The sequence below is a fragment of the Bufo gargarizans genome, chromosome 5, assembly GCF_014858855.1.
Source record: "Bufo gargarizans isolate SCDJY-AF-19 chromosome 5, ASM1485885v1, whole genome shotgun sequence".
NCBI lineage: Eukaryota > Metazoa > Chordata > Amphibia > Anura > Bufonidae > Bufo > Bufo gargarizans.
This window is the reverse complement of record NC_058084.1, coordinates 91456592-91600770: the sequence shown is the minus strand read 5'-3', so window position 1 is coordinate 91600770 and position 144179 is coordinate 91456592. Positions and strand designations below refer to the sequence as shown.

The following is a 144179-nucleotide window of genomic DNA, read 5'->3' as shown; positions in this document are numbered from 1 at the left end:
GCTGGCAGCTCTCAGCCTTGCAGTGTGGCAGAACTCCTCAGCTCACAAAACACAGAGCTCCACTATTACCTGGAGGTTCATTTCACATCCAGCTGAGCTGCTGGCTGGGTTTTTAAACCCCAGCCCAAAACCTGGCCTGGACGTGGGGAACAGCCACCCATCCTGCTCTTTGGCTGCTCCCAATAAGAACCGGCCCGGATTGGCTTTACAGTCACACTAAGTAAAACAGTGTCAGCGAGCACTAGCTGCCACTGACACAGAAAATTGACGGTTCTTATCTCACCGAGGCCAGGAACCTCGGTGACACGTACCTTCCGTCAATGACAGACCCTTGCGCCTTCCTACATACCCCCCCTTTGTTCAACCCTGAGGGGGTGAACACACGTCAGACAGTGTACTCGGGACAGGGCATCCGTGTTTCCCTGTAACCGGCCTGCCCTGTGTTCTACTGTGAACTTAAAGTTTTGCAGAGACAAGAACCACCTGGTGACCCAAGCATTCCTCTCTTTGGCCTGGCTCATCCACTTGAGCGGGGAGTGATCGGTCAGCAGACAGAACTTCATCCCCAACAGATAATAGCGGAGAGACTCAAGTGCCCACTTGATGGCCAGGCACTCTCTCTCCACTATACTGTACTGGGTCTCTGCTGGAGTGAGCTTACGGCTGAGGAAGAGAACGGGATGCTCCTCGCCGTTGACTTCCTGAGACAGTACCGCACCGAGGCCTATTTCAGAGGCATTAGTCTGTACCACAAATTCCCTCTTGAAGTCGGGCGTCACCAAAACCGGGGACCTACACAGGGCAGACTTCAAAGCAGAGAAAGCCTCTTCCGCCTGGTCATTCCAGCGGACTATCACGGACTTCCGTCCCTTTAAGAGCCTTGTCAACAGAGCCGCTAAAGTGGCAAAATTGGGGACAAACCTCATGTAATAGCCCACCATTCCCAGGAACGACTTTACTTGTCTAGAGGTGGCAGGTCGAGGACAATTCCTCATCGCCTCTATTTTGCTTACTTGGGGTTTAATGACTCCGCGCCCAATGACATACCCAAGGTATTTAGTCTCCTCTAACCTTATCGCACATTTCTTTGGGTTAGCTGTTAGTCCTGCCTTTCGAAGGGAGTCCACTACAGCCTGTACTTTGGGCAGGTGACTTTCCCAGTCGGTACTGTGAATGATAATATCGTCCAGGTAAGCCGAGGCGTACCGCCGATGTGGACGAAGTACAATATCCATTAGACGTTGGAAAGTGGCGGGGGCGCCATGCAGGCCAAAGGGTAACACCTTATACTGGTACAGCCCCTCTGGTGTAATGAAGGAAGTTTTCTCTTTGGCAGCCGCCGTCAAGGGTACCTGCCAGTACCCTTTGGTGAGGTCCAAAACAGAAAAATACCTGGCTTGGCCTAATTTTATTAGTTCATCTACCCGAGGCATTGGCTACGCATCGAACTTTGATATTTAGTTTAACTTCCAAAAATCGTTACAAAATCGTAACGTCCCATCTGGCTTGGAAATGAAGACTATAGGACTGGCCCACTCACTTTTAGACTCCTCAATGATGTCCAGCTGCAACATGAGCTCCACTTCCTCCGAGATGGCTTTTCGGGTACCCGTATGGCTTTAACTGGATTTTTGCCTGAGGCTCAGTGACAATGTCATGTTGGATTATGGAAGTGCATCCAGGGAGGTCTGAGAATACATCCGTGTTCCGACTAATGAACTCCCTGGTTTCCTGAGCCTGTTTAGAGAGGCTGTCAGCAATTTTTATTGTGGCAACCGCTTCCCTTGCATTAGACGTAGGAGCCGAAATCTCTTGTCCAAGAAAGCCCGACCGCGGGCTGTCTTCCGTATAGGTTTATCTATCCTTTCAAGGTTTTAGTAAATTAACATGGTAAACCTGCTCCGGCTTTCGCCTCCCCGGCTGGTGTACCTTGTAATTTACGTCTCCAATTTTTTCACATACCTAGGACCCCTGCCACCTGGCTAGGAACTTACTGTCCACGGTCGGCACCAGAACTAAAACCCGATCACCCGGGTTAAAGTTCCGGACCTGAGCCTGCCGATTATAGATCCGACTCTGGGCTCGCTGAGCGGCCTCCATATGTTCCCTGACAAAAGGCAAAACGGTCTCTATCCACTGTTCCATCTTGGTAACATATTCAAGGATGCTTTTATGCGGAGTGGGTTGTTGTTCCCACGCCTCTTTGGCTACGTCCAACAAGCCAGGAGGATGTCTGCCATATAGCAATTCAAAGGGCGAGAACCCAGTAGAGGCCTGGTGTCACGGATGGTGTTGAAGAAAACTAGAAGACAACAAACGAAGATCCGACTCACTTGATCCCAAACTAAGGAACATAAGGGTGAGCCCTGTAAAAGCCCTAGCACTCTCCCTGACTTCTCAGCCCATGCAAAGATCTCTATGATAGATAATTGCATGCCCTCGTGCCTCGACTGTATGACACCTGAACACCCTATAATAGTGAGGGGACACGACCACTGGCTCCCTACACTTAATACGGAGGGAGTCAGGGTCACCTAGGATCAAGCAAACAGGAAAACACAAATAAATGAACTTATCTGTAGAAGCATCAGTTGTAGCATCCAGCATGCACACACTCCAGGAAGTAGTATAAACCTCAAAGTGATGCAGTATGGGAGGGGATTTAAAGGGATGCATCAGTGCAACTAGATGACAGCTGAGAGAGGGAAACGAGATGACAAAACGAAAGCAAAACAAAAGAACCTCAAGCAGGAGGTTCTGAAGAACGTCTGTCAGAGCTTCTCAGATATCTGGCGGTGACACCTGGGGCACCTCTCGCACTGAAACATGAGATAGGGTATAAGAAGGTCCCAATCCTTTCCATCTTTGGTCACAACAATTTTTAACATAGTTTTTAGGGTTTTGTTAATCCTTTCAACCAGTCCGTCTGTTTGTGGATGGTACACGGACGTCCATAACGGTTTAATATGCAGCAACCTGCAGAGTTACCTCATGACATTAGACAGAAAAGGGGTCCCCTGGTCAGTCAGGACCTCTTTAGGTAGCCCCACTCGGGAGAACATCTCCATTAGCTCTTTAGCTATTAGTTTCGCCGATGTATGTCGCAGTGGCACTGCCTCCGGGTACCGAGTAGCATAATCAAGGACAACCAAAATGTGTTGGTGTCCCCTAGCAGACTTCGGTACAAGACCTACCAGGTCCATAGTGATTCTCTCAAACGGTACCTCGATGATCGGGAGGGGTACCAAGGGGACTGCTATAAAAATGCTGGGGGCTAGTTGCCTGGCAGGTCGGGCAAGACTTACAGAACTCGTCCATCTCTTTAAACACACTGGGCCAATAAAACAGTTGTCGTATCCGTCCTGTGTTTTCTGCATTCCCAGATGATCCCCGAGAACATTCTGGTGGGCTAACTCTAACACGAGTTTGCGCTAAGCCAGGGGCACCACCAACTGTTCAACCGATTCACCTTGCAGCTGATTTACCCAATACAATATATCCTTATGAACCACAAAATGGGGGAACACCGACTCTGCCCCTGGTTGTTGTGGTTCACCATCTATTATTAGTACATTTTCCCAGGCTCAGGATAAGGTTGGATCCCGGTGTTGCGCAGTACCAAAATTATCCCCGGAGACATTGAGGTCTGCCAGCTCAGGCCCCGGCGGCAAGTCCTCCATGTCTCCCACCATTACACTTAGCGGGGTTGTTTCCCCCTCTTCCACCGAAGTGGCGGTCACCCCTACCGTTGTCCCTTCGGACTTAGGTTCCCAGGGTTCTGGTCTCCCCCCTGATCCGGGCCACTCTGCTAGGGTTACATCTGTCTCATGTGTATCAGTCACTCTAGGAACAGGCCACAGTGCCGTGAAACCCTGGAAGTCTCTCCCTACTATAAGTTTATAATGTAGGTTGGTTGCGACAGCCACCTCGTGGATCCACCTGCCGGAAACCGTAGACAGAGACACCATAGCAGTAGGATACTGTTTTAAGTCCCCATGTATACATGGCCGGTGTACTCAGCGGAACTTACCAGGGAAGCCCTTACCAGGGTCACCAGACTTCCTGAGTCCAACAGAGCCTCCTCTGGGGTGTCTCCCACCTCAACCTGGCACAGGTGGTTCAGAGGCTCCGGAACACCCACTAAACACAGTTTCCTGGCATATAATGATTGACGGAAGCCATAGTTCATGTCCATGAGTTCTCCCTGACGTGGACAGTCTGCTCGAACATGGCCAGGCTCCCGACTCCGCTAGCAGATTATTGGAGCGGGGTCCACAGGGGTGACATCCCGTGCGGGTTTGGTGGGGACCGGTTGCTGGGTCCGGGGTGGAGAGTTACGAGATTTGACTGCCCCCTCCCAAAAGGACCTCCCTGTAAGTTCCGGGTAGCCTCATAGCGCTCCACCAGGTTGACCATCTCCAGCGCATTACGTGGAGAGACCTGGCCAATCCATTGCTGGAGAGGGGGGTGGCAGAGCCCTCCAGAACCTGTCTGCTAACAACCGGTCCAACATAGCAGTGGGGCTCAGCACGTCAGGTTGTAGCCACTTTTGCAACAGGTTGAGCAGGTCATAATACTGGGGTATCACGGGCTCCGCCGGGTTGAACCCCCACTGATGCACCCGCTGGGCCCGGACCAGCACATTCACCCCTAGTCTTGTCAAAATCTCCCCCTTTACCTTTGGGTAGTCGGCCGCTTGATCATCCGGCAAGTCGAAAAACACCTGCTGGGACTCTGATGTCAGAACAGGAGCGACGACCTCAGCGCACTGGTCTTGGGACAGCTTTTCCCTGGTGGCCACTTTCTCTTACATTGCCCGTAGGTCTCGACGTCGTCTGCGGTGGTCATTTTAGGGATCGCTGCATGGACTGCTTTCCGGGCCCCGTTAACGCTTGGGGTTGCTCCTGCTGTCTGCAAAGCCATTACGTGTTGTAGCAGCAACAGGTTGGTATCAGGGCTGTGGAGTCGGAGGCAATTTTGGGTACCTGGAGTCGGAGTCGGCAAAAAATTAACCGACTCCGACTCCTACTAGATTTAAATTGGAATAAATAAAAAAAAGCAAGTTTAAATGTCCCAATTCACAAAAAGTTATAATTAATTACCGTATTTTTCTCCCTATAAGACACACCTGCCCATAAGACGCACCTAGGTTTTTGAGGAGGAAAATAAGAAAAAAAATATTTTGAACCAAAAGGTGTGCTTTTGAACTAATGGTGGTCTGTGGATGACACTGTTATGGGGGCATCTGTGGATGACACTGTTATGGGGGCATCTGTGGATGGCACTGTTATGGGGGCATCTGTGGATAGCACTGTTATGGGGGCATCTGTGGATGGTACTGTTATGGGGGCATCTGTGGGTGGCACTGTTATGGGGGCATCTGTGGGTGGCACTTATGGGGGCATCTGAGGGTGGCACCATTATGGGGGCATCTGTGGGTGGCACCGTTATGGGGGCATCTGTGGGTGGCAGTGTTATGGGGGTATCTGTGGGTGGCACTGTTATGGGGCATATGTGGATGGCACTGTTATGGGGGATCATTGTGGGGGCATCTGTGGATTGCACTGTTATGGGGGCATCTGCGGATGACACATATACAGCATCTTATCTTATGTGTCATCCACAGATCCCCCCCCATAACAGTGTCCCTGTGTAGTGAATGGGGGCCGGCATCTGTTTCTGTAATGGCAGCGGGGCCTGGTGCCTGCTTCATTCATAAACTGGGCGGAGCAGGCGCGTGACGTAGTGAGCTATGCTACGAGCGCCCACCCTGCCTCCTGACTGCCAAGAAGTTAGTAGTAAGTAGTACAGCGCTAGATTTAAGATGATTGGAATACTTTAACAATACCCACAAGTTAGATATAATTACCGTATACTACAGTGAGCGGGGCCCAGTGTAGTAGAATACAGTGACTGCACCGGGCCCCGCTGCCATTACAGAAAGAGATGCCGGCCCCCAGCCCCTCCTCCCTCTCAGCCTATTCACCGGACGATCGCAGCATTCGCCCCATAAGACACACTGCTATTTTTCCCCCACTTTTGCGGAAAATACAGTACTTCTCTACTGTAAGAATAAAGGCCAATGCATGCAGTGCATCACGTTACCGCAAAACGAACACGTTAAGTGACCATGAAGAAGCATGCTTTTCATATGCTTCACTATATGGCACGCAACGCACAGTTAAGGAGCGGCAATACTTATACTTTCCATTGTGTTGTGTTCCGCTGTTACAGGGAACGCAACGCCCATGGTTAACCTAGCCTCTCACTGATAACTGATTAAGTAAATATGTTTTTTGCAGGACTAGAGACACTTGTATAAGTGACGGGAAAGGATAGTCAATAGTTCAAGACTGAAGCTGTAAACCATTTGAAAAACTGCTGTCATTTAGCTAAGGCTATAAAAACTTGTAAACTCAGATTGTTAGCCTTAACTTTAAACATGACTATGGGATTCTACTAGGGAAATCATGTTTTAAAATAAATGCCCTTTCCTGGATCCTCCCACTGCCCTATCTTCAGCAGAAGATCAGCAGCACACAAAGGAGAAGGCAGCAGCTTCCTAGCCAGTAGTTCTGTGGTAATGACATGTATGTTGCCTTTATTTCCTTCAAGGAATGTATAAAATACATTCGCATATTAAATACATAGGAGTCGGAGTCAGAAGTACCAAAAACTGAGGAGTCAGAGAATTTATCTACTGACTCCATAGCCCTGGTTGGTATCCTACTGCTGCTTATTAGCCTCGCATTGCTGCAGGTTATCCTCCACGAGGGCGTTCATAACAGCCTCCATTTCATCACGTGACACTGGTTTGATAAATGACATACAACCGTGTGCAAACCAAAAATATTTCGGCATTCACGCCAGCCTCACTGCACTTGCCCACATCCTCCACAAATTGTAGGGATTTGCTCTGGTAGGCAGGGTAAGCGGACGCAATACAGAGACAAAACCACGGTTGAAAAGCAAAAGTCAGTGTTTATTCACACAAAAAGGCAGAAAAGAAACACAATACTTGGCAGGGCCCTGGTGTTAAAGAGGACCTTTCATCGGTCCAAACATTGTGAACTAAGTATCATGACCTATACAGGGGCGCCCAGGGATCTCACTGCACTTACTATTATCCCTGCGCGCCGCTCCGTTCTCCCGTTATGGCCTCCGGTATGTTCGGGGACTTGGCTATAGTAGGAGGAGACTGCCCTTGTTCTGCTGGGCGTCCCCTTCTCCTATGCTGTAGCGCTGGCCAATCGCATCGCAGAGCTCACAGCCTGGGAGAAAAAAACCTCCCAGGCTGTGAGCTCTGCTCTGCGATTGGCCAGCGCTACAGCCTAGGAGAAGGAGACGCCCAGCAGAACAAGGGCAGACTCCGCCTACTATAACCAAGTCCCCTAACATACCGGAGGACATAACGGGAGAACGGAGCGGCACCCAGGGATAATAGTAAGTGCAGTGAGATCCCTGGGCGCCGCTGTATATGTCATGGTACTTAGTTCACAATGTTTGGACCGATGAAAGGTCCTCTTTAACCTCCTCAGGACCGACGCACGCAGGGATGCGTCTTTGCTGCGGCCCTGTAATTCCTCCTGGACGAGCCGGCGCGTCATCTCGCGAGACGCGAGATTTCAGTCAGAGCCGGCATGCGCATCGCGGGCCGGCTAAAGTTAAACGACAATTTTGTCATCAGCCTGCCAGCCAATGATCGTCGCTGGCAGGCTGATGATTTTCAAAAAATCGAATCAGAAGCCATCTAACACGTTATATTTATAAATATAAGGTGTTAAATGGCTTCTCTGCTCCTCTGCTGGTCCTTTTCGTCGGTTGGTTCCAGCAGAGGAGCAGACATCACAGTGAGTACACACCAACAGTACACTTAGCCCCAGCTCACCCCCCATCACCCCAATTAACCCCTTGATCACCCCTGTCAATCACCTAGTGAAAGGGAAAAAAGTGATCAGTGTAAACTGTCCCTTTTTTTTTCACTGGTATTGACTGATAGTTTTAGGATAGTTTAGGCCCCTTGGTTAGGTAGTTAGCGATCGTTTAGTGCCCAGCCCACCGCAGTCACTGATTCGCTGATTAGCGTATCGCTAATCAGCATTTGTACTGTTATAGTATCTGTAAGTGATCAGAACTGATCACAGTCAGATCTATAATAGTATTAGTGTCACCTTAGCTCGCCCTCCACCCAAAACGCCCACACGTGCGTTCACCCACGCCCGCCCCGCCGCAGTGACAAAATTTTTTATTATTTTTTTATATCTGCACAATCACTTTACAAGCGCTGCGCGATAAAAAAAATCAGTTTTGATATTTTTTATCAATCGCAGCGGCCTCCGGTACTTTGCTAGCCTCCCATTTGTAAGACAGGCTTGCTTTCTTTCTTGGGGAGTCTCAGGGAATACCCCCTAAATTTAGTAGTCCAAATGGCAAATAAGGGGTATTCTTCTGAAGAGGCCTACAGGCTTCTGACCCAGTCGGATGAGGAATGGGAACCCTCATCTGACGAATCCAGCGGGTCAGAATATGAACCTGTAGAAAGCAGTGGCAGTCTGACCCAAAGTTCAGACGAGGAGGTTGAGGTCCCCGATACCACTAGGCGTACCCAGCCCCGTGTTGCTAGACCACAGGTTGCGCAGGATCCGCTTCAAGGGCAGCAGAGTGGGGCTGGCGCTGTCGGATTACGTGGTGAGGCATACACCAGCAGCGCAGCCCATCCTGGACCTAGTACCAGCACTGCCGTAAAACATGGTGAAGTGGCGAGCACCAGAAGGGCAGTTGAAGCTGGTATGGTGGCACGTGCAGTAATTCCCCCGTAGAGCCCCTAGAGTCCCTGAGGTGTTGGCAAACCCTGATTGGCAGCCCCCAACTTCAGCCGCACCAGTAGTTCCCCCTTTCACCGCCCAGTCTGGAGTTCGGGTTGAGAGCTCAGATCGGTTCGGCACAGTTTTTTTTTTAGCTGTTCTTGACTGCAGAGCTGTTGGACTTAGTTGTGGCAGAAACAAATCGATATGCCACTCAATTTATAGCCGCCAACCCGGGAAGCTTTTATGCCCAGTCTTTCCCAAGTTTCCCAAGTCTTTCCCAAGTTTCTGACATTAAAACTTTTCTGGGCCTTCTCCTCAACATGGGCCTAACAAAAAAGCATGAATTGCGGTCATATTGGTCCACGAACCCAATTCATCACATGCCCATGTTCTCTGCTGCCATGTCCAGGACACGATTTGAGACCATCCTGCGTTTCCTGCACTTTAGCGACAACAGCACCTCCCATCCCAGAGGCCACCCAGCTCCACAAAATTTGGCCCCTCATAGACCACTTTAACACCAGATTTGTATACCCCTGAGCAAAACATCTGCGTAGACGAGTCCCTTATATATTATACCGGGCGTCTTGGCTTCAAACAATACATCCCAAGCAAGCGCGCCCGGTATGGGGTCAAATTGTATAAGCTCTGTGAGTGGGCCACAGGCTATACCCACAAATTTCAAATCTATGAGGGTAAAGATCAGACCCTGGAGCCGGTCGGTTGCCCTGACTCCCTGGGGAGCAGTGGGAAGACAGTCTGGGACTTGGTGTCACCCTTATTTGGCAAGGGGTACCATCTTTATGTGGACAATTTCTACACAAGTGTGCCCCTCTTCAGGCATTTGTTCCTAGAATTGATTGGCTGCTATGGCACCGCACGACCTAGCGCCAGGGCTTCCCCCAACGGCTCGTTACCACCCGTCTTGCAAGGGGGGAGAGGGCTGCCTTGTGTAACCAAGAACTGCTTGCGGTGAAATGGAGAGACAAGCGTGACGTTTACATGCTCTCCTCCATTCATGCAGACACGACAATCCAAATTAAACGAGCTACCAGTGTCATTGAAAAGCCCCTCTGTGTCCACGACTATAATTCGCTCATGGGAGGGATGGACTTCAATGACCAGATGTTGGCTCCCTATTTACTTTCCTGCAGAACCAGACGCTGGTATAAGAAGGTGTCTGTATATTTGATTCAATTGGCTGTATATAATAGTTTTGTTCTCTACAGTAAGGCTGGGAGAACAAGATCCTTCCTCAATATTCAGGAAGAGATCATCAAGAACCTCCTGTATCCAGGAGGTTCCGTGGCCCCAACCACCAGTGTAGTGAGCCGTCTACACGAGCGTCATTTCCCCAGTGTCGTTCCCGGTACCTCAAACCAACCGCCACCCCGAAAAAAATGTTGTGTCTGTAGCAGGAGTGGAATAAGGCGTGACACCCGCTATTTCTGTCCTGACCACCCTGCCCTATGCTTAGGGGGGTGTTTTCGGAAGTACCACACACAGGTACACTTAGCATAGGGATTGCATCTCACAGGACAGGCACACAGGGCTATTAGGGCCCATTCACACAGAGCTGCTGCAAACCTCTCCTTTCACCTGGGACAAAGTGCATAATGTACTTCGCCACATCTCTGGGCGATTCGCGCTTTGCACATTGTCCCATGGGGAGGGAGAGGTTTGTCCTATAAAGATAAAAATAAATTATAAAAAAATCACCGGTAAGCAAAAAAGTTAATGTTCTGTTTCCAAAGTTCATAAAAGTTCATGTTCTGTTCAAAAGTTATTCTAAAGTTAATGTTAATAAATGTATTGCTTTGCGGCCTGTTTTTTTCATTTTTTTTACCTTCTAGGTGGACCAAGCCATCAAGCAGCTGCAGCACTGATGTGCATTCTGACAGAAGCATTGCGCTGCTGTCAGATTACACAAAAGTCGGTGTATGCGGCGCTGCAAGACGAGATTTCTCCTCTGCAGTAAAAAAGATGTTTGCCGATGCTTATGAGCTGAGGGGGCAGTGGTGTTCATATGCTTTGGCAAACACTTTGTATATTAAAAAAAAAATAAAAAAAATACCAGCAATGATTTATTCATCCACATCGATTGATGTGATTGGAGAAATCGGGTTTGCCAGGGCATACGAGCTAAGTGGGTATGGATATTGGGCGGAGCTCCTATGTCCTGGCAGACGCCTTTCCCCTCCTTTTTTTATTTTTGGCAGAGATTTTTTCATCCACATTGATCAATGCAAATGAAGAAATCTGTGCCATTCAGTTTTTCTTTCAGCCCAGAGGCTGAATGAAAAAAAAGATCTCATTACCCGTATGCTCAATATAAGGAGAATAGCAGAAACTCCTAATGCTGGCCATACATGTAATGATTGCGGAGCCCCTTAAATGCCAGGGCAGTACAAACACCCCACAAATGACCCCATTTTGGATAGAAGACACCCTAAGGTCTTCGCTGATGGGCATAGTGAGTTCATAGAAGTTTTTATTTTTTGTCACAAGTTAACGGAAAATGATGTTTGTTTGTTTGTTTTTTCTTACAAAGTCTCATATTCCACTAACTTGTGACAAAAAAAAAAAACTTCCATGAACTCACTATGCCCATCACTAAATACCTGGGGGTGTCTTCTTTCCAAAATGGGGTCACATGTGGGGTATTTATACTGCCCTGGCACTTTAGGGGCCCTGAAGCGTGAGAAGAAGTCTGGAATCCAAATGTCTAAAAATGCCCTCCTAAAAGGAATTTGGGCCCCTTTGCGCCCCTAGGCTGCAAAAAAGTGTCACACATGTGGTATCGCTGTACTCAGGAGAAGTTGGGCAATGTGTTTTGGGGTGTCTTTTTACATATATCCATGCTGGGTGAGATAAATATCTGTGTCAAATGACAACTTTGTATAAAAAAATGGGAAAAGTTGACTTTCAGATAGATATTTCTCTCACCCAGCATGGGTATATGTAAAAATACATCCCAAAACATGTTGCCCTACTTCTTCTGAGTACGGCGATACCACATGTGTGACACTTTTTTGCAGCCTAGGTGAGCAAAGGGGCACAAATTCTAAAGAGCACCTTTAGGATTTTACAGGGCATTTTTTACACATTTGGATTTCAAACTACTTCTCACGCATTAGGGCCTCTAAAATGCCAAGGCAGTATAAATACCCCACAAGTGACTCCATTTTGGAAAGAAGACACCCCAAGGTATTTCGTGATGGGCATAGTGAGTTCATGTAAGTTTGTATCTTTTGTCACAAGTTAGTGGAATATGAGACTATAAGAAATAAAGAAAAAAATCATCATTTTCCGCTAACTTGTGACAAAAAATCAAAACTTCTATGAACTCACTAAGCCAATCAGCGAATACCTTAGGGTGTCTTCTTTCCAAAATGGGGTCACTTGTGGGGTAGTTATACTGCCCTGGCATTTTAGGGGCCCTAATGCGTGAGGAGTTTGGAATCCAAATTTGTACAAATGCCCTGTGAAATCCTGAAAGTACTCATTGGAAATTGGGCCCCTTTGTGCATCTTGGCTGCAAAAAAGTGTCACACATGTGGTATCGCCGTACCAGGAGAAGTTGAACAATGTGTTTTGGGGTGTCTTTTTACATATACCCATGCTGGGTGAGAGAAATATCTCTCTAAAATGACAACTTTGTATTAAAAAAATGTGAAAAGTTGACTTTTAGAGAGTATAAAAAACATTTTCCGCTAACTTGTGACAAAAAATAAAAACTTCTATTAACTCACTATGCCCATCAGCGAATACCTTAGGGTGTCTTATTTCCAAAATAGGGTCACTTGTGGGGTAGTTATACTGCCTTGGCATTTTAGGGGCCCTAATGCGTGAGAAGTAGTTTAAAATCCAAATGTGTAAAAAATGCCCTGTGAATCGTAAAGGTGCTCTTTAGAATTTGTGCCCTTTGCCCACCTAGGCTGCAAAAAAGTGTCACACATGTGGTATCGCCGAAGAAGTAGGGCAATATGTTTTGGGGTGTATTTTTACATTTATCCCATGCTGGGTGAGAGAAATATCTCTCTAAAAGTCAACTTTTCAAAAAATTGTATACAAAGTTGTCATTTTAGAGATATATTTCTCTCACCCAGCATGGGTATATGTAAAAAGACACCCCAAAACACATTGCCCAACTTCTCCTTAGTACGGCGATACCACATGTGTGACACTTTTTTGCAGCCTAGCTGGGCAAAGGGGCACAAATTCTAAAGAGCACCTTTAGGATTTCACAGGACATTTTTTACACATTTGAATTTCAAACTACTTCTCACGCATTAGGGCCCCTAAAATGCCAAGGCAGTATAACTACCCCAAAAGTGACCCCATTTTGGAAAGAAGACACCCCAAGGTATTTTGTGATGGGCATAGTGAGTTCATGGAAGTTTTCATTTTTTGTCACAAGTTAATGGAATATGAGACTTTGTAAGAAAAAAAAAAAATCATAATTTTCCACTAACTTGTGACAAAAAATAAAAAGTTCTATGAACTCACTATGCCCATCAGTGAATACCTTAGGGTGTCTACTTTCTGAAATGGGGTCATTTGTAGGGTTTTTCTACTGTCTGGGCATTGTAGAACCTCAGGAAACATGACAGGTGCTCAGAAAGTCAGAGCTGCTTCAAAATGCGGAAATTCACATTTTTGTACCATAGTTTGTAAACGCTATAACTTTTACCCAAACCATTTTTTTTTTTACCCAAACATTTTTTTTTAAATCAAAGACATGTAGAACAATACATTTTATAAAAAAATGTAATGAAAGCTCTGATAGTGAGAAAAAAAGGAGGTAAAATTAATTTGGGTGGTAAGTCGTATGACCGAGCAATAAATGGTGAAAGTAGTGTAGTGCAGAATTGTAAAAAGTGGTCTGGTCATTAAGGGTGTTTAAGCTAGGGGAGCTGAGGTGGTTAATTCACACCGCAGGAATCCTCATGTTAATTCACACAGCAAAAGTCCACAGAACTCAAAAACACGTCATCTGGCAGTCCACAGCAGGCTTTAGGGCGCCTGGCTTCCAGTTGGCAGCTCTCAGCCTTGCAATGTGGCAGAACTCCTCAGCTTACTAAACTGAGCTGAGCTGCTGGCTGGGTTTTTAAACACCAGCCCAAAACCTGGCCTGGACGTGGGGAACAGCCACCCACCCTGCTTTTTGGCTGCTCCCAATAAGAACCGGCCAGGAACCTCGGTGACACGTACCTTCCGTCAATGACGGACCCTTGCGCCTTCCTACAACACTGAAAACTACAGAGTATACGACTTTCTATACAAAGATACAGATATGGCAGAATTGTATTTTTTTTTCCAGTTCCACCCCACTTAGAAGTGCTGGAATCTACGGAATTAGGGTTCATTCACACGACTGTGCCGTTTTTTGAGGTCCACAAAAAACGGATGCCGCCCTTGTGCCTTCCGCAATTTGAGGAACGGAACAGGAGGCCCAAAATAGAAATGCCTATTCTTGTCCGCAAAACGGACAAGAATAGAACATGCCTAATAATTTTTGCGGGGCCACAGAACGGAATAGCAGATGCAAACAGCACACAGAGTGCTGTCCGCATCTTTTGCGGACCCATTGAAATGAATGGTTTCGTATACAGAATCAAAATACGACCCGTATACGGAACTCAAAAAAACGTTTGTGTGCATGAGCCCTTACACTGACTTAATGCTGTCAGTGTAAGGCAAGGGCTACACGGCGACACTGGTCGCAGCCAGGATCGCTGAGTAGTGGTGATCCCATAGAAATAAATGGGATCGCCGCGGCAGTCGCAAGAAATCCAGCCATATAAATTTTATGTACTTTTATGAAAACATCATATTTAATATCTATTATCTATTTATAATCCATTATTAATTATCATGTCTCTTCATGAATTAATTACTATGAAGTTATATATATATATTAGAATTTTTTTTTATAATATTGGACATCTTCCAGTTGTCCAGTATCCCCAAAAAATATACCGTACCCATAATAGCTGTATTAAAAAAAGACCAGTATACACAGTCTCCCTTCATCTTTTATCATGCTCCGGTAATTAGCTTATCTTTTTATCTGCATATATTTGGGGTCACATTTTGCGACAAATATGATATATACTATAAACAAATACTATACATTACTGCTACTTATGGTGTACAATACACACACATATAATCATAAGTCTGATCCTGAAGTTCACCTCCCCCAGCAGCCTCTAGCAGTCATATTCACATCTAGGTCCATCCCACCCAGTCACTGATTTTACTATATCTACATGCTTAGAATCCTACCCTGCTGTTCTCCCCCACATGTAGTAAAAGCTACAAAATACCGGGTCCAACATTAGAGAACTGCTCTCTCCAGCTGCTACAGCAACCCAGTGCTCCCACTGCTAAATGTGACCCCAGCGCTACAAATGTGAACCCAGCGTTACAAATGTGAACCCAGCGCTCCCACTGTTAAATGTAAACCCAGCGCTTCCACCATTAAAATAGAACCGGCATTTAACCCTGTAACCAGCCCCCCACAACATGGTATCCTTCTAATTAGGCCTCATGCACACAACCGTATTTTGTTTCCGTGTCTGATCGTTTTTTTTTTGCAGATAGGATGTGGACCCATTCATTTCAATGGGTCCGCCAAAAACGCGGCTGTCCGCATCAGTATGTCCGTACCGTTGCTCCGCCAAAAAAATAGTGCATGTCCTATTTTTTTCTAGTTTGCGGACAAGGATAGGCATTATTACAATGGATCCGCAAAATATAACGGATCCGCAAAAAAAACAAATGTCATACGGAACATCATCCATTTTTTTTGCGGATCCGCAATTTGTGGACCGCAAAACACATACGGTTGTGTGCATGTAGCCTTAAGCGTAGGAATGAAGTCCACAAGCTGTAGTACTCCTGTACACAGCACAGTGGATCGCTTCATACAGAATGAGCGATACACAAGATTGCGCTTCACACTAAACTCAGACATACCGTGAGTAAAAACAGAATAAATGAGGGGCGAAGTTTGGGTGCGGAGCTAGACGCACATGTCTGTGTGAGCTCTGCAGGAGGCTGAGTGGAAACAAGCTTCAAAAGCTATCTTCTTTAAGTGAAAGATGGGGTAAACTACCAGAGATAAGTCCAAAGAAACTTCGGGATCACAGAGAACTAATTCTAGCCAGGGGGACATGGACAAATTAATAAAAAAGGCACTTTAGCTGCGAAGATGGTAACCAAGATGGCACCCGGAAGAGAATCCCCGCCGCATACAGAGCTCATAGAAACTCTGCAGACTCGGACGGGGGCCGCGATAGTGACACATCACTCCATATACATGAAAGCCTCCCAGTATCTAGGGCCTTCATAACAAGTGTCCTAGGAGAGGCACTGGCTCCGTTGAAACAAGACTTACAAGACATAAAGAAAGACCTCAAACAGGTTGGTGACCGAGTGGAATCATTAGAAGCGGGCCACAAGTGAGTTGTGATCTTCCACACAGCAGTCTCCCACAGCCTCGATCATGCACAAGCCCACATGAATCTCCTCTACAATTTCATCGAAGATCAAGACAATCGAGGTGGGAGAAATAATCTGCGTGTTAAAGGCCTACCTTAGGCTATACTACCAGACTCCATCATGGTGTCGGTGCTGGAGTTGTTTACTGCATTACTTGGCCCAGAGGCGACGGATGACCAGGCCCGCAGAGCATTACGCCCGCTGCCCAAACCGCAAGAACCACCCAGAGATGTCATATGCAGACTGGTAAGCTTCCAGTCCAAAGAGAAATTGCTGAAAGCAGCGCAAGACAAACATCTACTCACCTTTTTCGGGACTACTATTTCTTTATTCCAGGACCTTTCACCTATGACTTTGCAAAAACGCAGGGCTTTGAAACATCTCTTAGAAGTACTAAGACAAAAAAACATAACCTACAGGTGGCTCCATCCATTTGGGCTACTGATAAATGTTCCTGGTCACAAAATGGTAATCAGATCTCTTGCTGATCTAGCACAAGTATACAACACCTTGGAGATAGCGGCATTGGACATACCGGACTGGAATAATGTGAAGAATCTCACAGATCTTCCAGCCATACCTGTGATCCCTGCCTGGACACCCAGCGCCACCTCAAAATCGCAACGCAAGAGAAAGAAGATGGAGAGGATGACCCCGAGAAGACTTCATATTGATCCTGATCGATAGATTATAATAGCACCTTAGTCATCTCTCTCTATGTTATAGACCTCACACTCTGTCTATCTTTTATTTTCCTTTCCTTACTGTATAACCTAAAACGGTAATACCTGAGAAGAAATCGGGGAAAATGTCAGGACGGAGGCTATTTAGATAATTAAACTAATATGGTCACTACATCTCAATTTTATCTTTCAGTTCTATATTTCCAGCTCTGCCTTTTACTTTTCTTTCCTTACTATGTAAACAGAAGTTTCTCTCTGTTAATGATTTATGCAGCCCAGAAATGACACCCATAGGGCCACTGTTTGTGAACGCAATACATTTTCAACTAAGTTACACCTTTACCCCGCCATATTCAGTAGAGATAATGAGCATTAAGGCTCTAGATGTGAGATAATACTACCCCATCCGAATCTCTATGCTCGCTTCCCACTAGTTAGACCACTCATGTACAAACTTGACCCCCCACCCCCTTTTATATCTACATCCTTCACCAAGGATACAAGATGATGACTTTTGACTAGATGAGGATGTTAATTCTTGCCTGTTAGATATCCTACATGTTCTTCTCTCCTTTTTTATGTTCCAATTATACTGTGATTTTTCACCCAAGTGTTTCCCACTTTTGCAGAGATAGAAATACAATGTCTAGTGCCTGCTCTGGTCTCCCATGGCTGCTATCAAGGTAAGTTCATTTAATGTGAGAGGGTTGAATGCACCATCCAAGGGAAGTCAAATATATCATCAATTACGCAAACATAAGGTGAGTGTTGCACTGCTACAAGAAACCCATTTTATAGCTGGTCACGTACCATGTTTCAACCATCTCCAATTTAATCAATGGTTCCACAGTACGGCACCCTCATCTGCATCCAGAGGTGTCTCTATTGCTCTACATAAAAATTTCCCGCTGGAGGTGCGTTCCACTCTCACAGACCCAGAAGGGAGATTTCTCTTTGTAAAGGGGATTTTGGGGAGACAAACATACACTTTAGGGAATATCTACACCCCCCAACTCCTCACAATCTCTATGGATCTGCAACACACTACGACTACTACAAGAATTTGCTGAGGGGGTGGTGGTCTTGGGGGGAGACCTGATTTTAACCCTGAACCCCACTCTAGACTCTTCTACGAGTACCTCTGCTACCCCCCCCGTCTGGCTCTAAGACAAGTTAAAGATGCTTTAGCATCCCTAGGCTTGGCTGATGTTTGGAGGTCACTGCACCCCATCAACAAAGACTACACCTTTTACTTAGTAGCACATAGCTCATACCAGCGCCTCGACTACCTATTCCTACCATATTATCTTCTAACTTCATGTAAAAAGGCTGACATAGGCCGTTTACTGCTCTCAGATCATGCTCCAGTGTTTTTAGATTTCACACCCAAACAATTCAAGATGACCATGAGCAACTGGAATTTGACTAAGAGGCTATTAGATGATCCAGAACATACTAAAAAGTTATCAGGCTTGATTGAGGAGTATTCACTTTAAACTCTACACCGGAAGCAAAAGCCGGTCTGGTCGGCCCACAAGGCTGTAATCAGAGGTAATTTAATATCACTAGGAGCTTATCTCAAAAAGAAAAGAGAATTAAAAGCGGTAAAACTATATTAACAAATTCAAGAACTGGAATCTTTACATACAAAACACCTCTCGGACACCACATTAGAGCAGTTAAATCACTTAAGATCCTCACTCAAAAATATATGGAATTCAAAGACAGCCAAACTATATCTCTCGGCAAGATTTAAATATTATGCCCACGGAAATAAAACTTCTAAATTCATGCTATAATAAATTTAAAAAAAGAAATCCCGTGCTTATATACACTCGATTAAAACAGGGTATTTTTCTCTTCTCATGACAACAGAGGAGATAGCTCTCCGTTTTAGGGAAATTTACGAAAACCTTTACAATATTAGACAACCTCCCCCCCCCCCCCTCCTTCAGCAAATAAGAGAAGACAGAGCACAGGAAATAGACTCATGGCTATCTTCATTGAGACTACCTTCTCTTTCTGAAACACAAGCAAACCCTTGATCCGCCCATTTACCTTAAACGAAGTAGAATCGATACTCAAATCTTCCCCTCTACATAAAAGTCCTGGCCCAGATGGACTTCCCTTACTATATTACCGCACCTTCCAATCTTCGCTACTCCCTAGATTCCTAGACTTATGCAATAGGGTATTGAAAGGAGAAGATTTACCATCCCAGATGCTGATGGCCCACATAACTATCATACCCAAAGAAGGGAAAGACAATACGGTATGCGCTAGCTATAGACCCATCTCGCTATCAAACACTGATTTAAAATTGTTTGCCAAGTTAATGGCAGTACGACTGAAAAATCTTCTTCCTTATATAATAAATAGTGAACAAGTAGATTTTGTCACCAGAAGGGAGGGAGGAATGAATACCACCCGTTTGCTACATATCATAAGACACGCCTCTCGACGATCTGTTCCTCTAGTCTTATTAGGCACGGACGCCGAAAAGGCATTTGATCGCATAGATTGGACTTTCATGCAACGGATTGTACATAGATTTGGGGTCCCAGAACAATTTATTTTATCTATTATGGCAATGTATAAAGACCCTTCTGCTAAAGTCATGGTAAATGGTTCCTTCTAACCTCCCTTTAAAATGACCAACGGAACTCGGCAGAGATGTCCCCTCTCCCCCTTGCTTTTTGATTTGATGGTGGAGTGCGTATTTCAAGCCATCAGACAAGATGACAGAATTCAGGGGATACATCTCCAAGGGGTCCAACATCAACTAGCTGCCTTTGCAGATGACCTGTTGGTGATCATTACGAACCCTGACAATGCCTACCCAGCGATTAAAGCGATATTTGACCATTTTGGACAGATGTCCAACTTTCTAATTAATCCCTCTAAATCACAGGTGTTAAACATGACAGACTTGCAAAAGCTAAAAAATTTAGAACTTCTTACCCCCTACAAATGGTCGAGAACCTCCATGAAATTTCTGGGAGTTAACATCACTCCGGATCTTTCAAATCTATATAACGAAAATTTCCAGAAACTACCACAAAACATCAAAACTGTTGGACTCATGGGAAATCCCTTTCACCTCATGGTTCGGTAGGCGGTCCTTGATTAAAACAATAATTCTACCTAAAGTACTTTACTATCTACAAGCTCTCCCTATCCCTCTTCTACAATCTTTCTTTACACAATTAAGGTCCATACTATCAGGGTTTCTATGGAGTAAAAAGAAACCTACAGTCGTGGCCAAAAGTTTTGAGAATTACATAAATATTGGAAATTGGAAAAGTTGCTGCTTAAGTTTTTATAATAGCAATTTGCATATACTCCAGAATGTTATGAAGAGTGATCAGATGAATTGCATAGTCCTTCTTTGCCATGAAAATTAACTTAATCCCAAAAAAAACTTTCCACTGCATTTCATTTCTGTCATTAAAGGACCTGCTGAGATCATTTCAGTAATCGTCTTCTTAACTCAGGTGAGAATGTTGACAAGCACAAGGCTGGAGATCATTATGTCAGGCTGATTGGGTTAAATGGCAGACTTGACCTGTTAAAAGGAGGGTGATGCTTGAAATCATTGTTCTTCCATTGTTAACTATGGTGACCTGCAAAGAAACGCGTGCAGCCATCATTGCGTTGCATAAAAATGGCTTCACAGGCAATCAACAATTTATAGGATCATCAAGAACTTCAAGGAAAGAGGTTAAATTCTTGTTAAGAAGGCTTCAGGGCGTCCAAGAAAGTCCAGCAAGCGCCAGGATCGTCTCCTAAAGAGTATTCAGCTGCGGGATCGGAGTGCCACCAGTGCAGAGCTTGCTCGGGAATGGCAGAAGGCAGGTGTGAGCGCATCTGCACGCACAGTGAGGCGAAGACTTTTGGAAGATGGCCTGGTGTCAAGAAGGGCAGCAAAGAAGCCACTTCTCTCCAAAAAAAAACATGAGGGACAGATTGATTTTCTGCAGAAAATATGGTGAATGGACTGCTCAGGACTGGGGCAAAGTCATATTCTCCGATGAAGCCTCTTTCTAATTGTTTGGGGCATCAGGAAAAAGGCTTGTCCGGAGAAGAAAAGGTGAGCGCTACCATCAGTCCTGTGTCATGCCAACAGTAAAGCATCCTGAGACCATTCATGTGTGGGGTTGCTTCTTATCCAAGGGAGTGGGCTCACTCACAATTTTGCCCAAAAACACAGCCATGAATAAAGAATGGTACCAAAACACCCTCCAACAGCAACTTCTTCCAACAATCCAACAACAGTTTGGTCAAGAACAATGCATTTTCCAGCACGATGGAGCACCGTGCCATAAGGCAAAAGTTATAACTAAGTGGCTCGGGGACCAAAACGTTGACATTTTGGGTCCATGGCCTGGAAACTCCCCAGATCTTAATCCCATTGAGAACTTGTGGTCAATCCTCAAGAGGCGGGTGGACAAACAAAAACCCACTAATTCTGACAAACTTCAAGAAGTGATTATGAAAGAATTGGTTGGTATCAGTGAGGAATTGGCCCAGAAGTTGATTGAGAGCATGCCCAGTCGAATTGCAGAGGTCCTGAAAAAGAAGGGCCAACACTGAAAATACTGACTCTTTGCATAAATGTCATGTAATTGTCGATAAAAGCCTTTGAAACGTATGAAGTGCGTGTAATTATATTTCACTACATCACAGAAACAACTGAAACAAAGATCTAAAAGCAGTTTAGCAGCAAACTTTGTGAAAACTAATATTTGTGTCATTCTCAAAACTTTTGGCCACGACTGTAGGCTTAAACATTCCTATACCATTCAGCCGACAAGACAAGGAGGCATGAGTCTAGCAGACTTCTTCTTGTACTACAAAGCTTACAGGGTGTGAGATGCATGGAATGGCTTAGGCCACATACTGATCGCTTAGATATACTAGCGGAATCTTCCTTTTCACAAATTCCCCTAAGAACTTTATTGCTCTTAGGACTCATGCACACGGCCGTTGTTTTGGCCCACATCCGATCCGCCAAAACGGACCCATTCACTTCAATGGGGCCGCAAAAGATGCGGACAGCACTCTGTGTGCTGTCCGCATCTGTTTAGTAGCCCCTGCAAAAAAAAATATAACATGTCCTATTCTTGTCCGTTTTGCGGACAAAAATAGGCATTTCTACAATGGGCCGCCCGTTCCGTAAATTGTGGCTTATGTTTTTTGCAGATCCGCGGTTTGCAATGGTTGTGTGCATGAGGCCTTAGAAGGTAAAAATTTGTGGGTGGACATCTCCAATTCGATCACACGAAACACGGTTAAGCTGTGGAAGTCCTACTGGGCCCTTTATTATTATCTACCCCCTTCTCTCCTTTAATACAGATTAGAGACATTCTTTGGGACTCGTCCACACATTTCAGGCACACCCTTACAGAAACGATTAATAATTACAGAATCCAATGTAATATGCACCAAAAGTGCTTTTATAAATCGCTGTCTGCTGATGTTATGTGTTATCATTGTCCTGACGAAGGGGGCGTTCCGCCCTTGAAGCGCGTTGACCTGAAATAAATTATCTGCCTTTTTACCAATACTTACCTGGTATTGCATCCCTGCTGACAGCGCCGATACAGAGGTTCCAATTGTTTTTTACTCCTTCACTGATCTCTTCATCCCGATTACCGCATCTCCGGCACGGGTAGGAACCCAGGCAGCAGCGCAGGCATCCCGTATGCTGGTCAGGCAATACCAGCAAAGCGTGACATAGTAGTTGTGACTCCTCAAAACTATAGAGGGTAAGCGCAATTATGTTATTATCTAATATTAAACAGCACCACACACGAGATGCTGCCTCCTCCCTTTTTTTTTCCTCTTCCATTTTCTGAAAGCCATATTTTTTTTATTTTTCTGCCGATTGTCTTGTGTAGTTTTTTTTTTTTTTAAATTTGATGGAAGAGTTAACATTTTTAGTAGTACCGTTTTTGGATACATACTGTATGACTTTTTGATCACTCACTCTCTATGGGGCAAGATGACCAAAAAATTGGTTGTTTTGGCAGTTATTATTTTTTATGGCATTCACCTTAGGGGGTAAGTCATGTAATATTTTTATAGAGCAGTTTGTTATGGATGCAATGATACCAAATATGTCTACTATTTATTTATTTTAGGTTTACACAATAAAATCATTTATGAAAATAAAAAAGATGTTTCAGTGTCTCTATTTTCTGAGAGCCATGTTTTTTTGGGGCGACTGTCTTATGAAGGGGCTCATTTTTGTGGGATCAGGTAACAGTTTGGTACTTTTTTCAGGTACATTTGACTTTTTGATCGCTTGGTATTGCACCTTTTAGGCTACTTTCACACTAGCGTTCGAGCGGATCCGTTCTGAACGGATCCGCTCATATTAATGCAGACGGTGGCTCCGTTCAGAACGGATCCGTCTGCATTATAACTTAGAAAATTTTTCTAAGTGTGAAAGTAGCCTGAGCGGATCCGTTCAGACTTTACATTGAAAGTCAATAGGGGACGGATCCGCTTGAAGATTGAGCCATATGGTGTCATTTTCAAGCGGATCCGTCCCCATTGACTTCCATTATAAGTCTGGACGGATCCGCTCGCCTCCGCACGGCCAGGCGGACACCCGAACGCTGCTTGCAGCGTTCAGGTGTCCGCTCACTGAGCGGAGCGGAGGCTGAGCGCTGGCAGACGGATGCATTCTCAGTGGATCCGCCTCCACTGAGAATGCATTAGGGCCAGACGGCTGCGTTCAGGGCCGCTTGTGAGCCCCTTCAAACGGAGCTCACGAGCGGACACCTGAACGCAGGTGTGAAAGTAGCCTTATAATGTAAGGTGACAAAAAATGTCTTTCTTTGGCAACATATTTTACTGCATTTATCTGACAGGGTGGATTATGTGATATTTTTATAAAGCTGGTTGTTTAACTTTATGTGTATTAGGGCTCATGCACACGACCATATGTATCATGCGGTCTGCAAAAATTACAGATGGCGTTCCGTATTTTTGTTGTAGAAATATTAATAGTTGTAATCAGCTCGCATCAAAGTTTGTGTACGGAAAAAGGTAAATCCCTATTCCCTCAGCCGCAGTCAGAGACAGACCCAAGTGTTACCATATTGAATGAATTCTTGCTGAGCACTCCCCCCTCCCTGCTCAGTCTGTGTCTTTTATTTACTAACAAAAGGTGTAAAAGGGGCTGGCCCAAGACAAGGATACAGGAAGTGATGACATGTCAAAGGACAGGGAGGGGCAATCAATGTGGCTGGGCAGACAATGCACACACCCCATCCCTGTATAAGGAAGGATGAGTCATGTCCATTGTCTGATCAGCCAGGTGGCCGCCCACCCCCCATCACTGTCAGCATGGACCTCATTCAATACTGCTCAAAAGTGATCAGTATCTAATAAAGATCATTCTACTGGTTCTTATAGGTTTGAGATTATCTGCGAGACATTGCTACGGCTATTGTCAGTAGACGGTACAAGTATACCGACGAGGCAGATATGCATGTCTTAAAAGCAGATATGTATCCAGAAAAGGATAGCGAAGCTGCAGCAGAGGTATAATATGTATCTCTCGTTATGCAGACTTCACTTCTCTAATGTGTATAGACATTTGAAGGGAAGAAGCCCAGTGCTTGCACTTAGTGCTCACAAACCAGCAAACGCCCCCCCTACACACTGAGAACACGTCTCCAAGCCCATGAGAACGTTTTCATACTGACGGTTTTACCACTGGTCCCAATTCAGCCAACGTACCCTCTGCTAGAGTGTTCTTTGGCTAAATCCGACATAGGGTACTTTCACACTTGCGGCAGGACGGATCCGACAGGTTGTTCACCATGTCGGATCCATCCTGCGGCTATTTCGCCGTGCCATCGCTCCGCCCCTATTGACTATAATGGGGCGGAGCTCCGACGCAGCACGGCGAAAGCCACCAGACTAAAAAGCCTGACATGCAGTAATTTTAGTCCGGCGGCCTTTCGCCGTGCTGCGCCCCGTCCCCCATTATAGTCAACGGGGACGGAGCGGCGGTCCGGCTAAATGGCCGCAGGATGGATCCGACATGGTGAACAGCCTGTCGGATCCGTCCTGCCGCAAGTGTGAAAGTAGCCATAGGGAGACAGATGACAATCTATAAAAACACACACACACACACACATCCTAAAATAAAATGTCCGCATAATAAAATTTCCACAACATTTTGCAGAACAGAACAGCTGGTGTGTGCATGAGCCCTTAGGGGAAAGGGGCGTGTTTTTTTTTTTTTTAAATGAAAAACACTATTTTTATTTCTGTTCCACTCTGGGACTTCAACTTTTGGGTGTCTGATCCCCTCCGCAATGCATTACAATACATCTGTATTATAATGCATTGCCTGTCAGTGTATAACCAGTGCAGGAGGAAAGCCAATAAGGATCTAGCTCTTGTTCATTAAAGGTCCTTTGGCAGATGAAAGCAGCCACCGGATTGGTCTGTACGGGGAATTCACTTCCCTACACACTGGCGGTATAAACCTCCCTCATGGTATCTGTGCAGCTATATACCGGCACACAGCCGCCATGTCTGCACAGCTTGCAAACCAGAGCACCACAGAGACAGGCCCCCTGCAGCACATGGAAGCCGCTCCCGCCATCCTTCTCCCCTCCTCCTGCATGTCCCCACTTATCCCTTCCCCACCCCCTCCTCAGGGGTCGCCGCCTGTTGTATCATGGACCCAGGGAAGCGCTTCTTCTCCGGCTCCCGGCACGGAGGCCTCGGGCTGCTGCAGTGCTTGTACATAACGGCGGTGTGCCTGCTCCGCACCGGCCATGGCTACGCCATCCCGCTGCAGCGTCCTCAGGACTGCACGGCGCAGCAGTACTACCAGCCGGGGAACCTCTCCTGCGTACAGTGCCCGAGCACACAGCGGCCCAGCCAGCACGGTACAGTTCCCACATCCATCCGCAGACTGAACGTATGACCAGGACCTCTTATATATACAGGAGCGCAGGCAACGCACCGGGAGCAGCCCATAGCAACCAATCAGATCATTGTATTCCTTATTTACCCTGGCGGCAAAATGAAAGCAAGAATCAGATTGGTTACTATGGGCAACTGCTCCACCTTGTGTGTGTATACATGAGGTCTGTAGAAGCAGGTGTACAGGGCACAATAATAATCAGTCAGTGTAGCTGCAGTAATATATATATATATATATATATATATATATATATCATAACTTGTTACTGTTTGTTGTATTTGGTAATGTTGCTCCTATGCCCTGTATTGTGGCCCTCCATGTGGGAGCCATAAGCCCATCCACCCACAGTGGCCATTGGTCACAAATTTTCCAGTACCGTTACTGTGCAATGCGCGGGTGCAATGCGTGAAGTGAACGGACCCATTCACTTCAATGGGGCTGTTCAGATGAGCAGTGATTTTCATGCATCACTTGTGCGATGCATAAAAATCGCAGCATTTTCTATATTCTGCATTTTTTCACACACAGGCCCCATAGAAATGAATGGGTCTGCGTGAAAATCACAAGCATCCGAAAGCAAGTGCGGTTCGGTGCGATTTTCACACATGGTTGCTAGGAGATGATAGGGATGAGCAACCCCATTAAAGTAAATTCACTATTATTTTCCCTTATGACATGGTATTACAAGGGAAAATAATAGCATTCTTAATACAGAATGCTTACTAAAATGAGGGGTTAAAAAATCAATAAAAATGAACTCACCTCATCCTCTTGTTCGCGCAGCCGGCATCGTCTTCTTTCTTTTTCTTTCAGGACCTGCAAAATGACCTTTGATGATGTAATCTCCTATCTTCATTCAGCAGGACCTGCACTGACGTCACCACGTGGTGAGCGCGATTACGTCATCAAGGGTCCTTTTGCAGGTCCTGAAAGAAGACGATGCCGGCTGCGCGAACAAGAGGATGAGGTGAGTTAATGTTTTTTATTTTTTAACCCTTCAAGCCACATTTTAGTAAACATTCTGTATTAAGAAGGCTATTATTTTCCCTTATGACCATGTTATAATGGAAAATAATAAAATCTACAGAACACCGATCCCAAACCTGAACTTCAGTGAAGAAGTTCGGGTCTGGGTTCCACATTCAGTTTTTTATCACACTAGTGCAAAACACATTGCACCCGTGCGATAAAAATTGAACAATGCAACACAATCGCAGTCAAAACTGACTGAAATTGCGTGCGCACTCGCGCGGGTTTCCTGCAATGCACACGCAATGCCCCATAGAAGTGAATGGGGCTGCGTGAAAAACGCATTGCATCCGGAAGCAAGTGCGGGTACGATGCGTTTTTCACTGATAGTTGCTAAGACATATTGTTTATAAACCTTTGTTTTTTATCACGCGCGTGAAAAACGCATGAAAGCGCATTGCACCCACGCGGAAAAACTGAACTGAACGCAATCGCAGACAAAACTGACTGGACTTGCTTGCAAAATGGTGCGAGTTTCACTAAACGCACCCTGAACGCATCCGGACCTAATCCATCACGCTCGTGTGAAAGGGGACCTAAGGCTGGGTTCACACCTGAGCGTATTCGATAAGCGCTTTTTACAGGCGTTTTTATCGGGCGTTTTTGAGGCATATTTTGGCGCGTTTGTGTGAATAACCACAGAGGCATCCAATGAAAAACTGCCACAATACGCCCCAAAGAAGCTCCTGTACTTCTTGGGGCATAGGGCGTTTTGCAGCGCGTTCGTACGCGCTGTAAAACGCTCAGGTGAGTACCATGCCCATAAGGAAACATTGGTTTTTGCCTGTTGAGCGCTTTACAGCGCGTAGGAACGCGCTGTAAAACGCTCAGGTGTGAACCGAGCCTAAGGCTACCTGCACACTTTGCGGATTATGTGCGTTTCTTTATTGCGGATTTATATGCAGAAAAACCACTGCGTAATTCAGTACCAGCTACGTGTGTGAGATTAAACAAATCTCATCTACACGTTGCTTTTTTTCCATGTGTGAAATTGACCGGATTTAATAATCTGCAGCATGTCAACTGTGCGATTTTTGGTGCGGATTTCACCCTTTTCAAAGGGAAGATCAGGGTCTGCGGAAAATCCACACCAAAAACTGCAAGTAACGCATGTTGTGTTTAGTGAGGAAACGCACCAAAAATCCTTTTGCCCACTGCCTGGCCCTGTCAATCAAAGCAGCCAGGGAATGGCTGACCCCAGAAAGGAGTGGAGCTTGGGTACAACAAGAGCAATGGTGATGCCCCCATTGCATTAAAGACCTACATTGCATAGCAAGAAGTATCATAGCTCAGGAACAAAACCTCGGATCAACAAAAATAAAAACAGCGTTTTAATCAGGTGAACCACAGTTATGTGTCTATGCCAGGGATGGCCAACCTGTGGCTCTCCAGCTGTTGGAAAACTACAACTCCCAGCATGCAAAGACAGTCTACAGCAGGGCATGGTGTGAATTGTAGTTTTACAACAGCTGGAGAGCCGCAGGTTGGCCCAACCCTGGTCTATGCAAACAGTTAAATAGAGAAGTCGCTGGGGACAGATTCTCTTTAAGCACTGATTGTTTTATTATTTTGTTTTATGCTATTACCACATGGCCAATTTAAAAAAAAAAATTCAGCCAGCCCCTTTAACTGCTGCCATAAAGTGACATGCTGCACTACTTATTTCAGGCCTGTCCTGTGAGTGTCTCCCCGGATATAAGCTGCTTTCCAAGAATGATAATAGTGTCAGCTGTCAGAAGTGTCCTGACAGCTTGGTGAGTATTTCACTTGGTTGTAAAGTAAATGTAATTGACGGTTCCACCGTGTCTTATATGGATCTGTATTTTGTTTCAGGGAGTTACAACCGATGGGTGGAATTGTATTAAATGTCCGGCTGGATTAACGTCATACGGCAGCTGCCAGTGTCCTTCTGGGAAGATCCTCGGTTTGTAATATATGTTATATAATGCCCATAACACGTGGAATTTACTATTTGGTCATTTGAAGTAGTGGCATTTTACTGCACAGGGGCCACTTGGATTTTTCCCTACTGAATGTATTATAGACTTGGCGGGCAGTCGGGGTAGGCATTCATCTTCAGGGATCATGGGGTCCCATAGCAAAACTTGTAATGGTGCTCCACTCCGACCTAACCACCTTCAGCTGCGAGTTCATTACATGTAAGCTGTATGATTATTGTAGTCCCCCTAAGGCCAAGTTCACACAAATGTGTTTGATCCGTGCTCGTGCTGCGGCCCGCAAATAGCGGGCCGCAATGCACGATCGCCGGCCGTAGGTCAGCCGCATCTGATCGCGGACCCATTCACTTTAATAGGTCCGCGATCCGCCCGTTCCGCTAAAAGATAGGACATGTTCTATCTTTTTGCGGAACGGAGGTACAGGACGTAACCCCACAGAAGCACTCCGTAGTGCTTCCGAGGGGTCCCGTCCCGTGAGGCCGCTCCGCGATTCCGGATTTGCGGATCCATTGAAGTGAATGGGTCCGCATCCTTAATGCGGAATGTACACGGAACTGTGGCCGTGTATTGCGCCCCGCGATTTGCGGGCCGCAATACGGCCACAGATCACACACGTTCGTGTGAACTAAGCCTAATTCACAGGGATAAACGAGTGCTGTGATGTCACAGTATAGGGATAATAAACACAGTGATGTCACACTACAGGGAGAATAGGCATGCAGATTGGCTCTCTTTCCAAAGAGGAAAGAAAGTGGAGCCTCTGATGCCACCAGATGTAAGGTAGCTATCCTATAAATCAAGGATGGCCAACCTGACGCTCTCCAGCTGTTGCAAAACTACAACTCCTAGCATGCCCAGACTGTCTTCAGCTATCAGCCTACAGTGGGAGTTGTAGTTTTGCAACAGCTGGAGGGCCTCAGGTTGGCAATCCCTGCAATAAGTCAATGCTCGACCTCTAAAACTTGCCTAGAGGCATAATTTGGGATTATAACTAAGGGCCGCTTCACACGAGCGGATGCCGTGCGTGGCATCCGCTCCGTGAAAGAGTGCCAAGACCCGCTGCAGACTACAGAGGCACGGAGCAGTAACATGACTGTTAATGCTCCGTGCCTCTCTGTTATCTCTTTACTTCGAAATCACAGTTGTCACTGTGATTTCGAAGTAAAGAGATCACAGAGAGGCACGGAGCATTAACAGTCATGTTACTGCTCCGTGCCTCTGTAGTCTGCAGCGGGTCTTGGCACTCTTTCACACGAGCGGATGCCACGCACGGCATCCGCTCGTGTGAAGCGGCCCTAAGGGTACTTTCACACTTGCGGCAGAGTGATCCGGCAAGCCGTGGAACCGCGGCCTGGATCCCTCCTGAGAGCAGGAGCGCACGGTGTCCATGGTTGCTATGACGCCGTGCGCTCCCTGCTGCCGGTACAGTAATACACTGGTATAGATCATACCAGTGTATTACTGTATTGCGGCGGCAGCAGGGAGCGCACGGCGTCATAGCAACCAGTGACGCCGTGCGCTCCTGCTCTCAGGAGGGATCCAGGCCGCGGTTCCACGGCCCGCACACGGCTATGAAACACGGCCGTGTGCATGGGGCCTTAAATGTATGTTCAAAAGGTTCATCTCAAATCTTACAAAATTGGGACAAATTTAAAAGCTTCTAATCCTGTGTTCATCCTTCACGTCCTCCTGCAGCTTTCTGAATATTATGAGCTGAGGATTTCAAAATCCACACCCGTGTGGAAAAATTTTGCATTGTGTATATGAGTTTTTGAAAATCTACTTAGCTGGTGCTGTATTTTAGGCCTCTTTCACACTACCGTTTTTTTTTTCCCGTTTTGCGGGCCGTTTTTTGCGTTTCGTATACGGTTCGTATACGGAGCCATTGGTTCCACACAAAAAAAACTGAATGTACTCTGTATGTATTCTGTTTCCGTTTCAATGGGTTCGCAAAAAAAAAATGAATGCATACCGAAATGCATCCGTATGTCTTCCGTATCCGTTCCGTTTTTTGCGGAACCATCTATTAAAAATGTTATGCCCAGCCCAATTTGTTCTATGTAATTACTGTATACTGTATATGCCATACGGAAAAACAGAATGGAAAAACGAAACGGAAACAGAACAACGGATCAGTGAAAAACGGACCGCAAAACACTGAAATAGCCATACGGTAGTGTAAAAGAGGCCTTATGCTAAATACTTTCCACAGCAAAATCCACTAAGAACATCTGTGCATAATACACACCATGTGCATATACCCTCACATAGGTTTTTGGACATTTTTGCTGCATTTCTTGAACGTTGTTTTTTTTTTTTTTTTTGCAGCATTTTATAGTAAAGAAATAGCAGATTTTAGCTGAAAGTGTACGGGAATTCATGGAACACAGAACCATGGCCGGAGCGCATTTTTTTTACTGGCGTTTTCTTCATTTGCAATTCTTGGGTTTTCATGGTGTTTTTTTGTTTAACTTGCAACTTGATCTGGCTGTGGACTTTTTGACTCATTTTCTGGCGGTTTTGTGCCATAGACATCCACAGGTTTTTTTTTTTTTCGCCCCAGCTTGAAAAAATACATGTGTCAATGTGTGTTTGCTTTTTTATTTTAATAGAGATCTACAGAGGAAATGACATATGAGGGGTACATACTTTCCTGTTTAAAAATGCATAGATGGCAAAAGAAATAGCAGAAAAAAATGCATGTACTAAGCCAAAGTATTTGTAAGAAAAAATACACTGCACAAATGCAACAAAAATACAAAAAAAAAACCACCATTAAAAGGCACGTAGCATTAAAATAAATGCTGGTGTTTTCTTATTATTTTTTTGGGGCAAGGAGATCTTAGCGTGAATTTTCTGTGACTGTTTCATTCGTCTGAATGGTGCTTGCTGCAATCCATATACTATGTTGCTTGTCTAAGGCCTGTTTCACACTGGCGTTTACTCATTCCAGCAGGGGAACAGCCGGCCAGATCCGTAACTACAGTGTACGCACAGCTGTTTTTCTGTGCTGCGGCCGGATGTACACCGCCCACCATTATAGTGAATAGGGCTGGGTGGACTTCCGGCGGCTCACGGATGTACACTGTGTGAAAGTAGCTTTGCTCTGCTTGCACACAGCCTAAGGCCAGACACAGACAAGAAAGTTTAGTGTGAGAAACTCGCTGCGTGTGGCAGTGTGAGTTCCCGTTCTGACCTCTCCTCCTCTGACAGGATCACACAGCATTATAATGATTTATAATGCTGTGTGATCCCAAGAGTCCTGGAATCTACTAAATTTCACTAAATGACAGCATTATGCCAGTGTAATTCAATAGATTCCAGGACAGTAATACACACCCTTATAAATCGCTATACTGCTATATGATCCTGTCAGAGGAGCAGAGGTCAGAACGGGAACTCAAACTGCCACACGCCGCGAGTTTCTCACACTGAACTCCTCGGTGTCTGGCCTAATTCAGATAAGATCTGATGATATAATGGCTGGGAAGTAGGAATCAAATGGTGTTGCACAAGGAGCTTTGTTCTTGAAGGTTGAGGCTATGCAGCAATCTTGAGCACGACAGTTGTCCCCCGACTAAGGCCCCTTTCACACGGGCGAGTTTTCCGTGCGGGTGCAATGCGTGACGTGAACGCATAGCACCCGCACTAAATCCTGACCCATTTATTTCTATGGGGCTGTGCACACGAGCGGTGATTTTCACGCATCACTTATGCGTTGCGTGAAAATCGCAGCATGCTCCTCTTTGTGCGTTTTTCACGTAACGCAGGCCCTATAGAAATGAATGGGGTTGCGTGAAAATCGCAAGCATCCGCAAGCAAGTGCGGATGCGGTGCGATTTTCACGCATGGGTTCTAGGTGACAGTCTATTCACTGTATTATTTTCCCTTATAACATGGTTATAAGGGAAAATAATAGCATTCTGAATACAGAATGCATAGTATAATAGGGCTGGAAGGGTTAAAAATAATAAAAAAGTTAACTCACCTTCTCCTCTTGTTCGCGTAGAGGCCGGTCTGTTCTTTAGCTGTGGCTGAAGGACCTTTGATGACGTCAGATCACATGCTCTATCACCATGGTGATGGACCATGTGATTGGAGCATGTGATCTGACATCACCTCAGGTCATTCAGTCCACAGCTAAAGAACAGACCGGGATCTACGCTAACAAGAGGAGAAGGTGAGTTAACTTTTTTTATTATTTTTAACCCTTCCAGCCCTATTATACTAAGCATTCTGTAGTCAGAATGCTATTATTTTCCCTTATAACCATGTTATAAGGGAAAATAATACAATCTTCAGAACATCAATCCCAAGCCCGAACTTCTGTGAAGAAGTTCGGGTTTGGGTACCAAACATGCGCGATTTTTCTCACGCGAGTGCAAAACGCATGACAATGTTTTGCACTCGCGCGGAAAAATCGCGCATTTTCCCGCAACGCACCCGCCTCTTATCCGGGCAAAAAACATGACGCCCGTGTGAAAGAGGCCTAAGGCCCCTTTCACACGAGCGAGTTTTCCGCGCGGGTGCAATGCGTGACGTGAACGCATAGCACCCGCACTAAATCCTGACCCATTTATTTCAATGGGTCTGTGTACATGAGCGTTGTTTTTCACGCATCAGTTCTGCGTTGCTTGAAAATCGCAGCATGTTCTATATTCTGCGTTTTTCACGCAGCCCTGGCCCCATAGAAGTGAATGGGGCTGCGTGAAAAACGCATTGCATCCGCAAGCAAGTGCGGGTGCGATGCGTTTTTCACTGATGGTTGCTAAGAGATGTTGTTTGTAAACCTTCAGTTTTTTATCACGCGCGTGAAAAACGCATCAAAACGCATTGCACCCGCGCGGAAAAAACTGAACAACTGAACGCAATCGCAGACAAAACTGACTGAACTTGCTTGCAAAATGGTGCGAGTTTCACGCCGGGTTCACACCTGAGCGTTTTACAGCGCGTTCCTACGCGCTGTAAAACGCACAACAGGCAAGAACCAATGATTCCCTATGGGAATGGTTCACACCTGGGCGTTTTACAGCGCGTACGATCGCGCTGTAAAACGCCCGCCGCTCAAACAAGTACAGGAGCTTTTTTTGGCGCGTTTGACGCGCGTTTGGGCCATAGACTCTTTGGACAACACTGCTGTCAATCACCCAAACGCGCGTCAAACGCGCGTTTACTATTACAAAAAACGCGCATAAAAACGCGCGACAAAATCGCGCATAAAAACGCGCGTTTGCGAAACGCTCAGGTGTGAACCCAGCCTCACTGAACGCACCCTGAACGCATCCGGACCTAATCCGTCACGCTCGTGTGAAAGAGGCCTAAGGATCGCAGTGCAGCTATAGAAATTAACGGGGTCGCAGCGTAGGGTTGGGCAATAAACCGGTATTAACGATATACCGCGGTATTAAGAAACGACGATATGGTGATATCGCCATTTCTTAATTACCACAGTGTTTTAGTGACATAATAGGGGCAGACACACATCACAGTGCTGAATGCCTCTAAAACATTACAGCCGGCACAGTGGAGAAGGAAAGAGTGCTTCCCCACTGTGATCCGGCTGTCGCTGCGGCACCAATGAGAAGGTAATAGTGAGGAGGAGCGGAGGGGCTGTGGCCACTGCATCACCAATGAGAATTACCCTCAATACAAATATAGACTGCGGGTGCCGGCCGTATCGCATACCCGGCACCCGATCTCAATGACAGAAAGCGGCGATCCCGCGAACCGAGGCAATTTACCCCTCAAATGCGGCACCTGAGGGGCACGATTTGGTGGGATCCCTGTCATTGAGGCTGAGTGCCGACTGTGTGACATGGCTGGCACCTGCAGTCTATATTTGTATTATGGGGTTAATTAGATTCATTAGTGGTGCAGTGTGCCCCCCTTACCCCAGTATTATAAATTAAAATCATTGGTGGCAGTGGCCACAGGGTCCTCTCCCCTCTTCATTGGTGGTGCAGTGGTAGCTTCTGTTCGGAGCCCCAGCAGTGTAATCTCAGGGCTCCGATCGGTTACCATGGCAGTCAGGACACTACTGAAGCCATCCATGGCTGCCATGGTAATATCCCTGCTGCCGTGTACACAAAGCCCAGTGCAGATCTCTATTAGGGTGCATAGGACAAGGGATGAAAAGATCCCAGGTTCTAGCCCCGTAAGGGGGCTAATAGTTATTAAATAAAAAGATTTTTTTTAAAAGTAAAAAAAAAAACACCAAAACATTAAAATTTTAAATCACCCCCATTCCCAATTTACATAAACAAATATATAAACATAAAAAAAACTAATTAGGTCTCACCACGTCCGAAAAAGTCCAAACTATTAAAGTATTGAAAAATATCTCTTATGTGGTAAACGCCGTAACAGAAAAAAAATGTAGAAAACACACGATTCTCAATTTTTTGGTCTCCTTCTCCCCTAAAAAATAGTATAGGACTGTTCTATTATGGGCCGCACGTTCCATAAATTGCGCAATGCACACTTTTTTTTGGCATTTAATTTTTCTTTTGCGTGGTATCGAGGACTTATTTATGGGACCGAAATTTAATCAAAATGTTGGTATTGTGACAACCCTAGTTACGGGGGTATAAGTCCTTTAGGTCACAAAGAAATGGCATCTAGTGGCTGTAAACCCCCAGAGCCAGGAGACCGGCACTGCATAACAGTCGCTCCACTCTGGGGGCTGCTGCACAGAGAGGCTGGGGCTGAGAACAGTCGCTGCACTCTGGGGGCTGCTGCTGCACAGTTGGCCGGGGCTGAGAACAGTCGCTGCACTCTGGGGGCTTCTGCACAGATAGGCTGGGGCTGAGAACAGTCGCTGCACTCTCGGGGCTGCTGCACAGAGAGGCCGGGGCTGAGAACAGTCGCTGCACTCTGGGGGCTGCTGCTGCACAGAGAGGCTGGGGCTGAGAACAGTCGCTGCACTCTGGGGGCTTCTGCACAGATAGGCTGGGGCTGAGAACAGTCGCTGCACTCTGGGGGCTGCTGCACAGAGAGGCCGGGGCTGAGAACAGTCGCTGCACTTTGGGGGCTACTGCACAGAGAGGCCGGGGCTGAGAACAGTCGCTGCACTCTGGGGGGCTGCTGCACAGTTGGCCAGGGCTGAGAACAGTCGCTGCACTCTGGGGGCTTCTGCACAGATAGGCTGGGGCTGAGAACAGTCGCTGCACTCTCGGGGCTGCTGCACAGAGAGGCCGGGGCTGAGAACAGTCGCTGCACTCTGGGGGCTGCTGCTGCACAGAGAGGCTGGGGCTGAGAACAGTCGCTGCACTCTGGGGGCTTCTGCACAGATAGGCTGGGGCTGAGAACAGTCGCTGCACTCTGGGGGGCTGCTGCACAGAGAGGCCGGGGCTGAGAACAGTCGCTGCACTCTGGGGGCTTCTGCACAGATAGGCTGGGGCTGAGAACAGTCGCTGCACTCTCGGGGCTGCTGCACAGAGAGGCTGGGGCTGAGAACAGTCGCTGCACTCTGGGGGCTTCTGCACAGATAGGCTGGGGCTGAGAACAGTCGCTGCACTCTGGGGGGCTGCTGCACAGAGAGGCCGGGGCTGAGAACAGTCGCTGCACTCTGGGGGCTTCTGCACAGATAGGCTGGGGCTGAGAACAGTCGCTGCACTCTCGGGGCTGCTGCACAGAGAGGCTGGGGCTGAGAACAGTCGCTGCACTCTCGGGGCTGCTGCACAGATAGGCTGGGGCTGAGAACAGTCGCTGCACTCTCGGGGCTGCTGCACAGAGAGGCTGGGGCTGAGAACAGTCGCTGCACTCTCGGGGCTGCTGCACAGAGAGGCCGGGGCTGAGAACAATCACTGTGCTCTGGGGGCTGCGGTAATATGGCTATAGTGTGTAGGGACTAAGACCCATATGGGAAGCACTGGTCTTTAGTAAATGACCCCCATTGTTTTATTTGACTGAAAGGCATCTTTATGATGCCAAGGTGCCCTTCCTGACAATGTGCACCTATGATGGGCACACTCTGAACAACCCACTTATCAGGGTTTTCTGCTAGGATGTCCCATTTTCTGTCGGAGCGGTGAAGATGGCTGATCGCTGCTATCTCCAGCACTCCCATAGAGAATGAATGGAGCAGCAGGGGGCACGGCCGCTCCATTAGATTTGGCGGGAACAGTGACCCCGTTCTTGGTGGGCAACTAAGACATATTACTGCATGGGGGCATCAAGGAGACATTATAAGGTATGGGGGCAACAAGGAAACACCAGTACATGTTTTGAGTGTTTTATTTTTTTCTAAATGGGCATTTATCGCGATATATATCGTTATTGCGATAAATTTCTTAATATCGTTATCGTGGGAATATTTTTGATATCGCCGAACTCTATCGCAGCGTGACTCTCAAGTTGCCACGACAACAACTCCAGAATTGGAAAAAATCGAGCAGGGTTGGGTTTTTGTCCAATTTGTGCTGCCGTCCCATTCATTTCTACGGCTTAGCTCCTAATTTACCCTTTTCTCCTAGATAAGAGAATGATGGTCTTCACTGCTATATTGTTCTCCAGTAGGGCACTTAGGTGGGGTTGCAATCCATGGACCCCCTTTTATGCTTACGTGGTGTATGTTTAGAATTTCGGTTTCACCCGCTCATTCATTTCATTTAGTGGAAAGAGATGTAAACGGGACATTGCTGCATGAAGCGGAATGCATCTACTGTGATGGGTCAGAGCCGTCCTTTACATGGCCTGATGCTTCTGGAATTCGGTATGTTCTTCAGACATTTATTTTATTATGTGGCTCTATTTCTTAGTTTGTTACTGAAAGGTAGCGTTCACTGCCATTCATTGCTCACATACAACCCTCGGGCTGGAGTGTGCATGGTGCACGTGTTACAGGGCTAACCCTCTATTTTGCCTTTACTACAATAAGACCTCTATATATCTCCCTCTGGTGGTGGCTGGATGTAGGCAGAATTTTTTTCATGGAAAACTGTTTTTTTTAAGGAAAAGGGGTATTTGAAGGGAATTCTGATACAGATATGTTCTATAATTGATCAGAACATTTTGGGCATTTTTATATGAATGAAACAAAACGACAGGGACACCAACCACTTCACTAGCCTAGCTCACCAGGGATGTACTCGTTAACCATGCTACTGCCCTAGGCCACCACAAATTAGAGTAGGGCGGCCACTAGCACTTCCTTTGATCACTTTATTGGTCATCATGCAGGTCTGTAATTCATGTATCTATATAAGGTATTCATTGTTCCCATGTACTCAGGAGTGATATTGACTTTTATGTAATTGTTTGATGTTCTCCTAGGTGTGAGAGGTGTCATCAGACATTTATCAATAGGACCAACTCCTGCAACTGCTACCAACCAATTATTTCTGTAAGTACTGTAGCCTGAACCAGCCATACACCTAAGATAACCTTTGGCTGAACAAGCGGTTGGCCGACAGCTGTCTCTCCTGATGCCTCCATGCACATGCAAGCTCTTGCTTTTTACGGGATGAGTTGTTTTTATCAATGATACCAAAGTATTGCTGCCCTGAGCATATGAGACCTACCATGGCAACCCAACAGCACCCTGAAATCATATTTGCCGGCTGCCATTGGGTGACAGAGGCAGATCCATCCATCTGTCTAACCAGCTAGATGTTGCAGTCTCCGGGTTAGGCCTCATGCACACGACCGTTGTTGTGTCCGTTGTTCCGTTTTCCGTGATTTTCTGCGGACCCATTGACTTTCAATGGGTCCGTGGAAAACTCGGCTAATGCACCGTTTGTCATCCGCGTCCGTGATCCGTGTTTCCAGTCCGTGAAAAAAATATGACCTATATTTTTCACAGACAACGGTTCACAGACCCATTCAAGTCAATGGGTCCGTGAAAAAACACGGAGGCACACAAGATTGGCAGGCGCGTCCGTTTTTGTTTTTTTCTATCATTTGCATGGCAAACTTGACTTAGATTTTTTTTTTTACTTTTCCTTAATGTCTGGTGATCCTCCAAAAATAAAGGAAGACACACGGAAACAAAAACGGATCACGGAACAACGGAACCCCGTTTTGCGGAACAACTGTTGTGTGCATGAGGCCTTTAACTGCTGGGATCAGAGTTATCTCTAATCTTGCACATTGCGGCGAGATGTTTCCTCCTGTAGGTGGCACAGGTATATGTGGACATTACTATATGTCTATTTGCAGGAACACATTGTCAGAATCAACGTACAGTTAAATTTAAATGTGGGAAAGGGTTCAAGTTTGGAAATTTAGTAGGTCTAGTACTTCAAACGGTATATGTTGGTTATTGCTAGTTGGTGTATCTGACAAAGTGAATTGACTCGGCTTGTATTTTTATAGGCTGGTGGCATATGCTTCAGTGACACAGGTCCTTTCTTGTCTAGACTTCTTTCAACTGTGCGATTTGGGCAACTAGTAAGTACTTGTGTTTAGCAGAGTTGACCACATATGTGATGCGAGGAGTATAAACTCAAGCTAAACTCATATCTGTTTGTTTTCAGGGAATAATATTACGATCTGAGTGGCTTTCCGCGCACTTGCAGGCCGCAGCATCCGCTTGTCTGGTAAGAATTCAGATTCAGCATATGTGTGCTCTCATATTCATGCTGATTAATTTTTTAATATATTTTTATAGCAGTTGAAGCTTTTTTTTTTTTTTTTTTTTTTTTTTACTTTTTCTAATACAGAGCGCCAAATCTTCTGCATAGATTACCGTAAATGATAACATTCTGGCTACCAGCAGGCACCACTAGAGGGAGCATATTGCGTGATGTCTTATTGACTTCTAGCAGCATTTCTCACCTGTCACAAGAATAAGGGGACCCTGAGTCCCCAGTGTCAATGTACTGGTAGGCACCATGGTGGCTCAGTGGTTAGCACTGGTGCTTTGCAGCTTTAGGGTCCTAAGTTTGAATCCGACCAAGAAGAACATCTGCATACAGTTTGTATGTTCTCCCCATGTTTACATGGGTTTCCTCCCACCCTCCAAAGACATACTGATAGGAATTTAGATTGTGAGCCCCATGGGGAAAGCAAACAATGATAATGTCTGTAATAGGCCAGCGCTATATAAATGAGTAAAATAAATTTAAAAATGTCAGTCCACTGCTCCATTCATTTCTCTGGGACTGATGGAGCGCAGTCTTTGTCAGTCCCATAGAGTTGGCGATTTCCGACAAGTGAATTGCCGCTGCATTCAGAGAGGGGACTTGGGACCCCTTGTTCTCAGGATTGCTGGGGTCGCAGCAGTCGGACGCCGCTATCAGATATTTAAATTCTATATTATGTAGTTATTTGCAGATACATTACGATTATGTAAAGGCAGAGTACGGTCTACAGAAACGGTAATAATGGACATATTTGTGTCTGATAAAACGTTATGCCTATTAATAAGTGATCTGTAAGGACTGAGCCTATGCTTTAAGTAAATTCACCATGTGTCTTGTTTAGTTGTAGTTAATTTTTATTTCCTTTTTGTAGCTGTACTCCAACCAGACAGCATGTCAAGCATTAGGGAACATGTGTGTGATGAACATGCATTCTGTAAGCCCCCAGAGCGCCGACCCGTGTGGTGTATTTCGGTACATATTCACCAATACGGCTGCACTTGGAATAGTGCATTTCATTCCTTTCTGGTACGAAAAAAAACAATACTTCATAAATTATGAAATGTTGCGACTGTTCATATAATTTGATTTTAATGTGTTCCACAGGAGAACTAATATCCCATGGTTGTATTATGATGACCAGCCAGGTTTAGCAGCCCGGGTCCTTACAGCCTCTTCATTTCCGGAAAACTTCAGCTTTAAGTTAAATGACCGGGTGAGTGACGATCAAAGTGGGCTAGAAATCTAGAGGAGACAGAAGGGCAGATTCCGGGTTATCTATGCCTTGGCATAGTCCACCAGGATTAGATTTTTGGGGGTCTGATTTTCACCACCACTGGCAATCATCTGCTTGAAGAGGCTATGTTGCTTTGAGGAGCACCACATCCCCTATATCACTTACTAGATACAGAGCTGTACTTTTCATTTTGTCTGTGTCTCGTATTACAGCTCAGTTCCAGTCACTAAAACTGTAGTGGATTGTAATACCAGCCACAGCCATTGTTAAAAGCACGCCGGTGTCCCTGGTAAAGAATGAAGAAGACGTGGCGCTTCCTGAGCGCTGTGAACCCTTCAAACAGCTGGTTGGTGGAGAGGCTGAGAGTCGGACCTCTACTCATCTAACATTGATTGTCTATTCAAAGAGTAGACAACCAATAATTAAAAGGGTTTTACAAGATTTTTACATTGATGAACTATCATCAGGATAGGTCCTCAGTATCTGTTTGGTGGAGGTCTAACACCCGAGACCCCCGCCGATCAGCTGTTCAGAGAAGTTACCGGCGCTTGTGCGAGCGCCACTGCCTTCTCGAAGCTCACCAAGCACAACGCCGTACATTGTATAGTGGCTGTGCTTGGTATTGCACTCAGCCTATTCACTTGAATAGGGCTGAGCTGCTCCTAGGCCACGTGACACATGAACCTGTCGTCACTGGCTTAGGAAAAGCTGAAAGAAGGCAGCCCTGCTCGCAACAGCTAATCAGTTGATCGGCGGGGGTCCCGGGTGTTGGACCCCCACCAATCAGATTCAGATGACCTATCCAAAGGATAGGTTATCAGTATAAAAATCTCGGAAAACTCCTTTAAAGTCCCATAAAGACCCTCTAATGGTGTAGATACTTTATACAAGATAAAATTACACCAGGCCGATGGAAACTATGTCACATTTATCATAATGTTTGATGAAATTTATACAAATAAGTTTGTATTTAAAGGAAATGAATATTGTATTTTTTGGATTATAAGATGCATCAGACTATAACACAGGAGGAAAATAATAAAAAAATAATTTTCATTAGACCTCAGATCAGATCCCCATTCTTTATCAGACCCCCAAGCTCCATCAGCCTCAGCTCAGACCCCATCAGCTTCAGCTAAGACCCCCATCAGACCTCAGATCAGACATAAAAAAAAAAATATGAACTTACCTCTCCTGCTTCAGACAGTGATGCCACTCTGCAGATCCACTCACCCTCCCTAGTCTTCTTCCGGCCGGCACTACACTGTGAGCTGACGTCGCATAGCATCAGGTCATAGTGTGCGCCTATGTGCAATTCGTCCTGACGCTGTGCGCAGTCAGGGCATAGTGCAGAGCAGGGCCTGGAAGAAGACCAGGGAGGGTAAGTAGAGTCAGCGCCATGCTTCCCTCACCGCTCCCTGCACCTCCCAGATGCTAATGACCGCTTTCAAAGACCCACTGCCATTTTTTCCTAACTTTTTGGGGGAAAAAGTGCATCTTACAGTCTAAAAAATGTGTTACTTATTATCATTCAACTCTAACCTGGTAGAGCAAAGTCTTTTCTTAGCGGGCTTAGAACAGTGGGGAGGACACTTGTTACAGCCAGTTGCCTACAACTAGATACAGATCTTTTTGATTAGACAATATTTTTTACAAAATCACCATAATAAAACCGATCCAATAAAAAAAAATTTAAAAGCTGGTCTTTTGGTTTTGTGTCTGTTTTTCAGGCTGTGCTCTGTTTATTAGCTGAAGTAAGGAACTTCATAATTAGTTTCACTTTTTGTTGTCTTTCAGGGACGGAACACAAGAATAAAATTTTTAGCAGCTGTATATGATGTTCGTGGAAAGTTCATGGGATGGAGGTCTTTGAATGAAGGGCTGTTACAAGTAAGCAAAGGATCTTTAAAGGGAACCCAAAGGATCTTTAAAGGGAAAATTATTTTTGTGGGCTTTAACGCAATTGAAAACAGGGGGCCTGTTTTCAATTGCGTTAAAGCCCACAAAAATAATTTTGTAACTATAACTTATAAAAAAGTAGAAAAAATACAGAAAAAAAACATCAACTTTAGGGAGTGCCAGTTATGTTGATTGCTGACTCTTACCTCTGAATTCAGTGCATACATCCTCTGTGAAGGCGCCAATCATTCTCACCCTACCATCGAAAATATAGCGAAGCATGACTGAACCCTGACAAACCCCATAATTAGTCAGTGTAGTCCGTCAGGTGTTTGTGATTTGACTGTGCACTCCATTATTTTAGTTTTTTTGCACAGAAAAACAAAAATCAAATGATGGAGGTGTGAACAGAGCCTTGGCCAATTTCATGCTAAAATTGTCCCAAATTTGCCATGCCTGATTTCTGCTAGACTGGGTGTACTGCAGAATTATTTTTTTTACTACTTTGTAGGTTTATAGTTGTGTAGGACATTGAGCAGTAACGGATCATATTTTGCAGAAATTGATGTTTCATGTGTAATATCAACATTTATTTTAATGGATACATTTGTGCAGAGATTAAATCTGTTGGCAAGTGCTGTTATCATTAATCAGTGGAGAAATACTACAAAACCTCTTGTGTCTTTACCAAAATACTTTTAAAAATAATATAATAAAAAATAATTTTCTGGTATGTTTATATTTTTATTCCATTTTCTTTCTTTGCAGCTTTGTCCTGATATTGACAAACGTTTGGATGCTGCATTTATTTTTGGAACAGCTTATGAACAAAATGTAAGAATTGAATAACTCTAGCATTATAGTGCTTATGAGAGTTCTAATAGGTCACGAATTCTGTCTGCAGAAGGATGGTCTTATCCAGATTCATGGGGCATTGTTTATGATGCAGCTGTTACAGAGTGGCTCCGGTGATGGAAGACGGCTCCAGACCTACACAGCTTCATCCATTGTGTAGTGCAGGGATCAGCAACCTCCGGCACTCCAGGTGTTGTGAAACTACATCTGCCATCATGCACACTTGCCTGGCTGTTCTCTGAACTCCCACAAGAAGTGAAAGAAGCATGCTGGGAGTTGTAGTTTTGAAGGTTGCTGATCACTGGTGTAGTGGATGGAGCTTGTAACTGCAGTGTTACCAGCTCCGTCTACTACACAATCGATGAAGCTATGTAGTTCTGCAGCTGTCTTCCAGCACCGGAGCTACTCTCTGCCAGCTGATCACTGGGGGGTACAGGGCGTTAGACTCCTGCTGATCAGATATTGATGGCCTTATTTTAGGACAGGCCACCAATAGTAAAGGAGTGGGCAACCCCATTAAAGGGAACCTGTCACCGGGATTTTGTGTATAGAGCTGAGGACATGGGTTGCTAGATGGCCGCTAGCACATCCGCAATATCCAGTCCCCATAGCTCTGTGTGCTTTTATTGTGTAAAAAAAACGATTTGATACATATGCAAATTAACCTGAGATGAGTCCTGTATGTGAGATGAGTCAGGGACAGGACTCATCTCAGGTTAATTTGCATATGTATCAAATCGTTTTTTTTTACACAATAAAAGCACACAGAGCTATGGGGACTGGATATTGCGAATGTGCTAGCGGCCATCTAGCAACCCATGTCCTCAGCTCTATACCCAAAATCCCAGTAACAGGTTCCCTTTAAAGGGAGTCTGTCACCTCCATATGGCCATATACAGTGCTTACATGGCTCTGTAGCACACCTATACAGGATTGTAACGGTACCTTTGTCTTTGTCTTTAGACTTGCACCAGCAGGAAAAACAGAGTTTAATTCATATGCAAATGAGCACTCACAAGTGCCCAGGGAGGAGTTCAGTGTGTAGGTGCCCAGGCTGCTCTGCCTTCTTTTCACTTTACTCCTCCCCAGCCTCTTCCTTTGCCCGCCCTCCAAGTCCGGACCTATCGATGAGGCAAGAGACAAGGAGGGCGGGCAAAGGCAGAGACTGGGGAGGAGTAAAGTGAAAAGAAGGCAGAGCAGCCTGGGCACCGAATTAAACTCGAATTAAACTCTGTTTTTCCTGCTGGTGCAAGTCTAAAGACAAAGACAAAGGTACTGTTACAATCCTGTATAGGTGTGCTACAGAGCCATGTAAGCACTGTATATGGCCATATGGAGGTGACAGACTCCCTTTAAGGTTTAGTCTGCTGACTCTCACTACTTCAGTTCTGCTTCCATATGCAGTTTTTGCTGACTTGGTCTGCAAATTCCCCAGATCTCAGTTTGATTGAGCATCTATGGGATATTCTGGAAAAACAAGTCTGATCCATGGAGGACGTACCTCACAACTCATAGGACACCTGATGGTGATGTCTTGGTGCTTGTTACCACAAGACATCTTCAGAAGTCTTGTGGAGCCATGCCTCAATGGGTCAGAGCTGTTTTAATGGGGGGACCTACAGGCAGGTTGCAATGTTATGGTTGATCAGTATATATATTATGCACTATAATATATCAGTATAGTTGCAAGAGGCAAATAATAGATCTCATTAAATCCTGACAACCAATCCTTATGCCTGTGGCCACTTTTAGTGCAAGTGTAACACGTTCATATTAGATATAAATAATATAATGATGTGTAACACAGTTATGTTAGATATAAATAAAAGAATAATGACTCTGCAAGTCAGTTTTCTCTCTAATTCCTTATGTATTTTTTCTACTATTTGAGGGAGAGGTTTTGTAAAATCCCATACACTCTACAGCTCAATTTGCACATATTACTATATTAAATGGGTTATCCAAGGTGTAAAACATCCCCCCCCCCCCACCACCCCAATGCCTGGGCCCCTCATATACACTACGTGCAGAATTATTAGGCAAATGAGTATTTTGACCACATCATCCTCTTTATGCATGTTGTCTTACTCCAAGCTGTATAGGCTCGAAAGCCTACTACCAATTAAGCATATTAGGTGATGTGCATCTCTGTAATGAGAAGGGGTGTGGTCTAATGACATCAACACCCTATATCAGGTGTGCATAATTATTAGGCAACTTCCTTTCCTTTGGCAAAATGGGTCAAAAGAAGGACTTGACAGGCTCAGAAAAGTCAAAAATAGTGAGATATCTTGCAGAGGGATGCAGCACTCTTAAAATTGCAAAGCTTCTGAAGCGTGATCATCGAACAATCAAGCGTTTCATTCAAAATAGTCAACAGGGTCGCAAGAAGCGTGTGGAAAAACCAAGGCGCAAAATAACTGCCCATGAACTGAGAAAAGTCAAGCGTGCAGCTGCCAAGATGCCACTTGCCACCAGTTTGGCCATATTTCAGAGCTGCAACATCACTGGAGTGCCCAAAAGCACAAGGTGTGCAATACTCAGAGACATGGCCAAGGTAAGAAAGGCTGAAAGACGACCACCACTGAACAAGACACACAAGCTGAAACGTCAAGACTGGGCCAAGAAATATCTCAAGACTGATTTTTCTAAGGTTTTATGGACTAATGAAATGAGAGTGAGTCTTGATGGGCCAGATGGCTGGATTGGTAAAGGGCAGAGAGCTCCAGTCCGACTCAGACGCCAGCAAGGTGGAGGTGGAGTACTGGTTTGGGCTGGTATCATCAAAGATGAGCTTGTGGGGCCTTTTTGGGTTGAGGATGGAGTCAAGCTCAACTCCCAGTCCTACTGCCAGTTTCTGGAAGACACCTTCTTCAAGCAGTGGTACAGGAAGAAGTCTGCAAGGTAAGAAAAACATGATTTTCATGCAGGACAATGCTCCATCACACGCGTCCAAGTACTCCACAACGTGGCTGGCAAGAAAGGGTATAAAAGAAGAAAATCTAATGACATGGCCTCCTTGTTCACCTGATCTGAACCCCATTGAGAACCTGTGGTCCATCATCAAATGTGAGATTTACAAGGAGGGAAAACAGTCCACCTCTCTGAACAGTGTCTGGGAGGCTGTGGTTGCTGCTGCACGCAATGTTGATGGTGAACAGATCAAAACACTGACAGAATCCATGGATGGCAGGCTTTTGAGTGTCCTTGCAAAGAAAGGTGGCTATATTGGTCACTGATTTGTTTTTGTTTTGTTTTTGAATGTCAGAAATGTATATTTGTGAATGTTGAGATGTTATATTGGTTTCACTGGTAAAAATAAATAATTGAAATGGGTATATATTTGTTTTTTGTTAAGTTGCCTAATAATTATGTACAGTAATAGTCACCTGCACACACAGATATCCCCCTAAAATAGCTAAAACTAAAAACAAACTAAAAACTACTTCCAAAAATATTCAGCTTTGATATTAATGAGTTTTTTGGGTTCATTGAGAACATGGTTGTTGTTCAATAATAAAATTAATCCTCAAAAATACAACTTGCCTAATAATTCTGCACTCCCTGTAGATGGTACTAAGGCTACTTTCACACAGGCATTTTGGCTTTCCGTTTGTGAGATCCGTTCAGGGCTCTCACAAGCGGTCCAAAACGGATCAGTTTTGCCCTAATGCATTCTGAATGGAAAAGGATCCGCTCAGAATGCATCAGTTTGCCTCCGTTCAGTCTCCGTTCCGCTCTGGAGGCGGACACCAAAACGTTGCTTGCAGCGTTTTGCTGTCCTCTTGACGAAACTGAGCCATTGGGGCAGCCAATAGCGACTGGGACAAGCCTCCCTAGCATCACCTGCAATGTTTGGGAGGCCTGCTATTGGCTGCCCAAAACAACCCCCCTCGACACCGGATGTTTTGAGTTTTAACGGGGAGATGCAGTGGTGGCCGTGTGGGGATCAGGAGCGACATGGTGCCAGGGTAATTACCATCTATATGAGGGGCCTGGGCATTGGGGGGGGGGGGGGGGGAAATGTTTTACACCTTGGATAACCCCTTTAACATCAACACATTTACTGCCTTTTATCCACAGTGTGAAATGTCCATCTCCAAGCTTCTGCACAATCATCCTGAACCCACGTTTTTTGATGTGTATGTAACCTATGGGGGGAGTGATGGACAGCAGAACATATGGCCTGTGCCTGTCTTAAACCTAAACCTGCAGCACAATGACCAATTTATCAATACAGGTAAGTGATCAAAACCTCTCTACTATGATGCATGCCCTGATTGTTTTTAGAGCAGGTTCCATCTAGCACTATGAGTCCATCTCTGCTGACTTTGTTCTCCAAGGAAAGAATATTAACAGCTGGATCCTGACACGTCGCATATTGTTGGTTGACTCACTAAGTGGGCGAGAGAACACACTAACCAGCTTACCACGTGTAATCCGAATTGCCAGCAAAATAACCTTCAGGTAATGTCAGTGGAATCGTCTGTTGATACAATGTGTATGGATCCGTGATGACAGCTGGATTGAACATGTTGGATTTCAACATGTCCGATCCTTAGTTACTGTGGGGATAAACTGCTGCCATGTGTTATGCCGCAGCTTTTCCCCTCTCCCCATTTTTATGTGCATTTTTATGGTGAGGTGGGGTAAATAGCTGTATATCAAATGTGTATTCAAGCTGACAGCTGTTATGTGTAAGGCCTCCAACTGCTGGGGCCCCTGCTGATCACAAGAACGGGCCCCTGTCCTCCACTGATTGAATCCATTCACCTTTATGGGGCTTCCGGAGATATCCGATTACAAGCTTCATTCAAATGGAGAGCACAAGCCCCAACTCTCATGATTGGCAGGAGCCCAGCAGTCGGACACATTCCCTATCTTGTGGGTAGGGGATAAGTTGTCTTTATGGGACAACCCCTTTAAAAACCGTATAATGGACTGAAACACATACATGTATGAATAAAGTCAAGACACGGTTTCAAACTGTCTATTAATCGTGACTTTATATGTGTTATTTTTAAAACTAAATATATCAATCTTAGTATCAGCCTTGTACCCGGAACACATAAAGGAACAATCTACCCTCCGCTGATGATCGTTGAATACACAGATGTACAAGTACAAAACCGAGACAACCAGATTGTCCAGGTATAGTCCTCATTCAGATCATCAGAGTAATGCTGCCCAGTAAATTGGCCTGGGGTCTTGAAATACCATGTCAAATCCCTATGCTTCCCGTTGGGGAATATTGTTCGGGTTTGGGGTTTAAGTGAATTACGGAATCCATCACGTAATTCAATGCCAGTATGCCGCATAATACAAGTGTATGGCCAACCCCCGAAGGTTTCGTTCTACTGGCCATGCACTTGTATTATGATGGCATGCAAAATGGAACGCCTCTAAAGGCATTCCGTTTGACATGCCGGAATTTAATTATGTTATGGATTCTGTGAGAACGGAAGCCATTACCTAATTCAATTAAACTCCGAGGTTCGCTCAACTCTAATTATGACCTATTATGGAGCCAAGCTGTCATATTTTTATGGATCACTTAAAAAGTGGAAGCCACGATTGACACAGCCTCGTGCAGGTTAAGGCTAGTTTGACACTAGCTCCAAATTGTGCCGGCAGGCTGTTCTAGTAGAGGAACAGCCTGCCGGAGTTCTTTGTATCCAGCATAGCCGGACACTACCTTTTCCCCACCGGAGCCCATTCACTATGGTGGGATCCGGCCTGTTTCTGCCATTCGTTCCGGGATTTAGCCATACAAAAAACACTGCTTGCAGAAACAGGCTGTATCCCCGCCAGGTCTCATTACAGTCATTACAGTCAATGAGGCCTGGTGGTGCTCCAGCAGTTTCAGATGCGATGAACTCCGACGGGCTATTCTACCGGAACAGCCTGCCAGAACATTTAAGTGGTAATGTGAAACTAGCCTAAAACAGGAATACTGGATACTTTCGGTGATATCCAATTTTGGGGTTTCCTGCTGTTGTGAAGGAACAGCTTCCAGCATGCCCTGACATCATGTGGGTTGTGATTTTCTCCACTGAAGGTCCTAGATTAGAGGACACTGATTTAAATCATAATTTACCTGACTCTTTTCATGTTTCAGGTTTCCTTCTCAATACAGTACGAGATGAATCAGTCAGACTTTCTCATCCAGACAGATGTAAGTCATCAGTTAGCCGCATGCTCTGGCATCTTTCATCCATTTGAGACATATTGTAATTGTCCCTAATTTCACAGGTAGCTTTGGGAGTGCTGGGTGGTTTAGCCGTCCTGTGGTCCCTTCTAAAAACTGCAGCCTGGAAAAGAAGAATCGGTAGTCAAGTGATTGACCTGCAGGTAATCTAGATGCAGAATAGTACGTTTGGTTTCATAATATATAATCTCACGAGACTTGTAGTTGCTGCATAGAGTAGCAAAAGTTTAGGCACTCGACTTGTCCAGCAGGATAACATGTTTTAAATAGGGAGCAAAATGGTGTAAAAAAGATAAATTAAGCATTACTTACCTCCCAGAGCCTTTTTGCTGCCTTTACAATTCTTACTGGGTCCCCACTTCACTTCATTTTTGGTTCGGGTCTCAACATTAAAGGGGTTGTCTCAGACAATCGGGGCACATCTCTGGGAGGACTCCAGTCCAGCCACCACTAAGCTCTCTCCCCATAGAAGTGAATGGGAGCGCACCACGCATTACCAGCTACCGCTCCCATTCACTTCTATGGGCATGACGGAAATAGCCAAGCCAGCGCTCGCCATTTTTCAGCAGCCCCATAGAAAATGAATGTGATATGCCCCCATTGTCTGAGATGACAATAACCCTTTAAGTAAATGTGGGTGAACACTGCAGGCACTTTTTATACACCCGTCTAAAAAAAATCTATAACGCAGCCCCTTTAAGCTTTAAGGAGCATTTCTTTCTAGCAGAACTAACTGTGCTTTTCAGAGTAATTGCTTTTCATGCACTTTACATATTGCATGTGTTTTACTAAGGCCCCATGCACACGACCGTTGTGTGTTTTGCGGAACGGCCCGGATAGCCTTTAATATAACTGCCTAGTCTTGTCAAGAATAGGACAGGTTATATTTTTTTTGCGGACCACGGAACGGAGCAACTAATGCGGACAGCACACGGAGTGCTGTCCACATCTTTTGCGGCCCCATTGAAGTGAATTGGTCCGCATCTGAGCCGCCAAAACTGCGGCTCGGATGCGGACCGAAACAACGGCCGTGTGCATGAGGCCTAAGCTAAATGCACCAGAATTCTGGCTTGATTTGTGCCAAAGAATTGTGCATAGATGCTTTGTAGCACATTTATTATGTGTTTTAGCTACAATGGAGCAGATATATACGGTACTAAGACTGGCATTACAAACGTCTTAGTATAAAGTCTGGTGGCACAAATTTGGCACATTTCCAGGCAGTCCACCTGGCAGAAATTCTAATCTACCCCAGCTATAAGCTTATATAAATTTGAGCTATCATTTATGCTAGTTTCTGGTGTAAATGATAAGCCCCACCTTTGAAAAGTAATGAGAGAAGTGAAGAGTTGCACATTATGGTGCAAATGCGGTGTGCGCCATCATTCCTGACGTTTCATAAAACATTTGATAAATGTCACCAGTCCAGCTCAAATGAAGACGCTTAGAAGCATGGAATGACCTGGATTAAGTCTTCAGCTTCCATAAAATTGTACTTTACTTTGCCAAGGATGTAAAAGCCAAATGCAGAAGACAAGCAGTATCTACGCCGGGAGCGGACTGGGAACTTAAAGTAGCCCTGGAAAAACCAAAAGTGGCCCTGTGTTGTAAAAGGGTAACAAAGTAGGCGGGTTCAGCAATATCATAGCGCAAAATATCGTCCCATCATAACCATATACCACAATGCAGCACAATATATTGCTGTCCTTCAGAGGTGGCCTTCAATAGATGCCATTTTCTGTCCTCTTCCTCAAGTTGTCTCTGATTAAGATATGGAGCAAGGGGCTTAAGAGGGGAGATGCGGGACATAGCATTTGAATGCCGGAGGGCATCTCTGGCTGGGTACATGACTACGTGATTTTCACAGCATTACTTACTGTTGAGAGCTCATTATGTACCGGCAAGCAGCAGAGTGGAGGCCCTGGGCATCGGCCCACCGGGAAATTTTCCTTTAAGGTCTATGGCCAACCCGGCCTTGATCTACGCGTTTCAGGTCACCACATCAGAACCTTACTCATGACATCTTTTGTATTTGGCCAAAATAATCCACAATTTTATGGAAGCTGGAGTTTCTCTCTTTGATGTTACCATATCTCTCTTTTTGGGATGTGACCTGGCAGGAAAGGGGTCTGGTTTCACCCAGTGCTTAAAATGTGACTAGTTGTGCTCACAATGTTGTAGCTAAGTAAGGTGGTAGAAAGCGGAGCATAGCAAGCTGGAGTAAAAATAGACAAAAGTGCTAAAGATGCACCAAATGTATCATCCAGTTTAGGAGCCACTGTGATTTGACCCATCTTTAGACTATCCTCATTTTATAATGTCTAACATACTTCATATATCTGCCCCAATGTACGTAGAGCTCTTAAAGGGGTTTTGCCACAAACAATACTTATCCTCTATTCACCATCTAGGGAATAAGTGTGTGATCAGTGGGGGCCCAAACACCAGGACCTCCAGCAATCACAAAAACAAGGGGTCCCATTTGAATGGAGTGTTGGACTCGCTTAGGGTACTTTCACACTTGCGGCAGAGGATTCCGGCAGGCAGTTCCGTCGCAATCCGGACGCAAACTGATGGCATTTGTCAGATGGATCCGGATGCGGATCCGTCTGACAAATTCATTGAAATACCGGATCCGTCTCTCCGGTGTTATCCGGGAAAAACGGATCCGGTATGATTTTTTTTTGCATTTTTAAAGGTCTGTGCATACGCAGACCGGAAAGCCGGATCCGTTTTGCCGGAACACTTAATGCTGGATCCGGCACTAATACACTTCATTGTAAATGAATGCCGGATCCGGCATTCCGGCAAGTGATTAGTATTTATAGCCGGAGAGAAAACTGCAGCATGCTGCGGTATTTTCTTCGTCCAAAAAACATAAGAGGGACTGAACTGATGCAACCTGAACAGAGTGCTCTCCATCCAGAATACATTAGGATAAAACTGATCCGTTTTTTGTCCGGTATTGAGCCCCTGTGACGGAACTCAATACCGGAAAACAAAAACGCTAGTGTGAAAGTACCCTTATTCACTTAGCCCTGTCGGGCTGATGAGAATTGCTGAGTCCGGGGGGGACTATGTTCACATAGTAACACTATAGGTAGACTATGACTTCAGCTATCCATAGCAATACATTAAGCTATCAATCCATTTTATAACTGTTCACATTAGTTTCCACTTTAAACATGACATTCTTTTAATTTTAGACTGTTACTCAGTTTCTGATATTATATGCTGGAGTTTTGGCCAATGTGTTTTTCGTGGTGACTGTAGGCACTGGATTATACTGGCTGCTGTTATTCAAAGTAAGTGTTTTTTATTTTGGTGATGAGTAACAGTTTTCATATTGTCAGTCCCTAGTAAAATATGGAATATTCCTACATCTACCAGCAGCTCTAGACAGAAGGTTTGCTTAGCTAAGCTGTATAAGGGCCATCACACACATAATGTAACAAATCATTAGGCTCCATTCACACTTCCGCAGAATGTGTCCGCATCCGTTCCGCAATTTTGCGGAACGGGTGCGGACCCATTCATTCTCTATGGGGACGGAATGGATGCGGACAGCACACAGTGTGCTGTCCGCATCCGCATTTGCGGTGCGCGGCCCCGATCTTTAGGTCCCCAACTCCGCAAAAAGATAGAGCATGTCCTATTCTTGTCCGCAGCTTGCGGACAAGAATAGGCATTTCTATGGGGGTGACGGGCTGGTATGTTGCGGTCCCGCAATTTGCGGGTCCGCAACACACCACGGACGTGTGAATGCAGCCTTAGGCTACATTCACACGTCAGTATTTTTCTATATCCCGAATTTCGGTCCGTTTTTTGCGGATCCGTTGTTCCTGAAAATGTTTCCGTATGTCATCCGTTTTTTGCGGATCCGCAAAAAAACGGAAACATGTTGTTCCTGAAAATGTTTCCGTATGTCATCCGTTTTTTGCGGATCCGCAAATAAAGTTGTTTGGATTTCTTTGAAAAAAAATTGAAAAAGAAAAGTGAATAAAAGTCTAGTTATGTGTATGTGTCACCTCAGGGTTTAATTTCCAGGAACGGAATCCGCATAAAACGGATGACATACGAATGTCTTCCGTTTTTTGCGGATCCATTGACTTTGTATTGTACCAGGATCCGATTTTTGGGGAAAAGAATAGGACAAGTTTTATATTTTTTCGGACATGCGGAACGGAACAACGGAAACGGACAGCACAATGTGATATAGAAAAATACTGACGTGTGAATGTAGCCTAAGGCTGCATTCACACGTCCGTGGTGTGTTGCGGACCCGCAAATTGCGGGACCGCAACATACCAGCCCGTCACCCCCATAGAAATGCCTATTCTTGTCCGCAAGCTGCGGACAAGAATAGGACATGCTCTATCTTTTTTTCAGGACCCATTGAAAATGAATGGGTCCAGATCTGTTCCGCAAAAAACGGAACAGATCAGGAAAGAAAAAACGGACGTGTGAATGGACCCTAATGGTGAGTGCCTTTTTCACACCGCAGGTTTTACAGCATAATTTTACATCAGAAATTTCGCAGCTGCATCCAATTAATTTCACTTAAAGCTGCGGCCGCACCACGACATGTCCCTTCTCGGAGCGGGCGCAGCTATAAGCCACCAATCCGTGATCCTCAGCACCGCCTCCCATTGAGATGTATGGGAGGCAGAAAGGACGCAACTGCATCGGCAGGTTTTCGGCGGAATTTAGGCACGGCTGTCCACCATGTGAGCGTCCCCTAAGATTTGCAAATCGCGTTATGTAAATGCAGTGGTCTGGCAATTAACCCACCTATAGACACATGTAGTTGAATCCTGGGCAGACGCTAAGGATACATTACGTGTTTGCTTGGTGATGGCCGGGTCTGTGCTGCATGCCCTGGAGTAAAGGATATCCTTATAGTATAAAAAATGCAAATACAATATAAGAACATATTCATTATTAACATGTATTGTTTAAACGTCTTGGTGATTTCTACCTTTATTGTATTTAATAGACTCTTAATTTTATAATTTTATTCATATATACATACACCGTTCTCCCATAACTTTAAAACCACTGAGAGGTGAAGTAAATAACAATGATTATCTCATGACAATGGCTTCTCTCAAGGGATGAGGCATATTAGGCAGTAAGAGAACAGCCAGTTCTTGAAGTAGATGTGTTGTAAGCATGAAAAATGGGCATATGTTGAGTATCTAAGTGACTTTGACAAGGACCAAATTCTGATGGCTAGACAACCCCAAGTGTTGTGGGGTATTCTTCACCGTGTGTAGTACCCAGTACCGGCAAAATGAATGCAAGGAAGGACAACCGATGAGCTGCCCAAGACTCATTAACACGCACCAGGAGCAGTGGCTAGTCCATATGGTCCACAACCATGGAAGAAATGCTGGAGCACAAATTACAGATAAAAAATAGAGAAATGCATTACCCCCCCACACATGAGTAGTGATGTAAACGAGACGGACCATCCACTTTATGCATTATGGAAGTGGTAGTCTCATTATCCCTATGTTTCCTACTAAGCCTGAGTTGGATCATGTCTGTGTGCATTTACAGGGCCAGCAGCACGTCTCTGTCTTGTTACCTCTACCCAATGATGAAAAAGACTTCATAACTTATGTATCGTGCGCTTTTACTCTGAAGGTATGTAATGTACTCTATTCAGCGGAGGACATTGTACAGTACTTGCAGATGCAGTAAATTCATCATGTGTACAAAGCAGTGTCCTAAATCAGATTCCATCTGACATTTTTGAAGTGAGGCTTGGAATCTGGATATCAGAATGGTCCCTGTGTCCCACATACACTTTCTGTATGTGACTCCCATGATTACAGTAAGTGCAGGGTTAACACCATGTATTGATATCATCATATTCTGTGTCTCAGATCCTTGTTTTACTCCTTAATGGCTTTTTGCCATCTTTTGGTATCTTGCGGTTTGGGGCATGAATATGCAGCAACATCTCAAAGAGAACCGTGTACGCGTTAGAGGAATCATGGGAGATATTGTATTTTCTCCCCACTTATTTTTTTCAGGCAATAGTAAACGTAATGTTTACATCTCTAAACCAAGAAAAAACCTGAAGTATAAAATATAACATTTTTAGAACTATATATATATATAGCAGTTAATTAAAGGGCAACTGTCATGACCGGCCGCTGTAGATTGGTGCTTGTCTGCAGAGTCTGATGATATCTCTGGTATCCCCTACCGATGTGACAAACAGGCCAGTCAGTGAAAACATCCATGTCTGGCTCGAAGTCTCGCAGAAGCGCGTTTGGCACATGCGCAGTAAAGGAATGGAGATTTCCCATCTGCTTGGCGGTGTCCATCCCTTTACTATGCATGTGCAGAACGCGTTCCCTCAAGACTTTAGGGGAGACACTTGAGGACAGCCATGACTCTTTTCTGGGCCCGGGCATTGATGATTGTAATGCAGGTTCTCAGCAACCACTTAATTTTAACTCATGAGTAGAAGACTGCTAAAATCAGCTTGTCTGTCACTAATTTGTGCCTCCATCAGTGAGGAAAGTATAAAAAAAAGTTGCCAAAAATGCTAAAAAATGTGTTTATCATGCATTTTACAATAGGTGATTTTCTGTTGACACAGATGTTTTTTTTTAATTAGAAATTAAAAACAACACAAGTAAGTGGTGTCCATTTTATTTAGAGCATCTGATGAGGTATTTCAGAGAAAATTAGAAGGATGAGGCCTAGATAATTTTCTCAGTGTCAGAAGCATAGATTGTACACAGTGATTGTGACGGATGGATACTGGCATTCTGCTGCATTGTATTCTGCATCTTATTATGTTCATGTGAATTAAATTCCAGGCTCTACAGTTCCTGCACACCCTCTTCTCACAGCTTTCCATCCATATTTTCTTCATTGACTGGGAGAGACCAAAAAACAAACCATTAAAATCTGAAGGTGAGCACCGTAGCCTTATCAGATATTAGGAAAGAGATCCCAATCATGTGTTCTTTGTTTCTTAAGGCCCTTTTACACTGAACAATTTAACAGGCAATTGTCGGGAAAGAATTACATGCAGCGATCTCCTCCACATTATGAGGAGGAGTAATTGCAAATGCCATCGCTCGTCCCCATACAGAATCATTGACCGCCGGCAGCAGAGTGTGTTCTCATGGCATGATCTGCTGCCGGAAAACAATGATTTTGGTGACTGCACAAACTATCATAGTACCCGATGAACGAGCTTTTCGCTTGTATATTGAGTAATCGGCAGCACCTATAGACTCCTTTCAGACGAGCGAGTTCCACACATTGGACTCACAGTGTGAGAATGCAGCAGCTCCCGTCCTGACCTCCCAGCACTGACGGGGTAGCATTATATTGATTTAGGATGCTATGTAACCCTTAGAGGTCTGGAATGTATTGGATAACGCTGACCAGGTGCGTTGCTAGGGTCTCAAAAGATCCGGGGCCCAAGCCCCAATACATATGTGCCATATTCTCAAAGTATCTGCCCTAAACACACACACACAAACTCACCCTAGGACTAAAGACATATTTTGGACACTAACAAACATACAGCACTTTATACCTCTCACATTCTGTACCTCCCAGGTGATGTCTCCTTTTGATATAGACATTTCTTTCCCCATCTTCTCCATTCAGGCCAGACAACTTCTTTCCACCTCATCTAGTCTCTGCAGAGTTGACCAAACAGTCATCTTGGGTTCCTCACTTTTATAATATCATCATCCTCCCCACCCGGCTACCCCAACAGTATTATCCTGGTGCTGCCCAGAATACTGTGCTCCCTAATGCCCCTAAATACTATACCACAGAAATGATACTGCTATACAGATTAGTCCACCTATAGTAATATAAAAGTCCTACTTATAGCAATAATTCCCTCCCAGTGCCCTTCTTAGTAATACTGACCCCTACAATGCCCCCAATAATGATATTTCTCCCCAAGAGTGCCCCTGTTAGTGATAGTGCCCTCTATATTATGCACAATAATAATGGCCACCATAGTGCACCCAGCAGTAATAAGGCTCTCTATAATATTAATAAGGCCCCCCTGTAGTACTTATCCACCATTATAGTGTCCCCAGTAGTTATAATGTTGGGGGAACCACAGGAGGGCAGCTCTGCGCGATGCGCGTGAGTGAGAGATTGTACAAGTGTGCTGTAAAACTACAAGAATACAAATAACATGTATAAGTATTAAGCATAGCGTAGCATGTACTATAACATTACATTAACACTGAAGCACATGGTAAAATGGCTGCCTGTACATGAGATTACATGTCTAGGCATGTCTGCTGGGCAGAACATATAATGTCCCCTATAAGACCCCCAGTGGTTACTGTCTAATGCCCCCTATAGTGCCCCTGTAGTTATAGTGCTCCCCTGTAGTGCCCTAGTAGTTTAATACCCTACTGTGGTGCCGCCAATAGGTATAATACCCTCCTGTATTGCTCTAGCAGTAAGAAGGCCCTCTATAGGAATATTGCCACCCTGCAGTGCCCCAGTACTAATAATGCCCTCCTGTGGTGCCCCCAATAAGTATAATACTTTCTTGTAGTGTCCCGGTAGTAATAAGGCCCTCCTGTGGTGCCGCCAATAGGTATAATACCCTCCTGTACTGCCCTAGCAGTAAGTAGGCCCTTCTGTGGTACCTCTATAGGAATAATGCCCTCCTGCAGTGCCCCAGTACTAATAAGTCCCTTCTGTGGTGCCCCCATTAGGTATAATATCCTTCTGTAGTGCACCAGTAGTAATAAGGCCCTCCTGTGGTGCCCCCAATAGGTATAATACTTTCCTGTAGTTTCCCGGTAGTAATAAGGCCCTCCTGTGGTGCCCCAAATAGGTATAATATCCTCCTGTAGTTCCCCAGTAGTAATAAGGATTTCCTGTGGTGCCCAAAATAGGTATAATATCCTCCTGTAGTGCCCCAGTAGTAATAAGGCTCATCTGTGGTGCCCCATATAGGTATAATGCCCTCCTGTAGTGCCCCAGAAGGTATAAGGCCCTCCTGTAGTGCCCTAGTAGTAATAAGTCCTTCCTGTGGTGCCCCAAATAGGTATAATATCCTCCTGTAGTGCCCCAGTAGTAATAAGTCTCTCCTGTTCTCGCCTACAGGTATAATATCTTCCTATAGTGCCCAAGTGTTTATAAGGCCCTCCTGTGGTTCCCCCTATAGTTATAATACCCTCCTATAGTGCCCCAGAAGGTATGATGCCCCCTGTAGTTCCAGCAATACTTATAGTGCCCCCCAACAATTATAATGGCCCCCACATAGTGCCCCCATGTAAAATGACCTCTTCAGGCACCTGTAGTTATAACCAATCTCCCAGTGGCTCCAGCAGGTATAATGCCAACATTTAGTGCCCATAGCATACAAAGCCCCCACTGTGGACAAGATATAAAAAAATACTCACCTGACTTTCCACTGCCGGAGGTCCAAGTTGCAGGCTTCTGGATTCAGACGGGCATGTTGAAGTCACCACGCCTTCTGTGTCTTGGCACAGGCGTGTGCGCGATGACATCATCACGTCGCCTGAGACCCGGCACAGGCAGTTTCTTGGCGACCGCCCGCGCCGTTCTACAAGCAAGCGACCGCAGTAATCCAACTGTATCGCCGTCCTTAGGTCGACGAGGCAGTTGTATAGCTACCAGCCGTAACGTTTGGGGCCCTGGACAAAACATCAGCGGCTCAAGCCCCGAATGTTTTGACCTAGCGACACCCCTGACGCTGACATAATGCTGTGTTATCCAATACAGCTGGCCGATGTTCAGCCACTGTAAAGGGACCTTCAGAGTAAAATGAAATAAGTACGCTACACTTCAGTGGGTTAAATAAATATTTGTAGGGCTTATCTAACAAAGTAATATGACTCGACTCAGATAATCTTATTGATTCCATGTACGAATACATCTTTGTGATGTTACTATGGTGTTTGAAAAGTTATGTTGATAAATTGCTGTACAGAAAAGGATTAATATTAATATTTTGTTATTTCGGCAGGTGCCGAAAAATCTAGCATTTCTCCAGTGAGTATATGGAGGACGTACTTCATAGCAAATGAATGGAATGAAATCCAGACTGTGCGCAGAATCAATCCTCTCTTTCAAGTTCTTATCGTCCTATTCTTTCTTGAGGTAGTTGTATGATCAAACAAGGACCGCATGTGTATCATGTATATCAACCATTTAATATCAAAGAAATTGGGCGCACCCTAAAGACAAAGTAGCAAGGGTACATTTTAAGTAAGGATAAGTTCACATAAGTTCTAATGGTTTTTCGTAGAATAGGCTACATGGAGGTGAACGAAGCCTAATTATGCACAGCTAAAAAGATGGGCCAATAAATATGATTTTATAAAGCCATATCTCGCACAGAACAGAAGACCAAACAATTAAAATGCATAAATAAACATGGTGTTTACAGATAAAATAAAGATGCCCCCCCCCCCCCCACCCACAGCAGCACAGACCCTGATAAGGTCAAATACCATACAGACCCTGAAATATGACCAGTATCCAGAACTTAAAAAAAAATTTAAAAGAAGGCAAAGTGCATAAAACACATGTACAAATGTATCATATAAAGTGCAGTGAACGATTCACAGTAATAAAACAAATTTGTACAAGAATCCATTGTTGCAAAATGCAAATCAGAATAAAAAAAATTCTAAGTGTCACACATAAAGCAACAAGGCACCACTATATAAAAAGTCTATTACACGTGACATCCAACACTATTAAAGATTCATGCAAGTGACAATCCAGCTTAAGTGAAAGGCTGAGAGAGATGCCAGGACGGACTGTGGATAAAGTGCTGCTGATATAATCCCACACATTGTTGCTGTGAAGCTTCTTAAAGGCTAACTTTTGGTATGCACACTGTAGTTTTATAAAAAATAAATAAAATATATATATATATATATATATATATATATATATATATATATATAGAGAGAGAGAGAGAGCGAATTCGGCAGCACTCCCATATATATCCATATATACACTACTCACAAAAAGTTAGGGATATTTGTCTTTCGGGTGACATTTATGGAAAACATAAAAAATTCACGCTACAGTGATAATATTTAATGAAATGGTGATTTCCTCATCTCAAACAATTTATTGAAACAAAAGCAGTGTTGAGTATACCCCCACAAAAAATGTCAGTGTCTCAACTTGTCTTGTGGCCTTGAGCATCAATTACAGCTTGACAGAGACGTCTCATGCTGTTCACAAGTTGACTTATTGTCTGCTGAGGCATGGCATCTGTCACGGTACCTTCTATGACAGAGATTTGAAGATCGGAGAGACTGACTGCATGTGAGGTTAACTGACAGTCTCTTGATTCTCACTGTTGTGGTTTGGTAATGACCACACCTCTTGTCAGGTGCAGCCCGTGGTCGTTACTGCAGTCCCTACTTAGTTTGGTTTCACACTTCATACCATGCGGTTGATATTCTTAGCTTGGATTTGGAAGAGTTGCTGTATGGACCTTACCTGTGTTCCTGCTCATCCATTTTCATTAAGATAAGTTGTACTGCTCCTTTTGGTTGTTACTAGGTTGTTACTAGGCCTCGGGTTCGTTCACCTGGGAAGGAACCAGTAGTCTCATTCCCTGCTACTACCTAGGGCATTTCAGGGCTCCTAGGGTCTAGATTCCGGCGTATGTATTTTCCCACCTTCAGGGTCTATACATACTGACAGGAGTCAGGGCCAGGTTTAGGGCCTCCTAGGAGGTGACCTAGTGGCGTCGCTAGAGGGGGGCGAGGGGGGGCAATTGCCCCCCCTATGTTGTCCCTTGCCCCCCCGGGTGCCCCCCCCCCCCCGCTGATTCCCCAGAGTGAATACTAATGAGCGCTTCCATTATGGAAGCGCTCATTAGTACCGAAGGACCAGGAAGTGGTGAACGCTCTGTACTCACCACTTCCTGGTCCTCGGCTGTCGGCTGTGCAGGGCTGCGCACAGCGTGAGGGCGCTCTGTGACCTCACGCTGTGCGCGCCAGTTTAGAGCACAGTCGACTGAGGAGAAAATGGCAGGCGGCGTCCGTCCAGGAGCAGGAGAGGTAAGTGTTTTTATTTTTTATTTTATAAAAAATGTGGCTGCTGGGGGCATTATGGGGGCTAATAGGAGGCATATAAGGGCTAATTGGAGCCATATGGGGCATTTGGAGGCATATTTGGGGGCTAATAGGAGGCATATGGGGGCTATTTGGGGGCTAATTGGAGGCATATATGGGGGCTAATTGGAGGCATATTTGGGGCTAATTGGAGGCATATTTGGGGCTAATTGGAGGCATATTTGGGGCTAATAGGAGGCATATGGGGCTAATAGGAGGCATATGGGGCTGATAGGAGGCATATGGGGGCTAATTGGAGGCATATGGGGGCTAATTGGAGGCATATGGGGGCCTATGGGGCTAATAGGAGGCATATGGGGGCTAATAGGAGGCATATGGGGGCTAATTGGAGGCATATGGGGGCTAATTGGAGGCATATGGGGGCATATGGGGCTAATTGGAGGCATATGGGGCTAATTGGAGGCATATGGGGGCTAATTGGAGGCATATGGGGGCTAATTGGAGGCAAATGGGGGCATATGGGGCTAATAGGAGGCATATGGGGTAATAGGAGGCATATGGGGGCTGATAGGAGGCATATGGGGGCTGATAGGAGGCATATGGGGGCTAATAGGAGGCATATGGGGGCTAATTGGAGGCATATGGGGGCTAATTGGAGGCATATGGGGGCTAATTGGAGGCAAATGGGGGCATATGGGGGCCTATGGGGGCTAATAGGAGGCATATGGGGGCTAATAGGAGGCATATCGGGGCTAATTGGAGGCATATTTGGGGCTAATTGGAGGCATATTTGGGGCTAATTGGGGGCATATTTGGGGCTAATAGGAGGCATATGGGGCTAATAGGAGGCATATGGGGCTGATAGGAGGCATATGGGGGCTAATTGGAGGCATATGGGGGCTAATTGGAGGCATATGGGGGCCTATGGGGCTAATAGGAGGCATATGGGGGCTAATTGGAGGCATATGGGGGCTAATTGGAGGCATATGGGGGCATATGGGGCTAATTGGAGGCATATGGGGCTAATTGGAGGCATATGGGGGCTAATTGGAGGCATATGGGGGCTAATTGGAGGCAAATGGGGGCATATGGGGTAATAGGAGGCATATGGGGGCTGATAGGAGGCATATGGGGGCTGATAGGAGGCATATGGGGGCTAATAGGAGGCATATGGGGGCTAATAGGAGGCATATGGGGGCTAATAGGAGGCATATGGGGGCTAATAGGAGGCATATGGGGGCTAATAGGAGGCATATGGGGGCTAATAGGAGGCATATGGGGGCTAATTGGAGGCATATGGGGGCATATGGGGCTAATAGGAGGCATATGGGGGCTAATAGGAGGCATATGGGGGCTAATAGGAGGCATATGGGGGCTAATAGGAGGCATATAGGGGCTAATAGGAGGCATATAGGGGCTAATAGGAGGCATATGGGGGCTAATAGGAGGCATATGGGGGCTAATTGGAGGCATATGGGGGCTAATAGGCATATGGGGGCTAATAGGCATATGGGGGCTAATTGGAGGCATATGGGGGCTAATAGGAGGCATATGGGGGCTAATAGGAGGCATATGGGGGCTAATTGGAGGCATAATGGGGCTAATAAGAGGCATAATGGGGCTAATAAGAGGCATAATGGGGGCTAATGAGGCATAAGGGCTGATATGGGGGCTAATGAGGCATAAGGGCTGATATGGGGGCTAATGAGGCATAAGGGCTGATATGGGAGCTAATGAGGCATAAGGGCTGATATGGGGGCTGATATGAGAGGCATAATGAGGGCTAATGAGAGGCATAATGTGTCATCCACAGATGCCCCCATAACAGTGTGTCTTCCACAGATCCCCCATAACAGTGTGCCTGTGCACTGACGAGAGACAGAAAGAAGGGGAAAGAATACGTGGATGCAAGCAGAGGACGGCACAGCAGACGACTGAGTAGCTTCTTTTGTAAGTAAATTGCTTTATTATAACTGTATCCCTGCATATCGCAATTCACTCGTATTTTGTAATCTTATTGATATATACTTATTTTGTTTGTGCCCCCCCATTTTTGACTGTGGTATCTTTGTGCCCCCCCTATATATTGTTCCTAGAGTCGCCACTGAGGTGACCTTTTTCGTCTCCCTAGCCTTGAGGCCTAGTACAGGGTTACGAGCTTCTACACTGCAACTCAGCTCCCATGGGATTCAGGTCTGGAGAAAATGCAGGCCACTCCATTTGAGCTGCCCCAGTCTCCAGCAGCTGTTTCCTAATGATGCGACCTCGATAAACTTGAAGATGAAATTAGGCCTGTGTTGTTCATGCAGAGGCACAATGACTGGATTATCGATTTTATTCAAGAAGTATGGGATTGTCGCTGTACCATTCTTAAAGTGTAGGGCAGTTCTGTATTGAATAGACACACCTGCCCACACTGTAACACCACCACCAAAGGTTCATCTGGGGACAACAGTGGCTGATGCATAGCTATCTCCTTGATGTCTCCAACATCATCGCCGGCCATTAGGGATGAGCGAAGTCTATTTGCATAAAACGTTGTTTTAATACGAAGGTACCGCTTGGAATCGAACCCGAGTTCGATACAAAAGTTTTTTACAGTAGAAATTAATTTCCGAAATTATTAGACGAAGTGTCGCGAGACTTCGCAAAGTAATAACTTCGGCTCATTTGAGCCAATACATTATAATACTGTGTATTAAAAAAAAAGTTTTATACGAATCGACTTGGGATGAAGCATCCGAAGTCGATTTGCTCATCCCTACCGGCCATCATTTCTGCTCAGTGTGAATTGACTTTCATCAGTGAACAGCACTGAGGCCCACTGGTCCCTGGTCTAGCATAGATGCTCCCTGGCGCATGCAAGACGACGACGCCTGTGGTCAGGTACCCTTGCAGGTCGTCAAGCATGCAGACCACACTGATGTAAACGGTTTCAAATGGTCTGACATGACACTTGGGTGCCTTTGACTTCCCTTAAATGTGCCTGTAGTTGTGTGGCATTTATCATCCGGTTCCGCAGGGCATTTATCACAATGAAGCGGTCATCAGTGTGGGATGTTGTCAAAGGACGTCCACTTGTATGCCTTTCTGTGACTTTCAGTCTCTCTGTATCTCTGCTGATGACACTATGTGACATTCTAAGCTCAGTGGCCACTTCCGTCTGAGAACATCCTGCTTGAAGCTTCGCAATGGAGAGGTACTTTTGATCAATTGTTAGGTGTCGTCTTGGTCTCATGATGTCAAAATGTGAACAGCATGATGAGGAGGACTGTTTAAAGGGTTTCTGTCATGAGAAATAACGTTATGTAGCTGACTGACATTAGCGATGCTCTTTTATCCGGGCATAAACATGCCTGCTCGTCAGCAGCACATCTCCCCGTGTAAACAAGGAGTGGGCTGCTCACATAATGTAGTAGAAACTGCATGAGGGATTCACAATAGTTTGTCTCTCATACAGTTTCCATAAGCTGCTGTGAAGGCTCTTTAATGGGAACTTATCCCGATAAAAATTGATGTACAGGTAGCTGTTATGCTATACAGCAGGATAAGCTGAACAGATTGATATACAGTTGAACTCGAAAAAATTAGAATATCGTGCAGAAGTCCATTTATTTCAGTAATGCAAATTAAAAGGAATTGCATTAATGCACCTTTAAAATTAGAATTTTGTGAAAAGGTTCAACATTCTTGGCTCAAAGTGTCACACTCTAGTCAGCTGATTAATCCATACCCCCTGAGCAAAGGGGACCTCGAAATTGGGACTTTGGGGTTTCATAAGCTGTAAGCCATAATCATCCAAATAATAAAAAATAAAGGTTTGAAATATTTCGCTTTGCATGTAATAAGTCTATTTCATATATTAGTTTCACCTTTTAAGTTGCATTACTATAATAAATGTACTTTGCACAATATTAACATTTTTCGAGTTTCACCTGTATAGTTTGATGGGACAAGATTCAGTGAAATCTCTGTTCTTTGTCAGCTCAGTAGCCCAAGTTGGCGGTCCTATCAGTGACTGACAGCCTTCCCTATCTGACTGTGTATAGAGAGATAGCTGTCAATCACTGATAAGATCATCCACATGGTTTCAGTGAATGAAATAAAAGTTTTACTGAATATTTTTCGATAAAACTATATATCAATTTGCTCGGCTCCTGCTGCCCACAAATTGCACTGTATTTTATGATGAAGTTCTGTTTAAACAAGCGCTGATTGACTTGTTTTATCAGCATTTGATGAGTATTATGAAAGGACACTTATTACTATAGTAGAATAAATGCAGGAAGCTAAAGGGTTTCTTGTCTCCAGAAATACCAAAATTAAACTGTCTGACATTAGCGATGTGCCAATGTTAGCTGAACCTAACTAGCGTATTCCTAGTATTATCCATGCCCCCGTTACTCCATAAATGGAACTTTTTATAATATGCAAATTACCCTCTAGGAGCGGGGGGTGGGCGGACGTTGCTCCTGCTCCTAGAGGCTCCGTTCTCCCACCTCTGTCACCTCCCTCCAAGTCTTGATTGACAGGGCCAGGCAGCGTTCGCATCCTCCTGGCCGGCCCCGAGTGCATGGTAAATCTCGCGCTTGCGCCTTTCAGTATTCAGCGCAGGCGCAGTAAGGAAGTTGGCAGCCAGTGAGCGTCCTTCCTTCACTATGCCTGCACCGAATACTGAACAGCACGGCGCAAGTGCGAGATTTACCCTGCACTCAGGGCTGGCAAGAGGATGCGAACGCTGCCTGGCCCTGTCAATCAAGACTTGGAGGGAGGAGACAGAGGTGGGAGAACGGAGCCTCTAGGAGCAGGAGGGTAATTTGCATATTATAAAAGTTACAGTTATGGAGTAACGGGGGCATGGATAATACTAGGAATAGACTAGTTCGGTTCAGCTGACATTGGCACATCGCTAATGTCAGCCAGTTTAATTTAGGTATTTCTGGTGACAGAAACCCTTTAAAGTACACTCATGCACAGTGTGTCTGCATGCACATGTCCTGTGAATACGTTCTTATCATTTCTATGCTCCGCTCTATGTATTGCATGGCTACGTTAGTAAAATATCCTGGGCTCCTGTAAGGTGAATGACCTCTGTGGTAACCTTTTTATAATGACCTTATTGCTTTTCAGATTGTTGGTTTTGAAAACCTAGCATTGCGGGACCCTTCTTCCAGCCTGTCCAGAGACGCACAGGATTACATAGCCCCGTGGAGCCGCATTTTGCGGTATGGCGTGGCTACTGCCTTGTGGCTCTCTATCGGTACTTTACAGGTATAACCTGGTAGAGGAGGAACTCTTTACCTTTAACAAAATGAGCCATTTGCAACTCATACATTAAATATGTGATTTTGTATTTCCAGATTCTCTTCTTCTCTGGAATTTATGAAAGATTTGTGAAAGACAAAATCCGACAGTTTGTTGATTTGTGTTCCATGAGCAACGTAAGTTTTATTAGTTCTCTTTAGCTCTAACTATTTGTGTAACATAACCTAAATTCCGGTTCCCCTTCCGGCATTGATTTTCATACAGTTCTGTTTGGCCTTTCAGTATGTTGTCTCCTGATTGGGGCTCGTTTGCTTCAGTATGCACTGTGATTTTCTCTTTATAAGATGCACTTAGTTTTACAGGAGGAAAATCAGAAAAAAGATATTGGGGGAGATTTATCAAACTGGTGTAAAGCAGAACTGTCTCAGTTGCCGATAGCAACAAATCAGAATCCACCTTTCATTTTTCACAGCTCCTTCAGAAATTGTAAGGAGGAATCTGATTGGTTGCTATGGGCAACTAAGCCAGTTCTACTTTACACCAGTTTGATAAGTCTCCCCCTTTTTTTTCTTTTTATTAGATTAGACCTCAGATCAGACTTCCAATTTTTATCAGACCTCAAATCAGACTCCCAATCTGTATCAGACATCAGATCAGACCCCTAATCTTTAGTAGACCGCAGATCAAACACCCCCAATCTTTATTAGACCTTAGATCAGACCCCCCAATCTGTATTAGAGCCCCCAAACAGACCCCCAAACTTTCATACCTCAGATCAGACCCCCAATCTGTATCTGACCTCAGATCAGACATAAAATAAATAAATGAACTCACCTCTCCTGCTTTGGACCATGCACTCACCGCACCCTTGTCTTCTTCCAAGCCCCACACTGCGAATGACCTGACGACAAACAATGCCTACGTGCACTATCTCTGGGGAGCAGTGAGTACAACCAGCGCTAGCAGTGCTACACTCACTGCTCCCTGCGCCTCCTTCACACTAATGTAAAATATTCAGGGGGAATAACACAGGAGCATCACATTGTATATTTTTGAGAAACGATGCAGCAGTGTTATTATTTTATAAAGAATGAAAGTATTTCCCACAATGGATTTTGTTCCGGTTTGTTGCGTTCCCATGCCAGACACAAAATCACTGCAATGGCGCCCATTGACTTACAATGGTTTTAATGCCGGTTTATTAATTTTTGATATAATACAACCGGATCCGTTCTGAACAGATGCAGCCAGTTGTGTTATTCAAACGAATGTGTTTTGCTGTAGTTTTGAGATCCCATGCCAGATCTCAGAACCGGACAGCAAAATCTCAGATGTGAAAGTAGCCTAAGACTACCTTTATGTGATAAATGATCTCTACTGTGATTGTTAATCCCTATTCAGATTAATTGCTTGTCGACAGGATGATGTGCGAAGTGGTGATTTTAGGTGCTGCATGAAGGATGCAGTTACCCAAGGAGTGTTTTGCAATTTTTTTATATTTTTTTTGGGAGGGGTGACCAGCACCACCTTTACATGGGGCAATTATCGGGATCACTCACCCAAAATAATTGTCCCAATCCTCAGCTCACATGCCTTCTTTTTCAGAATGCACTATAGTTGGTTCTGTTATGACAGGTCTTTGGTGGGTATTGCCATCATTTACTACCACCCCACTACTAAAATAAAATCTGACATGGAATCCACCACAGGAATCTGAGGTTGACTCTTGCATTTCTGCTATGGATTAGCATTTTGCACCGTTGTTTGTCCACATACGGATTCAATGAGGCCAGTCTGCATGTTGTTACCTGCAGCAGAATGGCATCAAGAACAGACATGTATTCACATTAAGATCATCTGCAGCTGTATGAATGGCAGCATGAATTCCCATTGAAGACAATGTGCTATAGAGTTGACGTGGGTTTCTGTATCCATTTTTTTTCTTACAAAAACTGCAGATTGATGGAAATTTTGGCCTACTACCTGGCTTATGACCATTATGATTAATTATCCTGCTTGTTCATGGTTTCTCAGTGAAGTCCACAACTTTTCACAATGTCTGATGAACATTAAAGAAGAAGAAACTCAATGAGGACCTCATGTTAGAAAAAGTCGCATGTTCTATTAAAAAGTTGCATAAGAGAAGCATGGTCCTCACTGGATTGAAATTGCGCAATTTATTGTGACTTTTTAAAATTGTCGCAATAGTAAATTTGTCTAGAGATTAATTTACATAACAAAAAACACGCCCACTTAAAATAAAACTGCCGAGCATAGCGCAGAGCCAATAAAAGTCACAAATTTTTGCACAGTTTTAGCGATTGCGCAAAAATTTGTGACTTTTTCACTCCATTATTTTGACTTGCGCTAATGATAAATCTGGCCCAATGTACTCGGGACAGGGCATCCGCGTTTCCCTGTAACCGGCCTGCCCTGTGTTCCACTGTAAATTTAAAGTTCTGTAGGGTAAGGAACCATCGGGTGAGTCGGGTGACCCGGACATTTCTGTCTTTGGCCTGTCTCATCCACTTGAGAGGCCGAGACCAGGCATCCTCTCTCCACTATACTGTACCTGGTCTCGGCTGGGGTGAGCTTACGGCTGAGGACAGGCTGGGACAGTACAGCACCGAGGCCTACTTCGGAGGCATCCGTCTATACTATAACTTACGGCTTGAAGTCAGGCGTCACAAAAATCGGGGACCCACACAGGGCCGACTTCAAAACGGAGAACGCCTCTTCCGCCCGATCATCCCAGTGAGCCATCACGGACTTATGTCCCTTCAAGAGCCCTGTCAGTGGTGTGGCTATCGTAGCAAAGTGTGGGACAAACCTCATCTAATAGCCCACCATCCCCAGGAACGACTTTAATTGCCTAGAGGTGACAGGTCGGGGCCAATTCTGTATCGCCTTTATTTTGTTTACTTGGGGTTTGATGATTCCGCGCCCAATGACATACCCTAGGTATTTAGTCTCCTCTAACCCTATCACACATTTCTTTGGGTTAGCTGTTAGTCCAGCCTTCCGAAGGGAGTCCACTATGACCTGTACTTTGGGCAGGTGACTTTCCCAGTCGGTACTGTGAATGACAATATGATCCAGGTATGCCGAGGCGTACTGCCGGTGTGGACGAAGCACAATGTCCGTTAGATGTTGAAAAGTAGCGGGGGCGCCATGCAGACCAAAGGGTAACACCTTATACTGATACAGCCCCTTAGGCATGATGAAGGCAGTTTTCTCTTTGGCAGCCTCCGTTAAGGGCACCTGCCAATATCCTTTTGTGAGGTCCAAAACAGAAAAATACCGTGCTTGTCCTAACTTCTCGATTAGCTCTTCCACCCGGGGCATAGGATATGCATTTAGATATCTCGTTTAGCTTACGCAAATCGTTACAAAACTGTAACGTCCCATCCGGCTTGGGTATTAAGACTATGGGATTGGCCAACTCACTTTTAGACTCCGAGCTGCACTTCCTCCGAGATGGCTTGTCGCCAAGCCTCGGGTACCCGGTATGGCTTTAACCGGACTATTGCCTGAGGCTCAGTGACAATGTCATGCTGGATTGCGGAAGTGCGTCCAGGGAGGTCCGAGAACACATCCGTGTTCCGACTAACAAACTTCCTGACCTCCTGAGCCTGTTTACAGAAGAGGCTGTCAGCAATTTTTACTGTGGCAACCGCTTTCCTTGCATCAGATAGGGGGGCCGGAACCTCTTCCGGCCCCCCTAGTAAATACACATGGTAAACCTGCTCCGGCTTTTGCCGCCCTGGCTGGTGTACCTTGTAATTTACCTCTACAACATTCTCGAGTACCTCGTAGGGTCCCTGCCACCTAACCAGGAACTTACTGTCCACAGTTGGCACCAGAACCAAAACCCGATCACCCGGGTTAAAGATCCGGACCCGGGCCTGCCGAATATAGATTTGACTTTGTGCTTGCTGAGCTGCCTCCATATGCGCCCTAACAAGAGGTAACACTGTCTCTATCCTTTCTTGCATATGGGTAACGTACTCAAGGACACTTTTGTGTGGAGTAGGTTGCTGTTCCCACGCCTCTTTGGCTACGTCCAACAAACCACGAGGATGTCTGCCATAAAGCAGTTTGAAGGGCGAGAACCCAGTAGAGACCTGGGTTACCTCTCGCACAGATAGGGCAGAAGAAGGTCCTAATCCTTCCCATCTTTAGACACCACCCTTTTTAACATGTTTTTTTATGTTTTGTTAAACCTCTCTACCAGACCGTCCGTTTGCGGATGGTACACGGACGCCCGTAACTGTTTGATATGCAGCAACTTCCTCATGACCTTGGACATCCTCAAGTTTCCTCATGACCTTGGACATAAAGGGGGTCCCCTGGTCATTCAGAACTTCTTTAGGTAGCCCCACTCGGGAGAACATCTCCATTAGCTCCTTGGCTATAAGTTTAGCCGATGTATGTCGCAGTGGCACCGCCTCCAGGTACCGAGTGGCGTAGTCTAGGACAACCAAGATGTGTTGGTGTCCTCTAGCGGACTTCGGTACTGGGCCTACGAGGTCCATGGCGATTTGCTCACAAACAGTACCTCGATGATCGGGAGAGATACCAAGTGACTGCGGAAAAGGTGCTGGGGGCTAGTTGTCGGGCAAGAGTTCCAGTGTGTTTAGGGAGGTGGACAAATTCTGTGTCAGTAAAACCGTTGTAGAATCCGGTCCTGTGTTTTCTGCCTTCCCAGATGACCCCCGAGAACATGTTGGTGGGCTAACTATAACACGAGTTTGCAATAAGCCTGGGGCACCACCAACTGTTCAATGTGTTCACTCCGCAGCTGGTTTACCCGATACAACATATCCTGATGAACCACAAAACGGGGGAACACCGACTCTACCCCAGTGTCACGAGGGTGTCAAGACGCCGGTCATTACACCCAGCTTGTTGTGGTTCACTATCTACTATTAATACGTTTTCCCAGGCTCGGGATAGGGTTGGGTCCCGGTGTTGTGCAGTACCAAAATTATCCCCATAGACATTGAGAACTGCCAGCTCAGGCCCCGGCGGCAAGTCCTCCACGTCTTCCACCATTACACTTAGTGGGGTTGCCTCCCCCTCTTACACCAAAGTGGCGGTCACCCCTACCGCTGGCCCTTCGGCCTCGGGTTCCCAGGGTTCTGGCTTCCCCCTGGAGCCAGGCCACTCCGCTGGAGTTACCCCTGTCTCATAGGAATCAGTCACTCTCATAGCAGGCCACAGTGCCGGGAAGCGCGGGAAGTCTCTCCCTATTATAAGTTCGTAGTGTAAGTTTGTGGCAACTGCCACTTCGTGAGTCCACCTGCCGGCCCCCGTGGTTAGAGACACCACCAGGGCAGTGGGATGGTCTTTTAAGTCCACATGACCCCGACTTTCCAGCCAGTATACTCAGCGGACCGTACCAGGGGAGCCCTTACTAGGGACACCAGACTCCCTGAGTCCAGCAGGGCCTCCGCTGGAGTGTCTCCCACTTCCACCTGGCACAAGTGATGTAGAGTTTCTGGAGTACCTGTTGCACACAGCTTCCTGGCATATAGCAACTGACGGTAGCCATAGTTAGTGTCCATGGGCTCAACCCGATGGGGACAGTCAGCCCTTACATGGCCAGGCTCCTGACACCGCCAGCAGACTATCGGAGCCAGGTCCGCAGTGGGTACATCCTGGGCGGGTTTTATCGGCTCAAACCTCCGGGCCTGGGGGGGAGATTTCCGAGGTTTGACTAGCCACCTCCCGAAATAACCCCCCCTTTAGATTTCTGGTAGCCTCATAGCGTTCCACCAGGTCCACCATCTCAAGGGCATTGCCAGGAGACACCTGGCCGATCCAGTGCTGGAGAGGGGGTGGCAAAGCCCTCCAGAACATATCCGCTAACAGACCATCCAGCATAGCAGTGGGGCTTAGCATGTCAGGCTGTAGCCACTTTTGCAAGAGGTGAAGTAAGGTATAATACTGGGGTCTCACAGGCTCAGCCGGGTTAAACCCCCACTGATGCAGCTGGACCCGGACCAACACATTCACCTCCAGTCTTGCCAGAATCTCACCATTGACTTTCTGGTAGTCGGCCGCTTGATCGTCCAGCAAGTCGAAATACACCTGCTGGGAATCGGATGCCGGGAACGGACCGACGACCTCAGCCCACTGATCTCGGGGTAGATTCTTCCTTGTGGCCACTTTCTCATACATCGCCAGGTAGGTTTAGATGTTATCTGAGGGTGTCATCTGGGGGATCGCCGCACGGACCGCTTTCCAGACACCATGAACACTCTGGGACTCTCCTGCCATCTGCAAAGCCATCACGTGTTGTAACAGTAGCTGGTTTGTTTCTTGCTGGTGTTGGTTAGCCTCCACGAGAGCTTTCATTACAGCCTTTATTTTGTCACAAGTTTGAATTTAGCTGGTTTAATCCAGGACATCCAGCCGTATCCGAAAACAAAAATATTTAGGCGTTTACGCCAGCCTCTCTGCGCATGCCCGCATCCTCCACCAATTGTGGGGATTCGCTCTGGTAGACTGTGTGGATGCAGTACAGAGGCAAATTACCAGTTCTTAAATCAAACTTTCTTGTTTATTGACACTGTAAGGGATTGCCTCTTATTCGGGGGTCATTCTCACAATGATCTTCATAACCACTGGGTTTCAGGTCCAAACAGTGCAATTTATTTTTACACTCTTCATACACAACATGGCATAAAACAAAAGCCTGCCCGTCTGGGCTCTACCTAAACATAATAAACATTGTATCCCTAACTCGGCTATACGATAGTGTTCCCACATGGAACCAGGTGCGGCTTACCCCAGACATACAGTCCACCAGCCCTCAGGCTGTAACAAATGCTGTACCTTTGGAGGGGGCTGTGGTCTAGCAGTCCTCCTGACTCTGACCTTTCAATGCTTGATCCCGGGTGTCGCCGAGTCCCCCAAAGTCCAGGCTATTGCATAGCCCCGTGGCCCCTCAGCCTTGCCTAGCTGAGACCACACTGACAGAGCCTCACCAGAGTGAGACACACCCAGGATCCAGTAGCAGGATTAAATAGGATCCCTGGACATGAGCATGCCCTAAGTCTCGGACTGGAACCTGGGGAAACAACACCTCAATGTTCACATTGCCACAACACATAAGGCAAAAACAAAACGTCACTTTGCAGTCTTGGTGTTAGTTCACACACAATGGAAAGTCCACATAGCAAAAATCACCTTGTTGGCAGTTCTATCTCCAGCAGTCTATAGCAGGCTTTTAGGGGGCCTGTTTCCCCTAAACACGGGTGTCAGTCCTTCAGCACGGCACAAGCCTCAGATCCCAGCACACACACACTTTGCTGCTGAGTCCAGCTGTCTTTTAAGGACAGCTAGGTGCTGTCAAAACCCGGACCAGCACTTAAAATCCAGTCCGGTGTTTGACCCCACCTGGCTGCAAATCAGCCCAGCAGCATGCGCTGGGAGGAAAATACCTGTTTTCCCTTCACTGTGTCACAATACTCATTTGTAAATTCATATTCAATTAAAGGTACACTGATACTGCGATTGTATTCCTTAATCACGATCCTAATTTCAATTTTGCAGGTATCAGTGTTCATACTGTCTCACAGATGCTATGGATACTACATCCACGGCCGCTCAGTCCATGGACACTCGGATACAAGCATGGAGGAGATGAACATGAATTTAAAGAGAGAAGCGGTAATTTTTTTGCTTGTGGCACATTATATAAACTAATGCTAAAATCAGTGGCATATTAGAACCATTGAGCCCCAATAAAGGGGTCTAGAAAACAAACATCCTCAACCGAAAGTATACTTAATGAAATGTGCTCACACTCATGAGTCTGGAAGTTCTCAGAACTTAAATGAGTTTTCTAGTTTAGAAAACCCATTTTGTTATAACCTATTAAACCCATTTTGATAAGGTCAGATCTTCTGTTCAGAAATAAAGAGCGTTTACAAAGGGATCTTTTGCTCTGGAGGACCTGTGCTGTTCTGTATTACATGGACTGCCCATTGATTTCAGTAAGCACTGTAATACTTAAATGGCATCTGTCAGCAGATTTGTCCCTATGACACCGGCTGACCTGTTACATGTGCACTTAGCAGCTGAAGGCATCTGTGTTGGCCCCATGTTCATATGTGCCCGCATTGCTGAGAAAAATGGAGTTGCCGTTACACTTAGGCCTCTTTCACACGGGCGTCGTGTGTGAGGGCCGTATAAGATGCGGGTGCGTTTTGTGGGGTGAGTTTTGTATGCGATTGCATTGCGTTCTTCAGTTTTTTCCGCGTAAGTGCAATGCATTTTGCACGCGCGTGAGAAAAAACTGAATGTGGTACCCAGACCCAAACCCGGACTTCTTCACTGAAATTCGGCTTTGGGTTAGGTATTCTGTAGATTTTAATATTAAGCATTCTTAATACAGAATGCTAAGTAAATTAGGGATGGAGGGGTTAAAAATAAATAAATAAATGGATAATTAAACTCACCCCATCCACTTGTTCGCACTGCCCTTCTAATCTTCTTACTTCTTCTTTGATGACCTGGGAGGAAAAGGACCTTTGGTGACGTCACTGCGCTCATCACATGGTCCAAGTGGATGAGGTGAATTTAATTATTTTTATTTATTTTTTAACCCTTCCATCCCTAATTTACTTAGCATTCTGTATTAAGATTCCTAGTTAGATTCCTGCACTAAGCCCTACGTATCCTGATACTTAGTTTATAATGTTTGGACCCATGAAAGGTCCTCTTTCACCCCTTCCCGACATATGACGTAATAGTACGTCATGGCGGCAGGTGCATTCCTGTATTTTGACGTACTATTACGTCATGGTGATCAGGCAGGCACCGGAGCAGTGCGCGCCCGATCACTGCAGGGGTCAGGTAGTTCCTGATAGCCGGGCCCCTACTGTATCTGCCGGCATCGCTGTACAAGCTGATGCGGCGGATTAACCCCTTCTATGCCACGTCATCACTGACCGCGACATAGAAGGGATTTGAGGGGGGTTAGGAAGCCCATCGAGTCCCTGCGCTGCTGTGGCGGGGACCGGATGGGTGAGAAGGCAGCCCAATGCCCTGCACGGCATCGGGACCTGCCTTCTACGGGTGCTCCTAGGCAACCAGTTAGTGTATTACTCAGTGTAATACACTAACAGGCATTGCATTACAATACAGATGTATTGTAATGCATTGCAGAGGGGATCAGACCCCCAAAAGTAAAGTCCCAGACTGGGACAGAAATAAAGCTTAAAAAAAAGTCAAAAGAAGAGTTTTTAATAAAAAATAAAACGTTTCAATAAAAAAAAGCAAAAAAACACCCCCTTCCCCTGATTTTATATGGAAAAATAGAGGGAAAAAAAGCACACACATACTAGGTATCGCAGTGTCCATAACGACCGGCTCTATAAAAAGGTCACATGATCCACCCCATCCGATAAACACCGGAAAAATAAAAACAGTTTATAAAAAAAAAGTCCTTTTTGTCACCTTACATCACAAAAAGTGCAACACCAAGCGATCAAAAAGGTGTATGCCCCCCAAAATGGTACCAATCAAACTGTCACCTCATCCTGCAAGAAACGAGACCCTACCTAAGACAATTGCCTAAAAAATAAAAAATAAATATAGCTCTCAGAACATGGAGACATTAAAACATCATTTTTTTGGTTTCAAAAATGCAATTATTGTGTTAAAGTGAAATAAATAAAAAAAGTATACATATTAGGTATTGTCGCGTCTGTAACAACCAGCTCTATAAAAATATCACATGAATTAACCCCTGAGGTGAACACACAAAAAAAATTAACATAAAAACTGTGCCAAATAAAGCCATTTTTTGTCACCTTGCACCACAAAAATTGCAACACCAACCGATCAAAAAGGTGTATGCCCCCCAAAATGGTACCAATCAAACAGTCACCTCATCCTGCAAAAACTGAGACCCCTACCTAAGACAATCGCCCAAAAAAATAAATAAAAGATAGCTCTCAGAACATGGAGACACTAAAACATAATTTCTTTGGTTTCAAAAATGCAATTATTGTGTTTAAAGTGAAATAAATTTAAAAAGTATACATATTAGGTATTGTCGCGTAACAACCAGCTCTATAACAATATCACATGAATTAACCCCCTGAGGTGAACACAGTAAAAAATAAAAAATAAAAACTGTGGCAAAAACAAATAATTTTTGTCACCTTACATCACAAAAATTGCAACACCAAGCGATCAAAAAGGCGTATTCCCCCCCAAAATAGTACCAATTAAACAGTCACCTCATCCCGCAAAAATTGAGACCCTACCTAGACAATCAGTCAAAAAATAAAAAAAACTATGACACTAAAATATGATTTCTTTTTGCTTCAAAAATGCTATTATTGTGTTAAAGTGAAACAGATTTTAAAAAAAGTAGATATGTTAGATATCGCCGTGTCCATAACAACCTGCTCTGTAAAAATATCACATGACCTAACTCCTTAGGTGAACACCATAAAAAAACTGTGCCAAAAAAGCTATTTTTTGTCACCTAACATCATTTAAAGTGCAACACTAAGTGATCAAAAAGGCGTATGCCCCCAAAAATAGAACCAATCAAACCGGCATCCCGCAAAAAATGAGCCCCTAGCTAAGACAACCAGTCAAAAAATAAAAAAGCTATGGCTCTCAGACTATGGAGACACTAAAACATTTTTTTTGTTTAAAAAATTAAATTGTGTAAAACTTAAATAAATAAGAAAAAGTATACATATTAGGTATTGCCACGTCCGTAACGACCTGCCCTATAAAAATATCATATGACCAAACCCCTCAGGTGAATGCTGTAAAAATAAATAATTAAAAACTGTGCCAAAACAACCAATTTTTTTGGTCACCTTGCCCCATAAAGTGTAATAATGAATGATCAAAAAATCTTATGTACCCAAATATAGTACCAATAAAAATGTCAACTCTGGATAGATCATCAGCTTCTGATCGGCAGATGTCCGACACCCGGGACCCCTGCCGATCAGCTGGGCGGGGCTAAGCTCCATTCAGGTGAATAGAGCTTAGCCCCGCCCACCCTAGTTGATACTAGTCGTGATGTCAGTGGGCCGGCAGTAAACAGTGAGAAGGCCGCGGCCCTACTGGAGCGCCGCTGCCTTCTCAAACAGCTGATAGATCATCAGTTTAAACAAAGTGCAGAACCCCTTTAAGTAATAAATATTTTATGAGGTATCGCTTTCTGTTTTAAAAGCAGAGAAATAGAAATTTAGAACATTGCGAATTTGGGATTTTTCCATAAATAAAGGTGAACTATATTGACTCAAATTTATGACTGTCATGAAGTTCAATGTGTCACGGGAAAACAGTCTCAGAATGGCTTGGATAAGTAAAAGCATTCCAAAGTTATTACCACATAAAGTGACACATGTCAGATTTGCAAAAAATGGCCTGGGCAGGAAAGTGAAAACTGGCCTGGGGCAGAAGGGGTTAATTCCTGACTGAACAGACAGTGACTCTGTATGTCCACTAGAGGGCGCTGTGCTTCTCCACATTTCCAACATCTAACACAGGATCAAGTTTACAATTCCAATAGATGGCGCTGTGACAGTAAAATCTTTGTATTGTGCAGAATGCATCCGTATTTTTTTTGCGTACCGCAAAATACATACGGTTGTGTGCATGAGCCCTTAGGGTTACAAATAATAGTAGGGTCAGTATTTCAGTTACCGTTATTATTGGGGTTAATAGTACAGTTAAGAGTCCGGATTAGGATTAGTAATAAGGTTAGGGTCAGTATTCGGATTAGGGTTATTATTACAGTTAGGGTCAGTATTGGGGTAAGGGGTCAATATTACAGTTTCTATTAGTATTAGGGCCAGGGGTCAGCTTTCAGGCACATGAACAGAAAAAGGAAGGACAGTCTCAACTAACCTGTCCCAGCGGAGTCCCACGATGATCATGCAGTGATGCAGACAAGCCTCTTCTGGCAGGTCTGCTCTGGGGTAACGTCGCAGGCGGTGTGATGACATCATCTACGTCACAGAGAAGTGCCCGGAATGGAGGAACAGGGAACCAATTGTTCCCTTCTTCCGCTGGAGCTGCCAGATGCTCAATTGTATTTGCGTCCCGTGGAGTGCAGGAGCATTCACCTGGTGCCTGGGGTCATTATTGGACTGGATGCCTAGGGCCCACCAGAAGAACTGATTCTGGGGCCCACCCTATAGCTACATATATTAGGGTACATCGTGTCACACTGGACATAAACGCTGTAGATTTGCTGCACACAAGTATATAGTGGCAGGTCCACAGCGTTTACGTGCCAGCAAAGTGGATATGATGTTAAGGGGTCTCAGCCACATGTTACAAACAAAATTCACTGCACAGATTGGACTGCAGTGTGAAGTTTTATTCAGTGGTATGATTTGCTGTGGATTTTACTGCTGCAGATTTACAAAATGTTGGACCCTCGTCTGTTCTTTTGTCAGGACTTCACACACAGAACTATATTGTGCACCGCCATATATCAATATCCTAGGCTGGGGATCAGCCACCTCCAGAGCTCCAACTGTTCTGAAACTACAGCTCCCAGAATCCTTCTTTCACATCTATGGGAGTTAGAAGAACAGCTGAGTAAATTTGCATGCTGGGAGTTGTAGTTTCACAGCAGCTGGTGGATAGCTGAAGGCTGTGGCATAGCTAAAGGCTCTTGGGCCCTAGTGCAAGAGTTCAGTTTGGGCCCCATTACCTCAGTGCTTTGTGGCCAGGGGCAGAGAAGCGCATAGCCTTTGCGGTGCCTGAGACAAAAATTGAAGCGGCAACACCAAATCCCCCCCCCCCCCATGCCAAGTTTTTGACCTAACTCCTTCTCTTCAGCCAGAGGAGTGACTTGACCTGCATGTACTTTGTTTAATACCGGTGTCCTCTTAAGCGGCACTGGAGTCTTTGGACTCCCTCAGGCTCCTGGGCCTGGTAGCGACTGCTACCTCTGCACCTCCTTTAGCTATACCCCTGGCAGAAGGTTGCTGAGCGCTATTGTAGGCCATCAATACTGATCATGGAGGTCTGAACTCTCCCAGCAATCAGAACAGGGATGCCAAGGATGCGCCGCGTTTCTGCAAGTCACATAGACACAATGGAGGACATTTATTAATTGTTTTATGCCACTATACTGATGTACAAAAGTCACCGATTAAAGGCGCATGATATGTGTACCATAATTTGAGACCATTTAACCTTTTCTGGAGCAACATCCACCACGTCCTCACTCAAGTATGGAAGAGCAGATTAACCCCATAGATGCTGTGGGTGATTAGGCACCATGGCATCTGGGGGTTAAAAAAGCAGCAGAGTTACTGATATAATCATAACCTAGTATAACTCACTCCTCAAAAAGAGGGCACCATCTATTAGATTCATAATCTTATCCTATGCATTCAGCACAGTTCTCTGTCACAGCGCCATCTATTGGAATGATAAACTTGATCCTGTGTTAGCTGTTGGAAATGTGAAGCAGCACAGCGCCCTCTATTGGACATACAGAGTCACTGTTCAGTCAGGAAATAAATAACAACATTTTGCATGCTGCACCACGCCCACTACTGCTCATTTAAATGAATCTGAATGTAAGGCCCCATGCACACGGCCGTTGTTCACAGCCGTGTGCGGGCCGTGGAACCGCGGCCTGGATCCCTCCTGAGAGCAGGAGCGCACGGCGTCACTGGTTGCTATGACGCCGTGCGCTCCCTGCTGCCGGCACAGTACAGTAATACACTGGTACGATCTATACCAGTGTATTACTGTACTGTGCCGGCAGCAGGGGGCGCACGGCGTCATAGCAACCAGTGACGCTGTGCGCTCCTGCTCTCAGGAGGGATCCAGGCCGCGGTTCCACGGCCCGCACACGGCTGTGAAACACGGCCGTGTGCATGGGGCCTTAGTACAACCTTAAAATGAAAATTCAAATGGGATTTCTTTTTTATTTGACTTTTGGCAGGGAAAATGCCTGCAAGAGATGAAATTGAAATCTCAATCTACCATTTTCAGCTTCTACATGGTGTTTTCATTTGATTTATGATTTTGACATGAAAACCCCACTATAGGAATTAATTGACAAAGTGGAAATTTTTAAATTTTGCATTTATTTTTGACACTTATTACCCACACTGGAGTTGGAAAAGAAAATTCAAATAGAGAAATTGATTTTTTCTTTTTAATGTTGGCATGCATTTTGCAGACACTAGATGAAACTGAAATGCTAAAATGTTATTTTAATTATAATTTAAGTTTTTACAATTTCATTTGAATTTTGGCAGGTTTTACCTCCCATATTCCTCCACATATAGTATGAATTTCCAAATTTCCTTTGGTAGACTCTATTGGATCAACCATAGGTGGCTCTCCATGTGCTTTATTGATGACAGGATAGCTTTTGCTTATTTCAAGAAAAAACTCTGTTAGTATGGATTAGGTCAAACCAAAGCCTCCTTGGATAATGGTTACCACACAACTGTCCTCTGGCCAGCATGGGCATGAAGCTTTTTTTGATAGTGCATGTCATCCTGGTATCTATATTCGCACACCATGACACTGTGTGGTAGACCTATTCCTATATGATGGCTTTGTGACTGAACAAGTACAAAGGTTAAAGGGGTTGTCCTAAAATTGATGCACAGAGCGATTTATGCCTTTAATATCCCTCCTTGGAAGTCAATAAAACAAGGCTGACTGGGTGTCCAAAATGCGATGTACCAAAAGCTGCACTAGACCACTGTATATGGCTTTGCCCTAAGGTACGGCTGTACTGGGAATGGATCTTGTCTTGGATTAAAGATACTTGGCAGATAGTTTAGCCATGTGAGCCTCGGGTGGTGCTATTTCATGACTACCCGGATAATGTCAGGGTTCCTGGGCTGGTGGATGGAGTGCTACTTGTAGCATTGAGATGTTTACTCCGTAAATGGCTGGTTCCACATGTCCCTTCTGAAGGGGAATTTCAGGGCCAAATGAGACACTTTCTGTTGACGGACCAGCTGGAAGCAGAAGCTCATAAAATTCAGAAATCAACACGATTTGTGGATAAATGGAATGCTTTTATTTCCAAGCATTTATCAGCAGATGGGACACCTTATAAAAAACTTCCAACATACAGAGTGGTACTTATTAAAAGATCTAAAAGGGAAACTAGAGAAACTGAAAGTGATGTAGGAACATTGCCTGGTAGGAACCTAGGAATACAAAATATGGGAGTTTGAGACTCATCCAGATGGTAAGGGTGTTACGGGTGAGGGGAGGGATGGGTGTTATGGGGTAAATGTCTTATTTACTTTCCTTTTTGTGTAAATGGATAATACAAGAAAAAAATTATTATCGAGATTTTAAGCTGTTGTACTAATGTCTATATAATTCTAAAAATGTAATAAAATGATAATAAAAAAAAAGGTGTTGTCCGACCCTTCCCCATTGAACTTGTAGTTGTGGCCCTGAATCTTCCCTGTCTAAAGAAAGAAAGGCACTTACCTATTCACCGGCACTCCATTCCAGCACCAGGGTCCCGTCCATGCTGCTTCCAGTCCACCGAGGACAGGAAGTGTAATGCCCCACGCACCGTCACTTGCACCCCTGCCCTCGATTTATTTTTTATTTCTCTTTGCATGGTAGACATAGCCACCAGTTGTGTTTTGTTGGCATCTTTCTATTTGGCATTTATGTTCCTGTATTTACATTGTTTGTTTCTTTTTGTCTTTTGTCAATTAGTTAAAAATTTACAACATAAAAAATGATTTGAATCTAAAAAAATTAACTGAAACTTTGACATTTCTATTTTAGGAGAATTTGTGCAGCCAACGAGGGCTACAGCCAAACACGGATATTCAGACATTTCAGATTTCTATTTCAAGTCGGACCCGGTCTCAGTTTGATCGGATCCATGATAATTTTATAAAGGTTGGTATGATAAAATACTTCTGCGCTGAGGAGATTTGCAACAAAACATTTATTCTCTTAATTTTTTTTTTTTCAATTTCAGAATCGTGGACCTTCTCGATTTCTACACAGTTCTACATCTGTATCAGAACAGAGCACAAAAGCATATTACACCATGAATAAATTCCTCAGTTCCTTCATTGATCATGTATGTATCAGGTCTCGGTAGTTATACATGTTTATACATGGTTAGTTCATTGAAAGAATTTTAAAGGGGCCTGGATGCTTTTCTTGAGAGTAACAGCATTGCAGGTTATAGTTACTAGATTTCTGGAGAAGCGTTGTGATCCAGGAAGTTATTCTGATTGTCAGAGTAGAAGTTGGAAAATATTTATTTCCCCTAAGATGAGGAAAATTGGCTTCCACTTCATGTGGGGATTTCTGCCTTCCTCTGGATCAACATAGCAGATTGTACTGAATGAAGATATGTCTTTTTTAGCCTTACAAACTATGTTACTATATAAAATATTCATATGTTGCTGTAGATTTTGCCAATTTAATTCAGGCTAAAAGACAAATTTCCAAAAAGAAACAAGAGTAAGTTTTCTATTACTGAAACCTTCACCCCCTGGATTATTATGGGTCCCTTGACTTCCATTTGGAGAGTCAGACTGGCTGCCCTTGAAAACAGCAGGGGTCGTAGACTCAGTGAAAACTTAATCCATTGTCTTTAGTGGATTCTGCAGTCCTCCAGAGCCAAGGGTCAGACTTGTTTTGTCTTAAAGGGGTTATCCCATGAATAATGTAAAAAATGAAATTCATACATAATCTAGTACATGACAATCTCTTTCTAACAAAGCCAGAACCAGCCCTGGACCTCACATGGACCCAGAGATCTCCCCATTCATGTTCCAATTGTTCTTCTAGATTTATTCCAAGCTGTCAGCTTAGGAGGTATGTCTATTCTCAGGGGGTGTGTCCTTTTTGCTGCAGTCGGTAGCAGTTGAAGGATGGAACTGAGCATGTGCTTCCGTCTCATGCAGGTGGCGCTATACAGATAGAGTTCATCAAATAACTCAGTAGCTGTAATACATTTTTAATTACATGCTATTACAAAAGTATTCAGAATAGGTAGAATATTTTTGTGAGACAACCCCTATTTGGTTTATGTAGTGGAGTCCTTATGGAGGAAAATGCCTGTCTTCAACGTGTCCTGATAGTTTTATAACAAAGGGTTTTCTAAAGCAGACTTCTTTTATATGCTCATCCACAATAGTGGTATAATAGCCCGTATGATAACGTATGATGTGAAATGATTAGTGATGAGCGAACTTAATGTTTTGAAGTTCGAGTTTGGCGTTCAGGTGGTTTTCTGGCAATTTCGGTATGGATTCCGTTACCATGGGCCATAACAGAATTCTATGACGGAATGCATAACGAAATGCCTTTAAGAGACATTCCGTTTTGCACTCTGTCATATGGGCCGCATAACGGATCCGTCTGGTTTCTGTTATGCAGGAGAGGACTCCAGCAGTGAATAGGCCTCAGTGTGCAAGTGCAACCTGCTGCTCCTTTCATACAGGGAATAGGATACCAGTGGTCAGACCCCTGCCGATCTCACAGTTCTCTGAATAGTATTTCATTGGGCAACGCCTTTAAGAGTGATAGTTACTCTTAAATAGCTAAAGTAGTCAAATCTGAAGAGGAGGTCTCACATTTTGCTCTTTCTTGTGCTTATTTAAAGGCCTTTAAAGAGATGGATTACTTTGTGAAAGACAAGCTTCTTCTGGAACGAATACTCAGCATGGAATTCATGGAGCCAATGGACAGAAGTATCTTTTACAATGGTAATGACCTTTATTGCACAGGCTGAGAGAATGGATAGGCAGTAAAGAAACCACTTAGGGTTCAGCGGCCCCCTCCCTCTAACTTGATTGACCAGTGCCGTCACACCGTAGCAAAAGTCAGATCATTGCTAGTAGGATTACATGGATGCTGTGGGTGGTTAGCATGTTCATTGCAAATGTAAAAGCTCTGCAGCCACTGATGGTATTATATAGGACGTGCTATAGCTTGTACTACTGTAGTGATCGACTGGTTAAATGGACTCTTAATATGGGTGGTAACTTTTATACTGATATTAGGGAAACATATTGCTAGGCTTGCCTCAGATGCCTTATAAGTTTGTCCTTCCCAAGATCTATGGTCTTCCAAACTTTTATCTGATTATTATGTGGTTTGCTAGCAGTTGTGCCTGAACGCTTTAAAGGGGTTGTCTAGAAGTTGAAAAACTTGGCTGCTTTCTTTGAAAAACAGTCCACAGGTTATGTCTGGTATTGCAGCTCCACTCCATTAGAGCTGCTTTAGAGCTCAGCTGCAATATCAGGAATGTTTTGTGGGCAGGAGTGGTGCTATTTTTGAAAAAAATCATACATGTTTTTCTAAATTTGGACAACCTATTAAAATGTGTGAGTGATTTGAGACTAGGGTTTTATGAGAGACCACCCCTTTTAAAATAAGGCCGCTGCAGCGATCAGCTAATCACTCGGCTCCCGTTACTGGCAGCCATGGCAAACAGTTTATTTTTATTGAGGAAAGCCAAAGTCAACCAGGTAATTATCCCGTCGCAGTTGCTACAAAGGAAGTTTAAAGCCATTGACTGGCCTTCCAGGTAATACAGGGTTGGCTGCAGTCTGTCAGAACTGGAGCAGCTCCTACAAAGACATTAATTGTCTGATAAATTATAATATCGGTGTCGAAAAGTACTGTTTTGGTCATATTCTCTAACTTTATTGAAGATCCACCAGATGTAGTCGGTGTAACGTTCTTTAATAAGATTGGTTCAAGTTACATGTCCAAAGTCTGGCTACACTGCATAGAGATTCTGTGGCTACCATTTACTACTACCATTCACTACTCTGATTTCTGTCTTGGATCATCTATAAAGGCTATGGATACCTTGTTCATGGAAGACATGATTTTAGCACATTAGTCTTGATTTTGAAAAAGTTGTACTTCGTTTCACTGAGTTTCAATCTGCAATCTTCATTCATTACCTACTCCTAATTTATTTTACAACCTATAGTACTTCTTATTTCAATCTTTTCTCATGTGGATGTTTCCCTGCCAGTAATACATTGTGGATCTGTGTGTCCAGGATGCTGCTGTCTTCCCCCTGCCATTTATAAGCTCCACCCACATGTACATCATGTGTGAGGTGCCCTCTTTGGATTCTCTTCACCTTTTTTTTACCTCTTGTTGAGGTGAGAGTATGTCAGAAACAGCAGCTCAGTTCAGATGGATTTATATTAGATTCAGCAGGTAGGTGAAAAACTTGTACACTCTGCAGTAACAGCGTGTACACACAGTTGTATTATGAGCAGTAGTAGATTCTATAGTACAGTATGCAGTGGACTAGCATTAAAGGGGTTGTTTCAGCAAATGGCATTTATCATGTAGACAAAGTTAATACAAGGCACCTGTCACAGATGTTCCCTCGACAGGTGGCAGGAGATCGATGAGACTGGCAACACGTGGTTTGATCTGACAGGTTTTACTTGTGGATCAATAGGCGTCTGTGTTGTTTCTGGTAATGGCCACATCCCTTTGCCTCAGGTGTTGCTAATGCGGTCATGTAACCTTCCTTATTTATTGTTGCTTCTCCCACAATGCTGTGCAGTTTATAGCTTCAGTTGTGAATAGCTGGTATGTGGATCTCGGCGAAGTTCCTGGTGCTTCCATAGCCCCTTTGAAGTTAGGTCTTTCCTTTCCCTTTTTGTTTGGGTTCTGTGTGTTGCATTTCCTTATTGTTTGTATTAGGCCTGAAGGAGAATCCTGTTCATCCTTCCTTTTGGAGGAACAGGTAGTCTTGTCCCTGCCATTAGTACCAGGGTCCAATAGGGCTAGATAGGACTCTAGAAATTCCTGCATATGAACAAACCTACCTCTGGGTCTGTTTATACTGGTATCACAAAATGATCACATCACAAAATAATAGTTTTTTTTAAAGTAATACATAGATAAAGATAACCGTAAATAATACACCTATTACTGCCCCTCTAAAGAAGCAGTGGTAGAATGCATATTAGGCACTTGGTCACCATAGTGGTCTGTATGCCTATATTTCTTTCTATATGTATTTGCATTAATTGTGTCCTATTATACTGGTCTCTGCAATTTTAATCCTAGTGCATACACATGTGGCCCAGCTGTTTTTGTGATGCAACTTTTGTAGTTGGTGTGTGCGCCTTTCTGTGGGTTTTACTATTAGTTATGTTGGCCACTCAAGGTTTACTTTATTGTATTAAATGGGTTCTGCACCTTTGACAGGGTTTTTGGCCAACCTCCCTCCTCCTCCTTGGGCAGACCTGCGAAGGGAAGTTTACTTACTTGATTCTCGATGCTGGCTCCTGAGCCTCTGCTGTGTTCCCAGAATATAAACTTCTGTTTTGCTGCTGCTGCAGCCACTAGCTGGCCACAGCAGTGACTTGCTTCCCTTGCCTCATGTTAAATAAATGGTTACGTGACCCAAGGGGAGCATATCACTGCTGAAGAGAGCATTTGGCTGCAGTGGTATCAAATTGTAGTTCACACCCTGCAGCCAAGGCCGGGGAAAGAAGGAAAGAGGAGCCAGTGCCGGGAAGCAGGTAAGTAAGAGTCTGTTCACAGGTCATCCCCCCAAAAAGTGCACAACCCATTTAAGGATTTATTTGTTATAGGTTTCAATATTAGCATATTACCTACCCAAACATGTAATGTTTCCTCATCTGTTGTCTTCCATAGACGAAAATCATTCTTTTAGCGACGTCCTCTTCTATGGTCATGAATCAACACTCCTGATCTTTGACACGCTGTTCTTCTGCATTGTTGACATCATGTCGCAAAACTTTGTTCTGGCTGCTGTTATCACCTATCTGCAACAAGAAGTAAGTCAGCTTTTTGATAAAATTGTTAGATTCAAAATTTTCATGTTGTTAATTAAAAAGGAATACTTTTTTTTTCTCTCCTTAGTGTTTCCGGTACATCCGTGGTGCCATAGGACAGAAGAATTTGGCATCCAAAACCCTTATAGATGAAAGGTTCTTGATTTAAAAATGTTTAGGAGCTTTCTACCATTTAAAGCCTCAGGACCATTACGTGTTGCAAACATTACTTTTCTATTGCAGATAAAAAAAAGTTTTTAACCTCTTCACTACTGAGCCACTTTTCACCTTAAATCCCAGGCCGATTTTTGCAAATCTGACGTGTCACTTTATGTGGTAATAACTTTAAAACACTTTTACTTATCTAGGCCATTCTGAGATTGTTTTCTCGTCACATATTGTACTTCATGACAGTGGTTTATTTTAAAAAAATACCAAATTTACCAAAAATTTGGAAAAATTTGCAAATTTCCATTCTCTACTTTTATAATAGATAGCAATAAATCCAAAAATAGTTTGGATCATTTTGTGAATGCCATTTAATTTTTTGGTGGACGTTACAAGGCTTAGAAGTTTAGAAGCAAATTTTGAAATTTTTCAAAAAATTTCCAAAACCCACTTTTTAAGGACCAGTTCAGGTCTGAAGTCACTGTGAGGCTTACATAATAGAAACCACCCAAAAATTACCCAATTTTAGAAACTACACCCCTCAAGGTATTCAAAACTGATTTTACAAACTTTGTTAACCCTTTAGGTGTTCCACAAGAATTAATGGAAAATGGAGATAACATTTCAGAATTTCACTTTTTTGGCAGATTTTCCATTTTAATAAATTTTTTCCAGTTACATAGCAAGGGTTAACAGCCAAACAAAACTCAATATTTTTTGCCCTGATTCTGCCGTTTTCAGAAACACCCCTAATGTGGTTGTAAACTGCTGTATTGGCACACGGCAGGGCGCAGAAGGAAAGGAACGCCATATGGTTTTTGGGAGGCAGATTTTGCTGGACTGGTTTTTTGACACCATGTCCCATTTGAAGACCCCCTGATGCACCCCTAGAGTTGAAATTCCCCAAAAATTACCCCATTTTGGAAACTACGGGATAAGGTGGCAGTTTTTTTCGGTAATATTTTAGGGTACATATGATTTTTGGTTGCTCTATATTACACTTTTTGTGAGGCAAGGTAACGAAAATAGCTGTTTTGGCACTGTTTTTACTTTTTGGTTATTTACAGTGTTTACAGTGTTCATCTGACAGTTTAGATCATGTGGTACTTTTATAGAGCAGGTTGTTACGGACGCAACAATACCAAATATGTTTGTTTCAGTTTTACATAAAAAGCATTTTAAAAAAAATGATTTTTTAGTGTCTCCATATTTTGAAAGCCATAGTTTTTTTTACATTTTGGGCGACTGTCTTATATAGGTGCTCATTGTTTTCAGTATGAGCTGACAGTTTGATTGACTATTTTGGGGTGTGTATGACTTTTTGATAGCTTGGTATTACACTTTTTGTGATATAAGGTGACAAAAAATGGCTTTTTTTGAAACAATTTTTTTTTTTATGGTGTTCACCTGAGTGGTTAGGTCATGTGATATTTTTATAGAGCAGGTTGTTAGAGACGCGGCAATACCTAATATGTATACTTTTTATTTATTTCACTTTAGCACAATAATAGTAGTTTTGAAGCAAAAAAAAAACATATTTTAGTGTCTCCATTGTCTAAGAGCCATAGTTTTTTTTATTTTTTGGGCGATTGTCTTAAGTAGGGGCTCATTTTTTGCGGGATGAGGTGACGGTTAGATTGGTACTATTTTGGGGGGTATACGCCTTTCTGATCGCTTGGTGTTTCCATTTTTGTGATGTTTTTTTGCCACTGTTTTTATTATTTAGGTCATGTGATATTTTTTAACAGCAGGTTGTTACGGATGTGGAGATATCTAATATTTATACTTTTTATTTTATTTAAGTTTTACACAATGATATTTTTGAAACAAAAAAAAAATCATGTTTTAGTGTCTCTATAGTCTGAGAGCCATGGTGTTTTTTTTTTTTTGGGCCATTGTAGGGTATAATTTTTGCGGGATGAGATGACGGTTTGATTGGCACTATTTAGTGGTGCATATGACTTTTTGATTGCTTGCTATTACACTTTTTGTGATGTAAGGTGACAAAATGGCTTTTTGACACCTTTTTTTGCGGTGTTTACCTGAGGGGTTAAATCATGTGATCTTTTTATAGAACAGGTCGTTACGGACATGTCAATACCTAATATGTATTCTTTTTTTATTTATTTAAGTTTTATACACTAATATCATATAGTTTTTTTTATTTTTTGGGCGATTGTCTTAGGTAGGGTATAATTTTTGCGGGATGAGATGACGGTTTGATTGGCACTATTTTGGGGTGCATATGACTTTTTGATTGCTTGCTATTACACTTTTTGTGATGTAAAAATGACTTTTTTGACCCTTTTTTTTATTTATTTTTACGGTGTTTACCTGAGGGGTTAGGTCATGTGGTATTTTTATAGAGCAGGTTGTTACGGACACGGCGATACCTAATATCTCATTTTTTTACATTTAACACAATAAAAGCATTTAAAAAAAAAAAAAAAAAACATGTTTTAGTGTCTCCATAGTCTAAGAGCCATATATATTTTTTCTTTTTTGGGCGATTGTCTTAGGTAGGGGCTCATTTTTTGCGGGATGAGGTGACGGTTAGATTGGTACTATTTTGGGGGGCATACGCCTTTTTGATTGCTTGGTGTTGCACTTTTGGTGATGTAAGGTGACAAAAAATGTTTTTTTTAATACAGTTTTAATTTTATTTTTTTGACAGTGTTCACCTGAGCGGTTAGGTCATGTGATATTTTTATAGAGCCGGTCGATACAGATGCAGCAATACCTAATATGTCTACTTTTCTTTTTTTTCCCCCTATTTTTTACAATTTTTTTTACTTTCTTGTGAGTGCACAGGTATAGAACAGCTGATTGGCGGGGTGCTGGGAGATCCCCACCAATCGCTTATTAATGTACTATCCTGGGAATGAGCTATCAGAATGAAAATGTTGGAAAAACTTTGTACTTACCGTAAAATCTCTTTCTCTTCCATTCATTGGGGGACACAGGCTTTGACCATGGGTATAGCTGTTGCTGCTAGGAGGCGGACACTAAGCACATAAAGTGTAAGCTCCTTCCTACAGGGACTAAGCTAAATCAGTTTAGTGCAAAAGCAGTAGGAGAAGCCAGACACAAGGAAATTACATTATGTACAAACCCAGAACTACACAGGCCCGAAAAGGCCCATAAACAAGAGAATGAGTGGGAGCTGTGTCCCCCAATGAACGGAAGAGAAACAGATTTTACGGTAAGTACCAAAATCTAGTTTTCTCATCCATCTCATTGGGGGACACAGGCTTTGACCATGGGACTTTACAGAGCAGTCCCCGAGGGTGTGCTTAACTTCAACCCCCCTGACAATCAGAGAACCGCTGTCTGCAAAACTCTACGCCCCAAAGAAGCGTCAGAAGATGCAAAGGTGTGCACCCTGTAAAACTTGGAAAAAGTATGCAAAGATGACCAGGTCGCTGCCTTTCACACCTGAAGGGCCGAAGCCCCATGATGCACCGCCCAAGAGGCCCCCACTGCCCGAGCCGAATGAGCAGTCACCCGGAAGGGTGGGGCCCGGTCCTTAAAGAGGACCTTTCATCTGTTTAACCCTAGTCTAATTAGGGTCCTACTTTATAGGGTGGCCCCCAACGATGTCATTGCATTTTTTATTTTATTTTTTAAAGACTCCCCTTGATTTCGGCGCCTTATATTCTAATTAGCCGACTTGGTTATAGTAGGCGGAGACTGGAGCGGTTCTCCTCTCCCTGGCTGTGAGCGCATCCAATCAGAGCGCACCGCTTATAGCCAGGGAGGAGCTCATTCTCCCTGGCTATGAGTGGTGCGCTTTGAAAAAAAAAAAGTGCTATGACATCAGTGGGGGCTGCCCTATAAGGTAAGACCCTAATTAGGCTAGGGCTAAACAGATGAAAGGTCCTCTTTAACGTGGTACGTTTCCACAATAGCCAAACAAATCCATCAGGATATGGAAGTCTTTGACGCTGCCAGCCCTCTTCTCGGCCCCTCTGGAATCACGAACAGGGAATCCGTTCGCCAGAAAGATGCCGTCTGGGAGAGATAGACTCAAACGGCTCGTACCAAATCCAGGGTATAGAGCAACTGCTCCCGAGAATGAGACGGGTCCGGACAAAATTAAGGGAGAATAATCTCCTCATTTAGATGGAATTCCGACACCACCTTCAGCAGGAAGGACTGCACAGGGTGAAGGACCACTTTATCCTGATGGAGGATCACTAAGCTAAAACTGATTTAGCTTAGTCCCTGTAGGAAGGGTATAGCTAAAGAGGGAGGAGCTTACACTTTGTGTGCTTAGTGTCCGCCTCCTAGCGGCAACAGCTGTACCCATGGTTAAAGCCTGTGTCCCCATGGTCAAAGCCTGTGTCCACCAATGAGACGGATGAGAAACCCCTTTAATATTTCTGAGCCTATTGGGCATATTCTTGTATATATTACATAAAACCATCATTTTTGTACAATGTGTTTATTACTGTGTTTTTATTGCTTTAGAAAGATGCAGAGACCCCACGTTATTATTTTTTTAACATTACTGTTCATTCATTTATGTTAATGTCCCTTTTCCTCATTCTTTTGCAATAAACTTTATACAACTTTATGCGCTTTTAAATCCATTACTGATGGCACATCAGGGCTTGTTCTCATAATATATGGAGTCCCCTCTGCTTCTTTGGACCAATGGGAACTGCCCCAACTCTTATGGTGAGTTTACACGGGCCGAGGCGCAGCAGATTGTCAGAAAGAAAGCGTTTATTACAGACAACTGGCTGCTTGTTCAGTGGGGGTGAAGCTCTTTTTACATGCAGCGGTCACCTCCACAGTATGAAATCGAGCTATCTCCGATTGTTTGTGTACAAGGCTTCAGCAGTGACGTAAAGGTATACAGCATGTGACTGCTGGAGTCAATTACTGGCCTCAGCGGTCTGAGGCCAGTCACATACCATATACCATTATGTCACTTCTGCAGCCTTGCATAAAACCACCAAGAGGTCTATTAAGAAGCATGCAATGTATGTTATATATTGTGTCACTATTAGTTGATTGTCTGAAAGTGTTTGTCCTCCCAGACCGACCGTGGCTCCCCTCACCTAAACTGACTGCATCATAGTGATTTATGATACAGTCAGTTCCTATCTGATCGCGGATCTGTTATACTGTACTCACATGATGATGTGAGTACAGTACAATAGACCCACAATCAGATAGGAACTGACTGTATCATAAGTCAGTTCAGGTGAGGGGAGCTACTGTCAGTCCAGGAGACCCAGCCAGTGTCTCCTGGACCAAGCGTGGTCATGTGAATCAGCCCTAAAAGTCTGTGTAGCCGCAACCAAAACATTTTATTTGTCCACGATCCGAATGGTTTTTGTTTCCTTCAGGAATGGGAGACATTGTATGGCCAGGTGCACATTCTGTTTGTCCAATGCTTTTTATACTTTTGTGTTCTGCAAGTGGAAATAGATAATTTTGGATACAAATATAGTGTTGGAAAAAAAAAAAAAACATGGCACGTCTACAGCCTAAGTGTGTGAACCTGGCCTCATACCCTAGATTTACAGACTGATGCTCAATGTTTCATTGTAGCTCAGATAACCTTTGACTCGAAGGCTTGAGCTATTTTCCATGGACTTTATAACTGTGTGATTAAATAGGATGGTTCTCACATAGTTGGAAGATACGTAGGTAAACATTTTTTCAGGTTTTGCAATGGGCCTCTGTTCCATCTGTAACCTTGAATACTCGTGGCCCATTTACAGTCTACACCAGAGCAGGCATGCACATAAAAATGAGTTGCCCAGGGTTTCCAGTCCTTTCCTGCTTTTTTTCCCTTCACCTATGAACTAGGTGTTATTTGTGTTATGTGGTTGGTATGAATCTGGTTGACTGTCTCATGGCTTCAGGGCCTGGTTGGCTGCCCCATGGCTTCAGGGCCTGGTTGGCTGCCCCATGGCTTCAGGGCCTGGTTGGCTGCCTCATGGCTTCAGGGCCTGGTTGGCTGCCTCATGGCTTCAGGGCCTGGTTGGCTGCCTCATGGCTTCAGGGCCTGGTTGGCTGCCTCATGGCTTCAGGGCCTGGTTGGCTGCCTCATGGCTTCAGGGCCTGGTTGGCTGCCTCATGGCTTCAGGGCCTGGTTGGCTGCCTCATGGCTTCAGGGCCTGGTTGGCTGCCTCATGGCTTCAGGGCCTGGTTGGCTGCCTCATGGCTTCAGGGCCTGGTTGGCTGCCTCATGGCTTCAGGGCCTGGCTGGCTGCCTCATGGCTTCAGGGCCTGGCTGGCTGCCTCATGGCTTCAGGGCCTGGCTGGCTGCCTCATGGCTTCAGGGCCTGGTTGGCTGCCTCATGGCTTCAGGGCCTGGTTGGCTGCCTCATGGCTTCAGGGCCTGGTTGGCTGCCTCATGGCTTCAGGGCCTGGTTGGCTGCCTCATGGCTTCAGGGCCTGGTTGGCTGCCTCATGGCTTCAGGGCCTGGTTGGCTGCCTCATGGCTTCAGGGCCTGGTTGGCTGCCTCATGGCTTCAGGGCCTGGTTGGCTGCCTCATGGCTTCAGTGCCTGGTTGGCTGCCTCATGGCTTCAGGGCCTGGTTGGCTGCCTCATGGCTTCAGGGCCTGGTTGGCTTCCTCATGGCTTCAGGGCCTGGCTGGCTGCCTCTTGTCTTCAGGGCCTGACTGTCTGCCCCTCGGCTTTAGGGCCAGGTTGCCTGCTTTAGGGCCTGGTTGTCTGCCTCTTGGCTGCAGGGCCTGGTTGTCTGCCTCTTGGCTTCAAGGCCTGGCTGTCTGACTCTTGGCTGCAGGGCCTGGTTGTCTGCCTCTTGGCTTCAAGGCCTGGCTGTCTGCCTCTTGGCTTCATGGCCTGGTTGGCTGCCTCTTGGCTTCATGGCCTGGTTGGCTGCCTCTTGGCTTCAAGGCCTGGCTGTCTGCCTCTTGGCTTCATGGCCTGGTTGGCTGCCTCTTGGCTTCATGGCCTGGTTGGCTGCCTCTTGGCTTCATGGCCTGGTTGGCTGCCTCTTGGCTTCATGGCCTGGTTGGCTGCCTCTTGGCTTCATGGCCTGGTTGGCTTCCTCTTGGCTGTATCTTGTCTAAACGGCCTGGTTAGCTGCCTCTTGGCTTCAGGGCCTGGTTTGCTGCCTCTTGGCTTCAGGGCCTAGTTGGCTGCCTCTTGGTTTCGGGGCCTGGTTGGCTGCCTCATGGCTTCGGGGCCTAGTTGGCTGCCTCATGGCTTCGGGGCCTAGTTGGCTGCCTCTTGGTTTCGGGGCCTGGTTGGCTGCCTCTTAGCTTCGGGGCCTGGTTGGCTGCCTCTTGGCTTCGGGGCCTGGTTGGCTGCCTCTTGGCTTCGGGGCCTGGTTGGCTGCCTCTTGGCTTCGGGGCCTGGTTGGCTGCCTCTTGGCTTCGGGGCCTGGTTGGCTGCCTCTTGGCTTCGGGGCCTGGTTGGCTGCCTCTTGGCTTCGGGGCCTGGTTGGCTGCCTCTTGGCTTCGGGGCCTGGTTGGCTGCCTCTTGGCTTCGGGGCCTGGTTGGCTGCCTCTTGGCTTCAGGGCCTGGCTGTCTGCCTCTTGGCTTCAGGGCCTGGATGTCTGCCTCTTGGCTTCAGGGCCTGGCTGTCTGCCTCTTGGCTTCAGGGCCTGGATGACTGACTTCAGACCTTCCTGGCTAAATGCCTTTGATTTTATGTTGGTTTGGCTGAATACTGATGCCTGTCTGGCTGAACACCTTTGCATCTATACCTGCTTTGTTAAACGCCTGTGCGTCTATGCCTGGTCGGCTGAACACCTGTAGCATCTGACAGACAGGCACAGACTCCATTCCAATTACCGGTAAGTGTAGTTATAATTTTTCCCTTCACCCATGACAGCACCATAGAGAGACTCAATAGCAGAGATATAAAAACACCCCTCGGACGGGACCGTGCTTAAAAAGTAATCTAAGCTAAGAATACAAGGCTGCAGGAGCAGTCATCCCAGCAAGCATAAACACAGAAGCAATCAGCTCCAACCAGACAGGCACAGACTTAAAGGCAGCCAGCCATACAGGCACAGACTCAAAGGCAGCCAGACAGACAGGCACAGAGGAGTGCGGTCATGGGTTCTGGAAATTCCATGACAGAACCCCTCTAATTCCCTTCTTGATGCTTATGGTTGATGAGAATTGTTTCTGTCTTTCAAGTAAAAATAAATAAAAAATTGCTCTGAGGCTTCCTGTCCGATTGCGAGGGCGGATCCATCTCTCTCTATGCTGTCATGGGTTCTGGAAAATCCAATAACTGGTAAGTGTAATTATCATTTTCTCCCAGAAACAGCGCCAAATAGGACCATGGGTTGTGCCAGGTATTGCAGCTCATTATCATTTAAAGGGGTTTTGCAGGGTAGTCCATTGATGTCAGATCAGTGGGGATGTGACACCCTACACCCCGCCAATCAGCTATCTAGCTCTGGAACTACACAGTTCCATCCATTGTGTACAGGATAGAGCTGGAATCTGCAGCGCTGCTCCCATTCACTTCAGTGGGAGCAGCGCTGCAGTAACCAGCCCCCTCCCGCCCTCAGGTTCTAGAAGAAACAAAAACCATACCATACTTTCTAATCCTTGACAACCCCTTTTGAAGATAGGCAAAGCAAAAGCTTCTGCCACTGCTCGTCACATTAACCAAAAGCTGGTTCACCAACGTGATACCTCTGACTCTTTCATAACTGTGTATGTTCAGATCAGTCAGTATGATGAAGGAAGCCGATGTCGGACACCTTTGAGTGTAGTGCATTCTAAAATCAGTTTGGAATAATTTGAAGGGTGCAATTTCTGCCATTGCTTTCTGTTTTTATTTTTTTTATTGTGATGTACACTGTGCAGGAATAATTGCATGTTAACTTTTTTCTGCTGGTCAGTACAATTATAGAGATACCATTTTTTTATATTTTTTTTCAGTTTTGCTGCTTTTACACAATAAGAGTTTTTTAATTGTTTTTGATATTGCTAAAAGTGATAGATGGTACATTGGGGTCTCCTCAAATCCATAGAAAGCACAGATCCATAGTTAATATAAACTGATGTTTGTATATATAATATTGTAGCGTCTCCAACTCAGGACTCGCCTTTAGCTATATAAGTACAGTATGTTGCAGTTAGTAGGCAAAGTCCAAAATCAGTTTGTGTTAATATTATATATTGGATGCTACTTATGCAAAGTAATATCAATCTATGGCTCTTTACACGTGGACAGATTGATTACAGACAGTGGCATATATAGAGAAGTAAGGGCCCCATAGCAAGGATCAAGCCAGCCCCCCACACAGGATGGAAGGGTTTCTGCTTAAACCCCTTTAATTGACCCTTGGGCCATTTTTTCCACTGCCTTATTTGCTAACATTGTTCTTTTAAAGGGTAGAGTCCTAACCAAGTTTTCACCCCCAGTTGAAGAGGGGATGATCCCAACTAACTGGGCCCCCTCTTGCCCTGGGCCCCATAGCAGTCACATGGTCTACCATTATGGTAGTTACGCCCCTGATTCCAGAATATTGCTTAAAGGGGTTGTCTTACCTCAGCAAATAGCATTTATTATGTAGAGGAAGTTAATACAAGCCACTTACTAATGTATTGTTATTATCCATATTGCTTCATTTGTTGGCTAGATTTCCATTACTTGTTTCCATGTTACGACTACCCTACAATCCAGCAGCGGTAGTGGTGCTTGCACACTATAGGAAAAAGCAGTAGCCTATGTGTGCTCCCATGGTCCCGGCCACCAGACAGGCCGTTGCTTTTTCTTATAGTGTGCAAGCACGACCACCACTTATGGAGTGCAGGGTGATCATAACCATGGAAACGAGCAGTGTAAAATGTGATGGAAAAATGAATCCAGCCAGCAAAGGAGGCAATATGGACAATCACAGTACAATTAGTAAGTGCCTTGTAATAACTTCCTCTACATCAGGCATGCTCAACCTGTGTCCCTCCAGCTGTTGCAAAACTACAACTCCCAGCATGCCCGAGCTGCTTACAGCTATCAGCCTACAGCAGGGCATGGTGGGAGTTATAGTCTTACAACAGCTAGAGGAGAGAGACAATCCTTTTAATTTTTTTCTCCAAGATTTTGGAAACTAGCTAGTGTAGGTGAGGGCCCCCCAAGTAGACTTCTTTTGTATGACTTGTATTGCATGTATTCTTTATTCTGTTCTGTTTTAATGTGTTATTTAATATGTTATTTAATACTTTTATGTAATCATTGTTTCCTTATCTTACCATTGGTTGAGACTATACTGGTATCAATTGAAAACAGACAGGGTCCTCCATGTGTGGGAAGCTTTAGGCTACTTTCACACTTGCGGCAGGACGGATCCGACAGGCTGTTTACCATGTCGGATCCGTCCTGTGGCTATTTCGCCGTGCCGCCGCTCCGTCCCCATTGACTATAATGGGGATGGGGGCGGAGCTACGGCGGTGCACGGTGAAAGGCTGCCGGACTAAAATTACTGCATGTCAGGCTTTTTAGTCCGACGGCTTTCGCCGTGCACGGCTATCAGCTGGAGTGCTGCGCCGGAGCTCCGCCCCCGTCCCCATTATAGTCAATGGGGACGGAGCGGCGAAACAGCGGAAGGACGGATCCGACAGGGAGACCAGCCTGCCGGATCCGTCCTGCCGCAAGTGTGAAACTAGCCTTACACGTACAAGTAATGTTATGTTTGTAAAATGTTTTGTTTTTCTGCTCAGGTCTCTTAATATCTGAGGAAGACTTTACATGGGCAGCAAGAATTTGTTAATCCTTTAAAACATGTCAATTTGAGGAGTGGTTTGTTCTTATCTTTCATAATTTGTCTCCTGTGACAAAATGATTGTGAAAGATACACTGGAATGTCACAGGGCGTCCTCCCCTGTAAAGCACTTTCACATTTTACATATGCACTGGATATTTAATGTGACAGGTTCTCAGCTCAATAATGAACTTGATGACATTAAATAATAGACAAGTTCATCTCTTTTATGCTGGGTCATGCACCCTCTTATCCTGTTTTTGTTAGGGAATCAAATATATCTCATTGCTCATCACAACATATTAGAGATCTGGACCGTTCATAAAGTCGAGATTTGCTGAAACAGCATTCACATGTTTACATGGTGTAATCCAGCTGGATAATGTGCTACATGCACAAACATAACTATAAAACAACACTCCTGTCCAAATATTCCAAATATATATAATGGGGATAATGTGCCACTACTCAAAAGTATGAAGGATGGAAGCTATAAAGCATTAGAGAGTAGTTTGGTCTTAGGGTGGGTTCAGTGGTGTAACGTGGGTTGCCAGCATCCTGGGGTATTGTACCTCTAACCTGTGAACATACCTCTTTTTACACAGACAGAACTGATCAGGGTCTGCTAAGATCAAGCAGCTCTGCTCCATCCCCGAGACACCTGGCGATGACGTGATTGCCAGATCCACTAGAGGAAGCAACATGGCCTCAGGATAAGTCATCAATATCAGATAGGCAGCGGTCCAACTCCAGCTGATCAGCTGTTGGAAGAGGATGCAGCTCTCAGTGAACGCTTAGGCCTCTTCCTAGGCCACTGACTTCACCATCCATGGGCCACCTGGACTAGGTGCAGCTCAGTCCCATTCACAAGAATGAGATAATCCAAGGGACAACACTGTGCCTGGTAAGCTGTAAGGAGACCACAGAACCCAATGCAGCTCGTGTGAGCGCAGTTGCTTCTTCAAACAGCTGATAGGCAAGGGTGCAGGTTGTCAGATCCCCGTTGATCTGATATTGATGGCCTATCCTGAGGATAGGTCAGCAATATCAAATTCCTGGATAACTCCTTCCCGACATGTGACGTACTATTACGTGACATGTCAGGTCTTTAAAGATGCAACCACCCATGGCTAATGTCCGCGACCGGCTGTAATAGCGATCGCGGACATTTACTCTGACCACGGCATCTGAGCGAGCTGAAAACCAAAAGCGCACACTTCCAGTTATGCTCTGGCTACCCTGTGTGGCGTCCTATAAAAATATAAAAGTATTAATCCCATACAGAAAAAGGGTCAAAATGGTAGATTTTTCCATTTTTTGGTTGCTTCTCCCACAAAAAATTAAATAAAATGTGATCATGCCCCAGAATGGTATCAATGAAAAGTACGGATTGCCCCGCAAAAAAATAGCCCTCATACAGATAGGCACACATAACTACAAAAAAAGTTATGGGGGTCAGAAAATGACAGCAAAAAAAAAATTCTGATTCATACTGACGTGGAGAATGAAGATCACAAGTCAGTTTTACCACATAATGAACGCTGTAAAAAAAAAAAGTAAAACTGTGTCAAAATTGCATTTTTTTTTCCAGTTCCACCACATTTGGAATTTTTTTCCCCACTACATTATATGCAATATTAAATGGTTGCGTTGGAAAGTACAACTTGTTCTGCAAAAAAATCAGCCCTCACAACTATGTGAATGTAAAAATAAAAAAATTATGGCTCTGGGAAGGTGGAAAACGCAAAGTAAAAAAACCTCCGGGGTAGAAAAGGTTAATGTTAAACTTGTTAGGTGGCCCATGACAGACTAGCCTACCTTGAATCTGCCTGGTAGGAAAAATGACCAGTCCAGGCCTGGACACAGTGAATGGCATTGTCTGTCCAGGTTCCGCCCTCTAGTACTGCATGGGCCTCAGAAAGCTCTAATTAAACTAATGCTACTCACTGTTCAGTGGGTTTGTATTGTTAATGGCAGTGTGGCCATCAAGGGTATGTTCAGACTGAGTTTTTTCGGCACAGGTTTCAGCACGGATACCGTGCTGAATCTGCGCTAAAAACGCCTCCTTTTTCAGTGGGACTGCGCCGCAGTTCACGAGGCTGGAGATTTTTCTTGTGGGTTTTCAGACCATGCCAAAAATGTACAGGTCTATTCTAAGTGCGGTTACCATGCGGACCTCTCGCAAAACCACAGCGGGAGCCTGCTCCATTCAGTGGAGCTAAACCGAGAGCAGGTCCGCACTATTCAAAATTATAGAGGCTCTGTCAGCATGATCAATGCTATTAAACCAGGAATACTGCCTGCTAAATTAGTACTCATATGCAAATGAGCAAGTTGGAGCACCAGGGGGTGGGGCTGAATCCTTTGGCTCTGCACACTCCCCCACTCACCTTGATTGACAGGGCTGGACATCAGTATGCTGAGGGCAGAGCTGTGTCCTTGTGTGTACATATCATATACACTACTTACTGTAGCCTTACCACATTGAGATCTGCTCAGAAAGCTAATATACATATTTCTGCTATATTTACAAGCACAATATATAATTATAAAGACACTAGTAATATGTGTTAGCTGAAAAAACTGTCTTTGTGTCACGACAGAGGGGAGGCATAAGTGCTGCCCTAAACTCCACCCCACCTCTGTCCCTGCCTACTTGCATGGCCCGTCCTGACCGACGGCGTACAACTTGGCGGCAGTCCCTCGCTTAGATACGTGCAGGGGCCTAAGGAGATACGAGGAATACCGTAACAGAGTCAGGCAAGCCAAAGTCAGGAGGTCACGCAGGTACACAGCGAGCAATGCAATAACGAGGTAAAAACACAATCCGCAGTCAGAAGCCAAGAGGTCACGTCAAATCCATGGAGGTCACAAGGTCGAGGTCAAAAACAGAGCCGAGGTCCAAGAACACAGAAATGCAAAATAGGAAACTGCTGCTGAGGGTAGCAAGACCAATCACAGCAACCTGTGGCCAGCAGGTCACCTGTTTAAATAGGGCCTCCTAATGGGTTGCTATGGAGATGAGGACGCCTGCCGCGTCCTCGCTCCTCTTCACTAGCAGGATGCCGGCGGCGCTGCAGAGAGGAAGCGCGTCGCCGGCTCCCCGTTACACTTTGTGTGAAAAGACTATAGCTTAGTAGTAAGTGGTCAGCCTTGCACATAGAGATCCTAGGTTTGAATCTTTGAAGAGACTTTCAGATTTTTATCTTTAGATATTTTTTTTTCTTCCACATTGGACGATAGAGCGACAACTGACAATCGGTAGATTTCTCTTTGGTTCAATCGTTTGTGTGGGAACAAAAATCAACGTTGGACGTTAACGATTTCATGCGTGTAAACAGCAATCGTTCACTGCATGCATGATTACAGACGATGAATTTGTCCACAACACCATGTAACCGTCTGCTTCATAAACAATGGAATATGCAATCAAAATTACGATTTTGTGAACGTTAATGGGGGCAATTTTTTTTATTTTTTATTATCGCATTGTACTCATTCTGAGCTAAAAATCATTTTTTTCAAATTGGTCTTTATTAAAAATATGAAATCCTTTTTGTCTGTATAGAGCTGAGATGCTCTACTAGCAGCCTGTGGATTTTCTGTCAGACCAGGAGCTGACGGACTCCTTATCTCTGCTCTCTGACCTTATAAACACTCATTATAGCTCAGCTTACTGATAAGAATGTGGCTTAAATAAGTGTTTATGACCGCTTAGTAGGTTAGAGAGAAGGGTTATTAGATGACCGGTGTTCTATAAAAATTCCCTACCCATGAAATTTCCCTACCCTCGTCACTTCCGGCCGCACCGGAAATGACGTTACCAGCTTTGGAAGGAGGTGTGCTGCGCCGTGCAGGCACACAACGACGGGGTGGGGGAAATTTCACAGCAGAACAGTGGCTGACACTGCGCATGCGCCGGGAGCCTCAGCAGCGTTACAGGGTAGGGAAAAATTATGGGCCAGTGCGCAACGTCGGCGGACAGGGAGATCTCTCACACCGAACATCCATCCGATCCGATAATCGGCTGGATGTTCGGTATGAAAGATCTCCCTGTCCGCCGCATGTGCGCACTGGCCCATAATTTTTCCCTACCCTGTAACGCTACTGAGGCTCCCGGCGCAGTGTCGGCGGTGTCCTGCTGAGAAGTACGGCGCAAGCACATTGCTTCTCAACAACTCTGCTATGAAATGTCCCTACCCCGTCGTTGTGCACCTGCGCGGCGCGGCACACCTCCTTCCAAAGCTGGTAACGTCATGTCCGGTGCGGCCGGAAGTGACGAGGGTAGGGAAATTTTATAGAACACCGGCACAAAGTGAAAGTACTGGTCACACAGTTAAACAGTTAACCCTTTGTGAAAGGACAGCTCAATATTTTTTTTAATAAAGGCCAATTGAAAATATGATTTTTAGCCAAAAGTGAGGAAAATGCAATCATAAACAAAAATTGCCTCCAAAGGTGTACATAGCCTTTAAATGCCATGTATTAACTTTGTCTACATGAAATACAGACCTCCCAGCTCACAAGTGTCGCTCTTTTGGAGGGACAGTCACTACTTTTGACCAAAGACCCTCTTTGCTTCTTAAATATCCAGAGTTTTAATGTGAGGTATCGATTTGCATTATTATTGACCATATTGATCCAGAAAGTGGCTCCGATCTGTATATTATTTGATGCAATTTGGATTACAGATATTTATATATTAAGATCATTTTTGCGCTATTGTGTAAAATAAAACAAGTGAATTGTATAGATATGCTGTGGAAATGGGTCGTTCACACAATGAACCATAACCGTCCTTCTTTGACAGTCCAAAAAGTTGGGAGGTATGTTTTTTAAATGCCATCTACATTTAAATAGTCACATAAGAAAGTACAACTTGTCCCACAAAAAACAAGCCCTCTATATATGTCTACGAAAAATAAAAAAGTTATGGCCCCAGGGAAGGCAGGGAGTGAAAAATGAAAATACAAAAAGGGAAAAAGCTGAAGAGGTTAAAGGAACTCATCTATTTACTCAGTTAAAATGACTTCATTATTTCACTCTCCTAGTCCGCAGATATAGTAATAGGAGGCCTCTTTCACACTTGCGTTGTCCGGATCCGGCGTGTACTCCACTTGCCGGAATTACACGCCGGATCCGGAAAAACGCAAGTGTACTGAAAGCATTTGAAGACGGATCCGTCTTCAAAATGCTTTCAGTGTTACTATGGCAGCCAGGACGCTATTAAAGTCCTGGTTGCCATAGTAGTAGTGGGGAGCGGTATACTTACAGTCCGTGCGGCTCCCGGGGCGCTCCAGAATGACGTCAAGGCGCCCCAGGCGCATGGATGACGTGCCATGCGATCACGTGATCCATGCGCTTGGGGCGCCCTGACATCACTCTGGAGCGCCCCGGGAGCCGCACGGATGGTAAGTATGCTGCTCCCCCGCTACCCGCTACACTTTACCATGGCTGCCAGGACTTTAGCGTCCCGGCAGCCATGGTAACCACTGTAAAAAAGCTAAACGTCGTATCCGGCAATGCGCCAAAACGACGTTTAGCTTAAGGCCGGATCCCGATCAATGCCTTTCAATGGGCATTAATTCCGGATCCGGCCTTGCGGCAAGTCTTCAGTTTTTTTGGCCGGAGCAAAAAGCGCAGCATGCTGCGCTATTTGCTGCGGCCAAAAAACGTTCCGTTCCGGAACGGAAGACATCCTGATGCATCCTGAACGGATTTCACGCCATTCAGAATGCATGGGGATAATCCTGATCAGGATTCTTCCGGCATAGAGCCCCGACGACGGAACTCTATGCCGGAAGACAATAACGCAGGTGTGAAAGAGCCCTTAGGCTACTTTCACACTTGCGGCAGTGCGATCCGGCGGGCAGTTCCGTCGTCGGAACTGGCCGCCGGATCCGCCAATCTGCTGCTGCCTGAAAGCATTTGTGAGACGGATCCGGATGCGGATTCGTCTCACAAATGCATTGCAAGGACGGATCTGTCTCTCCGCTTGTCATGCGGACCGACGGATCCGTCTTGTACATTTTTCTCATTTTTACCGATCTGCGCATGCGCATGCCGGAACGACGGATCCGGCATTCTGAATGCCGGATCCGGCGCTAATACATTCCTATGGGGAAAAATGCCGGATCCGGCGTTCAGGCATGTCTTCAGTTTTTTTGGCCGGAGAGAAAACCGTAGCATGCTGCGGTTTTCTCTTTTGCCTGATCAGTCAAAACGACTGAACTGAAGACATCCTGATGCAAACTGAACGGATTACTCTCCATTCAGAATGCATGGGGATATGCCTGATCAGTTCTTTTCCGGTATAGAGCCCCTGTGACGGAACTCTATGCCGGAAAAGAAAAACGCTAGTGTGAAAGTAGCCTTAGTGCACTACAGTAAGTACACACATTCGCACAGTAGTCGGACATGGCGACTCCACAAGTGTGTGCTCTCTCTGGGCGCTGAGCCCGGACTGGTGACGCATGCGCAGTGCACCCGCCTCTGCCTGACCCGCTCGCTGTGTGCGGCAGCTGCCGGACTGCTGTGCTCTCTGCTGCTGTCTGTCCATATGGCAACCGCTGTCAGCAAGTAAACACCGCCCTGTGGAGAGAGGGCAAAACTTCTGCCGCTCCGCCCGGGGCTGCTGCAGCACCGCTTGTCTCCGCATCTGCGGCTGGATGTGACCTCTGCGGCCGGAGCTGAAGAGAATCCGAGCAAGTTCCCCCATTAACCCCTGCGACGCCGGAGGAGCCATGGGCTGTTCAAGCAGTACTCAGACTGCCGACCAGGGCAGTAACAGACCCCCGGCAAAGTCCGTGCAGACTAATGGGCCGAAGAAAAGTGGTGAGTGATGTCCCGTCATCTGTGGATGGAGGGAGGATTACATATAGGAGGTGTATGGTCCTTGTATGTATGATTACATATGGGATGTGTATGGTCCTTGTATGTATGATTACATATAGGAGGTGTATGGTCCATGTATGTATGATTACATATAGGTGTATGGTCCATGTATGTATGTATGTATGATTACATATGGGAGGTGTATGGTCAATGTATGTATGATTACATATAGGAGGTGTATGGTCCATGTATGTATGATTACATATGGGAGGTGTATGGTCCGTGTATGTATGTATATATCTATGATTACATATAGAAGGTGTATGGTCTATGTATGTATGTATGATTACATATGGGAGGTGTATGGTCTATGTATGTATGATTACATATGGGAGGTGTATGGTCCGTGTATGTATGTATGTATGTATGTATATATCTATGATTACATATAGGTGTATGGTCTATGTATGTATGTATGATTACATATAGGAGGTGTATGGTCCGTGTATGTATGATACATATAGAAGGTGTATGGTCTATGTATGTATGTATGATTACATATGGGATGTGTATATGTATGATTACATATGGGATGTGTATGGTCCGTGTATGTATGATTACATATGGGAGGTGTATGGTCCGTGTATGTATGTATGTATGTATGATTACAGATGAGCAGTGATTTTCACGCGTCACTTGTGCGTTGCGTGAAAATCACAGCGTGTTCTATATTCTGCATTTTTCACAAAATGCAGGCCCCATAAAAATGAATGGCGCTGCGTGAAAATCGCAAGCAAGTGCGGAGGCAGTGCGATTTTCACGCATGGTTGCTAGGAGATGATAGGGATGAGCGACCTCGGACCCCATTAAAGTGTATTCACTGTATTATTTTCCCTTATGACATGGTTATAAGGGAAAATAATAGCATTCTTAATACAGAATGCTTACTAAAATGTGGATTGAGGGGTTAAAAGATAAATAAATTAACTCACCTCATTCACTTGAACGTGCAGCCGGCATCGTCTTCTTGCTTCTTCTTTCAGGACCTGCAAAAGGACCTTTGATGACGTAATTGCGTGCCTATACTTACGCGGTTTTCCTGCAATGCACACGCAATGCATCCGGAGCAAATCCAGGATGCCCGTGTGAAAGAGGCCTTAGGGTACTTTCACACTAGCGTTATTCTTTTACGGCATAGAGTTCCGTCCTAGGGGCTCAATACCGGAGAAGAACTGATCAGTTTCATCTCCATGCATTCTGAATGGAGAGTAATCCGTTCAGGATGCATCAGGATACATGCTACGGTTTTATCTCTGTCCAAAATTCCGGAACATTTTCCTATTGAAATCCATCAATAATGCCGGATCCGGCCCCGAGTGTTCCGGCAAAACGGATCCGTTTTTGCGGTCTGTGCATGCTCAGACTGCAAAAAATGTGAAAAAAAATCAATGCTGGATCCGTTTTTCTGGATGACACCGGAGAGACGGATCCGGCATTTCAATGCATTTGTGTGATCCGTCTGACAAATGTCATCAGTTGGCATGCGTTTTGACGGATCCGGCAGGTAGTTCCGGCAATGGAACTGCCTGCCGGAATCCTCTGCCGCAAGTGTGAAAGTAGCCTTACCCCTTCTTTATTATCGGTATTGAATCTTTTCAAAACAATACTTTCTAAAGGTTAGATATTTTCTTTTTATTTGATACTTTATTTTGTATTTTTTGTGGGCATAAAGAAATACACAAAAAATCTGTATTGTTTGTGGCATATAGATTGGATTTATGTTATAAAAAAAATACATTGTTTTTTATAGTTTCACACTGAGAAAAAATAGCCAAAAAATTATAAAATATTCTAATTTTCTTCCATTTTCCATTTGTAAAATTAAACAAATACAATTGTACATTTTTATGTGGCATAGATTGGGCTTTGATATGGTACAGAAAAAGACCCGTACCTTTATTTTATTTTTTTGTTTTATATAGAGAAAAATAGGCAAAGAATATAATATTCAATTTTTTTTTCATGTTTACATTTGTAAATCAATGTAATAAACATGACAAAACAAATTCTTACAAGAAGTAATCCTCAGAGCTACCGGCCATGTGTACCTGACGTCATTGCTGAATCACCTAAGAACCAGGTCCACATTTTCTTTGCTCATCATTCCAGCTCCGTCACTTCACTGGTAGGATCGGACTGGTAGGAGTCTGGGAGATTTGTCATTAACGTGGTGGATGTAGAAAAATAATGGGGGTCATTTATCAAACTGGTGTACAGTAGAACTAGCAACCAATCCGATTCCACCTTTCATTTTCCAAAGGAGCTGTCCATGAAAGGTGGAATCTGATTGGTTGCTATGGGCAACTAAGCCAGTTCTACTTTACACCAGTTTGATAAATGACCCCCCCAATATATATATATATATATATATATATACACACACACACACAAATAGATAGTGGATGTTAAGGGGTTAATCCACTTTACCTATATTGTACTATGCTGAACTGCATCTTGTAGCTCTTCGTCTGTTGTGAAACTACAACTCCCAACATGTCCAGACACTGGGATAGTTTCATAGCAGCAGACAGCCACGTAGACTGTGTGAGCCATGTGTCTGCTGTAGAATCATCTATTATGGAAGACGCGCTCGGCGTCCGTTACTCGATCTGGACTGGAGATCACTATTACACTACAGGAGGGGTGACCCCTGATGGCGTGATCCAGATACCACCCTGACCATTCATTCTCCAGACAGTCACCTGAGCCCGTTATGTTCGCACCGGTAGGAGCAATTATACGGGAAATGGTTCCCATCAAAACAAAGTAAACACTACTATTCCTCATGCCGGACATATAAATGCGATTTCCCCCCCCATGCACAAATTCAATTGTTAATCGATGATGGTCGCGATTGGTCGTGTCACCACACATTTTCGGCCCGTACGACGTCATTTATAGGATCCGGTGGACATTCACACCTAGAAGAGGCAGGACACGTAGTTTTGGGATACAGTCCAGGCGCTGACTTACCCCCCGGCTCCGGCTGGACTGCTATGTATTATTGATTACACGTTTTGGCTGAGAGCTGCCATGTTGATCTTTGTGTAATTATTGACTGCACCAGATCTAGAGAATCCGGATTTCCCTTCTTGCAGTTTGTCCGTTTCTCTATGAATACACTGCTTAGTAGATAGGACGTGAATCTTCTGTTCTGTTGCTCCTTGGTTACATCTGTTTGTAGGGATTTCGGGTGACATTGGTGTCATTTCATCTCCCACTGGGCCTGTCAGAACGGCAAAACCCAACATTTATGCAGCGATGTGACATTGGGGGATATCTTGCTGCACACATGAGCCTTCTGCCTAGGTTCATATCTGTATGACAAGCACCTAAAATAAGGCAGACAAGATAAATCTTATACAGATATCAGTTAAAAGCAATGGTACAAGGACTGGCGCAATGCACGTATTATCGTGCCAAGTGGAACCAATGACTGCCTGCAGCGGTGATGTGTCATAGATGCACCATGTGACATGACCAGGGGCGAGCTTGGTATTTTTAGGGCCCCAAAGCAAAGTTATTTCTGGGGGCCCTGATCAGGACAGCCAGGAATTGCTATTCCCCGCAGCGGTTTCTTTTCTGTCCACAACTGTATCTGCGTCATCAGGACGCAGATACAGTTGAAAGCTGTGGCCTGGGTCGATTCTACCTTTTCTGCTTCCAGAGGTGAAAACTGAAATGATCCCTTCGCCCCTATACCAAATTCTCAATCCACCTGTCCCCCCACCAGCCCTGCACCACATACCTCTTGTATCCAATGATGTCTCCTCCGATGTAGACGTCTCATTTTCTCCATTCAGACCAGACCGCCATGACGAAGTATTTTCAGCTGTCTTGTCTCCGCAGAGTTTACCACACAGAAATCTTAGATTCCTCACTTTTCCATCATCCTTCCCTTCCTGCATACTGCTGCTACCCCCAATACTGTGCCCACTGTGCTCCCAAATACTTACAAAATACCAGCGCCCTACAGATTGTCTCCAGAGTGCCTCCAGTAGTGATAATGCTCTCCAAGAGTGCAGTGCCCTCAATATTGTGCCCAATAATAATGACCCCACTGTACCCCTATTAGTTATAATGTACTCCTGGAGTGCCTCATTATTTATAATTGCCCCATGTAATGCCCCCAGTATGTTTAATGTCCCCAAGCAGTGCCCCTTGTATTTATGCTGCCTCCCAGGAGTGCCTCCTGTTTCATTATTGCCCCTTTATTTATAATGCTCCCCCCCCCCTGTACAGTCCCCAGCAGTGCCCCTGCATTTTTATGCCTCCCCAGTAGTACCCCTGTATTTTTATTTCCCGCAGCAGTACTCTTTGTATTTTTATGTCCCCCAGCAGCATACTAGTACTAGGCACCATTCATATTGATATTGGGGCACTCAGGGGCAGCAGACTTGTACCAGGCTGTACCTGTACATAACCTTTCATATATTGATTTTGGGTCCGGCCACACGGGCAGCACACTGTTCATATTGATATTAGGGTACACTGTGTGCCTGGGTGCCCCAATATCAATACGAATGGTTATGTACAGCCTGGTACTAGTGTGCTGCACATAGGAAGCAGCAGACTAGTACCAGGCACTGTTCATATTAATATTTGGACCGGTGGGGCAGGTTGCAGCATACTGCTACCAGCATTCATACTGATATTTATTGGGGCACAGGGGCACGCTGCAACATACTGCTTCCGGCATTCATAGTGCCAATATGAATGCTGGTAGTAGTATGCTGCAGCTTGCTCCTGTGCTGTGCCCCAGTAAATATCAATATGCTGATAGCACTTATACTGCAGCCTACCCCTGTGCCCCAATAAATGTATCAATATGATATTTTTATTTGGGGCACAGGGGCAGGGTGCAGTGTGCAGCAGACCAGTACCTGCTAGAGAAGAGTCTAGTTCTTCAGTGCACACACAGACTCCACAATTCTACTAAAGCCTCTGCTGCAGAGCCGACAACCTACTGTGCGGAGCCTAGGCTGATGTGCTGCCTGCAGAAAGATCCCTAGCCACATTCCCGCTCTAACTCTTCTGTCCTCTACCTCCGTGCTCCCACCTGCCTGGACGTCGCGTGCAGTGACATCATCCGCAGTGCGTCAAGGCCCCTGGTTGAAGTTCCCTAGTTTCCACAACTGAATCTGCGTCTTTAGGATGCAGATACAGTTGAAAGATGTGGTTCTGTCTTACTTGCTTATCAGGGAGCCCAGGCAATTGCGTGGTTTGCATCAGGGCTTGACAAATTTCCTTGGAATCTAGGAGCCAGCTTAAAGGGAACCTGTCACCATTTTTCTGGTGTCCTAACTAAGGGCAACATAAATAAGTGACTGATCCTCTTAGCAAAATGCTGGGTCACTTTCTTTCATTGACCCTGTCAATCTGCCAACATCTTGTATTGAAAAACTCCAGCTGATAATGATGAGTCCTGAATATTCATGAGCTCCTGACTCTCCCCGCCCACCTGCTGCTGAATGACTGTTATTTTCCATAGGAATCAGCAGCAGGTGGGCAGGGGAGTGGCTATAGCTCTGAATTAAATATACGCTGGACTCAATGACATCACGCTGGACTCAAATCAGCATGCGGCATCTTTGTGTGTATATTATGAGGTAACCATCTGTCACACCAGTAAGTGAATACATCTAAGGTACTTTTTAGTAGTTAATGATTGTATTTAATTAGTTCGATTATAATAAAATATCCACATGACAGGTTCCCTTTAAAAAGTTAGGAGCCGTTATTTTTATTTATTTTTTACCTTATAAAGCTTTATTTTCAGCGACAAAAATAACACCTCTTAATAACATATAAAGAAGTCTAGAACCAAACAACATGGGCATTAACAACATATACAGTGGCAGTGTACAGAATCGCACACACATATACAGCAGCAGTGTACAGAATCGCACACACATATACAGTGGCAGTGTACAGAATCGCACACACATATACAGCGGCAGTGTACAGAACCGCACACACATATACAGCGGCAGTGTACAGAACCGCACACACATATACAGCGGCAGTGTACAGAACCGCACACACATATACAGCGGCAGTGTACAGAACCGCACACACATATACAGTGGCAGTGTACAGAACCGCACACACATATACAGTGGCAGTGTACAGAACCGCACACACATATACAGTGGCAGTGTACAGAACCACACACACATATACAGCGGCAGTGTACAGAACCACACACACATATACAGCGGCAGTGTACAGAACCACACACACATATACAGCGGCAGTGTACAGAACCGCACACACATATACAGTGGCAACGTACAGAATCGCACACACATATACAGCGGCAGTGTACAGAGTAGAGTTGTTACAATACCAAATTTTTTTTATTCGATTTCGATACCATAAAAAAGTATTGCGATACTTGATACCACGCAAAAAAATAAACAAAAAAAGTTACGTGCATTCCGCATTTTTAAAAAATGGCGAACCGCGCAGTTTTATTTTATTTTTTCTGTTCCGGCGTTGACCGCATAGATTTTTTTAAATATTTTAATAGTTTGGACTTTTCTGATGTGGCAATATGTGATATGTTTATTTATTTATAGTTTATATATGAAATTGGGAAAGGGGGTGATTTAGGCTACTTTCACACTTGCGTCAGGACGGATCCGACAGGCTGTTCACCATGTTGGATCCGTCCTGCGGCTATTTCGCCGTGCCGCCGGAGCTCCGCCACCGTCCCCATTATAGTCAATGGGGACGGAGCGGCGGTCCGGCAGCACGGCGAAATAGCCGCAGGACGGATCCGACATGGTGAACAGCCTGTCGGATCCGTCCTGCCGCAAGTGTGAAAGTACCCTAATACTTAATATTTTGGTGGGGTTTTTTAAACTTTTTTTTAATTTTATTTTTACACTTTTTATTTAATAACTATTTCCCCCTTAGGGGTAGAACATGGGATCTTTTAATCCCTTGTCCTATTCACTCTGATAGATCTCTATCAGGGTGAATAGGACCTCACACTCTCCCTGCTGCCCTGGGCTTTGTGCACAGGGCAGCAGGGAGCTGACTATGGCAGCCAGGGCTTCAGTAGCGTCCTGGCTCTCATGGTAACCGATCGGAGCCCCAAGATTACACTGCTGGGGCTCCGATCAGAAGCTGCCAATGAAGAGGAGTGGAGGGGACCCTGTGGCCACTGCCACTAATGAGAAGGGGAGGGGACCCTGTGGCCACTGCCACCAATGATTTTAATACTGGGGGGTTGAGAGGGGCGGGCGCACTGTGCCACCAATGATTTTAATGGGGTGGGAGCACTGCGCCACCAATGATAATTAACCCTTAATACAGGAGGTGGGTACTGGCAGCAGATCAGCGGCAATTAACCCCTCAGGTGCGGCACCTGAGGGGTTAACTGCCGCTGATCGCAGCTCCCTGTCAGAGGCAGGTTGCCGGCTATGTGATTCTGCTGCCAGCACCTGCCTCCTGTATTATGTGTTAAAGACGACCTTATATGGGTCCAGAATTTAAGTAGCAGGCTCCGTTCGCCCACCGTCCTGCTCCATATGCTAATTACTATGAGAGCAATGGAGAGGAGACATCAGCTTCTCCCCTGGGCGTTCCTTCTCCCTGCGCTGCACTGTGATTGGACAGCGCTACAGCCAGGGAAAAGGAACGCCCACATGATGCGGTCCCACTGCGTCCTACCTACCTCCTCCGCTCCCTCTGATCTAATGGCTACTGGCCTTTACATCACTATTAGTAGTGATCTGTATACAGAGGATTGTTGACAGAACACAGCTCATGTCCTCCAAGCATGCTCCTCTCACCAATCGGATTGCTGGAAGCCCATTGAACCATCACAGGTTTACGCAGCGACAACCTCAATGCAGGAAGGAAGCTTTTAGCGGTGTGTTTAGCATATTTTGTGACCGAGAACTGAATGTTTCAGGTCCCTGTCACTTCAGGAGAATTAGGCTACTTTCACATTAGCGTTTTTCTTTTCCGGCATTGAGTTCCGTCACAGGGGCTCTATACCAGAAAAGAACTGATCAGGCAAATCCCCATGCATTCTGAATGGAGAGTAATCCGTTCAGGATGCATCAGGATGTCTTCAGTTTAGTAATTTTGACTGATCAGGCAAAAGAGAAAACCGTAGCATGCTACGGTTTTATCTCCGGCGAAAAAAACTGAAGAATTGCCTGAATGCCGGATCTGGCATTTTTTTCCGTAGGAATGTCAGAAGCCTGACTAATAAAACTGGTGAACTGGAATTAGTGATGTGTGAGGAGGACTATGACATAGTGGGAATAACTGAGACATGGCTGGATGATAGCTATGACTGGGCAGTTAATGTACAGGGTTACAGTCTGTTTAGAAAGGATCGTCAAAACCGGGAGGGGGAGGGGTCTGCCTCTATGTAAAGTCCGGTCTAAAGCCCACACTCCGCGAAGATATAAATGAGGGACATGAACATGTGGAGTCACTGTGGGTAGAGATACATGGAGCTAAAAACAACAATAAATTACTAATAGGAGTTTACTAAAAACCACCTAATATACCAGAAAATCTACTACTAAATGAGATAGACGAGGCGGCAAATCATAATGAGGTGGTTATTATGGGGGACTTTAACTACCCAGATATAGACTGGGAAACTGAAACTTGTATATCTCATAAAGGAAACAGGTTCTTGGCAATAACCAAAGACAATTACCTTTCCCAACTGGTTCAGGACCCGACTAGAGGGACGGCCATACTGAACTTAGTATTAACCAATAGGCCTCCTGACAGAACAACAGATGTGCAGGTTGGGAGACACCTGGGAAATAGTGACCATAAAGTAATAACCTTCCAATTATCATTCAAAAGAGCGTTTCTACAGGGAGGAACAAAAATACCAAACTTCAAAAAAGCTAAATTTAGTCAACTAAGAGAGGCCATAGGCCTAACTAAATGGGATAAAGTCCTCCCAAAAAAAAAATACAGCCACAAAATGGGATATCTTTAAAAGCATCCTAAAATCTCATTGTGAGAGGTACATACCGTATGGAAATAAAAGGTTAAGGAACAAAAAGAAACCAATGTGGATAAATAGAACTGTAAAGAAAGCAATAAATGACAAAAAGAAAGCATATAAAACACTAAAACAGGAGGGTAGCACGGAAGCACTGAAAAACTATAAGGAAAAAAATAGAACATGTAAAAAACAAATAAAAGCGGCCAAACTAGAGACTGAGAGATTAATTGCCAAAGAGAGTAAAACTAACCCTAAAATGTTCTTCAATTATATAAATGTTAAAAAGTATAAATCTGAAGGTGTCGGCCCTTTAAAGAGTAATAAGGGGGGAGTCGCAGAGAGCGACGAGGAGAAAGCAAAGCTGTTAAATATTTTTTTCTCCAATGTATTCACTGAGGAAAATAAACTGTCAGATGACATGCCGAATGTTCAAATAAATTCCCCATTAAAAGTGTCCTGTCTGACCCAGGAAGAAGTACAACAGCGACTTAAAAAGATTAAAATAGACAAATCGCCAGGACCGGATGGCAGTACACCCCCGTATCCTAAGGAGAATTAAGTAATGTCATAGCCAGACCCTTATTTCTGATATTTGCGGACTCTATACTGACAGGGAATGTCCCACAGGATTGGCGCATAGAAAATGTGGTGCCAATATTCAAAAAGGGTCCAAAAACAGAGCCTGGAAACTATAGGCCGGTAAGTTTAACATCTGTTATCGGTAAACATTTTGAAGGTTTTCTAAGAGATGCTGTCTTAGAGCATCTCAATGGAAATAAGCAAATAACGCCATATCAGCATGGCTTCATGAGGGATCGGTCATGTCAAACTAATTTAATCAGTTTCTATGAGGAGGTAAGTTCTAGACTTGACAGCGGCGAATCAATGGATGTCGTGTATCTGGACTTCTCCAAAGCATTTGACACTGTACCACATAAAAGGTTAGTATATAAAATGAGAATGCTCGGACTGGGAGAAAACATCTGTATGTGGGTAAGTAACTGGCTCAGTGATAGAAAACAGAGGGTGGTTATTAACGGTACACACTCAGATTGGGTCACTGTCACTAGTGGGGTACCTCAGGGGTCAGTATTGGGCCCTATTCTCTTCAATATATTTATTAATGATCTTGTAGAAGGCTTGCACAGTAAAATATCAATTTTTGCAGATGACACTAAACTATGTAAAGTAATTAACACTGAAGAGGACGGTATACTACTACAGAGGGATCTGGATAGACTGGAGGCTTGGGCAGAAAAGTGGCAGATGAGGTTTAACACTGACAAATGTAAAGTTATGCACATGGGAAGGAATAATGCAAGTCACCCGTACATACTAAATGGTAAAACACTCGGTAACACTGACATAGAAAAAGATCTAGGAATTTTAATAAACAGCAAACTAAGCTGCAAAAACCAGTGTCAGGCAGCTGCTGCCAAGGCCAATAAGATAATGGATTGCATCAAAAGGGGCATAGATGCCCGTGATGAGAACATAGTCCTACCACTTTACAAATCATTAGTCAGACCACACATGGAGTACTGTGTACAGTTCTGGGCTCCTGTAAACAAGGCAGACATAGCAGAGCTGGAGAGGGTCCAGAGGAGGGCAACTAAAGTAATAACTGGAATGGAGCAACTACAGTACCCTGAAAGATTATAAAAATTAGGGTTATTCACTTTAGAAAAAAGACGACTGAGGGGAGATCTAATTACTATGTATAAATATATCAGGGGTCAGTACAGAGATCTCTCCCATCATCTATTTATCCCCAGGACTGTGACGAGGGGACATCCTCTGCGTCTGTAGGGAAGAAGGTTTGTACACAAACATAGAAGAGGATTCTTTACGGTAAGAGCAGTGAGACTATGGAACTCTCTGCCTGAGGAGGTGGTGATGGTGAGTACAATGAAGGAATTCAAGAGGGACCTGGATGTATTTCTGGAGCGTAATAATATTACTGGCTATAGCTACTAGAGAGGGGTCGTTGATCCAGGGAGTTATTCCGATTGCCTGATTGGAGTCGAGAAGGAATTTTTTATTCCCCTAAAGTGAGGAAAATTGGCCTCTACCTCACAGGGTTTTTTTTTTTTGCCTTCCTCTGGATCAACTTGCAGGATGACAGGCCGAACTGGATGGACAAATGTCTTTTTTCGGCCTTATGTACTATGTTACTATATAATGTATTAGTGCCGTTCAAAATACCGCATGCGCAGACCTTTAAAAATGAGAAACAAATAAATACCGGATCCGTTTTGCCTGATGACACCGGAAAAACAGATCCGGTATTGCAATGCATTTTTCTGACTGATCAGGCATTTTTATGACTGATCAGGATCCTGATCAGTCTGAAAAATGCCTGGTCAGTCATAAAAAATTACATGCATTTGCATACAGTTTGCCAGTTCAGGCAACGGAACTGCCTGCCGGAATCAAACAACGCAAATGTGAAAGTACCCTTAGGGTGAGACAGTATCAGTCGGATCTTCTTAATGGCAGGGCGCTGTACTGCCTATATAGCCAGATAAGGGATGTGAGGGGGTTAGGACAGGCCTTCAATATCATATCGGTGGAGGTCTAATTCTTGATCTTTCCACTAATCAGTTGATTGATAAGGCTGTGACTTTTGTTGAAGCACTGCGGCTATTGTTTTCCTTGGTCCAGCTACCCTGGACTGCTACTATTAAGTAGACAGCGTCTAAATAGATGGTCTAATGTAGTCAATGAAGAGGCTACAGCCATGACAGTGAGGGTGCTGAGAGTCGTACCCCACCATTCTGATATTTATAGCCTATTTTCAGGAAGGGCCATCAAAATTTTGATCCCGGAAACCTCCTTTCACTCTATACATCTTTTTTTGCTTTGCACTGTTAGTTAAATTTGTCAGAACCACATGACGTAAACTACTTAATGGTTAAACTATTAACCAGAAAGTTAATAGAACAGTCAGTGTATGCAATGAAGGTGTTTTCTTAAAGCAGTTGTCTGGTTTGGATTTCTGAGATCGGACTCCTGAACAGGACTGTTGTTTTTAGTCTGCATCTGATCCGGGTCGGATGTGGACCCACTCACTTCAGTGGGGCCGCAATAGATGCAGACACCATGTGCTGTCCGCATGCATATGTCTGTTCCACTGCACCCGCAAAAAAATAGAACATGTCCCTATTACGAACAAGGAAACAACAGTTCTATTATGGGCTAGACCTTCTGTTCCGCAAAATGTGGAACGCACACGGCCAGTGTCCGTGTTTTGTGGATCCGCAGTTTGCAGAACCACAAAACAGGCTACGGTCATGTGCATGAGCATTTAAAGAGGTTTTCCTTGTGTTTAATGCTGACGAATTTACCTTTGGACAGGTCAATATCTGATCTGCAGGGTTCTGACACCCCTGGTACTCAGCCATTGCAGAGGAGCTATTGTAGCCCAGACCCATTCACTTGAGTTTTGGCTAGACCATGCGACCGATGAACGTGACATCACGGGCCTAGGAGGAGGCTGCTGCACTAACGGAGCACTGGTGTCAGGAGTCAGACCCTCACCAATCAAATATTGATAGCCTGTCCTCCTTAGTATGAGCCATCAATATTAAACACTTAGAAAACCCCTTTAATAGTGGAGAAGGGGAGTATCCCACTCGAGATCCTTATGTGTTAGGATCTGGATACAAATAGAGCTGAGGACATGGGTTGCTAGATGGCCGCTAGCACATCCGCAATACCCAGTCCCCATAGCTCTGTGTGCTTTTATTGTGTAAAAAAAAACAACGATTTGATCCATATGCAAATTAACCTGAGAGGAGTCCTGTACATGAGATGAGCCAGGGACAGGACTCATCTCAGGTTAATTTGCATATGTATCAAATAGTTTTTTTTACACAAAAAAAGCACACAGAGCTATGGGGACTGGGTATTGCAGATGTGTTAGTGGCCATCTAGCAACCCATGTCCTCAGCTCTATACACAAAATCCCGGTGACAGGTTCCCTTTAAGGTGGTTGTGTATTACATTGATGGCTGATTTATTTCAAATGGAACTATATAATAATTCATTTTCAATAGTTCTCCACCTGCGAGGGGCTGTCCCCGCTGGTGAAGAAGCTCCCCCGCCACCTGCGCCTCTGCTCCAGGTAGCAGCACAAGGGCAGAGGCTCTGCTTCTGCTACCAGTGCAGCAACCATGCATGCACCGCTACACTTCTGGGTAGCAGTATATGAATAGTCACTGTTACAGAAGCAGAACCTCTGCGCTACCCGGAGCAGCAGCACAGGTGCAAGATTGCCAGGGCCGGGTGAGATGTCCAGCCTTGTCAGTAAAGTGGCAGGGGTCACCAGCGGGGACAGCCCTTCCCAGGTGAAGAACTCTTGTTGATGAGACAAATTAAGGCCGAATGCTCACGGCCGTGTTTCACGGGTTGGCTTCCTGCTGCCGCCGCAGTACAGTAATACGCTGGTATAGATCATACCAGTGTATTACTGTATTGCGGCGGCAGCAGGGAGCGCACGGCGTCATTGCAACCAGTGACGCCGTGCGCTCCTGCTCTCAGGAGGGATCCAGGCCGCGGTTCCGCGGACCGCTCATGGCCGTGTGCATTCGGCCTAATTCATACGAATCTATGTGCTCATCTCTATTCCGGACCAATCACTAGTCGGCAGTTTTGTCACGTGACGTCATGGTACCAACTTGGTTTGTTTGGAAACCCCTCAGATCAGGTACCAAAAAATACTAGGTACTATTTTTAATATGAGCCTAGTGACAAAATATAAAAAAAACTGTAGAGTTGGGTGAACTGGAGCCGGTGCCATGCAGTGTAAAAGGGGCTTAATGCTCCACTGTGACACAGCGTCACCAACTAGTACAATGGTACTATTTCCGTATGGGTCGGATTCGTTCTTTTTTTTTTTTCATACAGGGAAACATTGAAGTTTGGTAATCCCATCACATGCAGCCAACACCATATCGCAGTGGACCTTCAGTGTTAATCTGTAAATGCCATTTTGAGTTATCATGTTTTGTTTTGTTTTTTACTTAAATGGGATCAAACTTCTGTAGTGTTTAATCTCTTAACAGATCTTGATAGTGGTGGGAGCTCCAGATGGCACAGATCTCCAAATGGCACGCATAGAAATAGATTTAAAACGCAACATTTTGGCTACCTTCAGCGACCACTAGGGGGAGCTCGGGAGCTTTCTGTATATTTTTATGCATTAAAGAGGTATTCCAGTAATAACATGTTATCCCCTATCCACCGGACAGACGATAACTGTTAGTATGGTGGGAGTTTGATCGCTGAGACCCAACTGTTCACAAGAATGGCGGTCCTGTGTGAGGTGGTTGTCAAATCTGCACACTAAGCACTGTACTCTTCAACTGATCCATAGACTTTAAAAAAGGGGAAAACTTGCTGTTACCGAAATAAACCTTTGAACTCCATAGAAACACTGTATGTAATAATCTCTGTTGTCCAGCTTATGGTCAGTCATCATGCTATCCTTTATGTCAATTTGGATATGTGTGTCAGAATTATCTGGATCTCTGACCACTATTAGCATAGAATTGTATCCATAAACGACCTGATGATAAAGAGAATGTATACATTCTCCTATTTGTGATTATTTACTCCAATACATTGTGCAGCTTCATACATAGATGGATGTAACAGTGATAACTGGCCTGGGTCTGTGATGATTGAAATATCTGACATTCCACTCTTTGTCTAATGCTGCTTTAACACAATTAGGGCCCTTGTACACAACCAAGTGCCCTCCGAGACACACGGTCCGCGAGCGGGCCATATGTCCCGAAGCGGCATTGATCGTGCGCACGGGAGCATACAGCATCATAGATTACAATGATGCTGTGCACGGTGGGCCGCCGCGGGGCTATTGTCCCACACTCATATGATACAGTTGTGTGCAAGGGCCCTTAAAGAGGAATTAAGAAAAAAAAATACTAAACATATTTAAATATTACTTTATTATATATATATTTCAAAATAATTTTCATTAGTTATAATGGCTTGTTTTGTCCAGGGAACAATCATCAGGGGAAATAAAATGGCCACTGTCCTATTAGTACACACAAAACCTGCCCTAATCACATAGGAGGACAAGTTACTTCACAACACTGAGCTAAAGAGCTGCCTCATCCTCCTCTACTATCCCCCCCATACTAAGACATATGGAAGTCCCTGCAACAGTGAGTGGCAGGAGATCTGTGAGACTGGCAACACGTGGTTTGATCTGACAGGTTTTCCTTGTGGATCAGTAGGTGTCTGTGTTGTTTCTGGTTATGGCCACACCTTGTCACGGATGTAGTAGGGGGAGAACACCAAAAGACAGCAAGAAGAAAGGGGAAAGACACTAGGCCTCACCGCTAGGGAAGGAAAAGAGTCACCACCTATAAAACCCTGCTCCTTGCCCTAACTCCTATCCGTATGGGCACCTCTCGATGGTAGAGGTACCCATACACAGGAACCTAGAAAACCCTGGTGCCCCTCAGATAATGACAGGGCAGAGACCACCCGTTCCTTACCTGGTGAAGGAACTAGCGTCTCACTGAGGCCTAGTAAACAACCGGGGGGGGGGGGGGGGGGAATACAAAACACAACAAGCGGAACACGTAACTTCAGAGGATGATGGATGAACAGGACTTCAACACGAACCACACTCCAGCACTTCCAAAACCAAATGAAGCTATCCCAAGCAAGGAGTGTTGGGAAAAGTCAGACTCAATAGGGCGAGGTAAAGGTGACATGATCCACACCTGAACAGAAGGTCTGGACATACCAGCAGCACACAGACAAAGTGAAACCGAAAGAGGCTGTCAGATAACTAATGCACAGATAATCTTTCAGACCTTCTGAGACCTGTCACAGATGTAACACACCTCTTGCCTCAGGTTTTGCTTATGTGGTCTTTAACCTTCCTTATTTATAGTTGCTTCTCCCACTATGCTGGGTAGTTTTTTAGCTTCTGTGCCTGTGGATTGTTTGTGGTTGGATCTCGGCTAAGTTCCTGGTGCTTCCATAGCGTCTTTGAAGTTAAGTCTTTGTTTTCCCTTTTTGTATTTTGTTTAGGTTCTGTGTGTTGCATTTCCCTATTGTTTGTATTAGGCCTGAAGTAGACTCCTGTTCGTCCTTCCTTTTGTACCAGAGTCCTAAGTTCCTGGTGCTTCCATAGCCTTTTTGAAGTTAAGTCTTTGCTTTCCCTTTTTGTATTTTGTTTAGGTTCTGTGTGTTGCATTTCCCTATTGTTTGTATTAGGCCTGAAGTAGACTCCTGTTCGTCCTTCCTTTTGTACCAGAGTCCTATAGGGCTAAATAGGACTGTAGGTATTTCTGCGTATGAACTCGCCTACCTTTGGGGTCTGTTCATACTGGTAGTCAGTCGGGATTTTGGTTAGGGTTTTCACTAGGCGGTGTCCATCTTCCTTCCCTAGTTTCCAGGTCTGATTCCCTGTTTCCTCCTATGTTCGGTGTGGTGTTTCCCTCCCACACCGAAGTGTGACTTTATAAACCGCCAAAACCGTAATTTTTGTTTGTTTGTGTGCAGCCATGGATCCTATTGCTGCACTGGCAGCTCAGCTGCAAGGGCTGTCTTTGGAGGTAGCTGACCTCCGCACGACTGTCTCGCAGATGCAGAGATCACAGGCTGTTGGTCCTGGTGGTAGTGGTGGAGACCAGGCCTATCTGGAGCCTAAAGTTACCCTCCCAGACAGATGATGTATAGTCCTCCTCTGACACTTTGGGTGAAGCTACTCCTGGGTTTATGACTGGGGACGAACCCATGCAATTAGGGTGAGCTACTCCTGGATCCGCTTTTAAACATTCTGGTAATAGGAAGGGAGTGTGTTTTTTCTGCGGACAGAAGGGACATTTTATCAGAGTATGTCCATACATTCAACAGCAAAAAGAAAAAAAAGGACATTTAATTCCCATCTGACTCTTGTAGGGGGGAGAGGAGAGTCAGAAAATGTGCATTTGTCTTTGACTGGTAGTACCCGATTTTTCCTGACTGCTGAGGTGGAGCTAGAGTAAAAAACTGTTGAGCTGTTTATCGACAGCGGGGCCAGGGTGAACTTGATTGATGCTCAGTTCGTCTGTATGTACGGGGTGTCACCGAGTGCATTAGAAAAAAAACATTTCCATTTTTGCTATTGATTCTGCACCTCTAGCTCAGAAGTGTTTATCTCAAATGGCGCATGATATTAGATTTAGGCCTCTTGCACACTACCGTATGCCCTCTGTCAGGCCGCCCGCGGGGCTATTGTCCCTCACTCCACAGCATCATTGTAATCTATGATGCTGTGTGCTCCATTGCGCACGATCAATGATGCTCCGGGACATATGGCCCGCTCACGTTCCGTATGTCTCGGAGGGCATACGGTCGTTTGCAAAGGCCCTAAGAGTGGGTGACTTTCATCAAAAATTTATCTTGTGTTTTGTGTTGGAGAATCACCCTGCTCCGGTGGTCCTGGGTTTACCGTGGTTAAAGGGGTTCTGCAGTTTGTTTAAACTGATGATCTATCCTCTGGATAGACCATCAGCATCTGATCGGCGGGGATCCGACCCCACTTGAATGGAGCTTAGCCCCGCCCAGGCCAGTTGATACTAGTCGTGAGGTCACTGGAGCACTGCTGCCTTCTCAAAACAGCTGATAGGCGTGGGTCCCGGGGGTCGGACCCCCTCCCCCCCTGATCAGAGGATAGATCATCAGTTTAAACAAACTGCAGAACCCCTTTAAGCAAGCACAATCCAACCATCGATTGGCAAGCTAGACTGATTCTGGATTGAGGTCATTATTGCATTGACAATTATCTGAATACATCTTTTTCTGTTTTAACTACTCAAATATTACCCTCTTCTATATCTGATTTTGCCGATTGTATTTTCTGAAAGTGGATGCCAGGATTTACCTCCGCATTGGGAAAATGATTGTCCTATCAACCTTATTCCCAGAGCTAAGTTGCCAAAATCTAGTTTATATAACCTTTCTGAACCTGAAAGACTGTCCATGAGAGAGTATATTGGAGAGAGTTTGGCTAATGGACACATAAGACCTTCCAAGTCTCCAGTGGCAGCAGGGTTCTTTTTTGTTAACTTCTATCCGTGATCCTTACCCTCTTCCTTTGATTCCCGATTTGTTTAACCAGATTGTTGATACCAAGGTGTTCTCCAAGTTGGACTTAAGGGGGGCATATAATCTGGTTAGGATCAAGGAAGGGGATGAATGGAAGGCGGCCTTTAATACTCCTGAGGGGCACTTTGAGAACCTGGTCATGCCTTTTGGGTTGACCAATGCTCCTGCGGTTTTCCAGCATTTTGTGAATTACATTTTTCATCACCCTGTGGGGAGGTTTGTAGTCGTGTATTTGGATGACATTCTAATTTATTCTCCAGATGTGGAGATACATCAGGACCATGTTAGACAGGTGTTAAAGATCCTGAGAGGTAATAAATTGTACGTAAAATTTTAGAAGTGTGTTTTTGCTGTCCACGAGGTGCAGTTTTTGGATCCGGAGAAAGTCTGTGCTGTATTGGACTGGAATAGACTAGAAAATTTGAAGGCTCTTATGCGTTTTTTGGGGTTCACTAACTATTACCGAAAATGTATTCAGAACTATTCGACAATAGTAAAACCCTTAGCTGACATAACTAAGAAAGGGACAGATGTTTCAGCGTGGTCTGATTCGGCGTTGCAATCCTTTTCTGCGATTAACCCCTTAAGGACCTCCACGGTACATGTACAGCGGAAGTCCGGTCCCTAAACATTTTAAATAGCAGAGACCCGCAGCACATGTGTGCGATAAGCCATTTTACCCTTCAGATGCCGTGTTCAAATATGACCATGCCATTTTCGCTGTCCGGAAGCGGAATTCACGCGCTTCCGCTTCGGTAACAGCGTTCCCCAACTGAGATCGGGGAACCTGTTACATTGCTGAAATAGCCTGAAGCCTCAAGCAGGCTTCGGTGCCTATTTCAGAAATATACCAATACAGGCAACTAGGTGGCAGCATTGTATTAGTATAGTGCAGATGAAGTGTTCAATGATGTATACATAGCCATCAATGAACACAATGGGCAATCTAATGATTGTCACCCAAGGTGACTTAAAAAATGTAAAAAAAAGTTTTTACAAATAAAAAAAATACAAGTTCAAATCGCCCCCCTTTCCGTAAAATAAAAATACTTAACCAATAAAAAAATAAACATCATGGGCATCGCCATGTGCGAAAATGCCCATACAATTAAAATATAACAATATTAATGGCTTACGGCAAATGGCATAACAGGAAAAAAATATGCCAATTTGCCATTTTTTGTCACTTCAGATACCCAATAATTTTTTTAATAAAAAGTGATCAAAAAGTCGCACACACTTCAAATTGGTATCACTGAAAAGAACAGATTGTCCTGCAAAAAATTAGCCATCACAAAGCCCTGTACACATAACTACAAAAAATGTTATAGGGGTCAGAATATGGTTATAAAAAAAAAATTCCTCAAAGGTTTAAAAAAAAATATCATTATTAAAACGCAAGATAAACTATACAAGTGTGGTATCGTTGTAATCGTACTGACCTGGGTAATAAAGATAACAGGTCAATTTTACCGCATAGTGTATAGTGTAAAAAAATAAAATAAATAAATACCTTTATCAGAATTGCATTTTTTCCCAATTCTACCCCACTTAAAAAAAATTTTCTGCTTCCTACTACATGGTATGCAACCATAAATGGTTCCATTAGAAAGTACAACTTGTCCCGCAAAAAGGAAGCCCTCATAAGGCTATCTAAATGGAAAAATAAAAAAGTTAGGACTATAGGAAGGAGGGGAGTGAAAAATGAAAAACGCAAAAATGGAAAATCCTCCGGTCCTTCAGGGGTTAAGGAATGCTTCTCTTCTGCCCCTACATGTTATGATGTATCACAACATTTAATTGTGGAAGTGGACGCGTCCGAGGTGGGGGTAGCAGCAGTTTTATCGCAGGGCCCGTCACCTGGTAAATGGCGTCCATGTGCCTTTTTCTCTAAAAAACTCTCTTCCGCAGAGAGAAAATATGATGTGGGTAACAGAGAGTTACTGGCCATTAAGTTGGCTTTTGAGGCATGGCGTCATTGGTTGGAAGGGGCAATTCATCCGATCACGGTGTTTACTGATCACAAAACCTGCCTTACCTGGAGTCGGCTAAACGACTGAACCGGAGGCAGGCCAGATGGTCTTTGTTTTTCACCAGATCCATTTGTCACCTATCGTCCTGTGGTTAGGAACGTCAAGGCAGATGCCTTGTCACATAGTTTTCCTGGAGGTGGTGATTTTCAAATATCCGAGTCCTATACTGTCGGAAGCGGTGGTGATATCCGCTCTTTACCCTGACATAGAGGTGAAGGTGTTAGAGGCTCAGGGAGACGCACCGGAGTATTGTGCCTTCGGAATTGCATCACAAGGTGTTTGAGGAACATCACTGTACTGTTCTTACTGGACACCCTGGGAGCAGATCCACTGCCGACCTTATCTCTTGTAGATTCTGGTGGCCAGGGTTGCGTAAGTGTGTTGAGGACTATGTGTCAGCCTGTAGTACCTGTGCACGCTCTAAGATGACACATACTCGGCCTTCCGGATCTCTACTTCCATTGCCCATCCCATCCAGACCATGGACTCGCTTATCCATGGATTTTATCAGTGATCTACCTAATTCTTCAGGAAAGTAGTAGTGGTAGTTGATCGCTTTAGTAAAATGGTGCACTCTATAGTTTTGCCGGGCCTACCTAATGCTAAAACACTTGTACAAGTGTTTGTTGACAACATTGTGAAACTCCATGGCATTCCCTGTGACATGGTCTCGGATCGTGGGACTTTGTTTACAGATTCTGGAAGGCGTTTTGTACTCGGCTGGGTGTACAACTGTCCTTTTCTTTGGCTATTCATCCTCAGTCGAACGGACAGACGGAGCGCACTAATCAAAGTATGGAGACTTAATTGAGATGTTTTGTCTCTGAGAACCAAGAGGAGTGGTCTTCGTTTTTGTCTTTGGCAGAGTTTGCCATAAATAATCGTAGACAGGAGTCCACTGGGAAGTTTTTTGGGGCATATGGGTTTCACCCGCAGTTTTGCACATTTTCTGGTTAAGATACTTCTGGTATCCCTGAGGAGGAACATTTTTCGTCATTATTATCATCTATATGGCGGAAAATTCAAGATAACTTGATGAATATGGGCAACAAGTATAAACGTGTGGCTGAAACGTATGAGTGGTCCGGACCTAAGAGTGGGTGATTTTATGTGGCTGTCCACAAGAAACATTAAGTTGAAGTAGGGCTGCAGTAAACAATTATTTGAAAAATCTAGTATTCTACCGATAATTTTTACAATTAATCGAGTACTCTAATACGAAAAAATGAATTAATAGACTGTTTTCCTTTATAAAAGCTCCTCAGACCCCCTGCCATTAGTCCCCAACACCCTTCGTTCCCCCTGTGCGATCATCCCAAGTGCATCAGTTCCCCCGGTGCCATCAGCTCCACTATCCTCCAGTGCCATCAGCTCCACTATCCTCCAGTGCCATCAGCTCCACTATCCCCCAGTGCCATCAGCTTCCCCCCCTTTGTCATCAGCTCTCCCCCCACCCCAGTGCCATCAGCTCCACACACCCTTGTGCCATCATCTCTCTCCCTTGTGCTGTATATAATCACTTATTGACTCTGCACATACACTGTATGTAATCACCTATAGACTGTGTATAATCCGCTATAGGCAGTGGACTTGTGGATTGCCCTTCATACCGGGTGGTGTATACGGGCTCTGGGCAGAGTACACAGGGGATGCGGTACATCTCGGGCTGCAGCTAGTCATATCCACTACCAGTTCCGTCCATTTCCGATCCATTGATATCCTGGCCTTACCAAATATTTTCCCTCAGCCGGAAGTTGCTGTGACTCGACCTCTGCTGCCCGGCAACAGGCGACCAGCGTGTGTGGGCCCGACTGCCAGAACTGCGCGTGCGCTCACAAGTCACGTGATAGTGCCTGAGGAGCACCTATATCGGTTGTCTGAACTCTATGCACAGAAAGGACCTTGTCTGGTTTGAAGCCAACTCCAGGTAAAGAAGCGGGGTAATATATGATGGTATGTACTGTGAAGCGCATGGCCCTAGATTGAGGCTTCTAATATCACATGACACTATGATGTCAGAAGGTCCCTACAGCGAATGGAGTTTATTGCTGTATCTAATCCTTTCCTGTGTTGCGGGCCTGCTGGAGACCATGGAGCAGTTGTAATAGCAAGCGCTTCACTTCCGCTCCTTGGTCACGTGACACAAACAAATCCTCGATGCAAAAAATAGCATCGAGGATTTACTCGATTTAATCGAGTACTCGTTACAGCCTAAGTTGAAGGTACCTTCTTGGAAGTTGGGTCCAAGGTTTATTGGTCCATATAAGATCACTGCCATTATTAATCCTGTAGCTTTTTAGTCTTAAACTTCCTCAGGCCCTGACAATTCATGTGTTTCATAAATCTTTGTTGAAGAGATATGTTGAACCTTTGGAGCCGTCTTCCTTGCCACTCTTTCCTGTCATGGTGGACGGTAGTTTGGGATTTCAGATCGCCAAGATAATTGACTCGAGTTCTCCGTAGATCTCTTCAGTATCTTGTTCACTGGAAGGGTTATGGACTAGAGGAGAGGATGTGGGTACCGGCATCTGACGAGAACGCCAGTCGTTTGGTGAAAGCTTTTCACAGGTCTCACCCAGATAAGGTTGGTCCTGGGTGCCAGGAGATCACTTGTAGAAGGGGGGTACTGTCACGGACGTACCGAGACATACGGACGTCTTGGCGACAGTGGGTGGCAGGAGATATGTGAGACTGGCAACGCGTGGTTTGATCCGACAGGTTTTCCTTGTGGATCAGTAGGTGTTTGTGTTGTTTCTGGTAATGGCCACACCCCTTGCCTCCAGGTGTTCCTTATGTGGTCATTTAACCTTCCTTATTTATAGTTGCTTCTCCCACTATGCTATACTGTTTATAGCTTCTGTGCTTTTGGAATTTTTGTAGTTGGATCTCGGCTAAGTTCCTGGTGCTTCCATAGCCTCTTTGAAATTAAGTCTTTCCTTTCCCTTTTTGTATTTTGTTTACGTTCTGTATGTTGCATTTCCCTATTGTTTGTATTAGGCCTGAAGTAGACTCCTGTTCATCCTTCCTTTTGGAGGAACAGGTAGTCTCGTCCATGCTGTTAGTACCAGGGTCCTATAGGGCTAGATAAGACTCTAGGTATTCCTGCGTATGAACTCACCTACCTTTGGGGTCTGTTCATACTGGTAGTCAGTTAGGATTTTGGTTAGGGTTTCACTAGGAGGTGTTGATCTTCCTTTCCTAGTTCTCACTCCTGATTCCCTGTTTCCCCCTTCCCTCCTATGCTTGGTGTGGCGTTTCCCTCCCACACCGAAGCGTGACAGTGACAGGCAGGAGGACCATAAAAGATGCAATAAAAGTTTTTTAGCCACATGAAACTTAAAAAATCAGATCAAGTCATGTGGGTTGATTGTGCGATGCCTCCTGTTCATCAACGTGCCAGTTACCACCACTTGTCTCAAACTGAGAGGGACAGAATCCTTGAGATGCCGTTCAATGTTATGTGTCCCAGTGGTTGGGAGAAACACAGTGAACTGGAATAACATCAAGAAGTGCACAAAGGAAAACCTCTGTACGGACGTATCGTCTGATTAGAAAAATAACATGTAGTCATCCATTCTGTACTGCAAGGGATGCTGGACATCACATCCCAAGCCTAGGGCGGCAAAAAGTGTCCACACAAACCATCAGAAGGCATTTGCATGATCTAAATCGCAGGTCAGTCGCAGCAAAATATGGCCATATGTAATGTCATGTTAGAAAGGCTCCTACTGTCAGGAGAATCAACAATTAAAGGGGCCCTCTTGCCATTTATATTGATGTACAGTCGTCACCCCCGCCAAGCAGCTGTTTGAAGAGGAAGCAGCACTACATGCGAGCACTGCTTCCTGTTCATTACACTGCTTGTGGTCTCGGAACTTCCAGCAGTGCAGTGTAATGACAACTACTTGGTCTATTGACTTGAATGGAGCGAGTACTTGTAATTACACTACGCCACCGCTCCACAGGAGACGACGCGTAGTGTAGTACAGAGGAAGCAGCACTCGCATGGATCGCCTCCTCCACTTCAAACAGCTGATCGGTGGGGGTGCTGAGTGTTGGACCCAGCCTATCTGATATTGATAACCTATCCTGACGATAGGTCATCAATATACATGGCAGGACAACTTTCAAAAACACCACATCACTTTTTTGACACGTACTTCGACACGCGGGTCAGTTAAGTCAGTGGGAAATGAATGAAATACATTAATGAGTAGGCGGTGTTTCAAGAGCATATTTGGCGGGATTTAGGCCAAAAAAAAAAACTAGCTGTTATCAGAGTCAGATTTCCATCATCATCTGCCTTTTTTGCTCTCCGTCTTTTGCCATGTGGCCTAATAAAATTCTGAAAATAAGAAGACCCTTAGATTTGGAGAAATTCATGTGACTAGCTGAAGACATTTTTTCATTTATACATATTCAATCAAAAGATTGGAGGTCATTTTATAGGTGTAAAACTCCAAGTGTGCTGCAAAAATGGGAAATGTCATAAATTAATTGATTTGAAGTCCAAGCAGAAGTTATTTCCTCCATGGTTCAGTAGCAGTCCTGTGCTATAAATGCCTCTGTAATATATGTGTGTCTATGTGATATAATGAAAGGGTTTTTCAAGGATTTTTTTTTAGCTGGTGACCTATTCTCTGGATAGGTCATCAGTATCTGATCAGTTGGGGGGGTTGGGGGTCGACACCTGAGACCCCTGCTGATCAGCTGTTTGTGAAGGCACCAGTGCTCGCAGTAGCGCCACGACCTTCTCTCCGCTCACCAAGCACAGCGCCGTACATTGTATAGTGGCTGTGCTTGGTATTGCGCTCAGCCCCATTTACTTATATGAGGCTGAGCTGCGCCTAGGTCATGTGATCAATAAAAGTGCCGTCACTGCCTAGGAAAAGCTACGGCGTTACTTCAACCACTGTTCTCTTCTCAATTAGCTGATCGGCGAGGGACCCGAGTAGGAACCCCACCGATCAGATACTGATACCGCTTTCTAAAATAACTCCAATTGAAAAATTATGTCAAGTATGATCTAACAAATGTAATATTTAACTGTTCAACACGCTATAAGGAGTTATCACATGATTAATATAAGAATGAAAATCAGACATATAATACATGACAATCTCTTTCTAAGAAAGCTAGAACCAGCTGTGTACCTCATGTGGGTCCAGAGATCTCCCGATTCATTGCTTCAGTTGTTCTGCTAGATTTATTTCAAGCTGGGCAGCTCAGGGGTGTGTGTCCTTTCTCAGGTGGCGTGTCCTGACTGCTGCAGCTAGTGGCAGTTGAAGGATGGAACTGAGCATGTGCGTCCACTTCAGTGAGGTGGACAGGGAAATGATAAAAAGGGGCAAACAGCAGGTGGCGCTATACAGATAGATTTCAGTGAATATCTCAGTGGCTTTAATACATTTTTATGACATATAATTATAAAAGTATTCACATCCAGGTGCTGGTTTCAAAAATGTAGAATATTTTTGGTGGGACAACCCCTAAACTTACATACGAGGGATGCTATAGCATAAACCTGTGTTTTATCAGGACCTCCCACCTCTCCTGACATGTCTATTTTAGTAACTACTTCTATTCCCTATAAAATAACAATACTGGATCATCTGTCCTTAGAACTCTGCTTTGTGCAGTCCCTCTCCTTTTCCTCCTGGAAATGTATGAATAATCTGTCAGCTGGGTGTTATCACACAGTCTGACACTATCAGCACAGATTGGACAGGGCCAGACGGCGTAGGGACACATGCAATTGACAAGGAGAATGCTAACATCCAATTGTCAATATATTAATCTATTTCTAGGAGAAATAACAGGAGAATGACAATGCAGAGTTCTAAGAAAAATGTGTCAGAAGTATTTACTAAAACAGACGTATCATTAGAGATGACAGAAACGAAAGAGCATTAGGCCTCATGCACACGGCCGATAATATACGTGCATCGACCATGTGTTCGCCGCATTCACTTGAATGGGTCCACAATCTGGAAGGTCCAGTGCGGAGGCAAGGCACAGGAAGCGCTACGGAGTGCCTCCGCTCAAGTTAAATGGGCTTGGATCCGTTGCGACAGCCGCTACGAATAGTGCCCGGGCATTGAGGACACCAAATTTGCGGCCCCCAATGCACATAACGGCCGTGTGCATGAGGCCTTATACTGACTGCTCAGTGCTATATTCAGAAGTCAGAATACCACTCATACAGCGCCTGTACTGTTAGAGGAACCGTTCCCCAGGTATTAGCTATTAGTCTAATTGGCTTCCATGTAAATACATAGCTCTTATGTGGTAGACATAACACTTGATGTAGAGTTATTTTTGGTCAAGCTGATGCAATAATCTTCAGTTGCCAATACAAGCAGTGTGTTATGTAGAGATTCCTTTAATTAGACATGATGATTAAGTAATATTAGCTGCACTGGCACTGAGCAGACTAAAGGATGTGACAAGGACCCTAATCTACAATATGCTGTAGTTGGCTTGGATTTGTTCTGGATCTAGCTCAGATTTCTTTGAATTAGGCCTCATGCACATGACGGTATTTTGTCTCCGTATCTGATCCGTGGACCAGACGAGGACCCATTCATTTCTATAGGGCCACAAAAAAGTGCAGGGCACACACAGCCGGGATCCTTTTTTTGCTAATCTGCAACACAATCCAAGACCACATTTTATACTTGCAGATTATGGTGCTGCTTTAATGATATTTCCACTGATGGACATTCAGTAGTTACATAGTTAATGAGATTGCAAAAAGACACAGATCCATCAGGTCCTCCCTTTATTACTACTGTGCTGATCCATTAAAAGACAAAACCCCCTATGAGATGGTCACCAATTACTGCATATTAGAGGAGAAATTCCTTCCCAACTCCAAATCAGAATAAATCCATGGATCAAAGTCTCCAGAAATCTAGTAACTAGTATCTAGTAAGAAAGGCAACAAGGACCTTCGTGAATTTGTACAGTGAGTGAACCATCACAAGATCCTGTGGGTGAGAGTTCCATAATCTCACTGCTCTTACAGTAAAGAATCCCCATCTACGTCGGTGGTGAAACCTTCTTTCCTGTAGACGTAGAAGATGTCCTCTCGTCATGGTTATAGGCCTAGGTATAAAAAAGTTCATTAGAAAGATCTCTATAATGTCCACTTATATATTTGTACATTGTAAATAGGTTGCCACTAAGCTAAAATAGCATGTCTTGGTTCTGCAGACCACCCTTAATTACCTTGCCCGCTCTCCTCTGCACTTACTGTAGTTCAGCTATGTCCTTCTTATTCACAGCTGCCATAATTGTACACAATATTCCACGCATGGTGATTTGTATGGAGGTAAAATTATGTTCCTGTTAGAAGCATGTAGGACTCTAAGTTTTCATGCATCCCATGATTTTATTTTTGGCTTGGCAGCAGCTACCTGGCACTGGCTGCTGATGTTACTCTTACTGTCTACCAATATCCTTAAGTCTTTGCAGTGGCACATACTGCTTAGGGGCATAACACCGCTAAGGCTAGTCATTGGCTGCAGCGGTACAAGTGACCCCATCTGGAAGTTAACAGGAAGGGGACAGGAAGATCCCTGAAGGGATCGGGAAGCAGGTGAGTATGAGTTTTTCAACTAAAAAAACATGGTGCAGGGGTCTATTAAAAAGTCCCCAAAGCTGGACTACCCCTTTAATGACCTGTAGGGGGAAATATAAGGTATAGAAATAGGTATATAGAATAATAAAGGTAAGGCTACTTTCATACTGGCGTTTTGGCTTTCCCCCCACCCTAGTGCCATCAGCTCCACTCCCCCAGTGCCTTCAGCTTTCCCCCACCCCAGAGCCATCAGCTCTCCCCCACCCCAGAGCCATCAGCTCTCCCCCACCCCAGAGCCATCAGCTCCCCCCACCCCAGAGCCATCAGCTCCCCCCACCCCAGAGCCAGCAGCTCTCCCCCCTTGTGCCAGCAGCTCTTCCCCCCTTGTGCCAGCAGCTCCCCCCCCTTGTGCCAGCAGTTCTCCCCCCTTGTGCCAGCAGCTCTTCCCCCCTTGTGCCAGCAGCTCCCCCCCCCTTGTGCCAGCAGCTCTCCCCCCCTTGTGCCAGCAGCTCCCCCCCTTGTGCCAGCAGCTCTCCCCCCCCCCCCTTGTGCCAGTAGCTCCCCCTTCCCCCGCTCCTCCTGGGCGCCCGGCCTTAGTTGCACCAACTTACCTTTCCAGCAGGGGCGCCGCCGACACTCCATCGTTCCGCGTCAGGAGGTCAGTGCAGCGCGGGACCATGGATGTGCTGTGGAGTGTCCGGAGGCCCCCTACTGGAAAGGTGAGTATTGCGGGCCAGTGGGAGTAATAGCAAGCGCTTCACTCCCGCACTGTGGTCACGTGATACAAATGAATCTTCGAAGCAAAAAATTTGCATCGAGGATTTTTTTGGGTCGAATTACTCGATTCAATCGAGTAATCATTTCAGCCATATTCGGGAGAGATGTAAAGGAGGATGTAGCTCAGAAGAGAGAACACTCAACTTTATGCATGGTCTAGCGGCCTCAGTGATAGGATCTGATTGGTGGGCAAGCTTTCTGTACAAGTACCTGTGTGCTGGGTGAGGTTTCTCAGAGCTTTTAGGTTTATGCTGTTTGGTCAGCATCTTTGCACTATTGTGGTGTGGAGAAGCCGGGGCCACTAAACAAGGCACTCTTTGTGTTGGGAGTTTCAGTGGTTCAAAAGACTCCTTGTCTGGGTCAGTTTTCCCCCTACCCTCCATGCTCACTGCACCTGGAGCACATGTCCGTCTACCCCATCTCAGCCCTGGGATAAGTGGGGTTAGGACCCATGCACATGGCCGTTGCTCGGCCGTTCCGTGCATTGGGGACTGCAATTTGCGGTCCCCAGTGAACGGGCAACATCCGTGCAGATTCCGCAGACTGATCCAAACCCATTCAACTTGAATGGGTCCGTGATCCGTCCGCACTGCAAAAAAATAGAACATGTTCTACTTTTTTGGCGGAGCAGAGGCACGGAGAGAAACCCCAGTGAAGCTCTCAGTGGTGTTTCTGTGGGGATCCATTCCGCACTGCACCTTCCGGATTGTGGACCCATTCAAGTGAACGGGTACACATTCGTGCAGCGGTGAGCACAAGGCCGGTGCCCGCATATTGCAGACCCGCTGTTTGAGGGCCACAATACGGGCATGGCCGGGCAATGGCCACTTGCATGACCCCTTAGTCTGAGAATCACTTTAAAGTCTAGGGCACATTGGTATATGTTAAGAGATTTTCCTGCCGTATGCTCTGACGGTGCACTGCAGATGGGGTGTGAATTTAGACTAACCTGTAGTGATGTCGCTGTTATATTTTGATTTCCAATTGTCTGTCAGGCATAAGCTTTATGAAAAGCGAAAAATAACAGGTGCTAATGGTGCAGCCCATTTTGGAACTGGTCCGGCTCCTTCCTCAGACACACCTAATCAACTTTTTCAAAATTGTGACCTCCGATGACCGCAGAGATAACTGTTCTACTGTTTGTTAGTTATCAGACATGGTTAGATCATCATAGTGCTATAATGCTGTATACATTATTACAGATATTATTGCAGGACAAGGGATCGTGCAGTAGTTGGCAGTTTTATGTTTCAGTCTAGAGAGAAAAATGGCTGTTGAAAATATAAAATTTAAAAAAAATTGCCCCCTAAAAAATGTGTGAAAAAAGGTAAAAAAGCATGGTGGTTTTTTACTTCTTAGGAAAAATGCAAAAAAGCAACTATGTCTGAGAATCCTAACATAAGATTTCCTTGTCATTGCATAAGGCCTGTTTCACACTTGCGTTGTTGTTTTCCAGTATTGAGATGCAGCAGAGGATCTAAAAACTGGAAAAAAATGTTTCTGTTTAGTCCTCATGCATTCTGAATGGAAAGAGACCTGTTAAGGATGCATCAGGATGTCTTCCATTCCTGCAGCATTCAGTTTTGTGACCGGACACAAAACCACTGCAAGCTGTGTTTTTGTGTCCGGTCATACAAACGGAACAAACCGGATCTGTCACTATAAACAATGTAAGTCAGTGGTGACCGATCAGGTTTTTTAGGTTACTAAAAAAACAGATTCGTTACCTATTAACTTTCAATGTATTTAGTGACGGTTTGTTCCGTTTTGATTTCACACAACTGCATCCTAACGGAACGGATGCATCCTTATGTGGAAAATCAAAAAAGATCCATTTTATTCCGATTTTGAGATCCTCTGCCGGATCTCAAAAACTGAATTAACAACGGAAGTGTGAAACAGAATAAACTTTGCAGTGATCTTGAGAAGACTCAACTAAGGCTAGTTTCACACCTGTGGTATGGTATCCGGCAGGCTGTTTCTGCAGTGGAATAGCTTGCGGGAGGTTACCGTCTCTGGCCTAGCATTCACCACCGGTGGTCATTGACTATAATGGGATGCAGCAGGGATTTGGCCAGTTTCAGCCGGACAAAAAGCAGTGCATCCATCAGTTTTTGTCTGGCCAAAACCTGGCGCTCATGCTGGAAACTGGCTGGATACTGTTACAGTCAATGGAGTCCGGCGGTGCACAACCTTATCCAGCTATGCCAGATACGGTGAACTCCGGCAGGCTGTTCCTCTGCCAGAACATCCTGCCAGATACCTTACTGCAAGTGTGCAAGTAGCCTTAGGCCGCGTTCACATATGCAATGTGAAGGTGGAGGAACAGACTGCCAGAATTCACTGTATCCGGATATATGCCAGAAAGCGGTGTGGGGATTCGCTTTGGTAGGCAGGGTAAGCGGACGCAGTACAGAGGCAAAAAACAAGGTTTAAATCAAAGTTCAGTGTTTATTCACACATAGCCAGAAAACAAGCCAAAAGAAAGTGTTCAGTCTTGGTGCCTGTTCACACCACACAAAGTTCACAGTGCAAAAAGACGTCACCTGGTCAGCAGATGATTTTCACCCAGAGTCCGCAGCAGTCTTTAGTGGCCTGTTTCCCCAGCCTATGGCTCACACAAACAGATCCCTCAGTGTCTCAAACCACAGACTCCTCAGCTCCTCTGTCATGGAGGATAATTTTCCACCTGAACATGCTGGCTGGGTTTTTTATATTCCAGCCAAAACCCGGCCTGGAACCATGGGGAACAGCCACCCACCCTGCTCTTTGGCTGCTCCCAATAAGAACCGGCCCGGATTGGCTTTAAAGCCATTCTAACAGTTGAAGTGTCAGATTGCACTACAGACCTGACACTTCAGGAAAAAACCCGGTTCTTACCTCACCGAGGCCAGGAACCTCGGTGACACGTATCTTCCGTCAAAGACGGCTCCTTGTTCCTTCTTACATACCTCCCCCCTTTGTTCAACCCTGAGGGGGTGAACACTTGCCAGACAGTGTACGCGGGATAGGGCATCCGCGTTTCCCTGTAACCTGCCTGCCCTGTGTTCCACGGAAAACTTAAAATTTTGCAAAGATAAGAACCACCTGGTGACCCGAGCATTCCTCTCTTTGGCCTGGCTCATCCATTTCAAAGGGGAGTGGTCGGTCACCAGACGGAACCTTCTCCCCAAAAGGTAGTAGCGGAGAGACTCGAGTGCCCACTTGATGGCCAGGCACTCTCTCTCCAGTATACTGTACCTAGTCTCGGCTGGGGTGAGCTTCCGGCTGAGGAAGACAACGGGATGCTCCTCCCCGTCAATATCTTGAGATAGTACAGCACCGAGACCTACCTCAGAGGCATCGGTCTGCACTATAAACTCCCTTTTGAAGTCGGGCGCCACCAAAATCGGGGACCCACACAGGGCCGACTTCAAAGCGGAGAAAGCCTTTTCCGCCTGCTCATTCCAGTGGACCGTCACTGACTTGCGTCCCTTCAAAAGGCCTGTCAATGGTGCGGCGACTGTAGCAAAATTGGGGACAAACCTCATATAGTACCCCACCATACCCAGGAACGATTTTACTTGCCGAGTAGAGACAGGTCGGGGCCAATTCCTAATTGCCTCAATTTTGTTCACCTGAGGTTTGATCACTCCGCGCCCAATGACATACCCCAGGTACTTGGTCTCTTCTAACCCTATCGAGCACTTTTTTGGGTTAGCGGTTAAGCCAGCCTTCCTAAGGGAGTCCACTACAGCCTGGACTTTAGGTAAGTGACTTTCCCAGTCGTTGCTATGGACAACGATATCGTCCAGGTACGCTGAAGCATATCGGCGATGTGGACGGAGTACAATATCCATTAACCTTTGAAACGTGACGGGAGCGCCATGTAGACCAAAGGGTAATACCTTGTACTGATACAGCCCCTCTGGCGTGACGAAAGCCGTTTTTTCTTTGGCAGCCTCCGTCAAGGGTACCTGCCAGTACCCTTTGGTGAGGTCCAACACAGAAAAATACCGGGCTTGGCCCAACTTTTCAATAAGCTCATCCACTCGGGGCATGGGATACGCGTCAAACTTGGACACCTCATTAAGTTTGCGGAAGTCATTACAAAACCGCAATGTCCCGTCTGGCTTGGGTATTAATACTATCGGACTGGCCCACTCACTTTTTGACTCCTCGATGACACCCAGCTGGAGCATTAGCTGCACTTCCTCCGTGATGGCTTGTCGCCTAGCCTCGGGTACCCGGTAAGGTTTTAACCGGACTTTCGCCTGAGGCTCAGTGACAATGTCATGCCGGATTACGGACGTGCGTCCAGGGAGGTCTGAGAACACATCCGTATTCCGACTAATGAACTCCCTGGCTTCCTGAGCCTGTTTAGAGGAGAGGCTGTCAGCAATTTTCACTGTGACAGCCGCTTCCCCTGCTTCAGACTGAGGGGCCAAAACCGCTTCCCCTAGGAACCCTGGTCGTGGGCTGTCTTCCGTACAGGTTTCCCTTTCCTTCCACGGCTTGAGCAGATTCACATGGTACACCTGCTCCGGCTTTCGCCTCCCAGGCTGGTGTACTTTGTAATCTACTGGTCCAATTTTTTCTAGTACCTCGTAGGGCCCCTGCCACCTAGCTAGGAACTTACTATCTACCGTTGGTACCAGAACCAACACCCGATCACCCGGGTTAAAGTTTCGGACCCGAGCCTGCCGATTATAGACCCTACTCTGGGCTCGCTGCGCTGCCTCCATATGCTCCCTAACCAGAGGTAACACTGTTTCCATCCGTCCCTGCATCTGGGTGACATACTCAACTACACTTTTGTGCGGTGTGGTTTGTTGTTCCCACGCCTCTTTGGCGACGTCTACTAAACCACGAGGGTGTCTGCCGTATAGTAGTTCGAAGGGCGAGAACCCAGTAGAGGCCTGGGGCACTTCTCGCACTGCGAACATGAGATAGGGCAGAAGAAGGTCCCAGTCCCTCCCATCCTTAGACACCACTCTTTTCAGCATATTTTTTAACGTCTGGTTAAACCTCTCTACCAGGCCATCCGTTTGCGGATGATACACGGATGTCCGTAACTGTTTTATTTGGAGCAACTTACAGAGTTCCCTCATGACCTTGGACATAAATGGGGTCCCTTGGTCAGTTAGAACCTCCTTAGGCAGACCCACTCTAGAAAACATTTCCATTAACTCCTTAGCTATGAGTTTGGCCGACGTATGACGCAATGGCACCGCCTCCGGGTACCGCGTGGTGTAGTCGAGGATGACCAGGATGTGCTGGTGCCCTCTAGCTGACTTCGGTACTGGGCCTATAAGATCCATAGCGATCCGCTCGAAGGGAACCTCAATAATCGGGAGAGGGACCAGAGGACTACGGAAATGTGGCTGGGGGCTGGTTATCTGGCAGGTTGGGCAAGACTTGCAAAACTCTTCTACCTCTCTGAACACACTGGGCCAGTAAAACCGCTGTAAAATCCGGTCCTGCGTTTTCTGCTGGCCCAGGTGTCCCCCAAGAACATGTTGGTGGGCTAATTTCAACACGAGCTTGCGATATGCCTGGGGCACCACCAGCTGTTCAATATGTTCACCCCGTAGTTTATTTACCCGGTACAGCATCTCCTGTTGAACCACAAAACGGGGGAACATAGATTCGGCCCCCGGTTGTTGCGGCTCACCCTCAACTACTACCACATTTTCCCAGGCTCGAGATAGAGTCGGATCCTGGTGTTGTGCTGTACCGAAATTATCCCTAGAGACATTGAGGTCTGCCAGCTCAGGACCCGGCGGCAAATCCTCTACGTCTCCCACCATCACACTTAACGGGGTTGTCTCCCCCTCTTCCACCGAAGTGGCGGTCACCCCTACAGCTGGTCCTTCTGACTCCGGTTCCCAAGGTTCTGGCCTCCCCCCTGAGTCAGGCCACTCTGCTAGGGGTACATTTGCCTCCCGGGTAACTTTCGTATTCGACAGAAACAAATTGGTGGGTGTGGACCAATGGACAGTCAGCTGCGGTGCCCTTAATAGGACAGGTTCAAAGTCCTTAATCCAAAGTAGAAATAAGTTTAACGGGTACCGCGCTAATTTGTAAAGCAGTATACAGGATCAAGAACCAGAAAGCAACGTGCCAAATTCGTATGATGCATAAACGAAAAATTCCAAATCCATATACAATAATATACAGGCGGATCTCACACTTCCATATAAACCATGCGAAGATTTTCGGCAACCTATTACTCAGCTGCGCATATATGAAGACAACTGTCTTACGTCTCCCAGTTCACATGCAAAAGAATGGATGTCCGCCTGCAATATACGGTGAAATCTCCCTTTGTGGTAACAGTCACACGAAAAGCCTGATCCGAAAACAGTCCGGAATACCCTAATGAAGGACAGAAAAAAATTGTGCAATACCCTCGGGATTTAAAAGTAGGAATACTTTAATCTACTTACAAAAGGCAAGTTTTCACAAGCATATAAAATACCCGACCCGGGTTTCGCACTTAGCTTCGTCAGGGGCTGTAATCCAAATGCCGCCAAAGGTCAACACATATATAGCAGTCATTGACCCCGGAACAAGTACGGACTTCCGTTTGTCCGGCAAAATATTTAAACATATGTTTTAAAAAATAAATACTAAAATTGCCAACATAAGTTCTAATGACACATACATTTAGCAAGATACATTAAAATACAATAAATTACACAAAACTAAAATAGTATTAAACATAGTAGAAAAACTTGCGTTATATAATAAAACATCTAAAAAATTTTTTGATTAAACCATACAGACAGATTTTATGTCCCACTCAATATTATGTCCATTTGGCTGCAATGTATTCATATCATAAATCCATTGCGCCTCCCTTTTATTGATCTGTGTGGCAGGATTACCTCCACGCCAGTGACGTTTCACCAATTCTACACCACAAAACTTTAGACCCGTGGGGTCTTTCTGATGGAACCTCTTATAGTGTGCAGAGACACTATGAGTCTCGAGTCCTTTTTTAATATTTTTAATATGTTCGCCAACTCGAACTTTTAACTTTCTCAGTGTTCTTCCAATATACTGGAGACCACACGGGCACTCCAGTACATAAATAACTCCCATTGATTCGCATGAGATACTACCACTGTTTTTTTTAGAGATAGATTTGGAGGCAGACACAATATCATCTTTTCTGATTATTTTTTTATCTTCTCTTGTGCGATTTCTGCAGCATGGACAGAAGCCGCACCAAGTGACGCCGTTGCGCAATTTCGGTGCACCAGAAGACTCTCTCACATAACTATGCACAATACGGTTTCTAACAGTGGGGGCTCTTTTAAAAATAAAGGGTGGTTTTTGGGGAATAAGTTCACCTATAACTGGATCATTTCGCAAAACCTTCCAGTTATTTTGAATTACTCTTTTAATATGGGGGCAATTAATAGAATAGGTGGTTGAAAAAGCAAACTTATATTTTTCTTGAATCTGTGTTTTATCTTCCGCAGACACTTTCTTTTTAATAGTACCCAAATTTTCCAACTTAATTTCTTCCTTTTGATTCAACAGAACTTCCTTTTTATATCCCTTTTCCACAAATCTATTTACTATGATGTCACTTTGTGCCTCATAATCTTCTATACTGGTACAATTTCTTTTGATACGTTTCAATTGTCCCTTCGGCACATTACAGATCCATGGTTCATGATGGCAACTATTTCTTTCAATATAACCATTGCGGTCAGTAGGTTTAAAATAAGTGACAGTTTTTATCTTTTTTTCATCTACCCTGATCTCCAGATCTAAAAAATGTATAGTATTTTTACTAACATCATGGGTAAAATGAATATTCCACTTATTTGCATTAATTTGAGAAATAAACCTCATTAACCCTATCTCCGTTCCATACCAAATGCCGATGCAGTCATCTATATATCTTCTCCAGAGTTGGAGGCTACCACCCTCCATCTCAACTTTAATAATCGGGTCTATATTAGACTGTTCCCAGTAAGACATGAACAGATTGGCGAAGCTGGGTGCGAATTTCGCACCCATCGCCACTCCCGACACCTGGAGAAAATAACTATCAGCATACCAAAAATAATTATGTCCGAGGCAGTACTGTATGCAATCCATAATGAAGATTTTTTGCTCATTACACATTTGAACATCTCTATTCAAATAAAATCTTATCGCCTCCATGCCTATCTCATTTGGTATAATTGTGTAAAGTGAAGTGACATCTAATGTCATCAAAATAGCATTTTCGGGTAAATCATTTATTTCTCTCAAAGCCTCAAGGATATGCCCTGTATCCCGTAGGTATGATGGTGTGATAGTCACATATTTTTGTAAAAAAATGTCTATATACTCGGATACACGGCTAGTTATTGAGTCAATCCCTGAGACAATGGGTCGCCCTGGGGGGCGTTCTGCATTCTTATGAATCTTAGGTAAATAATATATAGTCGGAGTTTTTGGGTACAGGTTATTTAAATACTGGTATTCTTTCTCATTCAGCACTTTTTGCATTAGACCCCTATCTAACAAAACTTTAAGTGTTTTTTTATATTCAAATATGGGATCCCTTTTCAATTTTCTATATGTAGTAGTGTCGCTAAGAATTCTTTGCATTTCCGTGTTGTAGTTTAAAAAAGGAGGTTTAAAAAATAATAATTTAACTAAAAATGAAAAGGAGGCGTTAAAAACTCTGGAAAAGAATGATAAAATAATTATAAAACCAGCAGATAAAGGTGGAGGTGTAGTTGTTTTAAATCATGAGGACTACAACACGGAAATGCAGAGAATTCTTAGCGACACTACTACATATAGAAAATTGAAAAGGGATCCCATATTTGAATATAAAAAAACACTTAAAGTTTTGTTAGATAGGGGTCTAATGCAAAAAGTGCTGAATGAGAAAGAATACCAGTATTTAAATAACCTGTACCCAAAAACTCAGACTATATATTATTTACCTAAGATTCATAAGAATGCAGAACGCCCCCCAGGGCGACCCATTGTCTCAGGGATTGACTCAATAACTAGCCGTGTATCCGAGTATATAGACATTTTTTTACAAAAATATGTGACTATCACACCATCATACCTACGGGATACAGGGCATATCCTTGAGGCTTTGAGAGAAATAAATGATTTACCCGAAAATGCTATTTTGATGACATTAGATGTCACTTCACTTTACACAATTATACCAAATGAGATAGGCATGGAGGCGATAAGATTTTATTTGAATAGAGATGTTCAAATGTGTAATGAGCAAAAAATCTTCATTATGGATTGCATACAGTACTGCCTCGGACATAATTATTTTTGGTATGCTGATAGTTATTTTCTCCAGGTGTCGGGAGTGGCGATGGGTGCGAAATTCGCACCCAGCTTCGCCAATCTGTTCATGTCTTACTGGGAACAGTCTAATATAGACCCGATTATTAAAGTTGAGATGGAGGGTGGTAGCCTCCAACTCTGGAGAAGATATATAGATGACTGCATCGGCATTTGGTATGGAACGGAGATAGGGTTAATGAGGTTTATTTCTCAAATTAATGCAAATAAGTGGAATATTAATTTTACCCATGATGTTAGTAAAAATACTATACATTTTTTAGATCTGGAGATCAGGGTAGATGAAAAAAAGATAAAATCTGTAATGTGCCGAAGGGACAATTGAAACGTATCAAAAGAAATTGTACCAGTATAGAAGATTATGAGGCACAAAGTGACATCATAGTAAATAGATTTGTGGAAAAGGGATATAAAAAGGAAGTTCTGTTGAATCAAAAGGAAGAAATTAAGTTGGAAAATTTGGGTACTATTAAAAAGAAAGTGTCTGCGGAAGATAAAACACAGATTCAAGAAAAATATAAGTTTGCTTTTTCAACCACCTATTCTATTAATTGCCCCCATATTAAAAGAATAATTCAAAATAACTGGAAGGTTTTGCGAAATGATCCAGTTATAGGTGAACTTATTCCCCAAAAACCACCCTTTATTTTTAAAAGAGCCCCCACTGTTAGAAACCGTATTG

General features: G+C 44.7%; 1 protein-coding gene across 1 annotated transcript; it reads left to right on the top strand.

The window, feature by feature from the left end:
• Positions 1 to 25688: 25688 nt before the first annotated feature.
• Positions 25689 to 88227, top strand: TMEM67 (transmembrane protein 67). Its single transcript, XM_044293590.1, has 28 exons — positions 25689 to 25917; positions 28653 to 28738; positions 28818 to 28908; positions 37556 to 37655; positions 38216 to 38285; positions 39257 to 39331; positions 39418 to 39480; positions 40397 to 40551; positions 40630 to 40738; positions 42557 to 42649; positions 43427 to 43492; positions 47597 to 47753; positions 47857 to 47980; positions 48559 to 48664; positions 49632 to 49688; positions 49766 to 49864; positions 52928 to 53026; positions 55284 to 55370; positions 56561 to 56657; positions 59728 to 59861; positions 66935 to 67075; positions 67165 to 67245; positions 74630 to 74746; positions 82859 to 82975; positions 83058 to 83162; positions 84699 to 84801; positions 87737 to 87879; positions 87965 to 88227. The coding sequence occupies exons 1-28, from the start codon at positions 25704 to 25706 to the stop codon at positions 88043 to 88045; spliced, it is 2970 nt and encodes a 989-aa protein (XP_044149525.1). The 5' UTR covers positions 25689 to 25703; the 3' UTR covers positions 88046 to 88227.
• Positions 88228 to 144179: the final 55952 nt, after the last annotated feature.

Bases quoted from the DNA above. Each gene is read 5' to 3' on its own strand.
- TMEM67 (XM_044293590.1), top strand. From the start codon at position 25,704: ATGGACCCAGGGAAGCGCTTCTTCTCCGGCTCCCGGCACGGAGGCCTC. The intron at 28,909-37,555 runs GTTTGTAATATA...CATTTCATTTAG, and splicing joins TCCTTCTGGGAAGATCCTCG to TGGAAAGAGATGTAAACGGG. The intron at 39,481-40,396 runs GTAAGAATTCAG...TCCTTTTTGTAG, and splicing joins CCGCAGCATCCGCTTGTCTG to CTGTACTCCAACCAGACAGC.